This window comes from Xyrauchen texanus, chromosome 11, assembly GCF_025860055.1.
Source record: "Xyrauchen texanus isolate HMW12.3.18 chromosome 11, RBS_HiC_50CHRs, whole genome shotgun sequence".
Classification (NCBI taxonomy): Eukaryota; Metazoa; Chordata; class Actinopteri; order Cypriniformes; family Catostomidae; genus Xyrauchen; species Xyrauchen texanus.
Genome location: NC_068286.1, coordinates 16011890 through 16131625, shown reverse-complemented (window position 1 = coordinate 16131625; position 119736 = coordinate 16011890). Strand labels below are relative to the sequence as shown.

The 119736-nt window shown below is 39.6% G+C and overlaps 2 protein-coding genes and 2 pseudogenes across 5 annotated transcripts; all 4 read left to right on the top strand.

Moving 5' to 3' along the window:
- Nucleotides 1-1669: 1669 nt before the first annotated feature.
- Nucleotides 1670-23659, top strand: LOC127651904 (fatty-acid amide hydrolase 2-A-like; annotated as a pseudogene).
- Nucleotides 23660-40432: 16773 nt separating this feature from the next.
- Nucleotides 40433-51663, top strand: LOC127652131 (thioredoxin-like). The gene is made up of 5 exons (XM_052138190.1): nt 40433-40599; nt 45185-45289; nt 45509-45574; nt 50024-50089; nt 50221-51663. The coding sequence occupies exons 1-5, from the start codon at nt 40576-40578 to the stop codon at nt 50281-50283; spliced, it is 324 nt and encodes a 107-aa protein (XP_051994150.1). The 5' UTR covers nt 40433-40575; the 3' UTR covers nt 50284-51663.
- Nucleotides 51664-55507: 3844 nt separating this feature from the next.
- On the top strand, nt 55508-67652 carry LOC127651318 (von Willebrand factor A domain-containing protein 7-like; annotated as a pseudogene).
- Nucleotides 67653-76562: 8910 nt separating this feature from the next.
- On the top strand, nt 76563-108546 carry LOC127652119 (von Willebrand factor A domain-containing protein 7-like). 4 transcript variants are annotated; one of them, XM_052138172.1, is made up of 16 exons: nt 76563-76699; nt 84546-84736; nt 93547-93746; nt 96714-96998; nt 97710-97803; nt 97991-98119; nt 98742-98928; nt 99709-99878; nt 103918-104030; nt 104230-104346; nt 104502-104711; nt 106402-106534; nt 106701-106850; nt 107103-107192; nt 107525-107784; nt 108000-108546. In XM_052138172.1, exons 3-16 carry the CDS (start codon nt 93549-93551, stop codon nt 108378-108380), a joined length of 2517 nt encoding a protein of 838 aa, XP_051994132.1. In that variant the 5' UTR covers nt 76563-76699; nt 84546-84736; nt 93547-93548; the 3' UTR covers nt 108381-108546. The 4 variants fall into 4 exon arrangements, with proteins under 4 accessions (XP_051994132.1, XP_051994131.1, XP_051994133.1 ...); XM_052138171.1 differs by lacking the exon at nt 76563-76699 and adding an exon at nt 84313-84461; XM_052138173.1 differs by lacking the exon at nt 76563-76699 and adding an exon at nt 84313-84461 and having other exon boundaries at nt 84546-84769.
- Nucleotides 108547-119736: the final 11190 nt, after the last annotated feature.

Genomic DNA, 119736 nt, shown 5'->3' with positions numbered 1-119736 from the left:
TAAAGGTGCTTGTTTAAGGAGAAGGAGAGCAAACTGCACCCAAATATCATTGGTCCTCCAGTGCATCATGACGTGGCAGTTCTGAACATGTATGGTTTTGATGACTTGGAATAATTTCTGGCCCTTTTTGGAGCTTGAAAGCCCAAGTCTCCATACACATTTGCTGTTTGGAAAAGAGCAGCTCAGACATTCTGCTAAATCTCTCATTGTTTTTCTCACTAGAATAAACAATTAAAAAAGCTTAATGTTTACAGTAGTTGCATTGGGAAACATTTATTTGGTATTGTGTTTACAGTACATGAAAAAATTTGGTCATAATAATGTCTGATCATACTTTATATTTAATGTTATAAAGTCTTTATGCCTTGCGTGTAACTGCAGTATGCTCTTCAGCATGATCTTAGCATTTAATTAATTAAAGTAAAATAAATCACATATGATTAGGCTGAATGTTGTTTGTGCACTGCACTATAATGTGCTATGAAATCAGTGATATATTTAAGAGTTTGAGTATTAAAGTAGTAATTTTAAAAGTTGCATTGTTTATTCTTAGGATCGGATTGAACCCACATTAAAATGTAAGTAAAAAATTATGTAGACTATTCATTGCTTCAAAAGAAATTGCTATAACCCATTCACATGTACGATCTCACTGGTTTGTAATGAGTAAGGACTAATGAACTCTGATTTTTTATTTTTTTTTTATTGAAGAAAATATCAAAACAAACAATACAAATACAATACAACATTTCAAATGCTAGGGGAAGTGTAAATAATATTATAAGAATATTTTAAAAAGTGTACATGCCTGTAAAACTCGAATAGCTTTTTGTTTCTTCGAGGGCAATATTGACTCAATATAATGCTTCACTTCATTTTTAAAAGTTTTTTCCCTGAAAATGTAGGCCTACATTTATGAATTTGAAATTTAGCCATTAAAATACAAAATATATATAAAATAAGTGTGGGTTTGTTTATCTTTGGAGTTTACAATAATACCTAAAAGAACATCTTTCCACTGTAATGTAAAATTAAGTTACAAAGTTATATCATTTATTTTAACAGGTTTTTTTTTTATTTATTTTTTATTTATTTATTTTTTTATTGCTTGAACAACAGTTACAAAACTTGAACAAATAAAATTAAATAAATAATAATAATAATAAAATAAAAATAAAAGGGCCAGGGTCAAGTATACAAAAATATATAAGATACAAAAAACGGTATAATAAACCAAACAGACATTAAAAGGCTTTGACAATTCACAAAATCATAAATGTATTCAATAAATGAATGATGTCCGAGCAGCGATGCGCTAAATGACGTAATTTTAAAGCATTGTCCTTATGACATCTAAAGCCACGCCTGCAACTTTCTTCACGACCCAGTTGAGTAGTGTGCATGAAGATGATTCACCCCCTCTAAAAATCAAGGTAGCGTGCGTGTGTGAGGAGTGTGTCCCTTGTGCACTAAAGATGGCATAAAAGTCACACCATGCTTTAAGCATTCATGTATCCTGCACACTGCAGCGGCCAGAGAGATTTACGTAAGCAAGCAACGAATTAAATAGTGACTAGACAGTGAACGATAGTGAACACCCCAGCAATGTCTTGGAACGGCTCACTGGCAGTTAGACGATTCAGTTGTGAACCTTCATGTGACTGCCCATTATCACGTGACATGCTTAAATCCGTTAAAATATACGTGCGGGAAGAATTTGAGAATTATTTCCTTTTTAGTGATTCAGTTACACCGCTCTGCATGCTGAGGACAGCGAAGAGCCAATTCTCTTTTAACCTGCGCAGTGGTGTCATTGCTGCTCACGGACTATGGCTTTGTCCCGGTTCGAGAGGTCCTTGGGCCGCCTGCTTCAAGCTGTTGTGTGGATGCTGTTCGCCGCTTTTAAGTTATTTGCACCCCATCCACGACATGCAGGGGCTTCCCAACTCCCTCCCATCAGTAACCCACTCCTGCTGCTCTCAGCGATGCAGCTTGCCCGAAAGATTCGTCGGAAAGAAGTAAGATGCAAACAAAAACTCTTAAGGCTGATCTCTGATAATGAAAACACAACTGTTATGGCGTGTTAGTTACTCTTCGAATTTTGGTGCGACAGAGTTTGTATTTCACACCCTTCTTGGAAACTATGCGACACGGTGAACAGGAAGGAATGATGGGAGTTGTAGTTGTTTCTCTGAAACAAATAGTTTCATTTTTACCACACTGTACATTTTATTATATTACAGTTTGTGAGCCGACGTAATATGTGCGTGATCATGCTGGGAAACGTATTAGCACAAGCTCAGAGTGATTCCTGAGTTTAGGCTGTTCAAAGGTCAGCAGCAGTGGTTAAATTGGCTTCTGTTGGGAGGGGGAGCCCTAATTTACGGTGAATGGTCATCATTCTAAATCCCGCCGTAAAATGACTTAATGTGTTTTTACACCAAAGGGGCTCTTTTTCCAGTATTAATGTGTAAGTTAGGGTTGAGTAGATATTCAAACAAAGACATATACTTTACAATTCACTTATTTTATTATTATTTTTTATCTTGAATGTTAACAGGCAGGCAATGGATTTCACCCTCGGAAAATGTATGAAATGAACATGTTTGAAAATATTGCAAGCCAGAGACGAATATGTAAATGTATTTTTTATTTGTGCAATTTAGAAACGTTGAAGTCCCTTCGCATTTTTTTTAAATTATTATTCAAACTGAATAATAAATGAACAGGGAAGTAGAGTTGGCAAAATAAATGTATAATCTCTGCCTTTATTGAGTTTTGTAATGCCTGATAGAAAAGTAGGCCTATCTATCTTTGTAGAGCAATACAATTCTTCAGGCAATTGCAGAATAGTCTCACAGATACACTTCAGAAAATTGAGTACACAACTATTTCTGGGCTTAAAAGTTACAAAAAACAAATAAATGCAGCACATTGTATCTCAAAAGCAATACAATGTGGAACCCCATGCACTACTTAAAACCTGATGTGGTCCCTTAACCAAAATAGTAAAAAATATGAACTATTACACAATATTAAAATATTACACACCATCACCTTTACAAATTTGTTTCAGGATTTTACATGAGTAAATGTAACTGTTATATTTTGACAAAATGTTTCAGTTTCATATGAAATAATCTAAAGATAGAATGTAGACATCAACAGTGGCAGTTTAAATTTCAAGATGTGTTTAAGCTAGTATGATTTTTTCATAAATACATTAATTTATTATTATTACTATTATTTAAGACTAACACTGACCTAACCAGCCTTTCCTTCTGTGTATAAAAATGTAATATTAGGTAACAAATGGGATAATAATGGGCCCATATAAGTACAGTTTCTGTAGATTTTGACATCAACAACAAAAATAATGTCACTTGATGCATGCTCATGTACTGAAAAACCATGAACAAACCTATGCAACATAAAAGGAAATGCAACTCAGGACACATTAAATACAGGTTATGTTTAATCTATGGCAGGTCGACACTTGATGTCCAGTATAAAATCTGTCCTGAAGTAAAAACCAGTTGAGAAGCGCTGAGATAACGTTACAGACAGGAACAGGATATATTCGATCGCTCTAGCGTTAGCGGGTTTCCATGGTAACGTCGCTGTTACGCTTAGGCAGTTTTCCCTTGATGGTTGTGGGCGGGGTGCTGAACCAGCGATTAATGCATTTATGACGTCTGATAATTCCATGTAGCCTGGGTGTCTCTGTGTAGTCTTGCTAATTATTCAGTCTCATATGCCATGTATTTGTCAGGAGTCAGGAGATGAAAAATAATTCAAGTGGAATAACAATATTTGGTGCTGAAGGAGACGGAGCTGAGCTCCGGCAGGGTGTGTTGTGGACCTGAGTTAGCGGAGCTGCGCTCCTGTGCGCTCCGGCCCAATTTAACCTCTGGTCAGCAGCACTTATGAAATAAATATGGTCATTGTTTTAGGGGGCTAACTGTGTTATTAATTTCTCTTTGGTCCATGTAGTAACCAATAAAATCACTGTTTATGTATGCATGTATGTGTATATATATATATATATATATATATATATATATATATATATATATATATATATATATATATATAACAGTGATTTGATTGGATGTAACTTTGATGCCTGTATATTATACGGTTAAATTCAATTTATTTTATTCAGTGCAAATTAACTTGATATACTAAATTTCTGGAACCTCAAATGTCTGCTTTTCACTTCAAAATGTATTGTTAATCACTGTAGTAACTACAAAAAGCCACATGATGACAAAAAGTTAATCAATAATGGCCCTTATATTAACATAAATTCTGGTAGAGGCAGTGTCAGTCACACAAAACATCATGACACTAAATTAATTCCATACAAATTAACTAAACTACATGAAATATAATGCAAAACACCTCAATGTACATATCTGATATTAAAAATAAGAAGAAACGTAACTATTTCCATAAAATACAGTATAATGAATTGTGGGGGACACAGGGACTCCTGGGAATGTACGATTATTGTTTTTCACTGTAATTGTAACAGTATTTTTCTGTACATGTATTCTGTAATATACATTTTGATAGTTAACAATGCTGTAAAATCATACTTTTTACATCTAAAAGCAATTTTTATAATATTATTTACAATGTATTGCCTTGTTAAATATATATTTTTATGTTAACGAATTAATGTTTTTCTTTTACTGCATTTTAAATTCTTTAATATATATATATATATATATATATATATATATATATATATATATATATATATATATATATATATATATATATTGTATAGATATTTGGGCTGTAGTAATTTATTCCACATTATGCAATCTAATTTGTCTCTAGGTAACTAGTGTTGAAGTTGTCCAGGCCTATATTGACCGGATTCAGGAAGTCAACCCACTTATCAATGCCATGGTCAAGGACAGTTGAGTGAGTGCAGATGTGAAATCATCATACATTTTACACTATTTATCCTGAAAACACATTGACCACATTAACATGCACTTAAGAAAACGGTTTATTCCAGATTGGTGTTTTGCAGCATCACGTAAACAAGAACGCTGATTCCTTTACGGTGCTTAAGGGATTGAGAGAAAGCAGTTTAACACACTAGGGTTTCTCCCGGAGAACGTGTATTATGTGGCCATGTAAACGCATATGCGCTGTTCTTACAGGTTTTTGAGGAGTGCACATGTGCGTGAACAGACCGGATATCAAATGTCATAGGATGGAGCCCAACAACAAGTCAACACAGCAGAAAGAATTCAACATTTCTGAGAGTACAGTGGGATAAGAACATGCACTATAAACTATATACATTTATGCACCAAAGGTAAAATATCGACTGTTCCTCACGTTCATGTATATGTCCTCATGCATAGGGGGAATCCCTGAGTTTTATGCAGGACCGGATTGACCATTGTGAGAAACGGGACTTTTCCCTGTGTGCCGGGCACGAAACGGGGCGATAAGCTGAAACAGGCCACCATGTTATGCCAAACAGGCCGCGACTGGCTGAAGAGGGCTGCAGAATGGTGCTGCGATATGCCAATGGGGGATGCGATATGGACATAGACAACCCCATACATTTTCCCGTTTGGCCAAAAATCACCTGCTTGCATGTGAAGCAACTGAGACATGTAAACGACAGTCACTGTTCGTTATGTTGCGTGCCATCATGTTACTACAATAGACCGGTGTGCAACAAAGTCTAATTTAATCAGTCCGCATATCAAACCCGCTCATTTATTTTCCTCTGAAGCAGGTATGCTATCAGTCACTCCTCGGCAGTTCCCTGTCACCTTTAACTTTATTTTCTAATGATAAAAGGCAAATACCAATAAAACTTGTATTATATACTGTTTTCAAATATGCAGATACCTCGTTTAAACGAACCTCACAAAAATCCTGCGTTTTCTTCCTGTCGAGCGTTCATTTAATATCTTCCTCTGAAGCGTGTATTCTATCAGCCACAAGCAAAACTTCAAGATCAAAAGTTCATCTCATTCACAAATCATGACGGTCTGACCTGTGACAATCCAAAAAGGCGATCCAGGACGTTTAAACTGTCAGGAGATTGAGGCTCACACTTGACCTGCACGAACATGAGTGCAAATTTAAGGCTGCGTCTGAAACCAGGAAAATGCTGTATACAGCGGTGCTTTTCAAACTTTTCGGAGTTCCGTTCATTCAAAACCGATGTCAATTAAGCGATTAACTGATTAGGTAGCAAGTAAAAGCGCTTCACTTGTGCTATAAGTAAATGTCTTATTCATAATGCACTGTATGTAAAATTGGTTTGATTCTGTATTTTGTATTTGAGTAAATGTGATCGCTAATGTGGACATGCCATGTTTGCTGGACTATTGCATGTACTGTTATTTCCTTCTTTCTTATATATTAACCATTTCTTTATGTGCAAATAAATTACAAATGTTTTTAATGTTTGTTATTTACTATATTAAATTGTGTGATATATCGGCATTGTATCGGTCTATCAGCCACCCTACACTCTGGATATCGGCATCGGCCATTAAAAAAACCTACATCGGTCGACCACTATCAGGAATATCTTGAAATAAAGCAAAGTAACAGAGAATAAAATAGGGAAGTCTTCCATTTATCTAATGTTTGTTATTTCCACAAGTTAAACTGCTTTCTGGTGTCCATCTAAACATGGTCATTCTCTCTCACTTTATCAGGTTTTCCGCAGCGCTTCAGGAGGCTGCACAGGTGGATAAACTAATAGAGGAGGAGACGGGAGGAGAGGACGTGTTGGAGGACAGACTACCTCTGCTTGGAGTGCCCATCACTGTTAAAGAGGCATTTGCCCTGCAGGGTATCAGTGACCAGATTTCAAATATGTTGTGCATTTTTCTGTCAATTTGTCTGCATTTTGTTTTTGTTGACACTGCATCTACAAACCCCATGAAATCACTTGACAAGTTTCTTTTCAGTTCTTTTCAGCCTGTCTAGATTTGATCAAAAATTACTTTTTTTAAAATAGGGATGGTGCTGTTTTTTTCATCAGTAACATCCTGACTACTATGTGATCACGTGAATCTTAGAGGTGTAAATCAGGTTTTTCATTACAATACGATCTTATATCTATTCTCTTGGCCTGCAATCCGATATTTGCCTATACTTCAAAGTCTGCAGAGATGTGATTTCAATTTTATTCGATTCAGGGCCCTGCGATCGATATACCGATATTATGTGCCTATTTTACACCATAAATTTAAACATTTTTGCCCTCATATGCAACCAAAATAAAATTTTAATATTTTATTGAGCTCTCTGAAAAGTGCAATTTTAGTATCCACAACAAAATAAGGTACTTCAGATTTAAAAATAAAATAAAAAATTATACAGATAATAAAAAAATTACGTCACACACAAGTGATCATCAATCGTTTGATTAGTTTATTTTTCAGTTTAGTCCAATTCAAGGTACTTACCCATGACTTGTTTCCAGCTATCTGTGGTTTTCTTTGCTACAACTTCCACAGTTGTAATGAAAAATGATATTACTCTTAACTGGGATAAATGTTAGTAAATGTGTTTTTGTGTAAAGTTTTATAACTGATGCTGGAGCTGAGCAGGTGTTTTTCTTCCCCTCGTTACTGTCAAGATGTTTCACATGGTTTCACAACTTCTCCTAAAATAGCATATCCTCATGTAAAATTCAAATGGGTTGCATGTGCAATGATGTCGATGTGAGCCGCTCTGCCTTTATGGAAAGCCATAAGGGTCAAGATTCTCATGTTTTGTATTGCCGTATTAAGCTTTGAAATGCTGTTTTCTAAATGCCGTACACTGTCACGCGCTAAGTTAAGGCATGTTATTTTAGCGCCTCACATAACTTAATTAGCCCATTAATTTGCTTGTACATAACTCCTCATCTATCGCGTTTGAGGGATCTATGGCAAGTCGGAGGATTAAAATCATTAACGGCAACGAGAACCATTGTTACACATTGAAAACGCACATTAAATGACTGCAGCCGATTTTTGGCTAACTAAGCTGGATATTCGCTAACCAAGACCCTATTTACTAACTTTAATTTGCAAATTGGTATTCACGTTTGTGGTGTGTGTGTGTGTGTGTGTGTGTGTGTGTGTGTGTGTGTGTGTGTGTGTGTGTGTGTGTGTGTGTGTGTGTGTGTTGCTAATATTACAGAATTAGACCTATTAACTACTTACAGACATAAGTGCGGTTGGCCAGTTTGTCAACTTTCCTTGCTATTATGCAAATGAGATATTGTCAGATTCACATTGAAATCTTAGGAAGATTGTTTATTTAAAAGTTTAATCTGCTGCTCTGACAGTCCTGGACATCGACCATTGCTGATTTGTAGTGGATACATAGGCTGATGTCTTCTTGTGATTGTTCTGTAACTCAGATGACAGATATTCTACAATACAGTATATATTTCTTTCTATATTATCTTTTCTATATTTCTATAATTATCTTTAGTCAAAAGATGTTTAAGGTAGTTGTGGTTATATTATATAGTGATAGTTCATTGACCACACACTTTAATACATAATTTCTGCATCATGTAAAACTTGATCTGCAGAGGTGTACATGGCTTTATTTGTATTTTGTCCTGGGTGATACAACAGTGGTCTTTAACTTAATACAGTATTAGCGTAAATGCAGCATCATGCCAAAGCATTATTTTTTGGTTACTGATGCCATTGTAGAGAAACTGTATTCACAATCGTAAAAATTACAATTATTAATTTATTCTGCAACCAAAAGTGTAATTACAAAGAAACCGTGAGTAGTACTCGCCTGATCGTGTGATATTATGTCAGCCCCCATGAAAATAGAAAAAGTGAATGGGCAATATATATAAATAATTAAGTTATGTGAGTCGCTAAAATTAACTTAAGGCGTGACAGCTTACAGCGTTTATCTAACGCAGTTTACTTAACGCCTTACTGCGTTTAGAAAACAACGTTTCGAAGCTAAATACTATGGAATGATATTCCGGACATTATTCAAAAGGAATTGCAAATTGTATTTGCAATTGCGTTTTCAATTTGTGGACGCATAAAATGTGACATAATCCAAACGCAATTGCAAATCGCGCATTACGGTTTGCGTTTTCGTTTAAGCGAACGCACAGTGACTGCCAGATTTCAAATGGAAAAGCAAAGTCCGTTTGCAACTGTGTTTCCCATATCTTACGAGTTTTGGCCCTGTCATATTTAAATAGAAATTTCAATTACCACGTCTGTTTTTTCACTTTCTCAGCATCGTGTATGTAGCCAGCCAAAACAATGGAATACTAATTCCCTTAGTATTTCCATTTCCGATGCCGTACACAGAAACCTGTCAATCAGGGTCAAGGGTGGGATTATGCTATGGGGCGTGTTTGTCTTGGGAAGTGACATCACTCACAGTCTATCAGGATCAATAATTAGCACTGCACTTTATTCATCTATAATCTCACACTGGACTGTCAACATATTCTCCTCAATATACTACTTCATATATATATATATATTTCATATACTCCTACTTATTGTATTGTATATTGTGTGTATTGTTTACTGTACATTGTATATAATTATTGTGTTGTGTAAGTATGTGTACATTTGATTTGTAAATTGTTTTGTGTATGTTGTTTACTGTAATTGGTATATGTCTCGTCACTGTCATGACTGCTATGTTGCTCGGAACTGCACACAAGAATTTCACCTACTGTTGCACTTGTGTACATGGTAGTGTGACAATAAAGTGATTTGATTTGATTTGATTTGATTTGATAAACCGGCGTCTGTTCAGGGCATCACCTCTTGACCGTCGACTGTGAGTGACGTCACTTCCCAAGACAAACACGCCCCATAGCATAATCCCACCCTTGACCCTGATTGACAGGTTTCTGTGTAAGGCATCGGAAATGGTTAGTATTGATGAATTAGTATTCCATTTGAGTATTAGAAAATCAGTTATTTTGAATTCTTATAATAAAGGTGGCTTAAATTTCATTGATTTTGATTCTCTTAACAATACCTTAAAAATTAATTGGCTTAAACGTTTCCTTCACAATCAATCTTCTAGTTGGAGTATAATCCCAAGATATATTGTTTTCTAAATTAGGAGGTATACGTTTTCTTTTAATGTGCAATTATTCAATTAGTAAACTTCCTGTCAAACTTTCCAATTATCATCAGCAGATGCTTATGGCTTGGAAACTTATTTACAAGCATAATTTCTCGCCACACAATTTTTTAATTTGGAACAACTGTAATATTCTTCATAAGAGGAACTCTTTATTTCTTGAAAACTGGTTCAATAATGGGGTGATATTAGTAAACCAGCTATTTGATAGTGAAGGTAATTTATTTAATTATTCCGATTTTGTTTCAGGATACCAATTCCCAGTATTTAGTAAAGAATTTAATATAGTTTTCAAGGCCATCTCTTTGGAAATCTGTATGCTGTTTAGAAACAATAATAGTGCTACAGTGACTTATGTTTCTCCCCCTAGCCCTGAATCTACTGTGGTTGGTTCTATTTGTTTTTCAATACATAAATCCAATTATAAAATTAGGTCATTATTTTTGGACCCTGTTACTTCAATTCCTTCCTCCATTTCTTATTGGAATAAACTTTTTGATGATATTAAATGGTCATACGTTTGGTCACTTCCTCAGAAATTCTTTCTAACTAATAAAGTTAAAGAAATATCCTATAAAATTATTCATAGATTTTATCCAGTTAAATACTTTTTTAAAGAAATTTAGAAATGATATTGATACTTCCTGCTCTTTTTGTGAAGCCTCCTCTGAAACTGTTGATCATTTGTTTTGGGAATGTCTTTTTACTCAGTCTTTCTGGAACAATATTGATGCTCTGATTGTCCAAAAGGTTTTATGTAACGTTTCTTTATCATATAGACACATTCTTTTTGGATTTTATGTTAAAGACAAGAATCTAATTAATGCATGTTTTTGTATAAACCTTCTTTTATATATTGGAAAGTTTCATATCCATAAATGTAAATATATGAAAAGGAAACCCCACTTTAGCTTTTTCAAAGAAGAATTGAAGATGTATTTAAATACAATTTCAACTTCTGTTAACAAGAAAGCAATGAAAACATCCAGAATTAGTGCCATGTTTAATATTCTCTCTTAATGTTTTTTTGTTTTGTGCCCTCTTCTTCTTTTTTTTTCTTTCTTCTCTTACTCTCTTTTCTTTTTAGACTATTGTTGAATATATTTAAATTTCTTTCACATTTCCTCTCTTAATGTATTCTGAACCATAATTTCTCTTTTGTTTTGAAAGATTGTTTATATTTCTTGTATGTATCGTCTTGTTCTGTTTGTTAATATTGCAATAAAAAAATAAATAAATAAAAAAAAATAGTATTCCATTTGAGTTTTGGCTGGCTACATACGCGACGCTGAGAAAGTGAAAAAGCAGACGTGGTAATTGAAATTGCTATTTAAATATGACAGGGCCAAAACTCGTAAGATATGGGAAACACAGTTGCAAACGGACTTTGCTTTTCCATTTGAAATCCATTTGGTCACTGTGTGTTCGCTTAAACGAAAATGCAAACCGTAATGCGCGATTTGCAATTGCGTTTGGATTATGTCACATTTTATGCGTCCACAAATTGAAAACGCAATTGCAAATACAATTTGCAATTCCTTTTGAATAATGTCCGGAATATCATTCCATAAAATACGGCGATACAAAACACGTGAATTTTGACCCATATGCCTTTCCATAAGCCTTGACTTTGTCATGAGAACTCGCATTTCAAGGAGCACCCGGTTGACTCATGCGCAGCGCATGCCGCTCGGATAGCAGATCACTATCTGACTTCAAAGACCCAACGCACATCGTGTCCCAAACGAAAAGCATATTTAGGGCTCATAAAGTCAAATGAATGTAAAGGTTACTTCATCGCCTGACAGAAATGCGTACGGACGTGGCTGACATGAGAGTAAAAATAAAATAAATGTCTGTATCGATAAAATTGATGGTTGTTGGTTGTTGGATAGATGAATCGTTACACCCCTATTCGTTTACTCATAAAAGTTGATAAAATAAAATATATAATAATAATTAACATTTTGCAGGTATTCACATAAAAAATGTAGGCTTAGTCTTTTTCTTCCATGGAAAACACACACACACACACACACATATACATATATATATATTTAGCTTCAAAGCTAAACTAGAAATGGACCAAAGTGACATTTTGTTATTGGGTTCTTTCTAATAATCCATGTCTGTAGGATGACACTTTAATTTTCCTTCCTTCCAGGCATGCCAAACTCGACAGGGTTGTTGACCAGAAGAGATGTAGTTTCAGGTGTTGATGCTCCATCTGTGACACTGTTGAAGAGGGCAGGAGCGATTCCACTGGGTGTGACTAACTGTAGTGAGCTCTGCATGTGGCTCGAGTCTCACAACCACCTCTATGGCATCACTAACAACCCCTATGACCTAGACAGAATTGCCGGGGGCAGCTCAGGTCATTGTTACACACACACACACACACACACACACACACACACACTCTCTGATATTAAAGTCCAAGCTGCACTCACTCTTATTCTGTAACTGTAAAATTGACAACTGTTTTACACAACACTTTTAGGAGTTTAGCTTAGTGTTTCTGATCCATTTATAGCATCAAATATGCACTTCTGACATCTAAAATAAAAACATGGACATTTGTTAAGAAATATTCCAAGTATTTCTTCTTCTTTTTCCTTTCTCTTATTTAGATTTTTCAAACAAAACATGTTTTCTTGGAAATATTGTTTTTATTAGTTTACAGTTTTATAAGTTCAAATTGAGAATTACTTGCTCTTACTTGCAGGAGGTGAGGGCAGTATATTGGGTGCTGGTGCCTCTGTGATTGGAATCGGGTCAGATATTGGGGGTAGTATCCGCATTCCTTGCTTTGTCAATGGCATCTTTGGACACAAGCCATCAGTAGGTAAGAAGAGTTGGTTTACTAACTGTGTGATATATTTGACCAAGGCAGTAAGTAGATTCTCTGTATACTTGATGTTGTAAAGTTGCTTAAAGGTATAGTTTACCCAAAATGGAAAGAAAAATAAAGCGAATGGCCATAGTGGTCATTCTGACCGTTCATACTAGACTGTACCAATGTCATTTTTTTCATGTCATATTTACATGCGAAGCTTCTATTGAGGTTTTAGAATGAAGCCTCTAATGTCTGTCGTCAGATTTTTTTGGTCATATAATTAGAATATCATCAAAAAGTTTATTTATTTCAGTAATTACATTCAGTTGGATAATGTATACATTCCACACAGACTGATATATTTCAAGTGTTCATTCCTTTCAATTTTGATGATTATAACTGACAACTAATGGAAAAACCCCAAAATCAGTATCTCAGAAAATTTGAATATTGTGAAAAGGTTCAATATTGAAGACACCGGGTGCCACACTCTAATCAGCTAATTAACTCAAAACACCTGCAAAGGCCTTTAAATGGTCTCTCAGTCTAGTTCTGTAGACTACACAATCATGGGGAAGACTGCTGACTTGACAGCTGTCCAAAAGACGACCATTGACACCTTGCACAAGGAGGGCAAGACACAAAAGGTCATTGCTAAAGAGGCTGGCTGTTCACAGAGCTCTATGTCCAAGCACATTAATAGAGAGGCGAAGGGAAGGAAAATATGTGGTAGAAAAAAAGTGTACAAGCAATAGGGATAACCGCACCCTGGAGAGAATTGTGAAACAAAACCCATTCAAAAATGTGGGGGAGATTCACAAAGAGTGGACTGCAGCTGGAGTCAGTGCTTCAAGAACCACCACGCACAGACGTATGCAAGACATGGGTTTCAGCTATCGCATTCCTTGTGTCAAGCCACAAGACACAGGGTCAGAAGCGTCTCGCCTGGGCTAAAGACAAAAAGGACTGGACTGCTGCTGAGTGGTCCAAAGTTATGTTCTCTGATGAAAGTACATTTTGCATTTCCTTTGGAAATCAAGGTCCCAGAGTCTGGAGGAAGAGAGGAGAGGCACAGAATCCACGTTGCTTGAAGTCGAGTGTAAAGTTTCCACAGTCAGTGATGGTTTGGGGTGCCATGTCATCTGCTGGTGTTGGTCCACTGTGTTTTCTGAGGTCCAAGGTCAACGCAGCCGTCTACCAGGAAGTTTTAGAGCACTTCATGCTTCCTGCTGCTGACCAACTTTATGGAGATGCAGATTTCATTTTCCAACAGGACTTGGCACCTGCACACAGTGCCAAAGCTACCAGTACCTGGTTTAAGGACCATGGTATCCCTGTTCTTAATTGGCCAGCAAACTCGCCTGACCTTAACCCTATAGAAAATCTATGGGGTATTGTGAAGAGGAAGATGCGATACGCCAGACCCAACAAAGCAGAAGAGCTGAAGGCCACTATCAGAGCAACCTGGGCTCTCATAACACCCGAGCAGTGCCACAGACTGATCGACTCCATGCCACGCCGCATTGCTGCAGTAATTCAGGCAAAAGCAGCCCCAGCTAAGTATTGAGTGCTGTACATGCTCATACTTTTCAATTGGCCAACATTTCTAAAAATCCTTTTTTTGTATTGGTCTTAAGTAATATTCTAATTTTCGGAGATACTGAATTTGGGATTTTCATTAGTTGTCAGTTTTAATCATCACAATTAAATGAAATAAACATTTGAAATATATCAGTCTGTGTGTAATGAATGAATATAATATCCAAGTTTCACTTTTTGAATGGAATTACTGAAATAAATCAACTTTTTGATGATATTCTAATTATATAACCAGCACCTGTATATTAGCTGCTAGACTGCCCTGGCAGGTGCGTGCCTGGCTCTGTGTCCGGCAAGTTTTTTCTCCGCAGTGAAAATGTTTTTGAAAGTCTAAACGCCAACAAATGGATTGAGGCAGAATATTTCGTTAGATAAAAACGATTACATCTATTTTTTTCCAATTCATTTTGACTTTTGGACTTTACAACGCTCTGGAGTTACTGGAAATGTTTGGACAACACGAATCGGAAACAATCCTATGCAGCTACCACTAGAATCAAAATCCACAAATAAATGAATCTGTTATATTAATAATAAACACCAGGACACGAAATTTAAATTCTATTGAATGAAAATGTATTAGTTAATCGACAACCACAACCTGCTATTGTAGCTAATTACAGATACAAATTTGATTATTTATATTGTATTATTTTATTTGTAAAATTAAAACAAATATTAGGATACAATAACTTATAAAAACATCAACAATATTTATTTCAATGCATAGTAAAAACCTTGGACATGTATGAAACACATATAGGCCTAACCCAAAATGGTCAAAACAGTTAATAAAGAATATGAACATTTGCTAAACTGCAGGAAAACAAACTGATTTAGAAAGCAATATTTGTTTTACAGTGAGCAAAAATATAATTCTGTAAAACTATAATGAAAATAATATGCTGTAAAATAATTCTGAATGAATTCTCCTAAAAGTGGGCTCACTTGAACAAGGCATCTGGTTGTTTTGGGGGCAAACACTGCACATCATTCACTGACGCTTGTAGATCGATTACTCCCAGTCAACACTGGTAATCTCTACCTTCCATGTGCAGCTCCAACACACTACCTTGTTGCATTTGTCACAAGTGTCCTTTGATTTGTTTTTCTTGCTGTTTCTCAACACTTGGCACTGCCTTCTCTCCATCTGCAGCTGCTCCTGCTTGGGTCCTTGCACCATCAGCTGTGTAGCTTTTGCTCTCATATGGCCGTAGCGAAGTTAATTTGCCATTCGCATTATGAAGTTCCTCCTGTGACTTTCTCCCATTTGTGCATTTCTTGAACAGGATGGAAGCATTTATCGCAGCCAGGTCAATGATATTATAAAACACAGCCACTGGCCATCTAAGTGTGGGTGCTTTCATAGAGTATTTCTTCGCCATTTGATCTAGCACATCTACTCCGAACTTGGTTCTGTAGTATGTGACAGCCTTTTGGCCACTTGTGATGACAACGGCTGTGTGGACAGTGCTGAGAATGCATATGTTTTTCCTTCTTTTGCACTGATAGGCTGTGAGCATTGCATTGTCACTTCTCAGCACCTTCATGGTGAACAGAACCCTTTGCTCCTTTACGCATGTGGGTAGCTCTCGTCTGCTCTTATTCACTTTGCCAATGAGGCTGTTTTTCTTGGAATTTAGTGCCTTGGCCAGTTCAAGGGAAGTAAAAAAGTTGTAAGTGGTGATGTTCCTCCCCTTCCCCAGGTAAGGCTCAACCATTTTCAGCACCACACTGTCTCCGAGTCGCTGACCTGGCCTCCGTGTCTCGTCTTTGCCCAGATATGGCGCACCGTTCACCATATATTTAGTATCGACGTCAGCACCAAGCCGGAACTTTATACCAAATTTATCGGGTTTGCTTGCTATATACTGGATGAAACTGAACCTTGCTTTTGTTGTGAAGAGCTGCTCATCAACAGTTATGTCAGCACCGGGCTTGTAGCAAGCGATGCTGTTTTGGAAGAATTTCTCCCAAACCTCGGTCACCAGGGCAAACTTGATCTCTTGCAGGTGTGTGTCTGGTCTCCTTTTTACCAAGATCATGCTTTTTTCACCTTGCGCGCTACGAATGTAGACGAGAGCAATCAAGGCCTTTAGCTCATCGACTGTCATATCCCATGAGCTGTCCTTCTTGACTCTGTATGCCTCAGCAATGGTGCAGTCCCTGATATGCGTCAACATGCCATCATCAACCAAACAAAGAAAAGCGGTGAGGGCATCTTCAATGTTGTGCTTTGTGTGCGCTGTGGGGCCTGCAGCTTCTTTCATGACATTTTGACTTTGTTGCCTTCCTCTATTTTCACCCCACTGTATAACAGTCCACACAGTATCATCTTTCACCGTTTCATGCCTCTCTGTTGAAGGTGGAATTAGTGAGACAGCTTCTTCACCCAGTGTCTTGTGGTTGGCACAGCTGATGATTCAGGATTTTGCATGGTCACCAAAAAATTCTAGCTTAATTAGCTTGTAATAATTAGCCAATTAGCTTGAAATATCAGGAGTAAAATTTGCCTTTATGCATTAGGCTATACTATAACACTAGCATAATATTAACAAGGTAATAATAATAACAGAGGATATTTCGTCATAACATTGAAGTAGGCTTTTTATTGAGAACAGACTATAGTCTTCCTCAGCCTAACATACCTGGAACAAATGGAATGACAGCTGTTGTCAAATTGAAGGTGTCCATCTGGCTTTTTTTACGAACCGGCATAATCTCTGAATCACTCTCAAGAGTCAGTGTCAGATGAACTGACAAGAGACCAAGAGACATCACTACCTGAACCTGCTCATCCATCAGACTCACCATTGTCAAGGCACTGAAGCAAGGCTAAAGCCTCTGTGGCAGTCAGTCTCTTTCTTGCTGATATTTTTTCTTGCTTTAAAAATAGTTGCAAAGCAACAGTGACGTGCATCTTCAACGACGGGAAAAAGTAGCAAACGGTGAAATGCGTGCCGTCAGAATTACCGTTATGGCCATTCAAGATAGAAATACTCAGAACTCCTTTTGTGTTTTGTCATTTTAATAAAATAACAATGTTAGAATAAAATATACACACATTTAAGAAAAGTCATGGTTCTATGGTTATATGGGTTTTATTTCAACAAAGTTATTACATTGCAAAATGTAAAAACGGTCAAAATGACTGCCTTGGTAGTTCTTGTGTTAAAAAATAGTTCATCCAAAAATGAAAATTCTTTCATTTATTCACCCTTATACCATCCCAGATGTTTATGACTCATTCTTCTGCAGAACACAAACAAAGACTTATATTATTTCAGAAGAATATTTCAGTCCTGTAGGTCCTCACAATGCAAGTGAATGGTGACCAAATCTTTGAAGCCCCAAAAAGTACATAAAGGCACCATAAAAGTTATCAATAAGACTCCATTGGTTTAATCCATCTCCTCTTAAGCGATCCAATCAGCTTTGGGTGAGAACAGACCAAAATGTTATTCTTTTTCCCACTATACATCTTGCTGTTGCAGTCTCTAGGTACTATCATAATTTTAAGCTTGATTACACTTTCTAGTACTTGACACATGAGCAGAGTGCTAGTTAGCACTAGGAAGTGTAATCAAGCTTGAAATCATGATCGCCAAGGAGACTTATGTCAAGATTTATAGTGAAAAAGGAATTACATTTTGGTCTGTTCTCACCCAAAACTGATTGGATCACTTCAGAAGACATTGAGTAAACCACTGGAGTCGTATGGATTACTTTTATGGTGCCTTTGTTTTCTTATTGGAAATTTTGGTCACCATGCACATGTATTGTCTGGACCTAGAGAGCTGAAATATTCTTCTGAAAATCTTTGTTAGCGTTCTGCAGAAGAAAGAAAGTCATTCACATATGGTATGGCAGGAGGGTGAGTAAATGATGAGAGAATTTGTGGGTGAACTAAACCCATATGACTTTCTGTCCTATTCGGAACTAAATTATCCTAAATTGTAGTCCATGAGACTTGTGTGTGTGTGTGTCACTGTTTTCTGAAGGCATACAAATTTGGTAAAAAAAAAACCCTGACATTTAAATAATGTTTCAGTGAAATCCTGATGTCTGTTGTGTGTTCATGAAAACTGTGAGAGAAGCTTGTTCACAGTGGATTGTGTGCTAAAGTATGACACTTTAAAATACTGTACTTTTGGGTTCTATTTTAGTAAGTCCCTATCAACTACCATTGTATTGAGAATATGAACCGAAGCATTCATTAAAATGTTATCTTTTATGTTCCACATTGGAACGAAAGTCTTATGGGTTTGGCACAACATAAGGGTGAATGTATTATGTTTTCCTTTTTTGGGGGTGAACTATTCCTGTAAGGTCATGAGGAATACAAACTACATTTGATTTTCTGCGTGCATTCAGGTATCGTCAGTAATGATGGGCAGTACCCTCCAGCCTCTGGACAGCAAATGGGATTTCTATGCACAGGGCCCATGTGCCGTTACACTGAAGACCTGATTCCCATGCTAAGCATCATGGGAGGACCTAGTGCACATAAGTAATATACTACATTGTTTACAAAATGACTAGATAAATCAGCTCATCACACAATATTGCTCAAATATATGAGCCTTACATAACCGTAACACAGAAAAGCGATCTGATCCTCCTTTTACATGGCATGTTTTTGCAAAGTTGTTTAACTGTTTTTCCTTTCAGCTTATGTCTGTTTTATGGGGGTAGCAATGAATGTGCTGGCATTCATCGCTGCTTTAATAAAACCACCATTTCAAAGTCAACTTTAAATTATCTCTCTCTCTCTGTCTTTTACTCTCTGTAGATTGTCTCTCTCTGCTGAAGTAGATTTGAAAAAGCTGAGGTTCTTTTCTGTTCCCCACAATGGAGGCTCTCCTTTGGTCTCCCCAGTGGATGCACAACTGCTCCAGGCACAGAGGATGGTAAGTTGGTGTGTGTTTGTGGATCTGCTTCAGTTGTTATTCATGTGATGATGGGTTTTTGTTTTTAGGTGGTTAAACGTTTAGAGGCAGACCTTGGTGTCAAAGTTCAAGAGCTGATCATCCCTCAGCTCAAATACTCCTTTCAGATCTGGGGAACTATGATGTCTTCACCTGACAAGGATGGAAAGGTGTTTGTTTTGCATATTATAATTAAGCTAGTCTTACTGGTTCATCAAAAATATTTTATTTATTTATTTATTTTAGTATGGAAAAAGCATTTATTTTATCAAATCGTTTTCTCAAGTTTTTTTTTTTTTTTTAACTCAGCCTCCCACCGCCTTTGCTGAGCTAATGAGTGAAGGTGGAAAGAAAGTGTGGCCAATCTGGGAGCTGTTGAAGTGGTCTGCTAGGGTTCTCTTCTCACACCATGGCAGCAATAGGTATGTTTTAAAGAGCTAGTTAAAGGGATATTTCACCCAAAAAAGAAAATTCTGCCCTAATTTACTCACCCTCACCTTTTTTCAAACCCATCTGACTTACATTCTTTCATGGAATATAAAGGAGATGTTAAAGGGATAGTTCACCCAAAAATGAAAATTATCTCATCATTTACTCACCCTCATGCCATCCAAAATGTGTATGACTTTCTTTCTTCTGCTTAATAGAAACAAAGATTTTTAGAACAATATCTCAACTCTGTAGGTCCTCACAATGCAAGTGAATGTGTAACAGCATTTTGAAGCGCCAAAAGTACATAAAGGCACCATAAAAGTAATACATACAACACCAGTGGTTAAATAAATATCTTCAGAAGTGATATGATAAGTGAGGGTGAGAAACATCAATATTTGAGTCCTTTTTTTACTATCGATCTCCACTTTCACTTTTACATTATTCTAATTTTGTTTTTGGTGCTTTGCATTCTTCATTCATATTGCCACCTTCTGGGCAAGAAGGAAAATGTATATTAAAAAAAATACTTGTGTGTGTATATATTGATCTGTTTCTTACCTGCACCTATCATATTGCTTCTGAAGATATAGATTTAACCACTGGAGCCTTATGGATTACATTTATGCTGCCTTTATGTGCATTTTGGAGCTTCCAATTTCTGGTTACATTCACTTCCATTGTGGGGACCTACAGAGCTGAAATATTCTTCTAAAAGTATACGTTTGTGTTCAGCAAAAGACAGTTATACACATCTGGGACTGCATGATGGTGAGAAAATGATAAGACAATTTGAATTTTAAGTAGAACTTTAGTCTCTGTCACTATTGACTTTCATTGTATCCTTTTCCATATATTTAAAGTAAGTGGCCATTCTGCCTTATATCTCCTTTTGTGGTCCACATAAGAAAGAAAGTCATACAGGTTTGGAACAACATGATGGTGAGTAAATGATGATAGAATTTTCATTTTTGGGTGACCTATCTCTTTATGTGACTGGTTTACAATTGTTGAATCCCTCTGTCTCTCATCCCCTATATTTTTCACATTTTGATGAAAGCCCAAAGACTCTGCCAAGATGTTTTTTGGTGCTGTTTACAGTATAGTTTACAGTGTATGAACATACAAATGTAAATATGCTTGGACAATAGTGTACAATAGTTTATCCATTAGCCATTCTCTTGCTGTCTCTCTCAGGTCTGGCTATAGCTGAGCTAATCCAGAGTTCCCATCCATCCCCATTCATTGTACAGCAGAAGGACAGTCTGCAACAGGAATTGGAGAAGTTATTGGGCACAGACGAGTGCTGCTATACCCTACTCATCCCCACATTGCTCCCAAACACCACCACCCAATTTTCACACCTTTCAACTTCGCTTACACTGGTAGGCATGCCGTTATCTTTAACTGACACCAGCATTTTATTGTCTCCAGGAAAGCTTGCAAATGTAAAGACCACATGAAATGGCAAGTGCAGTTTTTTTTCCTATGTTTACAGGGCGGATATTCTATAGCCTTTAGTTTACGTCACAGCCATGAGACACTTTCATACCATTCTATTGGATAAAAGGAGTGCGTGCAAGATCAGAGTCATCAATATTTTTTGTTTGTTTTTCCATAAAAGAAAGACTGCAAACTTTAAACGTGTATATCTGCTAACATTTCATGTTGTCAATTTTTTTCCAAAAATTAGCGTTCCACTAGCGATCTCATCATTTTCTCCCTCATGCCATCCAATATGTGTATGACTTTCTTTCATCTGCAGAACACAAAGAAATACTTTTAGAGGAATATCTCAGATCTGCAAGTCCTCAGAATGCAAGTGAATGGGTGTCAAACCTTTTTGAAGCTCCAAAATCCACATAAGGGCAATAAAAGTACTCCAGATGACTCTTAAATCCATGTCTTTATGACTTAAATATTGACTTCTTTCTCACCCTATCATATCGTGTCTGAACACATGAATTTAAATGGGTATCATATGGATTACTTTTATGCTCCCTTTATGTGGATTTTGGAGCTTCAAAATTTTGCCACCCTTTCACATGCATTGTAAGGGCCTACAGAGCTGAAATATTCTTCTAAAAACCTTAATGTGTGTTATGCAGAAGAAAGTCATTCACATCTGGGATGGCAGGAGTAAATCATGAGAATTTAAATTTTTGGGTGAACTATCCCTTTAAAGGAACAGTTTACCTCAAAGGACAATTCTGTCATCAGCTAAGCAGTCTCATATCTTTTTTTCAATGGAACACAAAAGGAGATATTAGGCAGAATTCACTCTCATTGTATGGAAAAAAGATGCAATGAAATTGAATGTTGAATAAGACTAACATACTGGGCCTGTTCCAAAACTTAGTGAGCTGCTTCGCTGTCTCTGGCCTACATAGGCAGCTGTCTTCTATGGCAGCATCCTTACTGAAATTTTGTCTCATAAGAGAGCGATTTGGAACTCTCTACATAGGCGGCAGCTCCACTAACGCACTTCCTGCCTCCTCCACGTGACGCGTGACCATACCAACGAACTTGCATCATCCCTCTCACGAGCGCACGTCACAGAGATTTACGGAAGTGAACATTTGTAGTTAAAAAGTATATAAGTATTGTTTTGTTTCTAATAATAATCAATCGTTTTGGTTTAGAAGAACTTTATTTGTCGAATGGAGTCGTGTGGATTATTTTGATGCAACCTAAATAAGCATTTTGGGCTGTCAAAAATCAATTTTACAGTCATTCATTCAATTGCATTGTTTAAAGGAGGAGGCCTGAAATGAAATCCTGAAAACCTTAAATTCTGTTTTGATGAAGAAAGAAATTATGTCAATTATCAGCAAATTTTCAGTTTTGGGTGAACTATTCCTTTAAGAATACCAATACAAACTAATAAAAGTGACATTATCAAGTCTGAAACAATACATTGCCACAAAAGCATGTTCCTAATTATGTACTGACTTCTTTGCAAATAAACATTCGTAAGTTTAATACTGCATACATCAGGTGACATCAAGTGATCCATGAAATTCATCTTTCTCTGTTCTTTGTTGCAGGTATCTTTAATGTCTTGGGTTTACCAGTAACCCAGTGTCCATTAGGGTTGAGTGCAGAAGGTGTGCCTCTGGGAGTACAAATTGTGGCTGGAAAACTACAGGATGGCCTCTCTTTGGCCACTGCCCTCTACCTGGAGAAAGCTTTTGGTGGCTGGAGGGAACCAGGCAGGACAACAGCCAAATCTTAACCCATCTCATGCATCGTCATGTGCAACAATGGGACAACATAACCAAGAATACAGATCACACACACCACGTATGTAGCCATCCAAAGCTTTGTCACATTTGTTCTGCCTTATAAATGCAGAGTGCAAACAAACAAACATTAGGGCTGTTGAATTTTTAAAGCAGGATCTTTTTTGTGACCTGTTTTACAATAGCAATGTTTAAAATAATGTTGCTATAAGTAATTTCAATGTTGTAGTAGCAAGAGGCAGTGTTGTAACACTGGCAAAAAAAACAAAATCGTATAACATTTTATAACCATATTTACATAAGTAATTACCTGGAGCATTTAAATGTAGGGCATTGACACATTTTCTTTGACTTTATTACTCTTAACTTGTTATGGTTCCTCCGTTGCTTAAGTTCCCCATTTGCACGATAGTTGAGAAATTTGTCAAATATTTTGTTATGTGCAGACTTGTTAAATAATGCACAACGCAGGAAAAAAAACATTAAATAAAGGACTATTTTGCTGTGATTTTAATATGTACTGTCAAGTGTACTATAAAGGCAAGTCATTTTCTTGGGAAAAATAAATACATTTGATCAGCAACATCATCATAAACATATAGCCTTATATTAAATGAAAATCTACCTTACTTTAGTAGTCTTTCATTGAAAAATAAAAAATAGACAGCAGATTGTTAAAGATTACTCAATTCAGTTTGATGGAAATTTGTCAAATAATTGAAATGCATCTTAAAAATAGAAATATTCTGAGTGTAAATATGTAGGATTTGTAAGGAGCTAAATAGTTTTGCAAGGTAAGCTACTGTACATACGGTAGGCTAACCTACATTGTTATTTGGTTTTGCTCCGATAAATTACTTGGACGTGAAAATGGGTCTGGGGTTTTAGCCTTAATCTTCCGATAAATCTATGAAGGCTAATTGTTTTTATATTCAGTGACGTCTTTCAAACACACATTTACAGAAACACACAGATTCTGCTACAATGTTTCTCAATATTGTCCAAACTAGTTTTCAAGTTAATGCGACGATTAAATATTTCCACGCGAAGAGATTCCGGTCAGTCAGCATGTGCGAGAATTCCTGATGAGTGATAATCCTGAGTTCCAGCACACATTTCGTAAGGGAATGCTGGAGATGATACCGTTCAGCGTTCCGCGCCGTGGAGAATCAGCTCCTCTACCTCCTCATGCCGAGTGAGTTACATAATGAAAAATGCTGTAGAATTTTTTTAAAAGTCTAAATCTGTAACTGCAAGTTTCAATCTATTCAGGATACAAAATTTCCTCAGTTTTCTTGTTTAATTTGCAGTTGTGTGTCATTTAGTTTCCAATTTGTGGATATTAACCTGTTGTGTGATTGTGTGGATGCTACTAATACAGTAGAGTACCTCAAATCAGCACAAAACTCAGACATGAGCGATATTGAGAAACACTTTATGAAGTCATCAGGTTGTCTATATATCCGTCCATCCATCATTTACTGCAGTGGATTATAGCAGTGGATCTCAACAGCAAAAAAAAAAAAAAAAAGGCCTATGTGTTGGGTTTACTTAGATACACTTTAAATAAATGTATTCAACTTTTCATTTTATGCAAGCACAACTAGAAACCTTTGTTAGATAAACATAAATGTAACTGCTCGACTCTATGTACACACAACAAGATTTAGCAACTAATAGTCAGGGTTTGAGAAGGGAAGAGACTAGAGAGTAAGGACACAAACACAGAACTTTAATTGTTAACAAAAGAGAATACAACAAGGAAAGTAAACTTTCGAAGAAGAAAGTAACACAATAACGCATCACATAAAAATAAGAACTGACCAGGAACAAAGAACAATACGACAAGTAACAACAGGGACACAATTAGGGCAATGGACAGGAAGACAAACATAAGAGTCCTTGAGGGAAACATAAGGATGACATGACAGAACCCCCTGGCTCAGAAAAAAAAAAATGGTGCAGTGGGCGGAGCATAAGGGCCACCAGAGCTTGGAGCAGGGGGACATCCATCAAGGGAGACTCCAGGATCACCAGAGCAGAGGAGCCTCCGTCAAGGGGGTCTCCGGGACCACAGGAGCTGAGAGCAGAATGTCAGCCCTTATGATTTCAGTGAGAAAATCCTGAAGATACTATTACAGTACAAAAGGAACCAGCTTCCTCACAGGGCCATTAAGTCCCATCCAAAACATGGACCTGAGGGATCTCTCATGCCAGTGCAACGGAGCAGCCAGATTCCAAAAAAACAAGAAAATACAGTACTCAGCTGCAGGAGTGGACACTTCTGGATATGTTCTGCTGGATCCATAATGTAGGTCGGTTCTTCTGTCAGGGTTTGTGAAGGGAAAAGATGAGTGAGTGAGGATCCAAATGCAGAACTTTAATTGTTAAACAAAAGAAGAGGATACAACAAGGAAGGTAACCATTTATAAAAGGAAGGCACCACAAACTCCACCGCAGTATGTTGCTAATATTGCATCACATACAAACAAGAACCGACCAGGAACAAAGAACAAGAGGGTATTTGTACATATGGGCTAACAAGAAGATGAGTAACACCTGGGAGACAATTAGGGCAATGGCCAGTAAGACAGACATAACATAACTTCAAAATAAGAGTCTCCTCAAACTTTCAACATAAGAGTCCTTGGTGAAAACATAAGAATGATGTGATGTGCCAATAGTATTTTGTTTCAAATTAACATGTATGTCACTATTTCTACCTAATTTACTTGGCTCGAAAGAAAATTATAACAGATCAGGTATTAAACTTGATTCCCCAAAGAAGTGTACACCAAGCTGAACTTCAGCTGTGCATATTCACATATATGCAAGGAAAAATTACAAGGATTGAACAAAACCAAACTTCACCAAAGACAAATCACCATAATGGTGACTTTACACCAGAGATGCCCAAACCAGGGCCAGCAGGCCAAAGTTGGCCCACGATCACCTTTGGTTTGGCCCGCCTAACAAGAGAAAAAAAACAAGAAATTGCATTGGTTAAGCAGATTGCAGAGCAATGTTTTTTTTAAAAGACTATTTTAAGGACTTTTTGTTGGTGATGTCAAGTGATGTAATTGTTCCATGAACATTTATCTTCTAAACAGAGACTGTTTAGCAGAGACGGGCCAATTCTATTAGAATTAATGGGAGAAATTGGAAATTGGCAGCCAATGTTCTTCAATGTTCAGTGGTCTTGCAGGCAGAATTGGAGCCTTGATCTTGTGAACTTGGTCTCAAGACCTCTTGAGACCATATAAACATGGTCTTGGTCTGGATCTGGGTCACGTTACTCAGTGTCTTGGCCTGACCTCAACACTTAAAATCTTGGTCTGGGTCTCGCCTTATGGCCTTAATCCACTTTCCACTGCAACTGACAGATGATAGACATTAAGTCATTAATTTCCAATGGAGAGTTGCACAGGGGTTGCGTGAGGTTTTGATCATCTCCTGATGCAACATTTTCTGATCCGATTTGAGCCTTATCTGTGTTAAAATATTTAAAGTCATGCAACTAGACCACATGTGACTGGCCGACTAGAAGTGATGTATTCATGCAAAATTATCAGCGCAAAGTGATGGTAGGTGGTGTGTAGCGATGCTACAGTGCCAAATAATATTTAATTAATAATCATATTAAATGACACAAAAGAATAAGTCTACACAACTTCATAATATTTATTTCGTACAAACGAAATACTTAAATATAGTAACAAAAGAGGTGGGGTCGTGAATGATTGAGAGGAAATAAAAAGAGGAAGTAGAGAAACGGAAGGAGGGGCCGATCGGGAAATTGGGATTAGCGTCAGAGGAAGTTGAAGTGCAATCAAGGACGTTTTTTCAGCTCGCTCAGTTAACCCCGATTATTCTGTGCATGCGCGTCCCTTCCCATCTTTACAATGCAGAACTTCGGATCATCCACATGAACTATAATCCAACAGGGAATCTTCACGACACGCTGAAAAAACGTCCTTGATTGCACTTCAACTTCCTCTGACGCTAATCCCAACTTCCCGATCAGCCCCTCCTTCCGTTTCTCTACTTCCTCTGTTTTATTTCCTCTCAATCATTCACGACCCCTCCTCTTTTGTTACTATATTTAAGTATTTCGTTTTTCGTAATCATTTTTGTATGTAAAATGAGCCAGTTAGGTGACGTGAATTCGCATCAGGCGCTTACCTCTTACCGGACTTTCCACATTGGAGAGGATATGCTGTTTAAAATGGCGGAGAACATTTAGGTTTCTATAGTGAATGACTCTTGCACACCGGCTACCGCGAAATTACTTCCGGTTGGAAGGCTATTTTTCCAATCATAATTGAAGATTATTTCACTTGATAATAATTGCTATTAATATTGATTAATATAAATGTATTGTATGCCATATTATTTATGTTGCTAAACATCCCAAACAAGCTGAGAACTGTTCCTGAATTAATTCATTGCTGAGCGGATTTCTTCTGAGACTTAAAATTCAATGCCTCTGATTGGCAGTTGCATTCATGTGCTCAACAGACATGTCTGTGATTTTGAAAAATAAACATTTTGTTATATTAGTGATGCTTATGAAACACAATTCTGAATTACCCATGATTTTGGGAAGTCCAACTCATCATTCCTTGAATCAATTCTTTCAAACTGTTCTTTTCAATTCTTGCGATTTGTTTTACATAAGCATTTGTCTTTCTTTATTTTGATCAGAGATGGTCAGTGTTATTGTCAGTGAAGAACATTCTGTTTATTCATAGTTGTTTTAATAGTTTCATTTTCCAACAATTATTTTTTTTTCAATTAAGTTTCCATCTCTCTGTTTAGCTTTGATACTGATCTGCCAAGGGGCCCCCACATTGTCAAAGACATTTAAGTAGTGTTACAAAGATACTGACAAGGGCCCACACACAAAATTTGTGTTTAGGGCCACCAAAAGATATGACCAGCACTGGAAGCAGACATCTGTGTTTTGGGAGTTAATTTTTGATGCAAATAATTTCATAATTTTGAACTAATCCTAAAGGAATTAGATAAGTATCCACTAAAAATACATTAAGATCCTATTGGATAAACTGAAGTTTTATTATTTCATTAACAATCTCTTAGCATTCCTGATTGTTTTCTTCTTTTAAAAATTACGCCTGCAATAATGAGCCATGAGCCATTCTTTTTTACAGTAGAAGAATAAACAGCTTTGTGACACTTGGGGAGTGAGGTGGTGGGGAAATAAAAGGAATATTTTTACATGCAGTGAAAATCAGACCAATGTTCAAATTTGCATTTGAAAACTTTGAAGTAGATTCTTTAAATATAAGTTCAGCATCTTGGTTAATTAAAATGTACTGCCTGGTTCTTGGATCTACAGGTCTTGGTCTGGATCTGGGTCTCGAGGGGTCAGGTCTTGGTCTTGACTACACCTCTGCTTACAAGTAAAATAGCCTATCACATTTATATACAGAAATCCCCTGTCAATCAATTTGAGAACACATATGCGCATTAGTTAAGATTGAATAATTGCTTTTATAGTAATTTATTATACCAGTTGTGACGGACAACACGCCCTTTCCGTGGATTATCGCTGCTCCGCCTCACGTGATGGGGCTCACGTGATGGGGCTCGCGTGATCCACACATAGACTGTAAAAAAAAGATGGATGATGCCCCTTCGCTCTTTTCCATTGGTGAGAACTGAAGCCGCCAGTGTCCCGATATGGCGCTGACATCTTGGGACTTGAGTCTGCGAAGTTGCGATTTCGGGACCAGACCTGCGTAGTAGTGAGCAGGAAGTAAATCCGTGAAATCGAGGCCCCGCCCTCACTCTCGCTGAATCAATCGCAAGCACACGCCCCTACACTTTTCTTAAGTGGCCTCTGTCTGCCTGCTATTAATTATAGTAATTTAGATATTAAATTTAAAGCTCCAATCTCCTCAGTCCTCCGAAGATCCCGAAAAAAAATCTGGTGCTTCAGTGACTACTTCGCTCAGAGAACCTGTCAATCACAGCTGTCAATCATGATGTCACAGCACCGTTTTTATAGCATCAAATAACTAACTAAAAACAAACTTATTTTGAAAACAAACACTTGAAATTACATCAACGTGATAGAAACTACAGTAAATGACAGAAACTATCTTTGGAAAAAAGATATGTGAAGTGTAATTTAATTGTTTAGTTGGTCTCACGTCCCGTTGAATAACATGGGGAGGCGGGGTTTATGACCTATACTAGGACCAGTCACCGGGGGGCGATCGAGACGTTTTGGCTTGACTTTTGAGGGCTTGTGCGGCACACTTGGATCCACATGAAGCTCATCATCACCGCTGCATTTAAACACAGAGTGCGCTTCTCCTCGGAAGACTGGGTAGGGTTGCACCAGCTGTGCATACATTTTCACGAAAAGTTAGGACGTAAAGTTCACACTAAGGCTTAGTAACTATTAGTTACTATTAGTACTAAAGTCAGTGCTTAATTTGGTTGCACCACCTGTTCTTAGGGTAAGACTTAACTACCAGTATGTTGTAATAGTTCTAGTCGCATAATATGACGTTTACCCGTATTTATCCAATAAGCAGCCTTCAAATTTGTACACAGAAGTGTTAAAAAAGCAGTGAAATTCAATTTGATATTCAAACCTTCTTTGCTCGTAACTGTCAACTGTATTTAATTATACCCCCATTCAAATACGATACATAATAAAAGTAGATGGGATAAATAGTATATTTACCCTGTGTAAATATCAATATAGGGGTGATAAAATAAATAATAATACAACAGGCTGGAAAAACAGACATAATCATTTTAATATCCTATATTTATTTTGAATATGTTGACACTTGATCGGCTTCATGATTAACACTCTCTCTCTCTCTCTCTCAATTTTCAATTTTAAAGTTCTTTATTGGCATGATTGTGTTTGCAAACAATATTGCCAAAGCATTAATACACAAAACAGATAATGACAAATAATAATAATAAAATGGTAACAAATAACAATAAAGATAGAATTAAAATAAGGTGCCAGGTAATGAATCAAATAAAAACTATAATAACAATATACACTGTACAATATAAAACAAAAATAAACATTTAACAGGACATTACGAACATAAGAGAATAAAAGTACTGTGAATGAAGTACATTACAGCAGTAATTGGTTTCTGAGGAGGTGCATCTCAAAAATGAATTTAGCTGCAACTGATTCACGATGGTCCTCCCCCAGTAACACCAGCATCTGATCTGTTTCTGCTGAACTGGAAAACTCTCTCTCTCTCTCTCAACATCATACTGTATGTTAAAAGGATTGATGCCTGTAACACAAAACATGAGCTCATTGATGTCATAGAAAATCAGTCTACTTTTTATTCCATCTGTTTCGCCTGGTCAGAGGCTTCTGTAAATATTTAGTTCATAAGTTTAATGGTGCAACGCTCAAATATTTAGTAGTGCGTAAATTGTGACATAGTGCCCATTTAGCCACAACTAGGCTAAGTTGTTACGTACATATAGCTGGTGTAACCGGCCCCAGGCTGACACAAGGCGCTGTAGCCTTTAGGTCGAATCCTGCAGCGGGACGATCTGGGCTGGTTATAGGCGGTGGGCCGGACCTCGAAATTATTAATTTAATACTTACCTCACAGCTGTGTAAGTCTTTTTTTGCTGAGGTCATGTAATAAAATCGTATAAGTACTACAGACATTGTTTCCAACTTTGTTGTTTGCACATTTGACGCAAAATGTCCTTACAAACTCTTACTTTTTTAAACCGGCAAATAAGCAGGAGTACTAATCATAACGTTAGAAAACCTCCCGTTTCCTTGACAACCAATGTAAATAATGAACACAGATCGCAGGAAGCTGCGTTCTTGAAATTACAATTTTGCTGTAAATCATTAAAAATGTAAATTTAGTTCTGTAGTTCAGTAATACTGAGGTGTTTTATCCATTTAGCCTCAAATGTAAAAAGCCCTGTAACCCCCCTTTCCCAGACAAGTTGAGCAAAGATTGTTCAATGTACAAATTTATGGGTGAACCTGCAAACCACAGAGAGTACAGTATAGCTGAAAATGCCGTATTGGCATTAAATTCCGAAGACGTCCAAGATGTGCCGGCTAATATTGGATTTGTAGGTTTGTATCAAATGTATAATTTTTATATAAAACGTTTCATTTATATACGTTTAACCCCTTACTAGTCAGCCCCAATTTTGGCAAGTGATGCATTCATGACATCCCCAAAATAAAAAGGTTGCTGCTCAGAAGTCATTCTGAATATACACATAACCAACATATATTTAGAAAGAAAACCCTTGAGAGTTTACATTTCAAGACTCAAAATTAACCAGACTGTTATTAATATTGAGATATATAAGCTCAAACATAGAAACAAAAACAACAAATACTGTTCTCATCAACGACAACGCATATATTCACGACGAAGTATAGCTTGCAGACTTAAATACAACTTATATGAAAAGCATTAAGATATAGGGCTGTATAATCATTGTAAAACAAATCTTACCTTGACGTTGTCTTGCCGAGACACACCGGTCTCTCCAGGTTGGGTTGTAGACTCATTTTCTTCAGACTGACGCGAGTCACGCGACGCCGGTTCAACGAATAACGTGATTGGCCAAATCAATTCAACAAGCGTTGATTGGATCTCACTCCGGCCAACGTTTGTGATCAGCTAGCGAAATTAAATCTATTTTTATACTTTAATGTGCAACAATTGGCGTTGGAAACAATCGGTAATCTTTTTGTGAATTATTCATACAGACAAATAAAAAAAATGAGCCAGACAGCTGCTGGGTAACTATCAAATCAAAAACTAAACGAGATAGACGGACTCGGCCCACCGCCTATTACACAAGTCCTGCATTTAATACAATTTTGTAAAGATTAATTTAGATAGGGTGACAAAAAATGGTGCCTATGTTGTCATACTTTTTGACACTGCTCCAAAAACAATTATCTTTTTGCTGTGTGTGTCTAATGTTTTCATATGAAATATTAATAAAAGTTTATGTAATATTAATTAAGTATTATCAATAGTTTTTACACATATGGGTGATGCGTTCAGGTTACATTTGGCCATGTTGTGTATCAAACATTATTATACAATAGAAGTGTGTTGTCATGTCTCTATGTTCTCCGTTGCTGGGTTACACTAACATTCTCTAGTCGAGTCTAAATGACAAAGGAACAACTGACCACCCTTCCTTTTTTTCGGCTTCCCCCTTGCAAAATGTATATGATACAGTATTTATAGAATTGTTTATATATCATATAACTGGCTTAACTTGCGATTTATTTACAAGTAATAGCCTAGACATAACCACATAATATATCTGGAATAATATATGATTCAATAATTATCAATCATTATAAAAAAGCATTTATCCTGTAGTATATCCTATTGATTTTAAAAGAAGACGACAACAAAAATAGGCTACGCTTAAGACACCAGTGTTCAATAAATGCTTTAATTTGTAAATGCTGATAAACAATACTTTCTACAATATTACAACTACACTGTAAAAAAGAGTGAAAATGTATAGTTTTGTTTAGTTGACGCAAAGTACACTACAAAAATTATGTGAAAACGCCACAAGATGGCAGCATTTTAACATTAGCATTAAAGCAGTGGTTCTCATACGGCTGTGTCTCGTTTGAAAGGCTGCATACATCATCGAGGCTGTCTCGTTTCAGAAAGGCGAGTAGCACACTTCTAATGCGACCTTCTTTCACGGGAATTCGGAGGATACATGAGGTGTAGGCCTATCCTTCGTAGGCACTCACAACCCACAATTCTTTGCTTCAACGGAAATGTCAAAAAATAAATAAATAAATAAATACAATAAAATACTCCAATTTGCCCGTAAATATGATGTTCAAACGCAAGGAATGTTAATTCCAAAGTTGAATTACATCAGTAGATGAGTGCGGATTAATTATATTAAAATATAATTAATATAAAGTATTAGACTAAAAGTACACCTGTAAAATCTATTTTCTTTTCTCTTTACATCATTATAACTGTCCTAAAATCTGCCTCATACATTCCCTTCTAAAGGGATTTCGTTCCCTTCTCATTCAAAGTGTTTGCGCTTGTTAAAGACAAGCGTGCTGTCATAGCAACCATGTATGTTCCGTTTCTGTTTGTCCTAGGAAGGCCGTCACGTTTAAACGAGGCTTGTCTAAAGAATGACACTCAGTTTACTGCAGCCTTCAAAGGATGCATCCTACCTTGCATGCAGCCTTTCAATTGAGACAAAGCCATAGTGGCCTGGGAGAGCCTAACATATCTCTTAAGTTAGCTTTGTATTGGTGGTCTATTAAAGGGGCCACATTTTGCAATGTGTCACTTACAAAAGCATTTAACTTGACAACATCCATAAACATAGGTTCTTCCCATTAAAAAAAAATCTGTTCTCTCTTTTGTCTACTTTTTCTGCATTTTACTTCTCTAACTTCTGTATACAACTATCTTACTATTGAACTTCCCATTGTGGTACTGAAGATATTGTTGGCATGTCTTGAATGACAAGATACATTAATCCTCATTTTTAAGTCGCTTTGCAAAAGAGTATCTGCTAAATTATTAAATGCTTTTACTGGTATTGTTCATGTCCTAAGATTTAATTGTTAAACTCTAACATGATGTTCATGCTTCAGTCAAACATTTAAGACCATGCAACCAACCCATATGACCTTTAAGCAGTTGTGAATTGAAGGCTTTCTATGCAAATGATGGAAACACAAACACCTGGAATCTCTGAATGGCCACCAGCGTGATGAAGGAGGCAATAGAAAAGGAGATACAGAGGCACTGTTTTGTATCTGTGGCAACACAATATTTAGAGACTTCAAAGAGCGAGGTTTAATTATTGCAGATCCTATTGCTACACACTCAACATAAATCTCATGCATTATACATTAGTGTTCAAAGAAAATAATTAACATGTGTTTGAATGGGATGGAATGAGACATCACAGAACAGGTGAAATGGAAGGCTGGGCAAAAGAGCAGAACAAAAATGAATGGCAAATGGCACCTTGTGAGAGAAATAAACATACTGGGCAAATTTTTTTGTGCATCATTTAAAGGTTGTTTGAACACTGTTAACCTTATTTCTCATGTCTTCTTCCATGAGCATGACAAATATGTCCACAATATATATTAATATATGATATACTTATATAGTAAATTTATCACGCAAATGCATAAATTGTTGTATCAGTGGGCATAATTTGGCATGTTATATCACTAATTGGTTTCAAAACCTGGATTTTTATTCTGATTGATATGTGTCAATCAACTTATTTCATCATCTGAGAAATTTGGCAGGCCTCTAAAGTCTCCACTTTCTCATCTCACAATATCCTTTCCATTTTTTTTCCTAACATGGATAGATAATGACTTGCTCTACAAAGTGTGAATCAATTTTAACATGGTTATAATAAAATTCAGTTTGTTGTGTTTATCACTGTTAGGACTGTGTAACTGGAGTTTTCAAATGATGATTGTGTTTCAGAACACAAATAATTAAACTTGTAATTGAACCACAACATTGCCATGACTAATTATCATGTGATATTGGAGACATTGGCTAGTTGTCACATGGGAAAGCTGTCACAACAAGGCTAAGTGATGATAAGATTTGGAGTTATATGTCTAATTGCACAATTAGCAATATTGTGTGTGTTGGGTTCAAACACCTTGTTCACAACCTTCATAAAGAATAATTTTGTGAATTCTATCCGCCAAACAACATTTCCTATTGGAAACCACAGTGGCTTACATTAGAGCAAGGGTCAATATTTTTACCAAAAGGTTTGAATATGTTTGTAACAAGTTGGAGGCATGTTTGTGAGGAAGCGGAGAGCGTTAAAATCACAACTCAGGGGAAAAAATTGCTTTTCAGGGGACTCAAACAACTCTCTCTCTCTTTCAATTTCTTTATTGGTACTGTATGTTACAATGTTGCCAAAGCACAAGTAATAATCAAATCAAACAGAGTAGAATCATTAACTTTAATCAACAGATTAAACTATAATATTTAGAACACAGTAATTAACAAAAAATAAACAAATGCATTGTATGTAAATATTTTAAATCACATGTAACTGATACACAGTAATATAGGCATATATTATAATATAGCATATAATAAAATAATATATTAACTAATGTATAAATGTAAGTGAATAGGTTTGGTTTATTGGCTCAGAGTACTTTCTCTCAGGTTGTGGCAGAGTGTGACATATTTAGCAGCTGTAGGGGCCATGTGTACTTTCCCTCCTAATATAATATGAATTTGTTCAATTTCAGGCAGCTCACATATTTCAGGTATAGATTCACTGCATTCTGTGAAGAATGTGTTTCTAATGAATTTATATTTTCCACAGTAGAGGAGAAAGTGCATCTCTGTTTCAACCTCTCCATTCTGGCAGTGAACACATGTCCTGTTTTCTCTGGGGAGCCAAGACTTTTGAAGTCTCCCTCTTTCTATGGCGAGGTTATGATCACTCAGCCTGTATTTGGTCAGGATGTGCATCTGTTTTACATCTCTACTGGTGCACAAATAAACTTGGCAATTCATATTTTCTTTTTAGACCTCTATAGGATTCTAATTTGTGTTGTGATTTAGTTTCATTCTCCCAATGTTACAAATAGGTATTTTTATTGTGCTTTATGATTTGGCTGAATATGATATGTATGATTTCAGGATTACTGTTCTGGTACTGGTTTGAGCTGGTGAGTTTCAGGACCAGCTGGCTGAGAGGACTGCTTTTGGGGTTCAGCTCTTGGTCTAAAAATGCTTCATGGTGGGGTGTTTGATGGGGCTTGATTAAAGGTATTTCCCAAATGTTATAAATCTCTTTTGAATATGTAAAATGAATGGGTATCTACCTAGTTTGGCTCAACATGCATTATGTGGCATTTTCTTTTAGACTCTTAAAGGGGTCATGACATGGGTTTTTTTTATTGTATTATTATGTTCCCTTAGGTGCAATTATAGTATTAATATATATATTTTTTAAGAAAAACTTTTAAAATCTAATGATTTATGACCTTCTCCCACCCTGTTTCTCATCCTCTGATTCAAACAGTCTGTTTTGGGGGCGTTTTCCATTTAAGACTTCAGTGTTAACGCCCACTGTTATGATTGGCTAACGTCAGTGCCTATGTATCAATTATTGACGCCCCCAGCCAGAACAATATGCAAGTAAACTAAGTAAAAACACTGTGATTATTCATAATGAATGAAATTGCGCTTTAAAAAGTAGTTTAAAGTTTAAAATAGATTACTTACAGTTTGCGTCGTCGTTGTTCCCATAATAGTCGGCACGGACTTATCTTTCAGCAACAGTTTTCTGGCAAAGCCAGCATCATATTGAGATTTGTGCTCAAAACAGTCATCCTTAAAATGTACAGAACAAACGCTTAAGTTAACCTTGCTGTGACTGGGACGTCCGCAAAAAATAAACTGCATCCATTTTTCCCTGACGTCTGGATCTTTCGGCAGCTTATTCAGAGGTTTTGTTTGACCACAGCCAGGAACAGCACATCTGTGTGGCATCGTAATTTTTTCTGTTCACAAGTAGTCTCTGTCAGAGCTCGCTGTCCATCGACTGAACACTTGTGAGGCGCACGGCGATACGAAATGAGCGTAGTCTTGCGCTTAAAGCGTAGTTATCTTGTGCTGGAGGCGGTCATATGCAAACGCTGTTACGTCACTTCTACCCGACACGTCACTTCTAACCATGAATCCAGAACGAGCTGTATTTTGAGCTTGATTAAATAAATGATTCGTTTAGAATGGGGAGGACGTCTTAAAATATTAAACTTGCAGGACGTTTTAATGATACAAAGACCTCTTATATACCAAAAGATCAAGGCAAATTTGGTTTCTCATGTCATGACCCCTTTAAAACGTTCCTACAGAATTCTGTATGGAGGATCTGATCTCAACAGGGTGTTTATCTCATTTAGTGAAGTCGTAAATACAGAGTCGTCCACAGGTCTCAGTTCCAACCAGGGTTACAGGTATAATGATACCATCAAATATTTTGTTCCCGTTTTGATTTGGATTTCTATGTTGTGAAAAATTATTTTAATGGTATAGAATGCTCTCTTTAATTAGCTGTAATTTAGTGTGTTTATCTAGGGTGGTGTTGCCTAGTGTGAAAATTATTTTGCTATCTTGAAGTCTGCATTTCTTTTGAAAAATCATACTTTTGGTTTTAATAGGATTGACTGCCAAAGCCCAGTTGTGGAGGTAGTGCTGGAGCAGGTCCAGGTGCTGCTGTGGACCTTCAGCTGTGGGAGCACCAGATCATCTGCATACAGGCAAAACTTCACTTCCAGGAGGCCAGGAGCAGCAGATTGTTCAGTTGTTGCCAATTCAGTGATATATATGTTAAAAAGAGTGGGACTTAATCTGGAGCCCTGTCTTACCCCACGGCCCTCAGTGAAATATTCAGTTATTTTGTTGCCAAGTTTTATAGCACATTTATTGTTCAAATAAATTGATTTAATGATATCATACACTTTACCACCTACACTAGTTTTGAGAATTTTATAGTATAGTCCTTCATATCAAATGGAGTCGAATGCCTTTTTAAAATCAACGAAATATGCAAAAATTTTAGATTTCTTTGTTTGGTGAACATGCTTATCAATCAGTGTGTGTAGTATATAGATGTGATCTGTTGTGCGGAAGTTTGTTAAAAGCCAATCTGGTTTTTACACAGGACATTGTGCTCTATAAGGAATGCCTGTATTTGGGCATTTAGAATACAGCAGAAGACCTTCCCCAGGTTTCTGCTGACACAGATGCCCCGGTAATTGTTTAGGTCAGATTTGTCTCCGCACTTATAAATAGGGGATATTATTCCCTTGTTCCAGATTTCAGGAAAGTGGCCAGTTTGTAAAATAAGGTTGAATAACTTAAGCCAAGCAATTTGTAAGTCAGGTGAGCTGTTTCTTTTCTAGCTAAGTCAGAGCCACATGTTTGCTATTGTATTTATTTCTTAAGTGTATGTGTCAGTTCTTTTAGTGTGAGGATGTAATCTAGAGGGTTCTGGCTGTCTTTGATGGCTGATTCTAATATTTCAAGCTTGCTCATGTCAGTAATTGTTGGGGTAACAGACTAGTTGATGGGAGTTCTTTGTAAAGAGTTTTAAAATGATCTCTCCAGATATAGGTGTGTCCTGATTTTTGGTTGTATTTAAAGGTGCAACATGTAAAATATTTCTTTATTACGCCAATATGTGCACGTCTTGTAACTTAAAACAACTTAAAAAAATGAGCCCTTCCTGGACTTCCTAGGTTGCCTATTAAAGCACGTAGACTGATTTTCATGCAAAGGGAGTAGGTCGCTTTTGCTGGGAAAATCCAAAGGATGTGACGTTTATGTGTAATCCCGAGAGCCTTGCCTCAGTGCTTCTCTTTCGCTATTCAACAGCGAAATCAAACTGCGACACTAGGTAACATTATCTTAGAGATGGAATCCAGCAAACGTTTGGCTCCCAGCACAACACCGACTCCTACACAAACTCTGAGTAAGCCAAAAAACAAACAAACAAATTATTTTTTTTTTTACTGAATCCCATTTGGCTAAGCGGAACGTGATCGTGTTCGAGTGAAAACTAGAGTGAACATCGGCAGGGCATTTGATTCCTAGAGGGACCTTCGTTCAGTTTTAGGGATCAAAACCGACCCTGAATTGGTGTTCATCTTATTGGACAGGTAACCTTACATAACTGCAAAGCATGTGAAATATAGTGCCATAAGAATTGATCTATGTAATTTTAGCTAAACTACAATAACACATGAAATGAATGCTAGACAATGTTCAAGATAATGCAAAAAGCTCCATTCATAAGTGTAACGTAACTTGGTTATACAGAAAATATATACATTATATTATTATAGAACACTAGCGCAACGATATATCAAAATGACAGTTGTGATGGAATCACATCAATACTGAATTGTGTCAACATATTTATAATGTGCAGTCTATTTTATAAACCGCTACTGTTATCATCCTCCAAATTTAGCTAACGGCTATTGATAAATCTGGCTAGCTAACGCCGACATAGCCAATGCATTGTGCAAAAAAAAGTGATTCCTTCAAACTACAGGCTTGCATACTCAGACCTAAATCCACACTTTGTTTTAGCCCTGTTCCAGCACTGGAGAGTCAAATATAATATATAGTCTCAAAGTATGTAGTAAAACAATCATAATTAAAAATGTTTAATTATGCTAACTCATCTGTCAGCATGAGGCTGGTGAATCACGTTGTCTCTTTGTACGTTACATCATTGTTTTGGTCAATGCTCACTGGCATTGAATTCGTTCAAATTCCAGGGCATGCTGAGTGACTCCAGCCAGTCTCCTTAGCAACCAAATTGTCCCAGTTGCTAGGGAGGAAAGAGTCACATGTGGTAACCTCCTCATGGTCGCTATAATGTGGTTGGGCGTGGTGAATTGGGCATGGATGCCGCGGTGGATGGCATGGAGCCTCCTATGTGGCAACGCGCGTGTTGATTTCTCAGGCGTGGAGGCAATTCGTCCTCCGCCACCTGGATTGAGGCGAATCACTACGTGACGATGAGGACTTAAAAAACCCTTATAGGAAATGGGCATGCCTAATTGGAAGAAAAAGGGAAAAAAATTGTATTGTATGAGTTTTGGTCATCATTTACTTGCATTATGTGGGCCTGAGCTGAGATTTTCTTCTAAAAATCTTCATTTGTGTTCTCCAGAAGAAAGTAAGTCATACACATATAGGGTGGCATAAATGTAAATAATGAGAGAATTTCCTTTTTTGGGTGAACTATTTATTTATAGGTATGTGGCTATACAAAAATTGTCTTAAAAACATAAACCTACCCTATAAAATATTCACTGAACTAAAAAGGCAGTCCCCTATATTTAAAACACTCACACACACACACACACACACACACACACACACAGCTATCTGATCTACCTAACCTGATGCTTTCAAAGGGGAGGAATAAAATAAATAAATAGAATATTATCATATAATATCAATAACAGGGTTAAAGGATTGCTTGTATAAGGCAAAAGTACATCTGTACTGAAAAAATATTGTAATTAGTCATAAGGAACTGCATTATTAAATATGAAAAAATTCCAGGAATAAAGCTGCAGCAATGCGCCATAATTGTACTCCCACACTGAACCAATAGTTACAAAAGGGCCATTTCTGGTTCTCTAGTGAGACGCAGTTAGGGGTAGGGCATTGTAAAGAAACGGAGCTAGTAGTCCAGCCACTTGATTCAGAGGGAGAGATAGAGAGGAGATCCATTTTGGGCGAGCACACGTGAGAAAGCTTTGTTTTCTGAGCTCGAGGCTACTAAAAGCGACAGAATGATCATCATCATTGAAGATCTGGTGAGAGCGCTGCTTTAATTCTGTAACAATTCATTTTAATTAATTATATATTATATATAAATATAAATAAACAGTGCTCTATGACAAGGGTGGACACGTTTTGCTGACTAACGGCACGCAATTCTGTAGCTTTCCATCAAGCCAATTTCACAGTCAGTGTATTTAATTTGGGATACCTCACACAATTGTTGGATTCCTAAGTGTTGAATTCCATTAAAGTATTTAAAAGGTCAGTTCAAGTTGCGATTTTGCGTCGTATTGGTGAGATTTAGTTTGTTAGCCTATCTGCTAACCAATTGTTTTCGTCTACCGGCTAAACAAGTCACAATGGCATCCGACAGAGCCAAGAATGATTAAGCGAACAAATACCCGTCTTTTAAACCAGGTTATTAGGATTGAAACCGTTTTATTATAAAAGCGTGACCCAATTTTAGTGAAATATGCGGAGTTCATGCTGCCTCGTGTTACATCAGTTCCGACCCCCTTAAACACAATGTGGTTTAAACCTACCATTAAAAATACATGTTCTCATTTACAGTTTTCACAACATTAAGTATTACACTCATCAATCTTTTGGTTTACCTCGGTGATCACCGATCGATGCGACATGCATGAAGCGAGCCATCTCATCACGTGGGCTGAACACTTTTGAATTCTTTGCACCATTTGATGCAGCGTGAGATGAGAGGACATCTTAACATGTCAGCAGCAGGTTGACTTCAACTTATGCATTTGCTTGCATTAACTGAAATGCGAATGAGGGGAAGATGATAGACACTCAGTTGTGTGCTGCCGTACGCTAGAGTTAAATGATCGAAACATTAAAAAGTATCAACAGTGAGAGCTTCTACCGGAAACAGTTTCACATTCCGTAGAGATGCAATAATAAGGTTCAAAACCGTGTTACTATAAATGCAAATATTCATACAGTGAAAAAGGCACTCGATTAGCATAACAAAAAAAAAATATATATGTTATATATGCAACTTCACAAATTTCCAACGTTCTTTTGAATGTCCACGTACTGAAATATATTTGATATATTTGCAATATATTTGGTATGTGTGTACCTTTATTTACTATTATTTTTAATGGCCATGGAAAATGAAGCAATGTGATGATAACAATTTTACTTGGTCGCAAATAGTAGTCAATGTACCTGATGAATTTTAACCTTTTGCTGACCCTTTATGCTTCACAGAGCTAATGTGTGCTTACATGTCATACATTCTGCTTCCCATAGATCTCAACCTGGATGGAAGCATGGGAATTTTTTGTGCAAATCTTCTGTAAATTTGCACTTTTGTTTGGGCATTGTTTCCACTCATTTGCTGCTACTGTCAAGAAACTGTTTGATGCCGAACACAACAGCGCTTTGCGCATTCGCGAAGAGATTGACAGGCAGAAATTTGGCCAATAGATGCTGCAAGCCTCTTACAATCGACCAATTGGTGTGCGAGAAGACGGCACTTACAAAGAGGGGTTAAAGCAATGCAAATATGCACGCACACACAATGAAGTATTAGACCAGATGCACATCATAATGCAACTATTTCCGAATCCCAGACATTTTTTGCAAATTTAGAAATCCCGGCCAGATGCTTTTTTTTAAGGTCCAAAAATGAGACATGTCTGGGAAAGAGGACGTATGGTCACCCTACTATAAAAGCTGTTTTATTCTACATGAGGCAGGGGCACCCTCATGGGGGCTGCCATTTTATAATCACATGACCAGCTGAATACTACTCATTTAATCTCAGTAACCGTCTTGTTATTGGACACTTTCACGCTTGGATTAAATTAATCCTGGCTGATTGCGAAAAGAGAATTTCTACAATGGCATCTGTAACTGAAAACTTTTTGATTTTGAATGATGCTGCTTAGACACCACTAGGAGTCACTGTAAAGGTGCGTACACACTGCCAGCGACATCGCGCGCGACAGCGACTCAATACCATTCATTTTCAATGCGAGCACAGCGACTTCCGGCGACACGAGCTGTCTCGACCGTTGGCGCTAGATGTGGGCGTGTCCAGCGACGCGACAAAGTTGAGAAAAGTTCAACTTTGGAGCGACTAACGGAAGCGACAGCCAATAGGAGAGACGACGGGAGAGCTCACGTGATCCTTCTCTCTCTCTCTCTCAGTTCCTGCAGTAACGGAAAGATGGATGAAAGGCTAATTCTTGTTGTTAGAAATTTTCCAGTGCTCTATGATATGTCTCTTCCCATGTACAAGGACATTTTTAAGAAAAATACTGCGTGGAAAGGTGTATCTGAGATCGCGGGGATTTTATGGACCGGCATTTGCATTTTCGCCGCAGATAAACAGCCGCTATGGCAAACAGCACGCCTTGTTTCTCATTCATCTTTGATGTAAAGCATTTTATGTACTGATTCCATTTATATTTAGTCTTTTCCCTCCAAAATGTTTGTTTTTAGTGGCAAGAAAAGAGATTCGCTGTCAACAGCAATGGAATGGCATCTGTGAATGTCATTTATAAACGTTACTAGGCAACCAGTAGTGGGAACGCCCACTAGCGACTTCACCGCCAGCCACTGGCGACCTGGAGCGATAAAGTCGCTGGCAGTGTGTACGCACCTTAAGTCCGAGATGACACAAAAAAGAAGTTACTGAGTGCACATTTAAGTGAGCAAATAATTCTCGAGTTGTTCACTTCCATTGTTTCGGAGGTGAATGACTCAACATAAAAGACATTCATTTGTCACCACCATGGTTGGGAGGGTTACTTTTGAAATGTATTTCAATACAGATTACAGAATACATGATGTAAAATTGAATTTGTGACGTATTTCGTTTGATTACTCAAGTTCAGTAACATATTCTAAATAATAATACTTCAGAACTGGTAGATTTTTTTTTTCACTTGTTTTGACTATAAAAACTCTGACAGTACAGTAAGACAAAATATACATTAAAAATACATTCTCTGAAAAACATAAATATCTTATACAGTGTTGTTTCTAAAACAAGATTAATCAAATTGATCTTGTTTTAAGGATTTTTAGATATCTTTACTGGAAAACAATACAAAAATGATCAAGAATATGATTTTTGCCCTAATATCAAAAGTTTTACTAGAAAAAAGAAATTATGATCTAACTTGAATTTTCTTGATAATAAATTATGATCGTGGCTGGTAACTTGCATGTAAAATGGCTAGAAATAGCATTTTAGCTTAGCGTAAAGCTGACAATTTACACAAGGTTTATTTCTATTTCTTATACTCCAAACTTACTTAAAACTTCACCGCTGTTAAAATGCATTTTGGATCGCATCATTTATATGTATAAATGTTTTCGATCTGAAAGGACTAAATATTAAATGAAACAAATGACAATAAAATGTCTCTTCAGTAATCAAAATACTTTTTGAATGTAACTGTATTCTGATTACCAGTGATTTAATGTAGAATAGTTACTTATATTTTGTATTTTAAATACTTAATCCTGTTACATGTATTCCATTACTCCCTAACCCTGGTTGCTACCTAGTTGGCGAAAATATGCAATCTCCAGAAACGGTCACTGAACGAATCAGGAAGAAATCTAAATTAGCCTTGAATAAAAATTTCCACCACTATTTGGAAAGCTGCGAACACGAAGCGAGTGCGGCTCATCCAGACAGTTTCGCAAATGCTTTTCCACCATGTTTCTGAGCATGTTATGGAATTGTTACATTAGCATTTCCAGAGCTTATTAAAACTCAAAATATATCAATATATTCTCATATACCATTTTCATATAATACTTGCATAATATTTAGTCAACTTATATCGTTTTAGCTAGTTTTACATTTCTGCATGTTCGTGTCCGGTGGCAAACACAACCCCCTCAACATTTGATGGTAAACCTCTTGCCTTTTTCTCTTTGCTTTACTTTTTGCAACATCTGTCTTTCCTGTGTATTAGCAGAGTAAAATCAGGGGAAAAAAGCAGTACAAAAAACTTGAACATGCTATCATCCTCCATAGCGCACTCGCTCCAGTGTTTTCCTCTCACGGTATCGCCACAGATGGATTTGTTACATACTGTACAATCTCCTGATTTCACAGCACCACAGTGGAAAAAGAAACCGCAACCACACCAACTGGCCCGAATCAGCATGGAACGTCACAGTTTTGCGACGAGAACTGTTCGGCGAGATGGATGTACTGACCATTTACTTTTTTTTGGTTCAGGTTTCCATAATAAGCAATGTAAAAACTACTGAAACGAGTGATCCAAATGGAGAACAACCACCACTTTAATTGTTGGAGTAAATATAAGTTCAACTTTTGCAGTTGTTGGTTGTCAAAACTCGAAGTAGTCAATTATATCAATGTTACTACAATGAGCTACATGTTTTTATTATTTGGCAATTTTTACAAATGTTATAAACTAAACATCATATTGGCTGCTAAAAATATACATCGATGTGAGTGAAAACACTGGAGAACGGACCACTCATACAGGGTTTTGATATGACTCCTACAACACTTACATGTTCAGAAAAAAAGGTGCAAGCACGTTGCACTATTTATTGGTGAAAGAAAATGAAATCCATATTTGACTCATGTGTTTACAGGATGCCTTTAACAAAGCTCTTGCTGAGGCAGGTGATAAACTGGTAGTGGTTGACTTTACAGCTACGTGGTGTGGGCCTTGTCAGAGCATCGCTCCATTTTTCAAAGTAAGTGATCATTTATCTTATTCAAAGACTGTGCTCAATTTTATTACTGGTAATATTAATGCAATCATTTGTACATACACTTCCATTTTTATTTAGAAGTCTGTAAACGGGACTGCTTTCAGAAAACTGTGTTTTCAACATTTCGATATTTGAGTAACTGTTGCCTTATGGGAATTTACTCATTTGATTGACTTTCTCTTTGGCCTTTCTCACTACTAGGGTCTTTCTGAAAATGCTGCCAACTCTAATGTGGTCTTCCTCAAAGTAGATGTGGATGATGCTCAGGTGAGATAGTTAGTAATTGATTTCTAGTAAGTACCATGCAGTTTTGCAAACTCTTAAGCTCATTTCCTTAATAAAATTGGAGTACTATGGTACTTGTGCCAATCCCTAAACACAACGGCACCTGAATGCTAAATATAACTAAAGCCAACAAGCCTGTCCATTATATCTGTATTCCAAGAGTAGTGTTGTAAAATTAATTATACCCAACAATGTGAACTAAATGGGTAGTAATTCTGCCGCAGCTTGCAGAGTTCATGCAACCTCATGTTACATACTTTGAATGTAATGTTAGTGGATAAGAATAGTCTTGGTCGACCAAGTTGTGATTGGTTTCCTGTGGAGTGGAACCGACTGGTCGCAGAAAAAGAAAAACTCCACAGGAAACTGACGAACACTGGAATTACTGCTGGTTGGACACTAGGTGGTACTATGGGGTAATTTTAAGCAGGGTTAGGCTTAAGCCTATACAATAAAGCAAGACACCTTTATTTCAAACTTTGAACTATATTTTTTATTTATTATAACTAAAATTCAAATGAAACTGGAAAACCATTAAGTGCAATTAAAATGTGTGTTTTTTGAAAGATGGCTTTACAACAGGCTCTGGCAAAGAACCTACTTCATCTGTGCATTCTCTACTGGTCGGGTATTTTGTTGTCCGAGAAAATACATCGTGTGTGAATACATTTGTTTTGTTCCCTCCTTCGCGATATAGAAGGCACAATATTCAATTACATCGGCAACCCCCGGGCTTAGGGATTAGTGAATATTCTTGCTTTTGTGATTTTGCATTGAAAATTAAATTAATTAAAAACTTAAATCTAATACATTTCTAAATTCAAATTGCACTCCCAAACTAAACAAAATCGTGATAAAAATAATATAAGTAACCACCTTTCCATTTACTGTCAGCCAAGTATCTGTCTGAACATGCAGGCGGAAAATTACTTGCACAAATGAAGACATAAAAAAATATAAATGTCAAAATAATAATGATGATAAAAATCACAGAAATGAACGTGTGAACGTGTTTTTGTATTTAATGTTTTAATCACAGATGTATATAGGCTGCAGAATTGTGGCCACAATAAAGTGCTCTGTGGAAATAAAGTGAACTGAACTCAAAGCACCTCCTAAGCAGAGATGTCTGAGGTCATTTACAGCACTCATAGACGATGATATTCTTGCAATAAAAAAAAAAAAGTCATAAGACTGAAACAAAGAAAGTGTGAGAACCTTTTACATGCGCGTGTTCCACAAGACTGCGAGCCTCCATACAATAAGCGTCTCATACATGCACATAGACAGCTTTTCTGTCATCTGTACTTAATAATATAATAAAGTGTGTTTCTTCAAGCGCATGTCTGTGTGTCTACGGGTAAATTATTATGGTCTAAGTCATCAGCTATTGGCGATCACTCTGGCATCATCGATCCCCGAGATCATCGTCTGTCGGCACAATCCTAATGTGCCTTTCTGTCAGAGTCATTACCGCTTTTAATGTCGCTGTGGCTCGCTTTGTGCATGGGCTTGTATATTTTGATTTTAAAGGCTCATTATTAGTTTAGTATTTTTTATTTTTTAGTTTAGTATTTCTCTGTAATGTAGAACAGTATTAGCAGTGTTACTGATAACATTCTTTCTCAGCCCTGGAACTCAAACCATATTCTGATGCCCCCAAAAAATAAATATATTTAATTAAATTAATATCATAAACGTGTGAGAACTAGTCAACTAATGGCTTAAAGGTGGGGTATGTGATTTGCAAAACGGCCGGCAGATTTTGAAAATACACAACTCTAAGGTCCTACCTTCTCTCCTCCAACGCTGGCCCTGACTCCACCCATTCAAAAAACATGGACGCGCAATCATGCACGAGCGAAAACTCAGATGCGCAGTGTTCTAGCAGTGTTCTAGACTTACTAGTCAAACAGTGCATTCACCTGTCAGACAATTTTTCAGAGCAAATTGTTGACACAGCAGGAGGAGGGGTTCGCATACCACTCTTGAAAGGTGTAGAGCTGATTTTCTCATAACTGTAAAAAAAAAAGAACATAGCCATCCCTGGCGTCTGTACAGCGGTCTTCTATTCAAAACAGGATTCATAGAAATGTGGAACAACCCCACTAGCACTATAAAAGCTCTATTCTCCATACATAAATACAATCGCTTCCTGTTACTGGGTCACGAGCTTTGAGTATGCGCATCGAACGGGACACGCGCGCCAGGGTGGTGGGGGAGGGGGGCATGGTACGACCGTTTGATTGACACATTTTCTGTCTAATGATTCTAGATGGTCTTGAAAATGATTGGCTGGAGTTTTTCGAGTCCTGCCCGTTCCACAGATGATTAAATTGCTTAATTTTCATTTCAGTGCTTCTAATTTACAGCCAGTAAGTGGGTTAGGAATAGGATTTCAAGTTATTTTGAAAAAATGGTCAAAAAAGAAAATCACATACCCCACCTTTAATAAACTAACGACTACTATTCGACTAGGAAAATATTTGGTTGGGGGCGGACCTAATTGCACTATTGCCGGACAATTGGCTGATTAGATAATTGCATGAATAAGTAGGTGTTCCAAAAAAAAAAAAAGATGATTTAAAATCAGATTTAGTTTGGAATAATTACTTTCTGAATGTTATTATATTACATGAATAATTATATAATTCTAATAACACTTGTGTGTCAGTTCCCTTGTGCACCATAGATCAATAGGCAAAAGGGTCAATAAAGTGACCATATGGTTTAGTTAAATTTAAAAGGGTTAAAATTTGAAAATAAATGTACAAATTACTTGCATACATTAGTTTATTGAGGACCTAGTCTAAAAGTTCTGGTTTTAATTTAATTTGAGAGAATATTTGGTGGATGATGGCAAAAATGTCATTGTGGTGTAACTGTAAACATTTTGTACCAAATCTAAATAAAATAATGGAACCCTATTGTTCTGAAAATTACAATTAATTTGGGGGATCCTGTCAGTCAAGTCAAATTCCTGAAGCGTCAAGTTGGTGTAACCACCATTCAAGGAGCCATTTTGTTATGTGCAAGAAGGTGACAGGAAATGATATCACAGAGAAAGACCCCTGATGACCCTAACTGCTGCATAAAAAGATTAGTAACTCTATTTAAAATATGTTTGCCAGACATATCTCTCTCACCCCCCTCTCTCTCACACACACACACACACACACACACACACACACACACAATTTTTGAAAACATGTTTTTTTTTACTCTTATTTGTTGTTGTCAGATGTTTTTCCTTCATTGAAATAAAATAAAACACAAAGTTTACTTCACCTTGTTGACTGTCATGCTTGATTTTTATTTTCAATTTCTTCAACAAGCAATGGCCTTTGACTGTAGAAGCAATATGGTCAGGTGGTGTAACTGGTTTGTGTCAATTGACGTAACCAGTATTTTTAATAAAAACATGATAATATACAGGAAAATTAATGTGGAATAAATGTACTCTTCTATTGCAGTGTAATATATGTTTATTTTTAATTTTTACTTAAGATTATTTAGAAAACCGAGGTGCTTTCAGCATATGTCTCTCTCAATATTGCAAAAACGCATACAATTAAAATTGAGAGAATCCTAATAAATCTATTTTCATATAATATTTTAAAATGATGTAATTATTTTGATGAGTACACTTATGCACTCTAGGTGGATAAAATGTGTAATATTTCTCATTCTTTTGTGGTCACAACACTTGACATTTTCAGGCACATTCAGTGTTACCTTTTGTTAAAAAATGGTGCAAATGTTGTTTAAAATTACATGAAACCAACACAAATAAAAAAAAGAACATTTGAAAAAACAAATATTTGCTCATCTTGCCAACCCTTATTTATCATTGACCCAAAAACGGACTTTATAGTCGCTATTGGTTATTTGCAAACAATGAACAATTTGTAAATAGGAAACTGACCAGTTGAGGTAGATACATTTTTAATGTGTCTGAAACTGGTAAAATAGCTTTGAATTTGGTCTGATCATGAATCTGACAAACCTGCCCACTTGCTCGTGATCTTTTCAGTCATGTAAGTAGTTACACAGGGAAGCAATTGGAATCTAAAGAGGATCATTGAGTTTGGATTTTCAAACATTAATACAGTTTAGAGGGAATACCTTGCATTTTTTGGGCACTAATTTACAAGATGAGAATTTTATATTGTTGAAATATAATGTTGAAATATCTATGTGTTTAGGTGCTCTTAAATTTAATTTGCTGTTTTAGCTTATGAATTACACCACTAGAGGGAAGTAGAATTTCATAGTGCAAGAATTACTGCAGTGACATGCCTTCATTTGAGTTTGATTCCTTCCTCTTAATGCACCTTAAAAATGTGTTATGTTCCATTGACCTAATTCCATATGTATTTGTTTTTAGTTTTTTTTTTACCTTTAACTTGTCCTGTGGTTTATCCTCTGCAGGATGTGGCCCAGTTTTGTGAGATTAAATGTATGCCAACATTCCACTTCTACAAGAATGGGAAAAAGGTTTGTTCTATTGTTTAATAAGTCCTGTATAAAGCCTCCAGTTTGAACCAATAATTGGAATCTCTATCATTAAGCAGTGTTGATTTTTCCTTCCAATTAATGTTTGGTTGATTTCATTGTTTGTTTCATAGGTGGATGAATTTTCTGGGTCCAACCAAGCTAAACTGGAAGAGATGGTGAACAACATCAAATGATCAGCCCTAATGAGACAACCTCATAAGTTTCCTGTGTAGCCCAAGCTCCAAGTTTACTAAGAGTAACACCCTGAATTTTATTTTCTAATGAAAGATTTTCTTAGAATGATTTTAGCTTGAAAGAAATCTGCCTTACCCATTTCTCACCATTTCCATAATTAACAATTACCTCTGTCTGTAGGCTCCTTAACACACTCAACTTAGTAAAGGTCAATAAATGAACACAATAAAAAAAAAATATCCTAATACATTTGTTATTGTGTCTTTTAAAATGTCCCACTCTACACCATTTCAAAACCAAGTCTTCTGAAACTTGCCTTTCATGGAGAAAATGTTTTGTGGTTTCAAATGAAAAAGAGAATTGTATTATGGAATTAAATACGATTTGTCAGATTTCTTAAACCCATTTGTAACAGCATAAGGATGGGCAAGAAGGGGGCGAGAAACAGCTGAATTGTCAACATAAAGGTTTAATGATAAAAATGCTTAAATTATGTTTAAAACAACATAAACACAGACACACCTGCAGCGCGGCCATGTAAGTTTCTCTCGAACTGGTGTCTCCGGCTCCCCTTTATCTCACTGTCCCACTGATCGGCTGATTCAGCACTGGCCTAGCACCATCACGGCCTGCCCACGCCCTCCTTTCGTTATACAATTCTTCCTAATTTAACATATAATTTAGCCATACAATATTATATACATTCAGTCTTGCAAATCCAAGAAGGTTATTTGTCACATTTTTAGTTTCAATTAATTGTGTTCCTGTTTCAACAATTATTCCTGATGCTAGCAGGCCTATTATTCGGCAGTGCTACACCCATCCTGATGCACAAATCAATTTGTGTCTTGATATTCATATTTGGTGCAATATATTGAATTGGACTAAACGTGTTGCAGTGATTTTATATTGCAACACTTGAATTCAGTAATTCAAAGTCAACATAAAATCCATATTTACCTCTTTCACTTTCATTTCTTTTTCATGAAATGTTTCAGATTAAATACTTTCAAGACCAGTGCACATGCATGTTCATCGTGTCAGCATAAAAGCAACAACGAGATTGATGGCACATATGGCATATACTGTGCAAATGGTTTAAAATGCAAATAAAATCTAAAAGAATCATTGTGTACCCCTAGAAGTATGTACTTCCTTTCAAGTTTTTTTAGCTATGAAAAAAATTAAAAATAAGATAATAAATGGCATTATCAGAAAGAAGTTTGGCTCATGCTAACAGTTTTTCACTTTCCACTCCTCACCTCCACGTAGACAACAGACGCCATTTACTTTTTGTTTAGCAACATATGACTGCATCAACATACTGTACTTTCTCTGATTTCATTTGGCCAGTGTCTAGTTTTGTCTCATTAAATGTGTTTTTGAAAATTAAATCCTGCCTATTTCAGCTTATTAAAGGCTATTTAGCCATAAGGCCATTTATCATTTTCCTTGAAAAATAATTTTTGGTTTCAACATGCAGATGCTGTGGTATCGATGGTAGGCTACTGTAGGAATGTCACACCTAATTCACTTCATGTATTGTTTTATTTATTTTTTTCTCTTTGCAAGGGGTAGGTTATTACTGTGCATGAGAAAATACATTCTCTTTCCATTTCTTTCTGCTCTCTTTCTCATTCGGTACCTCCTCTAGCGGTGGGGCTTCATGAATCCCCCTGCTGCGTTAGAAACTACCTATAACAGTATGGGTGCATTCATTTTGTAAAGATGACTTGGGGAAGAGGTGAATTAAAACAGACTTTCTTCCTTGATTGTTGTCTTTTATGGGGACTTGGATTAACATGCCACATCACAATATTTACCAGAGGGATTGAACATGTGTTAAAAGTGTATAAATACAGAGGCCGCAAATGTGCTATAATTCACTTCTATACAAAATCTGCTAAAAGGTCATACAAATGTGTGTATATATATATATAGTAATATGACTTCTACTTGTAAAATGTACTGATAATCAAAAAATACCTACACACATTTTAATTATGATTGTTATAAATATCTCTGTCTCATCCTGTACACATTTTACAACTCTCTTATATCTCTCACTCGGCTGTTAGACTTAATGTGAGAGATTTTCCACCAATATTTAATTAACGAAGGACATAAAACATATTGGCGGCGAAGAAAAAGACAAGGGCAGTGACCCCATTGGTCAGAGATAGTGGGCAAAAAAGATAACAAAAGGTATATAAATGAGAACTTAAGATGATGTAGTCAGAATGGGCAGCTGACAAGTTTGTTGGTGTTCAATAAACTACAACTTTAGCATCTGGAACTCAAGATTCCGAGAGTTTTCTTGCATCTTAGAGAAGTTCTTCGCGATTTTCCACGACACCTGCAACTATCACTTGAACCTGAATGCCTTGATTTGGGGGTTCAGGTGTGTTTGATGAAAGTTTGATGAGTGGGATAACAGTACATTTTGATTCTATAGTGGGTAGTTCCCCAGGAGCCCATCTATAGCATTTAGTTTTGTATTGTATGTGCTAATTTACCTGCAGACAAGCACATGACCGAAGACTGGAGTGGAGGACTTAATCTGCAGGTCTGAGACATTACTCCTTTTCTTCAGTTTTATTAAATAATACAAAAAGGATACCTCATACAAAATGTCTGTATTGAGATTTTATGATTTTGAAAAGTAATCATTGAACCATTCAATTGATGTTCAATCTTTGGGTAAATGGGTGCTTAATACAACTATTGTTAATTTTCCTACAGTCCCATCCCAGAGTTCAGTCTGGACGGGGCGACACACCAATAAGCTCTGCTGTATAAACCAATTAAATCATACGTAGGCGGACCAACACGTGTACCACACCCTATACGCAAGACTGCAGAAGTGTGCCATGAGATAAGCACTTAACAGGAACTGTAAAGAGTGAGCTATTTAGGGAAACAAAAATGCTGTTTACCAATTATTGTATTGGACTTATTTAGAATTTCAAGTGTATAGACTTGCAGTATTTCTCTTTGTTTTGACCTGAGTACATTCAGCAGCAAGTCCATTTCTTCATATCTTCAGTCCTTTCACTTTTTCTTCTTCTCCTTCTTCAGATCTTTCCACAGACACTGCTATTTCTTGACTGTTAATGGCTGTTTGTTTGAGCCTTCTGTGATAGTTCCACCCCAAATTCATGACACTGGTTATACAAGTCAGACCATTCATACAAACTGACCCATGTTTAAAACAAATAGAAAAAAATTACACCACCTTTAAACAAAGAGTTTGATCCTCCTGTGATAGTTCCACCCCAAACTCATGCCACTGGTTGTACAAGTCAGACCACTCAAACTGACCCATGTTTAAAAAAAATTACATCACCTTTAAACAAAGAGTAATAAGTTCAGTTAACAAATAAACTCTGTGGCATTCTGTAATGGAACACTTTCATAAACTACTTGAAATGTGTATAGTGAACCTCTTGTTATGGGTTAATGTCTACCCAAAGAGGCACTTTCTTTTTATTAACAACCAATTAAAACATGTGTACAAAAAAAGCATGATATTTTTCTCTGCTCCAACATGCACCTCCAGATCCACAACAGACTGACTTCAACTGCTGTCCAAAGAGCCTGCTCAAGATCACATTCTGGCCTATTACAACTATATAGTTTTAATTTGGCTCTTGCTGAGATTGATATTCATCTGCATGCATCAGACTGGGGATTGTATGACATAATAAATATATGTATTTTTGGAGACATTTTGGAGTTGTCTTTAAAAATATATATGTGAAGTATCTTTTTATTTCAAGCCTTATAACATGAAATTTAGAAGGACAGAGTTTTTAATAATGAAATAAATTATGTTTAAAAAAGAAAAATTGCAGATTTAAAAAACGAGATAAAATATGAAGACTGTTCAGAACAAAAGTGAGATCATTATATTGTAAAATACCTATGTAAAGTGAAACCTGATTGTACCCAGAGATATACAATACATAAGTAAATACTTCGCAAGTTTGGATACGTGAACCACGCCCACCAGCTTAGAATTGTCAACATGGAAACCTGTTTAAATGGAAGTCAGAGACGCTGCATAAACAGCTGCTGTTTGGAAACCATTCATCCATCCATTGTCTCATTATTCGGTTCTGGGGTCATGAGAAAACCATTCAATGTGTAATAAACTTCTATATGTTTGCCATGTTATATTTATCTGTAGAGAACTTTATTTGGAATATAATTATTTTTTAATTATTTTTTTTTTTTTAATTAGAGTCACAGGAGTTTTGCAGGAGTTATATAGCTTAAAGCATCGGGTAGCATTAGTGTAATGATTACCATTATTCATTAATTCTTTAATTTGGACTTTGTATATATTTTAGAATATTGTCCAATGTTTATGGCATATCAAATCTTGATAAAATTGGTTGGAAAAAAACCCCTCCAGGCTCTTGCAGACTGCTTCTATCTATTCACATTCATGCTGGGCCTTAACCACCATAGACATTGATGGGGAAATGTACCCCAAAATATTCATAATAGTGATCTACTGATATGGGGTTTTTCTATATTTGATTATTAAATTATTAAATCTTGTCTCCTCCAATTCTGAATGTGTGGTTACATCCTTGCTTTCATATGATTACGGATGGCCCTTGACCTTTTTAATATGGCAAACAAACAAACAAACGTATTGCGGTTCATAGGAACAGCTGCTAATGCGACATTTACAGTATGTTCGTATATCTATGATTGTACCAATGTCAGCATTTGTGAAAATGGTACTTTTCCACTGGTGTCAGTGGTTTGTACTTAAAATGATTGAAAATATACTGAATATACTGTAATTAGTAGGGTTTTTTCAAATAAACACGCTGGATATTAAGCACAGTTTAGCAAACGTATGTATTTTTGTATGCAGGATTTCTATAGCCATAGTAATTGGATGGAACTGGGAAACACCGCTCCATTCAGTAACCTGATCAGACCTGACCTTCCTCTCAACAACCTAGCTGGTATAGTAGTTTCTGAAGTAGTTGCTATGTACCTTTTTTTTAAATTTTTTATCTCAAAACTAAATTCCCCAGTCTGTAGTGGTAACTTATGACAGTTAGCCATCTTTACAATTTTCCACCCTTCAAATAAGCTGCTTTGCCACACTTTGAAAATTGTATAATCCTACTCACACTTTTGAAAAATATGTATGTATGTATGTAGGTCTTGGCCCCAACACAGCACCATGCAGAAGTTGCAATGGACAAAATTGCAGAGGCAACTGGCCTTTTCTCATCAACCAAACCTGCAGGTAGGCAGCTCTGTATCACAAAGCTCAGCATGCTTGTAATTGAAACCACAAAGTCACACTACTCAGAAATGCTTAGTTTTAAACAAACTCTCTCTCAGGCAAGTGTTGCCATGGTGGCTTGTTTGACCAGACTAGTTCAAGTGAACCCACTGGAGACATCAATAAGGATGAGATCAGCTCAAGTCATGGCTTCCTTCACTACCGTACTGCAGACCTGGCAATCAATGGTACCACAGACTTGCTGGAAGACATTAGACTGGCCACAGGCAACCAAGCCTATATTCAGTACGGTACCAATTTTTCCTTTGCAGCTCTTTTTCAAACAATGTAAGTGAATAGAAACTGGGGCAGTCCCATAAACGTAGTTCATATTCATGTGCTATATTCCAAGTCTGAAGCAGTTTGATAGATTGTGTGAGGCGTAGACAAAATTTTAAGTGAAACTGACGAAAAAAATTGGTGAATAATGACTGTAACACATTATGTTGGTGGTGGTGGCGTAGTGGCTAAAGCACAGGGCTGTTAATCAGAAGGTCACAGGTTCTAACCCCACGTCCACCACCATTGTGTCCTTGAGCAAGGCACTTAACTCCAGGTTGCTCCAGGTTGCTCTGGGGGGATTGTCCCTGTAATAAGTGCACTGTAAGTCACTTTGGATAAAAACGTCTGCCAAATGCATAAATGTAATGTCAAAGTTAAAGGATGGGCAAGGAGGAGGCGAGAACCGGCTTGTCAATATAAATCATAATTTAATTAAACTCAAACCAAAAGCACAAACATAAACATAAACACACACATGACGGACATGCCCGTAATTCTCTCTCTCTCGAACCATCGTCACCGGCCGCCTTTATCCCTTGCGCGCCTCATCAGGCTGATTGGGGACCGGGCGTGTGATATTCCGACCCGGCCCCGCCCCCCTCCGCTCCACAATGACTTAACAGATATCACATGGCTTCAGAACACTTGACTTGTTTGGACTACTTTTATGGTTAGTTTAAGACTAACCAAATATATCTTCTGTTTCATTGAATTAAAAAGAGAAGCCTGGACAATCGACTGGACATTCTGTTGGATCATCTTCTCTTCTCTTCTCTCATATTGATGGGGCTCAGTCAGACCTCAATGCTGGTTTTAGTGTTTGACACCCAGACAGTACGGCTGATAACATTCAAGAGGCCAAGAGAGTGTCCTTCAGTATCATAGATAGCACGAGAGGAACACCAGAGGAACCCTCAGAATACATTCTAATCCCATTTAATGACCAATGTAGGCCTAATTCAACTCATAAAAAAAAATAACATTTGTTAAATGCTTTAATCATAAAACCTTTAATTGTGCAAGCTAATGGGAGGGTCGCGTGACACCATTCGAGTGTCAGATGTGTTAACGTTGTGCTCTGCGCTCTTTGCTAGTTTTTAATGCTTGTTATGCCATAAACCAGAGAGATTCAATACACCCTGATTCTTAACTGTTTTATGAAGACAATATGTCAAAGAATTCAAAATCTTCGACCTCTGGAGACATTAAAAGACACTTACGTGCTCAAGCTGATACCCTTCACAAGGCCGCAGACCACGGACTCAGTTTGGATGGTGTGGTGGGAGAAATTCAACGTCAGCTGTCCAGCATATCTGTAATGCTGGTGAAGGTTGTGGCGGACTTGGAGGATCTTGCTGTAATACATCGATCAATCACTTCCATGGAGTTACAAGGTTATCGGATGTCGAAAAAAGGATTAATTATCTGGAGTCATCGCCGAGGGAATTATCTGCTAATCCGCTAGCGACCAAGCTACATTTGCAATGCCTTTGAGAACTATTAACTATGCCAAATTTAAAATAACTACTAATTAATAACTAATAAAAACATTAATATGTGTCAAAAATGTGAATGATTATGTTTTTATTGTGAACAAGATCATGCATATGCTCTTTGTGGGAATTAATTTATGAATGTAACAAGTCGATAATTCAAGGCTACAGTGTCTGGTAGAGTAACATAGTCAAGGATGTAACCACATATTCAGGATTGATGGGGACCAAATTTAATAATGCAATAATTAACCATGGAAATAACCCATATTGACGGGAGGGTGGAGTAAAATCACACTCGCTCTTCTTTTGGTATCAGCGTTAGCACTGAATATGGTGAAGCCTGATTGGATTAGAAACTTGATGAACGTGACACACTTTCTTTTTTTCATTGGATCCATTAAGTAAAATTAAACACTTCTTGTAAGATTGTAAGTATCTCTGAATAAAAAAAAATATTTAAAAAATGTTTTGTGTATATTCCAGTGTGTATTAATTAATTAATAATGCATTACCATGACCATCACTTTAAAATAATTAGTAATTTCTTCATGTTTATGTGGTAACCCTTGACTCATTACTAATGGGTTACCAAAATTATTTAAAAAGACCTCCAGCAATATCAAACCTACTGAAGTTAATAATTTGTAATGAACAGAAGAGATAGCCCAAGGAATATTGTGTAAGCTGACTATGATACTCTACCAGACACTGGTATGAGAGCCTGGTATGATTTAGAGAGCTGTTATGTTCATAAATTAATTCCAGCAAATAACCCACGATCATGTTCACAATAAAAACATAATCATTCACATTTTAGAAATGTTAATGTTTTGATTAGTGATTAATAAGTAGTTATTTTAAATTAGCCATAGTTAGTTGATAGTTCTCAATGAGGAAAATGAAATTCAGTAATTATTGATTAACAAACAGTGAACTACCTCAGTCATCAGTTCTCTATTACTTACTGATTGGTTAATCACATTTCCATATTAGTTAATAGTAGTAACTAAAGTGTTAATGTCTCATTAATCCTGTATTAATTCCTGCACAGTTACCTATTAATGACGGACCATTATTATAAAGTGTTTCCTCATTAATTATATCTTTGTATTTTTTTCTGCATTCAGCTTTCCTTCAACCATGACTAGTCCCCTAGTCCCTGCCACTGATAAACACCCCTACAGCATGATGCTACCACCACCATGCTTTAACGATGGGATTGTATTGTGCAGGTGATGAGCGCCGCCTGGTTTTCTCCAGACATGACTCTTGGAATAGAGGCCAAACAGTTCAATCTTCATTTCATCAGACCAGAGAATCTTGTTTCTCAACGTCTTAGGTACTTTTTGCAAATTTCAAGCGGGCTTTCATGAGTCTTGCATTGAGGAGAGGCTTCTGTCTGGCCAGTCTGCCATAAAGCCCAGATTGATGGAGTGTTGCAGTAATGGTTGCTCAATTTGTATTATGATTTAGCATATTAGTACCATTTAGTAGTTAGATTTTCTTGTTTATATTTTTGTAAATGCAATTTTATTTATTACAGCGGTGTCTTCCTTGTGCTGATGATCCAGAAGGGCTTTAGATGTTAAGCTGCATCTCACAAATCCTTCAGAGTATTTAAATGACTAACACCCTCCAATTTACAAATTTAATTTGGATCATTCTTATACTGTTAAGGTGAAATTCCTTAGCTGGTGCCTCAAGTATGGATGGAAGGGCCATCTGACATTCATACTCACACACACATACACACCTTAAGTGACTGATCCTAGTTGCTTTATTTGGTGCCCAGTGTGATTATCAGTACATATGGTAAAAAGTGATGACACCTGTACTAATTACCACTTTCTTATTTGCCAACTGGACACCTGTTTGTTTGTTATCAGTTACAAATGGGGCAGTGCCATTTCTGAGCATATGGGGGCCTTAAGCAAAATCCTATATATATATATATAATTAATGATCTAGTACGTCAAGTTCTGCACAATGAATAGCTTAATAAAAAGGCAAAAGATAGAAAAAATTATTTTACGAGTCTAACATATTGATATTTGTTTTGATATCATGAGCACATTTTTAATACTTTGTATGTGATGACCTTTTGATATTGTGTGAAACCAACATTTTGCTAAATATTGTTAGAAACAAATGCCAATATCTGCTGTGCTCTGCAGATTTTAGACCATAAACTCTTTTGTGTTAGCCTAGTTATACTAACCTTTTCTCTCTCTCAGGTAAGTGCAGCCATGGGACCTCTGCTGACTTAACTAGTAGAAGTGATCCTACTGGAGGAATCAATAAGTATGCGATCAGCTCAGAGCATGGCTTTCTTCACTACAGCGCTGCTAACCTGGCCATCAACGTGACCGTGTGTCACGGAACGCACTACAACACCTCCTTCTGACGTCATCCGATCCCTCTCTCCTGAGTATTAACTCTGCACTCATCACCATCCAGCCCTGCTGCATTCCCTTATTACCTTCAGCATTATCACCTGTTGCTCCCTATCCTCTACTTATATGGACTGCTTCCCCTTTGTTCTCTGTGAAATATTGCTTTACCTACCTGTCTGTTTCTCATGTAACCCTGTTGCCCTTAGACCTTGAATCTCTGACCTGGACTGTTAAACGGACTCTCGCACCTTTGCCGCCTGCCCTGACCCTCGCCTGTGTTTCATTCGGATTATTGGATTGCCCCTCTACTATTCCAGCCTAAGGATTGGACCTCTGCCTGCTTGAGTTCACCTCTATTGCCAGCGTGAGCTGATGTCAAGATTACTTTGATTCTATTACCTGTGTTCATTAAAACCACTGCAAATGGATCTAACTGCCTCAGCCTCTTTATCACACCGTGGAAGTGCTGGAAGAAATTCGACTGGCTGCAGGCTACACAGCCTTTCTTCGGTATAGGAAATTTTCTTTTTTCTTTTCTACACTTTTGGTTTTTGAAGCACTTTGTTAATGAATTACATTTCCATCTAGTTAATTTATATGACATTGACTAATTTTTTAAACATGATAAATAAAACTATATTATATACTGTACAATTTCTTCTGGAGTGTCTCTACATGATACACAAAATATTGTTTGAATATATATATATACACTCACCTAAAGGATTATTAGGAACACCTGTTCAATTTCTCATTAATGCAATTATCTAATCAACCAATCACATGGCAGTTGCTTCAATGCATTTAGGGGTGTGGTCCTGGTCAAGACAATCTCCTGAACTCCAAACTGAATGTCAGAATGGGAAAGAAAGGTGATTTAAGCAATTTTGAGTGTGGCATGGTTGTTGGTGCCAGACAGGCCGGTCTGAGTATTTCACAATCTGCTCAGTTACTGGGATTTTCACGCACAACCATTTCTAGGCTTTACAAAGAATGGTGTGAAAAGGGAAAAACATCCAGTATGCGGCAGTCCTGTGGGCGAAAATGCCTTGTTGATGCTAGAGGTCAGAGGAGAATGGGCCGACTGATTCAAGCTGAAAGAAGAGCAACTTTGCCTGAAATAACCACTCGTTACAACCGAGGTATGCAGCAAAGCATTTGTGAAGCCACAAAACGCACAACCTTGAGGCGGATGGGCTACAACAGCAGAAGACCCCACCGGGTACCACTCATCTCCACTACAAATAGGAAAAAGAGGCTACAATTTGCAAGAGCTCACCAAAATTGGATAGTTGAAGACTGGAAAAATGTTGCCTGGTCTGATGAGTCTCGATTTCTGTTGAGACATTCAGATGGTAGAGTCAGAATTTGGCATAAACAGAATGAGAACATGGATCCATCATGCCTTGTTACCACTGTGCAGGCTGGTGGTGGTGGTGTAATGGTGTGGGGGATGTTTTCTTGGCACACTTTAGGCCCCTTAGTGCCAATTGGGCATCGTTTAAATGCCACGGCCTACCTGAGCATTGTTTCTGACCATGTCCATCCCTTTATGGCCACCATGTACCCATCCTCTGATGGCTACTTCCAGCAGGATAATGCACCATGTCACAAAGCTCAAATCATTTCAAATTGGTTTCTTGAACATGACAGTGAGTTCACTGTACTAAAATGGCCCCCACAGTCACCAGATCTCAACCCAATAGAGCATCTTTGGGATGTGGTGGAACGGAAGCTTCGTGCCCTGGATGTGCATCCCACAAATCTCCATCAACTGCAAGATGCTATCCTATCAATATGGGCCAACATTTCTAAAGAATTCTTTCAGCACCTTGTTGAATCAATGCCACGTAGAATTAAGGCAGTTCTGAAGGCAAAAGGGGGTCAAACACAGTATTAGTATGGTGTTCCTAGTAATCCTTTAGGTGAGTGTATATGTTATGGAAAAAATAACTTGGTGTTAAATGGAAAAATCTAAAAGTTTCAGAGAAAAAAATGCTGGTTCTAGCCCATTCAGTACCTGCGTTATGAAACTTTCAAATGAAATGTAAGTTGTTCACATAACGATCCATCACTCATTAGCTGCTGCAATTTGATTAGCTTGATTGGCTGAGGGCATTGTCCTAATTCTAAAGGACCCTGTAGGCTGATGTTTTGAGTCATTTTTATTAGTATTTCAAATTGAATATATATTTTTGATGACATCCTACTTCTTTTTCAGATTGATGGGGCTCAGTCAGACCTCAGTGCTGGCTTTTGTGATTGACACCACAGCTGGTATGTCTGATGACATTGAAGAGGCCAAGAGAGTGTCTTTCAGTATCATAGACAGCAGGAAAGGAACATCAGAAGAACCTTCAGAATATATACTAGTCCCATTTAATGACCCAGGCAGGCATAATTTGCAATTATTTTAAAAATGGGAACATTAAATGTAACTCTGAACATAAACATATACTTTTATGCTCAAGCATATTGATGGATAGACTCTAGGTTGTAAATTTACAACACTATCATGATTCTGTTAGACCAGCTTTACAAATTAAGATTATTTATGTTTTGTTTAAAAAATTAAAGGCTGGCAAATTCCAGGCAAATTTAAGGCTTTGTCAATAGGTTGCTGATGATTTGAGGATTGTTGATGCACATACTGTGTTTTGTTAAATCTATGAACTTTGGATGTTTTTGTTATTGTAAAACTCTGTAGTTTTGTTTTTGTGTGTGTGTGTGTGTTCATGTGAGTGTGCGTGTACTTATCACTTTGTGGGGACCAAATCCCCCAAAAGGATAGTAAAACCCTGACAATATGTCAGTCCCCGGGAGGAAAACAGCTTATAAATCATACTAAATTATGTTTTTTGAAAATTTTAAAATGCAGAAAGGTTTCTGTGAGGGTTAGGTTTAGGGGTAGGGTTAGGGTATAGAATATGAAGTTTGTACAGTATAAAAAGTCCCCATAAAACATGGAAACCCAACGTGTGTGTGTGTGTGTGTGTGTGTGTGTGTGTGTGTGTGTGTGTGTGCGTGTATTTATCACTTTGTGGGGACCAAATGTCCCCATAAGGATAGTAAAACCCGAAATTTTTGACCTTGTGGGGACATTTTGTCGGTCCCCATGAGGAAAACAGCTTATAAATCATACTAAATTCTGTTTTTTGAAAATGTAAAAATGCAGAATGTTTTCTGTGAGGGTTAGGTTTAGGGGTAGGGTTAGGTTTAGGGGATAGAATATAAAGTTTGTACAGTATAAAAACCATTATGTCTATGGAAAGTCCCCATAAAACATGGAAACACAACATGTGTGTGTGTGTGTGTGTGTGTGATTGCGTACAGTTCCGGCCTTCATAGGTGCTCGCTAACAGCACTTGCTCCTACAGTCTGTTAGAGGCAATATGGGAGATCTTTGTCTTTGTTGTTGTGTGATTGCAGATTTTGGACCTCTCATAAGGACCAGGAATGCAGATATTTTCAAAGAGAGAATCAGTCCTCTTTTAGCATCTGGTGGAGGAGACACCCCAGAGATGTGCTTATCAGGACTGCTGGTATGTTCATTTGCATGTGTGTGTGCTGGTGGACACTAGTGTAAACCTCCTTTTGGCATAGAAAAATAAAAAACCAATGGTGTTCAAACATATAAGATACTATGAAGTTTCCACCAAGTATTGCCTGACTGAAAGTAAATTAAATTGTTTAATTCCTTTTTCTGTTTTTGTGTCTCATGGTTCTCTAGTTGGCATTGGCAGGAGCTCCTCCATCTTCAGACATCTTTGTTTTCACCAATGCTGCAGCAAATGACTCAGTATTGAAAAGCACAATTGAGGCGATGATAGAAAGCACAAGGTCAACAGTGAGTTCCTGCAAAGTGTCCCATGAATCATGACTGCTATTTTTGTTACTTCACTTAGGCTCAGCTATCTTGCTGAGTGATGCTACATTTCTAATAATGATATTTCTTTTATATCTTCATCTAAACCTTCTGCTCTCTCTTTCTCTCTCTGTCTACCATCAAGGTCATTTTCATGTTGACAAACTCCACCTCATTCCGTAGAAGAGACATCTCAGAACGACAGAATACTTCATCAAGAGCAATGTCTCAGTCAGAGATACAGTTGTACAGAGACCTGGCCCACGTTTCTGGTGGACAAGCTATAGAGGAAACAAAAGCCACACTGCCTCAGGCCACGAAAGTCATTACAGATACATCTACCTCTGCATTGGTATGTTCAAATAATGAATATATACAGTTCTGTGCACAAGTTTTAGCACATAAAATGTTTCACAAAAACATTTGTTTTAAAATAGTTATTTATATCTTCAGCATTAGTGTGTCAATAGGAAATATAAACTGCAGACTTCCAAAAATTCCTTTTGCAAAAAGAATACAATAGAAGAACAGGGAGCCCTGCCACATATGGCATGACTCCCACAGAGCCCCCCAGTGAACAATGAGTCTGAGATTACATGAAGAGACAGAAGCAATTTAGACAGCCTAGATAGATAGAAGAACTGTAGCAGATTCTACAAGAAGCTTGGAATATCCTTTCTGCCAACAACCAAGAAACACTGTGTCCAGGTGTACCTTGGATAATTGGTGCTGTTTTGAAGGCAAAGGTGGTCACACCAAATATTTATTTAGCTTTTTAATGCATTTTAGACTTTGTATGACGTTCATTGATAATTTAAAACTACTTATGGTATTATTTTTGATGAAATCCTCGCCATATCACCCTGCAGCTTTCCCCTGGTTACCCACTGAAGCTAAGCAGGGTTGAGCCTGGCTAGTACCTGGATGGGACACTTCCTGGGGAAAACTAAGGTTGCTGCTGGAAGAGGTGTTAGTGAGGCCAGCAGTGGGTGATCTGCTGTATGTGTGGGTCCTAACACACCACTATAGTGACGGGACACTGTACCCTCTTTCGGAGTGCACCGTCTTTCGGAGTGAGACGTTAATCCGAGGTCCTGACTCTCAGTGGTCATTAAAAACCCAAGGGCACTTCTCGTAAAAGATTAGGGGTGTAACCCCGGTGTCCTCATCTAAATTTCCCCCTTTGGCCCATATCGATCATGGCCTCCTAATAATCTCCATCCATTAATTGGCAGTATCAGTCCACTCTCTCCTCTCCACCAACAGTTGGTGTGTGGTGAGCATACTGGTGCACTATGGCTCTTTGAAATAGCTCAAATAATTTGGCAAAGTGATATGGCACTGTTCAGAGTTCAAGACCTGGAACTACTTAATAGCCTTGCGTTTACTGCAAAATAATTGCACGCCTTAGAACATCTGTAAACCAATCAGAATCAAGCATTCAACAGACCTGTGGTATTAAAATTACTATAAAAGTATAGTTAAGTAAATATTTGCATTATGCTATCAGTTTTATCTTAATTTATACCATGGGTATATAAATGTATATATTTATATAGTAATAGTTTTTAAAATATGGATAAATGTCTTATTTTAACCTAATATACACTCACCTAGAACTTTATTAGGAACAGTATGGTACTAAAAATAGTTCCCAATATGGTCTTCTGCTGTCGTAGCCCATTCGCCTCAAGGTTCAATGTGTTTGCATTCTTAGATGCTATTCTGCACACTACAAATGTACAGAGTGGTTATCTGAGTTACTGTAGCCTTTCTGTCAGCTCAAACCTGTCTGGCCATTCTCCGTTGACCTTTTTCATCAACAATGTGTTTCTGTCCACAGAACTGCCGCTGACTGTATGTTTTTTGTTTTTGGCACCATTCTGAGTAAACTCTAGAGACTATAGTGTCTGTTGTGCATGAAAATCCAAGGAGATCATCAGTTATACCAGTCAAACCAGCCTGTCTGGCACCAACAATCATGCCACCAATTTTCCCTATTGTGATGGTTGATGTGAACATAAACTGAAGCTCCTGACCCATATTTGCGTGATTTTATGCAGTTCATTGCTGCCACATGATTGGCTGATTAGATAATCAAATGAATAAGTAGGTGTACAGGTGTTCCTAATAAAGTTCTAGGTGAGTGTAGATACATCCCTCTGTTTCTTGAAGGTGACCGTTCTTCAGATGGTGAGAAATCCAGCAAAGGCCAAAAACTTCTCTTTTTTGTTGGATTAGTCTCTGTCCAATGTGACTGTGTATGTCACTGGGGATTCTCCAGTCTTTACACTCTACAGTCCTACAGATGAGCCAGAATGTCTTTAAACAAATCAGTGTCTGAACTTCAGGTAGCTCATCAAGGTACCTGTGTTAGGGCTGTGAATTTGTTTACTTTGTATTAATCAGGGTGTGCTACTGTCACTGTTACTTCATTCATGTTTTCTCTCTGCCTTTCAGGTGTGTCTCAGTCAGGATCAGAGGGAAATGGCCCTTTGGGTTGTATCCAGACTGTGGGGAATTTGTGGAGATTACAACTCATTTCTGGCAACCAGACAGGGGAATGGAGAATCAGCATTTATTCTACAAGCTCCTATACCCTGAAAGTCTTGGGTAAAGTTTTTCATTTTTATTGCATATGACTTGCATTTCATTCATTCAGTTAAAACAAACAAACAAACAAACAAACAAACAAACAAACAAACAAACAGCGATCTTAATAATAAAACATTTTTTATTAGCCTTTTAATTGGACAATGCTTAAGCAATAAAGTTGCTTTTGAAATATGAGACATGGACAGTTCTCCACTATCTTGCAAAATGTTTTTGTCCTGCAATATACTGTATGCTTTAATTGCCCAAACAGGTCAGAGTTCTGTGGACTTCCTTTTTAACTTTGTGGAATATGATGGAAGTCGTGGAGACTTTATTCCAAAAGACAGTCGCCCTTTAACTGGTATGACAACATCTTCTTGAAGTTTTGTAAATGTCACTACTTGAATGAAGTCATGTAAATTATGTAATTATTTATGATAGTAAATAGAAAATAGAAGAAAGCATTCCTATTTAAAAAAGCATGTGATGGTCCATCTCGTTTCTGCTTTTGTTGTTGTTATTTTTAGCATTGCAAATGGTAAATGGACCAGACAGAAACAATTTTTTGCTGATCCTTTATTATCTTTCTGTGTTTGCTGTTTAGGTGGGAATGCCACTTTGTTTCTCTCTCTAACTGGAGGAGCCACAGTGACAGAAGTGCTTCTAGTTAATGCTTCAGGATCTGGTGCTGTTAATGGAACTATCACAGCAGTGGCAGGGACAGAATATCTGGTTACCTTTGACAGAATCCCAGAGGGGGCATTTCTGGTTCAGCTGAAAGGGCTGTTGAATGCCTCGTTAGCATCTACCCGATTCCAGAGGCAGTCACCCACACAGCAGAGAGGCTCCAGAATAACCATCATGGTGAGCTTAAAGACACACAAAAATGTATCTCAACAAGCATGAGATGATGGGTCATTACACCAACACCAAAGTACTGTAATGTAAATAAATAAAAAAATAAAAAAATCGCAATACACTTACTTTTACACCAGAGTTTGGTAAATACCTTGCGTATAGTGACTCTATCTTATCTGTTTCTATTTAGGCTCAGTCACAGAATATTTTAGAGCCTGGAGTCCCTTTTCGTTTAAACTTTACAGTGGCTACTAATATTACAGCAGGCAGGTACACTATCCGAGCCAGAACTGACCGCGGCTTCAGCGTGTCTGTTCCAAACTCCCTGAATCTGGATACAGGGATCAGTGCTCAGGGAACTGTAACAATCACCGCACCCTCTCACACAGAGTCAGGGACGGATGTCACACTCACCATTGAGGCTGAAGCTCCTGGGTCCACTGACCTGAATTTTGTGATGCAGCGGTTCATTGTCTCAGCTGCAAGTGCTGAATGGTACTCCTTGTCCTTCTGCGTGTGTCTTTCTCTAATCAGGTGTTTTTTCACCCTTTTTATAGATGAATAGTTATTAAAGTCCCATCCAGAGAAAAATGCTCAGATATTAATATAACATATTTTTTTTAATTCTTTTAAATGATCATGTATAATATAGTCTGTGTGAATGTTAAATAATTAAATGTTCATTACACTTGTCAAAGGACTAAATATTAATAATGTGTTGATGCGTGCACATACATTATTCCAGATATTGTTAATGGGAATTAATAAATACATATTCTCTCATCAATTTGATTGAAAGTTTGTTTGTTTTTTTCTACTGATCTGTCATCACTGAGATGATATACTGTATAATCTGATCACATCTCATTTGGGAGTTCAACTTTGAATACTGAAACACATTCAGTAGGCTATAATTAGACTAGTTAAAGGGATAGTGTATATTATACTATCTAAAATATGATATAGTTTATTGTACTTTGTTTTACAATGTCGGGTTACTTGGATGAAACCCCTGTTCCCTGATAAAAGCGGAACGAGATGCTCCGCTGATTTAGCGCTTTGGGAACAACTTTAGGTGTGACCAGCTGTGAATATGTGTGCAACACGTCAATGAAATTGACCAGAATTTATAGCCTCTGCTGGTGACATCATTGAATGCACCTGTAGCAGGGCTATAAATAGATATGTCACAGGTGCATCGTCAGGTATTTTGTCTGAAGAGCAGACCTGGGGCATCCCAGTCCAGCAACGAAGCGCAGCATCTCGTTCCGCTTTTATCAGGGAACATTCCCTGTCAAAAAGCTACACTTTGATGCTGTGCTGATTTAGCAATTTGGGAACGAGAATACCCACGCCGCCGCACTCTGGATGTCCGGACCCCTTACGGTTGTGTAGTTGTGCTCACAAGAGCGCGAGAGGTCTCAGACATGAGTTTGTGATGTTGACTCAAGGACATAAGAGCCCAGAGTGGCATGAACATCCAATAAATATAAAATCTTATGAATGTGTGCGGAGGACCAGCCTGCCGCATCACAAACATGCTGCAGAGGGACACCTCTAGCCAAGGCTTTAGAGGAGACGATCCCTCTGGTAGAGTGAGCCCCGATACCTACTGGCGAAGCTTGACCGCGCGCCTCGTAGGCCAGGGCAATAGCGTCCCTCACCCAATGCGACATTGTCTGCTTGGTGGCGGCCGCCCTCCTGTTGCGGCCCCCATGGCAAATTAATAGTTGCCCTGACTTACGTCACTGGGTAGTGTGGTGGACATAAGTCTGAAGGGCACGGACTGGACAAAGTCTGTGAAGTCTTTCCTGCTCTGGCGTTGTAAGACAGACAGAGCCTGTAGTTCCCCAATTCGTTTTAGAGAAATTGCCATAAGAAAAACCATCTTGAAAGTCAGAAGTTTATCAGATGCTGACTCTAGAGGTTCGAAGGGGGTCTCAACCAGAAACTCAAGGACTATTGCTTAGTCCCATGAAGGGATCCTGGCCCTAGCAGGAGGTCTTAGTCGCATGGCTCCATGAACAAAGCGAGGGAGCAGAGGATGTCTCCCCAAGGCATGGCAAGCCGATAGAGCAGCCACATAAACCCTGAGAGTGGCAGGGCATGTGCCTGCTGATAATATTTCCTGCAGAAATTCCAGAACTGAAGCAATCTGGCTGTTAACTGGATCTGCATTATGTGCATTAGTGATGATGCTGAGCCAGGAGAGAGATAACCCGCAAGTGTCTCTTCTACCGGTGGCATCACTGAATACCCCCGTGCTTCGGCACCCACGATAGTCAAATATGTTGACGTCGAGGGCACGAAGACACAGGAAGTATAAGGTTTTCTCTATGAATGAGAGAGCTTGTCATGAAGGTCATCAAAGAAAGGAAGGGACTGATATAGACTGATATATATTTTTTTGGCCCCCAGACAGAAATCTGTCTTCTAGTTTGGAGCGTTTGGGGGTCTCTTGCTCGTGTGGCCAAAGTAACCAACTCGAGTAATTCCTCAGCTGCTTTATTATTGTGCGTGGAATGTTCAGAGGTTCAGCTGAGGTGCCTGAGCACCTGGGTTCTGTGGGCGTACAGTGACTCTCGAGAGTGAGCTAGAATTAACCAGTCGTCGAGGTAGTTGAGTATGCGGATGCCCACTTCCTGTAGCGGGGCAAGGCTGCCTCTGTGACCTTCGTGAAGAGGCGAGGGGACAGGTACAGGCCGAAGGGGAGGATCTTGTACTGAAATACTTGGCCGTCGAACGCAAAATATAGGAAGTGTAGATGTCGAGGCAGTATAGAGACATCGAAGTACGCATTCTTCAGGTCTACCGCTGCGAACCAATCTGATGCTGAAATGGTTTCTGCGTGAGCATTTTTAATAGGGGATTGCATAAAGCCGGATGAGAACTCGCAAGTCCAAGCTTGGCGCAACCTACTGTCTATTTTGGTACGATGAAGTAAGGGCTGTAGAAACCCTTCTTTATCTCGGCAGGAGGGACAGGCTGTATCATGTCCTTGAGTAGCAGAGTTGTAATCTCTGTACATAAAGTGCTGGCATTTTTGACACACATCGTAGTGGAGTGAATACCGCTGAGACAAGGTGGGAGCCTAGCGAATTTAATCACGTAGCCTAGTCAGATGGTCCTGGTCAACCAGTGCGACAGGTTGGACAGTGAAAGCCATACATCCAAGCTCCATTCAAGGGGCACTAGAGGGACGATCGTTTTTGACGTACCAGGTGGGGCTTCGCAGCGGGGAGGAACAGGTAATAACGCGTTGGGATGGAAGAGAGCATCCCAAGGCTTGGGTTCTAAAAGCACTTACCTTGCTCCGTGCACCCGGCAGGGGTCGGGTTAGAGACTGAGGAGGAGGTCCTGTGAAGATGTCCTCAGAACTCATCAGTGCCGGCCTGCCAGGGATGGGCAATCACGTGTCCATGGTTCAGCCATCGGTGATGTTCCTGGACCACGAGGGTGGCCATTACCTGCCCGAGTGCCCGTGCTTTGACATTCGTGGTTCTGAGAGCGATGTCGGTGGCAGAGCACAGTTCCTGCTGCACGTCGGGGTCAGGAATACCCAAGTGGAGATCTTTAAGTGCCTTGGCTTGGTGGACTAGCAGGAGAGCAATGGCATGCAGGGCGGAGGCGGCCTGTCCAGTGGTGCTGTAGGCTATCGGAGTCAGTGACGACTTCATCCTACAGGCCTTGGAGGGGAGTACCGTACGATCCCTCCAGGTGGCAGCGTTCTCAGGGCACAGGTGGATCGCAATCGCCCTTTCTACCTGGGGGAACTCCATGTACCCGTGGGCCGCCCCGCCATCAAGGGTAGTGAGAGCGGACGAGCGAGGAGGTCGGATCTGGGTAGTAAAATGTGCCCTTCATGACCTCGTCAGCTCATCATGCACTTACGGGAAGAAATGGGGTGGGGGAGGGGGGGTGTCTATGACCCGAGGAACCACTCGAATGCCGTGAAGGGGCAGAGGTTTCTAGTCCAGCCTCGCGCTCAAGGCGGCCTGAGAAAGCATAGCGGATATCCGCGCATCAGCCTCAGACTGGGCGACTAGACCCGAAGTTGGCAGCCCAAATGAGTCATCAGCACCAGACCCCGCTGTGACCTAATCCCGTAAGTAGAAGGCACGGCACGGGGGGTGGCTTTCTCCCTCGGAAGGGAGAAAGCCGCGATCGCAACGTCGCAATGAGAACATAAACCATTCATAAATGCTGCCTCCATGTGATCACAGCCCAGACTGGTGAGACAGCACTTATGACCATCAAGAGTGGAAAGAAAACAGCCGCATCCAGGAACTACACAGGGTCGGAAAGACATCTTTAAAAAGGACGCGTCCTGAAAAGGACGTTCAATGACTGCTGTGTATTGCTCTTTTGTGACTGAAAATACTCTCTTTTAGAGGGGAAAATACTTCTCTTTTAGAGGTATACACTCTTTTACAGAAGCGCTGTAGAAGCTCCCAGGGGCTTGGTAAATGGTAAATGGTCTGCACTTATATAGCGCTTTTTTTTAACCTTAGAGGTTACCAAAGTGCTTTACACTGTTTCCCAATCACCCATTCACACACACACTCATACACCAATGGCTTGGACTGCATAGTGTGCAGAGAGGGAGAAAGCCACTGGTAACGTGCCATAGATCCAACAGCAATGCTCTGACAGAGGTGAGTGGAACAATAGTGTGACTCAGCTTGCTGCTGCACAACCACTCGGCTCCGAAGAAAAAATCTGACTGACAGACGCACACCCGCTTCCCTTTATACCCGTATATCAGGGGGCGGGACATTTGTCTGCCAATTTCTCATTGGCCTTTTCTCAAGTTCAGAGGTACGTGAGGCTCTCAAGAAAGACCCCTTGTGTCACTACATTCGACACAACGTCGAGTGAGTGACAGAAGGGGAACTTAAATGACTGCATAACATTTAAGGTGTAAACTGAGCTAATCCGTATCGTTTGCATCCCAGCAGCAGTGAAGCAGCTTGATCTTTCAATCAATTGCTGCACTAAAACAAGAGATTAAACTTTGCTGGTTAAGAGCGTTTTAAAAGGAAATAACATTAACATAATATTATATTTATGTCTTTTGCATTATGTTACATCAATCAAATAATATGACTAGGTGTAGCCCCTGATTTAAAAGCAAAAAAACTAAGGAAAGACCAGGCAAAGACTGTTGGCTTGTAAAGCTAATTAAAGCAGTCTCCCAGCCTTGCCATGCTTGTCTAACTGGTGTCAATTCTGGTACTTTCATTCAGTGTAAAATGTAATATCATTTAAAAAATTAATTTTATATTTATGCCTTTTGCATTGTGCAATTAGAGTTGAAACAATAATGGTTTTTATACTGTACAAACTTTATATTCTAACCCCCTAACCCTAACCCTACTCCTAAACGTAACCCTCACAGAAAACTTTCTGCATTTTTACATTTTCAAAAAACATAATTTAGTATGATTTATAAGCTGTTTTCCTCATGGGGACCGACAAATTGTCCCCACAACGTCAAAAATGTTGGGTTTTATTATCCTTATGGTGAAAATACACACACACACACACACACACACACACACACACACACACACACACACACACACACACACACACACACACACACACACACAGTCATGTTGTGTTTCCATGTTTTATGGGGACTTTCCATAGACATAATGGTTTTTATACTGTACAAACTTTATATTCTATCCCCTAAACCTAACCCTACCCCTAAACCTAACCCTCACAGAAAACTTTCTGCATTTTTACATTTTCAAAAAACATAATTTAGTATGATTTATAAGCTGTTTTCCTCATGGGGACCGACAAAATGTCCCCCACAAGGTAAAAAATTTCGGGTTTTACTATCCTTATGGGGACATTTGGTCCCCACAAAGTGATAAATACACGCTACACACACACACACACACACACACACACACACACACACACAAAATGTGATTAGGTTAAGTTCCAGGTGAAAACAAAACGGGGGGTTCCCCAGCTGGTCTAGCTGGTCTATGGAGATTGTCAAGCTGGTACTCAGCTGATTTAGCCATGAGTCGAGCTTGTTCCCCGTTTCAACAGGCAGCTTATCTGGTCTGGGGCAAATTAAAAGCTATTCATGAAACACAAAAGGATGACTGAAACTCAAATAACCATAACTATATCCTTGCGTGCGAGTGTAGAATGAGCTGCATGAGAGCAAATAAAAAGTGAAAAATGAAAAATTCATGCCTGTTACATGCCTCTTGCAAATAGATAAACAGGACTGTTCAGATTGGAATGATGATCAAGTTCATTCCAGCACTACTCTAAAATGAGGTGTGCACATGAAAACTAATTCCAGACATCACAGATAAAGAAAAAAGTGTCAGTCTGTCATCGCTTCAGCCTGTAATCAACATTTTAGAGAGGAATGTTGATTAGCATGAGACTTTTATATTTCAAATCTGAATTTCAGTGGTCTAAATATATATATATATATATATTCAGTATCTCACTAAAGTGAGTACACCCCTCACATTTTTGTAAAGATTTGATTATATCTTTTCATGTGACAACGCTGAAGAAATGACACTTTGCTACAATGTAAATTAGTGAGTGTACAGCTTGGATAACAGTGTACATTTGCTGTCCCCTCAAAATAACTCAACACACTGACATTAATGTCTAAACCGCTGGAACCAATTAGCCATTTTCCCTCCCCGGTGTCATGTGACTCGTTAGTGTTACAAGGTCTCAGGTGTGAATGTGGAGCAGGTGTGTTAAATTTGGTGTCATCGCTCTCACACTCCCTCATACTGGTCACTGGAAGTTCAACATGGCACCTCATGGCAAAGAACTCTCTGAGGATCTGAAACAAATAATTTTTGCTCTACATAAAGATGGCCTAGGCTATAAGAAGATTGCCAAGACCCTGACACTGAGCACAGTGGCCAAGACCATACAGCGGTTTAACAGGACAGGTTCCACTCAGAACAGGCCTCGCCATGGTCGACCAAAGAAGTTGATTGCATGTGCTCAGCATCATATCCAGAGGTTGTCTTTGGGAAATAGACGTATGAGTACTGCCAGCATTGCTGCAGAGGTTGAAGAAAGAAGAAGAAAGCTTGCAAACAGTTTGCTGAAGACAAGCAGACTAAGGACATGGATTACTGGAACCATGTCCTGTGGTCTGATGAGACCAAGATTTGGTTCAGATGGTGTCAAGTGTGTGTGGAGTCAACCAGGTGAGGAGTACAAAGACAAGTGTGTCTTGGCTACAGTCAAGCATGGTGGTGGGAGTGTCATGGTCTGGGGATGCATGAGTGCTGCCGGCACTGGGGAGCTACAGTTGATTGAGGGAACCATGAATGCCAACATGTACTGTGACATACTGAAGCAGAGCATGATCCCCTCCCTTCAGAGACTGGGCCGCAGGGCAGAATTCCAGCATGATAATGACCCCAAAAAACAACCACTGCCTTGCTAAAGAAGCTAAGGGTGAAGGTGATGGACTGGCCAAGCATGTCTCCAGACCTAAACCCTATTGAGCATCTGTGGGGCATCCTCAAATGGAAGTGGAGGAGCACAAGGTCTTTAACATCCACCAGCTCCATGATGTCATCATGGAGGAGTGGAAGAGGACTCCAGTGCAACCTGTGAAGCTCTGGTGAACTCCATGCCTAAGAGGGTTAAAGCAGTGATGGAAAATAATGGTGGCCACACAAAATATTGACACTTTGGGCCCAATTTGGAAATTTTCACTTAGGGGTGTACTCACTTTTGTTGCCAGCGGTTTAGACATTAGACATTGTGTGTTGAGTTATTTTGAGGGGACAGCAAATTTACACTGTTATACAAGGTATACACTCACTACTTTACATTGTAGCAAAGTGTCATTTCTTCAATGTTGTCATATGAAAAGATCTTATCAAATATTTACAAAAATGTGAGGGGTGTACTCACTTTTGTGAGATACTGAATATATATATACATACATACATACACTGGTGGGCAAAAGTTTGGAACAATGTATGGATTTTGCTGTTTCGGAAGGAAATTGGTACTTTAATTTACCAAAGTGGCATTCAACTGATCACAAAGTATAGTCAGGACATTACTGATGTAAAAAACAGCACCATCCCTATTTGAAAAAAGTAATTTTTGATCAGATCTAGATCAGATCAGTGCGTGTGTGTGTGTGTGTATATATATTATATATAGATATAGAGTCATCATGGTATTATTATACATGGAAGTGGAGCGTTGTTCTAGCGGGAAGACCAGCAGGTGTACATAATCACATCATTAGCTGGGTAACTCCTAGCCAATCGCATGTAAGCCATTGCTTTATAAGTCTGTTCACAATCTATCACATTGCTGGTTCGGTGTGCTATACTGCAACCTCCACGTCCCCACCACCACCAGTTGAGCCCTGTCCCGCAGGGGGTTAGGCTCCTCGCCCTGCCTTCTATCTCCGGCAGGACATGACGGTTCCGGGTACAACTCCCTCGGACTGCCGGACGGGACCTACGCCAAAGAGAGAGACATTACCTCCCATTTTACATCTATCAAATAAATGGCATCTCAAACTTCACTCAAGCCTGCGTGTCTTCCCGATAGAACTGATATTATTGCCATCTGATACCATTGTTCTGCCATAGTATTTTGCCACAAAGGCATTTTACAGTCCTAAATACAAATGGCAGAATAGTAAAATAAATGTATATTAATATGAAATAAAATGTAGTAGGCTTGTCTTCTAAGAAAAGTGTATTTGAATAAATTGAATAACAAATTAGGTCTGCATGGTCAGACAGCATTTGATCAATATCATGTGCTACGTACAGGTCTGGACTGGTAATCTGACATACCGGGCATTTTCCTGGTGGGCCGACGCACTTTCAGGGTCAGATCGGGGCGGATTTGCCATCGGAAGAGGCTAGCGGGCTGGTGGGTCGGCCGCGAAACTGACCGAATGTGCCGTGATAAGCTAAAATGAGGCGCCGCATTATGCAGAACGGACCACAAAACAGCGCCGCGATATGCAGAATAGGACAGTGGACACCAACTTTAGCACCCCCCAATGTTCTCTTTACAATCATATTTAATTTGGTTGTTGTCTGATTTTGTCATATTAAAGATGGTTTCTATGCAAAAAAATATATAATTATGTGTGTAGTTAAATTTTCAACCCATTTCAACTCTTTTCACACAAAATAAAAGTACACATAAAGGAGAAATTCTTTAGGGCACTTTCATTCACATGTAACCCAGTGTAATAATTCAATAGATATTTTTATTTGTATTTTATTTTATGTAATTGTTATAATGAATATAGTTGTGAATTAGCACCCTGTTTGTTAAGTTGATGGTGTATTTATTATTTTTGTATTTTAACATTTCTATGGTTAAGCCAATCGTGTTCACCTACTGTGTTGGATGTCCAATCAGTGCTCTGTGTCAAGTGTAAAGGGGAGGACATTAGAAGAAGAGACGGAGAGTAAGAGGGAGAAGAGCGTGCAAGCATTTGGTGTTGAAATGTTTCACAAATATATAGCGTGAAAAATGCTGTAGTGTGTTACAATTGTGTCTGTAGTTAGTGTGTTGTCATATCGAGAACTGAAACTGATCCTACAGCGACGGGTAAGAATTATTTCTTAACGAAATATTCTTGTGCTGTTGTTATTCAAACGCCATTAGCTAATACAGTGAATGGACTCTTTACAGAGACTGAACATGGTCTAGCTTGCTCAGTTGGACTGTGTGTTCATCTAACGAGTCGTCAGTATGAAGATTCGTGGTAGTTACTGAAGAGAATGACACCAGATAGACCTCTGAGCCACCGGGAGCGCTCAGAGTGCCTCTGGCCCCGACGGAATCACCGCGATCACGGGCGTGATGACATCTAACATCAGGAGGTGAAACATGCTCTTCTGAATAGAGCCTAAAAGGTATTTTTTTCTGTGTTTATTGCTCTGTGTTGAGTGAAGAGGTCTTATATTTTTTTGACCACCACGCACCCCAGCTACGAACAGGCCTGCAACGTTTATACTGAAGCATTTATACTAATATTGCCGGCATATTTTGTGAAACTGAGAGAGTTTGTGGACTCATATTTAAAGGTACATACATAAATAAAAACAGTGAGAAAGATAAATATTTAAAACTGTGTTTTGATCTGTTGGGAGCAATTAGTGAATTTGTTAAATGTATTGAATTCATATTGTGTATGTACATCTTTGTGTTTTTTTGTTTGTTTGTATTTTATATTTCTAAAGACAATTGAAACTTTATTCATTTTACTTTCATATTAGTAAATTGTAAAAATGTTTTATACTTGAGTGTTTTCAGTGTGTTAACTTGAGTTAACTAAGTTACTTTAGTTAAATTGCTGAACGGAGATATAAATCCCACTTTATTCTTGTGTATAGTAATACATTTAATGCTTAAGGGACCCAAGGAAAGGAGTAACCTATACAGTTACAAAACATAAAAGTAAAAGTGAGTAAATAATCAAAGTTGATTAATACGAACTCAGGGCGCTCCCTTGTATAACCGTAAAGGAAAGGGTTAAAAGCGCTATATAAATTGGAGGCACCGCTGGGATCCTTGGGTGTCCCATCACAGTTGTGTGCAGCAAAAGAAGAAACAAAACAAGTCTCAGTGGTAATACAATTGTCACTAAGTGACGATGACTGCTCATTCTCCATATCCTGAACTAGTGGGTGAGCTTAAGGGATGGTGTTGAGGAGAAATGATCAATGAAGCACATGCGCTAATGGTAATTGTCCCCCAAGATATTGACATTTCTCGGATTGAAGACACCCTCCAAGCTGTTAAAATCTGGGGCGAGTACCCTTGAGAGGACGAATGTACAACAGCAGACTAGATAGTTTGACTGTTTTATGTGAATGTAAATAAGTCGTAGACCCTTCCAAAGTCCCTCCCGATATACTTCCCACAGATGGAACTGTAGCCTGGCCGATTGTCATTATGACTCAACGTCCAGTTTCACAAAGTGCTCCCCCTAGTGCAGTGGCTGATTTACATAATGATAGTAATGATAGCAATGTTCAGACATTGTTGGACGCACATGATGGCTCCGCTGAGTCCATTATTCGTGCAGTAGGGGATTTGCTATCTAAGATTGAAAAACCTGTGGGCGATAGCAGTAGTTATCATCGCCTCCGAGTTTTCTCTGGGACGGTACCAACTCCCATGGGAGAAGAGCCTTTAGAACATTGGCTCGAACAAGCTTGTCTTATGGTAGAGGAAAGTGATTGCTCTGCCAAAGAGAACATTGCTTGGAGGCCATCGAAAGTGTTTTTGGTACTGCTGAATCAGGGGAAGAGCTACATATAGCTTTTCAGTTGATGCAGCAACAACCCAGTGAGAAACTTTCTGACTTTCTTAGAAGGCTGGAACAATCTTTGACTAAAGTCATACAGCGAGGTGGTCTGTCTATTGGCTCTGCAAACCGAGCTAGAGTGGAACAGTTACTCCGAGGAGCAGTTGCTTCTGATCTAATGCTTGTCAACCTCAAGCTAAGGGAAAGGAAGGAATGCCCTCCATCCTTTTTAGAGCTGTTGAGTGAGATTCACATTGAGTAAGAATATGAAGCCTCTAGGGCCAAGCTAAATTCCACTGTGCATAAGGTCCATGCTAAAGCAGAAGAGAACAGTAAGCCGACCGAGATACAGACCTTAAAAACTGAGTTGAAGGAACTAAAAGCTATGTTCGCTTCTTTGGCAGCCACCCCTCGCACCACTGTGAAAGATGAAGGGGTGTCAGCATGTCCAGTCATAAAGACTACAACATTATAAAGTTGTCCTAACCCTGAAGTGACAGCACTGAAAAAACAGCTCAAAAGACTGCAACAGAAGGTACAAGGTAAAAATGTAATTGCACCTGTCACATCCTTACCTGTGGAGACATCCCGTAATTGGTGTAGTAATTCTAAGCCAAATAAGTTCAGTGAGGCAGAAGAATATTACTGATACCGCTGTGGAGAAAGCGGACATTTTGCTGCAAAATGCAGAAATCCTGAAAACCAAGCCACAGTCATTCAAAGGTTAATCCAGTCACTGAAAAAAGCAAAAGGTAGAGACTTGCACTCACCTGAATCAGATGCCCGCACAACTGACTGTTCAGTGAAGCAGAGTGCAGTAGGCATACAAAGACAAAAGCACCTTCCAGAGGGGTTGGTAGGCCCAACGTCGATTGTCCAGTTGAAAGTGAATGGACAGGCATGTGAAGCTTTGCTAGACAGTTGCTCGCAAGTAACAATAATTTTCGAAGACTGCCACAAATGCCATCTGTCCGGCATTCCCATCCACCCCGTCACCGGTTTGGCCATTTGGGACTTAAGCGAATCCAGTTATCCCTATTTGGGTTATGTGATGGTAGACATAGAGTTCCCAGAAAAAATCACAGGAGCTCAGGAAACCCTTTCCGTCCTGGCTTTAATCTGTCCAGGACTGTGTAGGGTGGGGTTGGACCAAACCCCAGTTATTCTGGCCACTAATGCTAACCTTTTCAAACGCTTGGCCCGGCTGTGTAGGGAAAGTGCTGGAGTGGACATTGCGCAGACCTTGGGCATCAATGTTGGTCCCACTTCCGAAGACTTGTCGTGTGACACTGCTAAGGTCTCCAGTGAAGAAGTTGAAGTCGGCAGTGTAATATGGATTGGCCCTGGCTCCTTGTCTTTGTCCCCTGGAGGGGATTGTTTGGCAATTTGTAAGGTAGAGCTAAAAGAGCCCTTGGGAGAAGAGGTTCTGCTAGTAGAGGCTTCTTCACATGCCACACCTCCAGTTGGAGTGTTACTGCAGCGTATGGTAGTGCCACATTCGGAAATAGATGCCAATCATTTTCCTGTACTGATGCAGAATGAATCCATGAAGGACACAGTTATTCCTGTAGGAGCAGTGGTGGGTCACTTATATCCAACAGATCCTGTAACCCTAGCCGCAAAGACAGGAGAATTTGATACAAACCTCATTAACTTTGGAGACTTTCCCATTCCTGAGACATGGAAACAGAGGCTCAGGCAGAAGTTGTCAGATAGAGCTTGTGTGTTCTCACTACAAGAGTGGGATGTGGGGTTGGCGAAAGGAGTAGAACACCACATTCAGTTATCTGATACTAGGCCCTTTCGTGAACGTTCTAGACGGTTGGCTCCAGCAGATATTGATGATGTGCGAAGGCACCTTAAGGAGCTTATGAAAGCTGGCATCATCAAAGAATCGTGAAGCCCCTACGCCTCCCCTATTTTAATAGCCACAAAAAAAATGGAAGTGTGAGAATGTGCATAGACTTTAGCACACTTAATGCCTGTACAGTGCCAGACCAGTATACTACTCCTCGCATTGACGATGCATTAGACTGTTTGTCCGGGAGTAGATGGTTTTCAGTCCTAGACCTCAGAAGCAGCTATTATCAAATTGCTATGTCCAAAGAGGATAAGGAAAAAAACGCTTTTATTTGCCCCTTAGGATTCTACCAGTTTGAACACATGCCACAGGGCATTAATGGGGCGCCAGCTACTTTTCAATGCTTGATGGAAAAAGCTGTTGGAGATATGAACCTTCTTCAGGTCCTAGTCTACCTGGATGACTTGATTGTCTTTGGAAAGTCACTGGAAGAGCATGAGGAAAGAATTCTAAAAGTCTTAGACTTGAGGAAGTCGGTCTAAAAGTGTCATTGGACAAATGTCAATTCTGTCAGACCAAAGTGAAGTATGTGGGACATATAGTGTCGGATGAAGGCATTGCAACTGACCCTGACAAGGTTAAGGCTGTCAGCACCTGGCCGCAACCTTGAGATATTTTCTTGGTTTCTGCGGGTATTACCGTAGGTTCATAGCCAAATACGCTGCAATCGTCAGACCACTTACTGAGCTCACAAAAGGTTACGCACCCACCCAGCGAAGTAAAAAGTTTGACAAAGACAAATCCAAGACCTACTTGAAAGAGTCTGAGCCCTTCGGAGACAGATGGAATCAGTCTTGTACAGATGCCTTTCACCAGATCATACAGTGTCTCACTAATGCCCCAGTCCTAGCTTTTGCGGACCCCAACAAACCCTACATCTTGCATGTAGATGCCAGTTTAAAAGGTCTAGGTGCTGTGTTATATCAGGAGCATTCTTCCGGTCTGCAGCCCGTAGCATTTGCCAGTAGAAAACTGAGCAATTCAGAGCAGAGATATCCTATCCACCAGTTGGAATTTCTTGCCTTGAAATGGGCAATTGTGGATAAATTCCATGATTACCTATATGGAGCCAAATTCACCATACGTACTGACAATAATCCACTTACGTACGTTCTAACCACTGCCAAGCTTAATGCCACTGGACATCGCTGGCTTGCAGCCTTAGCCACTTATGACTTTGATGTGTTGTATAGGCCGGGCAAAAACAACATAAATGCAGATTTGCTTTCCCCGAAACCTGGCAGGAGAGGAGAGCGCTGAGGGTTGGCAAAGCATTTTGGAGACAGGAGTAAAATCCATATGCCAGCGTGTTCATGTCGACCTAAAGCCCAACTGTGGCAGCGGGGGCGTGGTCAAGCGCCCATCCGGGAGAGGAAAGCGGTAAGGGCGCTTACACCTGAGCTAAATTATGCACCTGTCTCTAATTCCAGTGAGTACGAGGAGAGCGGCATAACAGAACCTCCAGATTTCTGCCGTGCGCTCAAACAAATCGAGGAAAGCCTCAGGATCATCTGCTGCCTCCATCTTCTGCAACGTGGGCGGGGCCAGCGTAGCGCGGGTGTCCGGGTTGCGGTTGTGGCCGATGCGGTCTCCTGGCTGAGGAGGCTCTGGATGGCGTGCCGGTCCTCTGCCTGAGCCCGCATGATTTAAAAAAACCGGCGGTCTTGGTCCTGCCGGAGCTCAAGCAGGGATTGCTGGTGGCTTCGGTGTAACATCGCGAGGGACTGGAGGACCTCCGCCAGCTGGGAGGACTCTATGGGGCGACCTTTCTCCATGCTTGGAATTTTATTTATTTATTATTTTTTAAGTTCCCGGGTTTCGGCACCAGTGTAAAACCCTCACGGGAAGGATGACAGGAAACGAGGCTCCAACTAAAAGGTAAGGCTTTAATTTGGCGTCTTTCTCACAATAATGTACAATGATCTCACACAGAATAATCTAATATGGTACAGTACAAGCACACTGGGTTCGCTTGTCGGGCCTCCCTGACTGGAGGCTCTGTGTCTGCTTTTATGCCGCTCTCCTCGTGCTCACTGGAATTAGAGACAGGTGTTAGGCATAATTTAGCTCAGGTGTAAGCGCCCTTACCGCTTTCCTCTCCTGGACGGGCGCTTGACCACGCCCCCGCTGCCACACCAACAAATCACCTAGGTATGTTGAATAATTAGGAGCCTCACCTGAGTGCATCCCTGATGTGTACGCTTTTCCTGCTCAACTGAGTTGTGACTGTTTGGAGCAGAAATCTGTGGGCGAGTTGGTTAAAGCCCAAAAGAGTGATGTTGTTCTGAGACAAGTAATTTAAGCTTTGAGGCAAGGAAAATGGCCTACAGATATAAAAGTGAATTCTGAGTTGTGGCTCATGAAACGTGAGGAGAATAGACTTATATTGAAAGAGGGTTTGCTTTACAGAAACAGTAACACCCTCGGTAGGAGAAGTTTCCCAGCTTGTCCTGCCTACTGAATTCCGAGAGGCTGTGTGCAAGTTGTTACATGATGATATGGGTCACCTGGTCATAGAAAGAACCACTGATCTCATCAGGAGTATGTTCTACTGGCCCAAAATTGCTTTTGAGGTGGAACAATATATTAAGAATTGTGGGGAGTGCCTTACTCGCAAAACACCTTGCACTAAAGTTGCTCCTTTACACCAGATTACTAGCAATGGACAGATGGATCTGGTCTGCATAGATTTCCTCTCACTAGAGCCAGATTCCAAAGGGATAAGTAACATCTTGGTGGTCACTGATCATTTTACACGATATGCCCAGGCGTTTCCCTCAAAGAATCAGACTGCTCGCGCCGTAGCCAAGATCTTAGTGGACAAGTATTTTGTGCACTATGGCTTGCCCACGAGAATCCATTCTGACCAAGGGCGTGATTTTGAGAGTCTACTAATAAAAGAGCTCTTGCTGCTATTGGGTATTCGCAAATCACGCACCACACCATATCATCCTCAAGGTGACCCTCAGCCTGAGAGGTTTAATCGCACCTTGCTCTCAATGTTGGGAACCTTAGGATGTGAGAAAAAGCGTCAGTGGAGTCAGCATGTAGGGTATCTTGTTCATGCTTATAACAGAACAAAATGTGACAAAACGGGGTACTCTCCCTAGGTGAAACCTGAACAGGGTAGAGGAGGAGTAAAAACCATGCATCGCGATCACCTCCTACCAATTGGACAGTCTGTGAGAATGCATGAGAGTTCTGTTGGTGATGCACCACCTGAGAAGATAAAAAGACATTCAAACTCAGACAAAACACAAAAGAAAGTGTCAAAAGAACCCCAAAAACACTTACCTGAGTTGACAGAATCCTCAGAGTCGGAGTGTGAAATGTTTACTGTGCCTTACCAGACTTACATGAACAAGTTGTTGCAAAGTAGGGTGACAAGGGACCGATCTCCTATCTGCGCTGCAGATGAGCAAGAGGCTCGTAGTACTGATCAGGATGAAAGTGATCAGGCTGAAGAGGAGTGCAATGATTATGACATTGTCGCTGATGCAGAGTCTGAACAGGAAATCGAACCAGACACTGTGAAGCAGCTCCCTGAAAAGCAGAGCTTAAGACCAAAAGCGGTTATGCCTCCTAGTCAGAGATACTGTAGTAAGATACCTGTAAAGCCAGTTATAAGACTGACCTACGATAAGCCAGGAGAATGTAGTGACCACCCAATTGAAATAGTCCATAGAGGGATCGTTATTAAAATAGGTCAATAGGTTAATCTAATGGAAGGAGTAATAAAGTATACACCCTAAGGTTTTGATTAATGTTTTGAGTTAAATGTCTGATGAGGACATTCAGACAATTAGAAAGGGGAAGGTGTAACCCAGTGTAATAATTCAATAGATATTTTTATTTGTATTTTATTTTATGTAATTGTTATAATGAATATAGTTGTGAATTAGCACCCTGTTTGTTAAGTTGATGGTGTATTTATTATTTTTGTATTTTAACATTTCTATGGTTAAGCCAATCGTGTTCACCTACTGTGTTGGATGTCCAATCAGTGCTCTGGGTCAAGTGTAAAGGGGAGGACATTAGAAGAAGAGACGGAGCGTAAGAGGGAGAAGAGCGTGCAAGCATTTGGTGTTGAAATGTTTCACAAATATATAGCGTGAAAAATGCTGTAGTGTGTTACAATTGTGTCTGTAGTTAGTGTGTTGTCATATCGAGAACTGAAACTGATCCTACAGCGACGGGTAAGAATTATTTCTTAACGAAATATTCTTGTGCTGTTGTTATTCAAACGCCATTAGCTAATACAGTGAATGGACTCTTTACAGAGACTGAACAGGGTCTAGCTTGCTCAGTTGGACTGTGTGTTCATCTAACGAGTCGTCAGTACGAAGATTCGTGGTAGTTACTGAAGAGAATGACACCAGATAGACCTCTGAGCCACCGGGAGCGCTCAGAGTGCCTCTGGCCCCGACGGAATCACCGCGATCACGGGCGTGACGACATCTAACATCAAGAGGTGAAACACGCTCTTCTGAATAGAGCCTAAAAGGTATTTTTTTTCTGTGTTTATTGCTCTGTGTTGAGTGAAGAGTTCTTATATTTTTTTGACCACCACGCACCCCAGCTACGAACAGGCCTGCAAAGTTTAAACTGAAGCATTTATACTAATATTGCCGGCATATTTTGTGAAACTGAGAGAGTTTGTGGACTCATATTTAAAGGTACATACATAAATAAAAACAGTGAGAAAGATAAATATTTGAAACTGTGTTTTGATCTGTTGGGAGCAATTAGTGAATTTGTTAAATGTATTGAATTCATATTGTGTATGTACATCTTTGTGTTTTTTTGTTTGTTTGTATTTGATATTTCTAAAGTCAATTGAAACTTTATTCATTTTACTTTCATATTAGTAAATTGTAAAATTTTTTTTATACTTGAGTGTTTTCAGTGTGTTAACTTGAGTTAACTAAGTTACTTTAGTTAAATTGCTGAACGGAGATATAAATCCCACTTTATTCTTGTGTATAGTAATACATTTAATGCTTAAGGGACCCAAGGAAAGGAGTAACCTATACAGTTACAAAACATAAAAGTAAAAGTGAGTAAATAATCAAAGTTGATTAATACGAACTCAGGGCGCTCCCTTGTATAACCGTAAAGGAAAGGGTTAAAAGCGCTATACACAGAATAACAGATAAAAATACAATACTTCCTCTGGTGAGACATGCTTAAAATACATTGGATAAAGATTTTTTAGACAGTCCAAATGCAGAGATTTTAAATTCAAATCAACATCACACAATTAAAATATCTCATTCTAATCTACATTCCTCTGTAAAAGGTTGACAGGGGGTGATGCATTAACAGACAGACACTTGCCTCACTTGTTTTGTTTTGTTTTTGTTTGTTTTTTTATCTTTGAATCGGTTGTGAGAAGTTTTTTGTGTGCACGCTTTTTTTAGAATAGTGCATGAATGAACATGATCATCATTCCAGTCTTAACAGCCCAATTTACCTGTTTGCAAGAGGCATGTAATCTTTATGTGCATATGTTGCTTTCTGCTTTTTTTTAATTTGCTCTCATGCAGCTTATTCTGCACTCACACCAAATTACTCTCAAGTTATTTATTTGAGTCCTATTCATCCTGTTTTGTTTCATGTATCTTTTAATTTCTTCAGATTAAAGAAGCTGTGCTCAACAGAGCTAGTTGACATGGGGATCAAGCTGAACTCACAGCAAAATTTGCTGAGCATCAGCTTGACCATCCCAGTAGACCAGCTTGGCCAGGCTGTGAGACCTGCCTAAACCAGCTATGACCAACTGAAACCATCTAAGAATAGCTAACCATTTTAGAATGGTTTATGCAGAACTTTTTCATCAGGGACAGCTCGGCGTCGGCCTCAGACTGGGCCGGCACACCCAAAGGTGCTAGCCCACCCAAAGGTGCTAGCCCAGTCGAGTCCTCAGTTTCTGAGTCTGCCAAAACGCTCTCCAAAGTAGCTGTAAAACTCTCATCCAGCCGCTGCTGACTCCAGAGGAGGAGATGGCGGTCGAGTTGCGACATGCGACGAGATCGTACTCCGTCTTGGCGATTTATATATGCTACTGTCGCTGTTTTAACAGAACGGACCAACACATGCTTGCCCTGGATAAACGGCAATAGCCTCCACCGGGCAAGTAGTACAGCCAGCAACTCTAGGCAGTTGATGTGCCAACCCAGTCGCAATCTTGATGCCGGACACACGTCAAAATGTGTTTCTGCGTCAGCATCTTGAATGGGAGTCTGTGTAAGGCCTGGTTCAGAACTCGCAGGTACAAGATTGGCCGCAATCCACCCCCTTTCTTTGGCACGATGAAGTTAGGGCAGTAGATCCCTTTCCCTATCTCGGCTGAAGAAAGGGTAGAAGGGTCACGATCTCCACACACAGGATAGCGGCGTTCTCGCCCTGCACCACAGTGAAGCGGACGCGGATGAATCGTGGCAGGCGCCTGGCGAACTGAATCACGTAGCCGATTCGGATGGTCCTGGCCAGCCACCACAATGGGTTGGAAAGTGTTAGCCGCGTGTCCAAGCTCCGGGCGAGGGGCACTTAGGTGATGATCGCATCTGACGTACCTGGGGGTAGGGCCTCATGGCGGGGGTGACGTTGTGTCGAGGAGCGTGGCTTTGACCCGAGGCAGCTGTGCTGAGGGGGAGCTCAAAGCACTTACCTTGCTCTGCATATCCGGCATAGGGCGGGTTAGCGACTGAGGAGGAGGAGATCTTTGATCGGCCTCGAGACTCGTCACAACCGGCTGGCCATAGGTATGGCTCAGCTGGGCGCACAAAGGCAGGGGGGTTGCATTCATGGGGCCCTGGCTGCACGTGCTTGGTGTCAGGTCGCCGTGACACTACCGATTATGTGACCCAAGGAGTGAGGAAACCACTCTCTTTTTGACAATGTGGGTACCGCAACCCGTTTGGGGTGCGGCAAAAAATTGAGAAAAGGAAACAAAGGATTTACATTCCGGCCCTCTAGCGGGGGATGGAGTGGTCTGGATACCAGCTCCGTACCAGACATCTCGCTCCCTGGGTCATCCATCTCAGGGGCACTTAGGACCATTCCGTGTCTTTGTGCTGGCCCGAGAGATGGGGGTTCAGCTTCCTGCGGGGGGCTCTATGTTGGGGCCGAGAACTGGGCTCAGGTTCAGGCAGAGCCACCTGGGCTTTTGCCGCCGCAGGGGGACGCCATCGGTGAGCAAACAGGGTGCGGGATTTTGAGCCAAGCCGGGGCAAGATGTGCTGGATGGCCTCCGTCTGCTTCTTCACCACAGAGAACTGCTGGGCAAAGTCCTCAACAGTGTCGCCGAAAAGTCCCATCTGGGCGCGTTGAGAAAGCGGGCTTTTTTGGCGTCCCTCATTCGGCCACAGGTGGCACCACCAAGGCGGACATCGTCTGCACGAGTGCTCACGCTGTGACCATCGTCACCCGGAGTGCGAGGGTGTTCGCAGAGCGCATTGAGGGTGTAGGCAGCCTGTCCAGCGACACTGTAGGCTTTGGTCACCAATGATAATGTAGTCCTACATGCTCTGGAGGGGAGCCAGGAGGAGGCGTTTTGCAGGCACAGGTGCATCGCAACCGCCTTATCCACCTGAGAGACCTCTGTGTACCCTGCCGTCGAGGGTAGTGAGAGTAGACGAACCCGGCAGTGCAAGGTGTCCTCCATGACCTTGTGAGTTTGTCGTCCACCTCCGGGAAGAAGGGGGCGTGGCAGTGAGCGGTGACCCAAACCCAGTAACCAATCATCAAGTCGCGAGCGCTCAGGGGAGGATGGAGGGTTCCAGTCCAATCCGATGCTCGCATCGGCCCGGGCTAGCATGGCGGTCAGCTCTGTGTCAGCCTCAGTCTGGGCGGGCAGGCCCAAAGTTGCCAGTCCAGTCGAGACATAGGCATCCGACATCGCCAGTGCGCTCTCCGATGCAGCGATCAAAAACTCCTCCTGCTCTCAGGCTCTGAGAGAGATGTCATGCTGGCCGTGAGGCAGGCTGGTCTCATTTCGAAACCGGAGAGAAAATATACTCTTTAGCAGGAAAATACACTCTTTTAGCGCCGCCGAAATGCCCAGGGGAGAAATCTGCACTCGTTGTGCAGAAGGAGTGAAAGCCGCTGGAAATGTGCCATATATCCAACCGCATATGCTTCTTAAGAGGTGAATGGACCAGCAGTAATATTCGGCTTGCTGATAGTACAACCGCTCAGCTCTGAATAGAAAATCTGAATGGAGTGGGTATTCCAGCTCTTTTAATACCTGTAGTGGCATGCAAATTCCACTTGCCAATTCTCATTGGGCTTTTCTCAAATAATGGGAGGTGTTCGGGGCTCTCAAGAGCGACCTTTAGTGTCAATACATCGACACAACGTCGAGTGAGTGACAGAAAGGGAACAGTGTTTAAAATCATTATACTGACTAACTTTACCTGACAAAATTATGATTACACCAACAAAGCTAATTTAAAGTGTTGATTGAATCAGGTAGTAATAGTTACTTATACTAGATATAATGATTTCAGACAAATCCATAATTAATGTAATTTAACACTTTACATAATAATAATTTAACACAATGATAATTACATAACTTGGAAAAGTTCAATGTAAACAGTGGCAAATATGATCATTACAAAACATGAATTACTCAAAGATGAGTCTAAAAGTAAAATGTGTATCTGGCAGCTGAGAGAATGCCATGCATTATGGCGGAGTTTCTTGGTACAGACCTTTCTTGGGTTGCGGGGGGCCTCCAAGTAGGATTTCAAAAGAGGAAAAAGAGAGATGAGTAGTGTAAGTTAGAAGGTAAAACGCAGAAAGGACAGTGGGAAAAAAACAGCTCTTCTGCATTCCTTGCCCTGTGTAATGTGAAATCAGGTTTATTGTTTTATTGTGTAATATTTGTTTAATGTTACAGTCCTGGACCCGCTTTAATTTCAAAAAGTGTATTTATACTTTAGGAAAATAATTGAGTAATTAAAAAATTACTTGCTATGAGCTCAATTTTAAATCAAAGATCAACAGAATAAAACTTGTTAGGTAATGTTTGCCAAGGTACATTTTGATGTTAAATTGACACAGCCTTTTCTGAATATTTGAAATAGTTCTAAAACTCCAACCAGTTAGAAAAGACATAGCACAGTAGGCTACAACAGGGCTGAAGGCACCCCTTAAGGAAATTTTGCTTTTTACTAGTCACAAAATATATCAAGGACTTTTCACACAATTTTTTTTCTCAATATTGAGAAAAAAAAAAATGTGTGAAAAGAAACAAGAACGTAAGCTTGTTCCAATTAAAATTCAGTTTTTAAAAAAAGGTGGCGAGGGAGCCTTTTATACCACACTTGGGACAAAAGGCCCCTAGGGGGGTAAAGTGATATTGTGTAGATACAGGGGCAATAGCTATAGCAAATAATTTTGACACGGCAAGAATTTTTGAGTAACATATTCTGATGATGCTTACTCCAGGCGCGTCACTAAACCCCTTTTACTGGGGCACGTGCCCCAGTATAAATCTGCTGTGCCCCAGTAAAAGCTCAAGTTTGAGTTTTAACAATTTACTTTATTTGTCAGTGCATTCATTTAGATTGATAATCCCGGGAAAAAGAAACGGATTTATCTAAATGCAACGAAGTAACCCACCCAAGCAACGCTTGTAAAAGCATCGCAGTTTAACCAAAAACACAAATATGATGCATACTTGCAGAAATCCAAGTCAGTGCGGCGCGCACAGCCACACAGTCCAGTGACCGGTTGCACCAGCTATATACGTACGTTACAATTTAGCCTAGTTGTTCCGCAAATGGGTACTAAGTCACAATTTACACACTAATAAATATTTGAGCGTTGCATCATTAAACTTAGATATAGGATGTAACCCTACTTATAAACTAAGTCTCCAACCAGGAGTAATGGTTGGAATAAAAAAGCAGACTTATTTAATGACATTAATGTGCTCATGTTTTGCGTGATAGTCATTAATCATTTCGACATATATTATGATGTTGGCATTTACACTCGTTTACATTTACGAGAGAGAAAAAAAAACTTTCTTTTAAGCGGATCTTCAGCATGAAACCAGTCATACGGTGCAATTTTCAGTGTCAAGTGTCAACATATACGAAATATATAAGATATTAGAATGAATAGCATTTATTCATCACACCTTATTTATTTGAGATACAGTTCCTATATATTGTTATTTACACATATACTATTTATTAAATCTACTTTTATTACCATATTTTAATGGGGATATAATTTATTACAGCAGTTACATGAGCAGACAAGGTATGAACGTCAACCGTAGCGAGAGAAAACTTAAATTCACGGCTTTTTAACACTTCTGTGTATAAATTAAGGCATTTTTTTTGGATCAATACAAGTAAACATCATATTATGCGACTACGCATTACTTTATGGAGAGTTTATGACCTAAGGTTAAGTCTTGCCTTAAGAACAGGTGGTGCAACCAAATTAAGCTCTGACTTAGTTACAAACTAACTAGTAAGCCCTTAATGTGAACGTTACCTCCTAACTTACATGAGAACTTATGCACAGCTGGTGCCACCCTAACCAACAAGTCAGAATTGAGGTAGGCTATGAAAACATGACGAAACTAAAGTAAGTTTATAAATAACACCGATGATCTTATTTGGACAAACATTATTGGCTCCTGTATACAGATGGACATCAGAAAATTATTTGGACGAAGCAGGGACTGGAAACAGAAAGGAGAGATGAGTTTGTGGGAGGTAAACAAACTACATGATAAACAAACTACATCCTCAGCCGTCAGAGTCAGGTTTCAGACATCAGATGAAAAAGCATCAAGTCTCAGGAAAACCTCTGTCAAGTCTATGGAATTGCAGAGAAAATAAACACATTTTTGTGTTCTTGTAATGAAGGCAGACGAGGAGTGAGGATCTACATGCAGTTTTTAATGAAAGAACAAAAGGTGAACAGAATAACTAAAAATAACAAAACACAGGGAACAAATAAAACATCCACGAGGGGAAAACCAAAATATAAACAAGAGAAACATCCACGGAGGGCATGGCCAGGAACACAGTCAAGGACATACATTACATTTAACAACCGACCACGAATGAACAAACAACAGGGCTTAAATACACAAGGATGATGATTAAATTAAACACAGGTGAGAACAATGAAACTGGCAGTGATGAGGGCAGGGAATTATGGGAAGTGTAGTCCGGGACAGATAACAAGTGAGAAACACAGGGCAGACAACAGGGGATTGTGACAGTTCTGTATTACTGTCTTTGATTATGATAACAATGTATCAATCTTTTGGATATTAAATTAATAATTTAATTCACTAGCGCTAGTTTAGGACACTACATAAACAGTTGTCAGTAACTATGGCTGCTGTGTGCTAATTACCTAGCGACTAAAAATGACTATAGTTTAGCTTGGTTGAGTTGTTGTTGCAAGTAAACTTAATGAGTTGCAGTTTAAACTTACAAAAATTATGTTAGCTAGCTAGTTATTAATTTATAGAAACGACACTTCGGCATTTTATAAAGTTAGAGATAGCTCCGATAGTTTCACAAGCTGGCAACCAAACTCAGCCAGTTTAGCCACCAACTCTGGCTAGCGACCAACTCTGCTCATTCTGAGAACATTTTGTCTAAAGCCATTTCGTCTGAGGCCGTTTAGCCTGATGTTGGATAATGCAATTCCATAGACTTACTTGACAAAAGATTTCCTGATATGTAACATAGAAGAATGCAAATGTGCAAGAAATCTTTTTTGTTATTGACAATGTTCATGTACAGTATGTTGAAGATACTTAAATAAATATTTTCATAAAGATTAACATCTAGCAACGCCCTTGGCTTACTCAAAATAACTACTTCAGAAAAAGTCAACCATTTTCTGTTAATTTACAACACATCTGGCATTTTGTTACATCTCAAGTATTCTATTAACAAAATAATCTCTATCATGATTGTATTTGTCAATGTGAGCCATCTTTGAAAAGTTTTCATTACAAATCTGTTCCATCCCACTTAAGAAAAACAATGTGTTTTATAGGGCCTTTAGCCCCACCAACTGGGCTTTTTACCCCAAATGCTATCCTTTCAGTTATTGTACAGTTATTGAAATTTATTGATTTAATGACCTTAAACAAAACTGAAAATGATATATATTTATTTTATCTTGTGTGTTAATGTATTAATTACACGGATTTTCATTAGCTACATAAATTTGCAACATTGTAAAAAAGATTACAAATTTGATCAAATTGCATCAATATCAACCTTTAGACATTAAATGCAAAGATCTCATGGAACAGGACATTTGTTTTGCATTGTATAGCGACAAACAGGTGTTTAGGGAAGTGCTGTGGTAGTTTTTGTTGCTATTTAGTGTTTTGGGAGGAAAAAAAATCAATGGAGCCTTTTACACTGCAGAACCTTCCCGTTGCACCCTAAGTCAGAATAGTCTGAAGGTCTGTGCTGAGTTTGATGCATTAAGCTTGAAAGCTTTAGGAGTTACAATTAATCATTTTGACTATTTAGGAATTTTGGAAAGACATGCTGAATTACAGAAGAGAAACGTTTTTGAGACTACCCAAATCCAGATATTTTCAAATCAACCTCAGACAACTAATAAAATACCATTAAAAACTCTCAATCTAATAGATATTCCTCTCAAAAATGCTGACACCATTTAATGATCTGTAAACTGGTTATGTCTGAGATTAGTTTTCAAGTCCACACTTTGTTCAGAAGTGTGCAGGAATGAGTTCAATCATCATTCCAGTCCAAACGGTCCTCTTTATTTTTGCAAAAGGTGTGTTTTACTTTTTAGTTTTGCTTTTTATTTGCTCTCATTCAGCACTCACGCACAGTTCTCAAACGTGCCAGTAACAAGATTGGTGACATTCTTCAAATGTGTACAAGTATATAAATATGCTGACAGAAGCAGTGTTTGAAGCTCCAAAGGCAGCTAAAGGTAATTATTTTCCTAATTGAATATAATTGCGACATTTTTCTGATTGTGTAATATGTAATATTTCCAGTGGGGAATTTCACCAATAAAAGACAACCAATAGATACAATTCTGAATATTTAAAAAACATATGTAAGATTTAAAAAAATATATTTTTATTTTGAATAAATATGAAATATAAATATTTCATGCAAAAGTTGTGTCATGGTAGTTTCACATAAATAATAAAGTTGTAAGAGAATTAAGGAATGCTGGGTGTTGGAAGAAATTGATGCAAATAAATTTCCTCATTGCACCAATGATTGTGGACAGTCATGGATTCGCTGGCTGCAGTGGCTGTGTTTCTCCTTTTGGGGACCCTCTTTCAACCACCCCAAGCTGCAGCCTTCAAACCCCTCCATTCTGATGGCTCCCTCACCCACCGAGAAATCACACAGATCGCCATTCTCCGCAAGACTGCAGAAGCATGCCGGGACATCGCTGTTGACCAGGGGCGAGAATTCACACTACCTGTAAGAGAAGATTAATTCTTAAAATTTAGATTAAAAAATGCCTTGAAGTCTTTCTACCTCTGGATATTGCTGATGAAGCAGCATGTTTAAGGATATTCAAATAAACTTTTTTAATATGAATATTTTCTATATTCACTATTTTCATAATATTCAAACAAACTATAAAATCAGCTGCTGCTGAATGAAATGCTTTTAAAGTTGTTTTTTTCTCCAATTTGGAATGCACAATTCCCAATGCACTTGTGGTGGCAACTCGATAAATGTAAAAGTTCATCCTAAAATGGAAATTGAGATGAAAAAGCAATTCTGTCATCATTTACTCACCCTTATGTTGTTCCATTATCAACATTCCAAAGAGAAAATGTTCCTCTGCAGAACAAAATATTAATTTTATTAAAGAATTGTCCCTGCCCCTTTTTCAATACAATGTCAGTGGATAGTGGATTTGCTTTCAAGCTTAAAAAAGGATGCAAAAGTATAAAAAAAAAGTAGTACAGGCGACTTGTGCATCATTTTCCAAAAAGGGTACAATATGTTTAAAAAAAACAAAATCAACAAAGTCATTATTCAGAGAAAATCTTGATGTCTGCTGCACGTATGCAAAGTCAGTCAACTCGGCGGCTATCTTTGGAAGGCTCCTGGTCATTTTCTATGTAAACAAGCAGCATGCAACGCAGCTCCTTTCTACCTGAATGGCAAAAGTCTATCTGGTTGGTCAAGATTACAATCAAAGAACATTTTTCAAATCAGCAGTAACATTTTACAACACTGGCATCATAAATTATTCTTTACCTGAGATTATGCTAATAACACGTAATTTTCCCGGCTTGCATAGCCCATATGCATACACGTTCTTGAGTAGATTGACAGGCTATGTCTGTATCTAAAAGGTGATTGGCTCTTTTATCTGTAAAGCAGGGCCTTTTCTACATCTGTGGACTTTTTTCATCCTAAACCATTCTATTTAAAAACAGAAGTGGCCTGTCTCTGTTAAATAGTCTCTGACGCATATATGTGCTATGACAGCACACCACTCTTTAACAAGCACAAGCACTTCTGTGTATTTTTGTACCCCAAGCCTCTGTCAATGTCTGACCCTGATTGCCACCTACATTTTCCAAGAGGTTTTCTTCCACAGATAACCAGAGGCTTTTTAGAGGCTTTGTAAGAGAGAGCAAGTTCAGTAAACAAAAACATTCATTCAAACAAATTAGTACATGACAAGAATTATTGGTTAATAATAATTTACTATTAATTACCATGTCATGAACATTAACCATGCACTTAAAGGAACAGTTCACCCAAAAATGAAAATTCTCTCATCATTTACTCACCCTAATGCCATCCCATATGTATGACTCTCTTTCATCTGCTGAACATACAATACAAGTGAATGGGTGCCAACATTTTGTAGCTCCAAAAATCACACAAGTCAGCATAAAAGTAGTCAATAAGACTCCAGTGATAAAACCAATATCTTCAGAAGCGATATGATAGTGAAAAGTGAAACGTGAAAAGCTGGATGGCTTTAAATTTTCTGAAACTAAATGATAATAAGACAGAAATAATTTTATTTGGACTAAATGAAAAAACAGTTTCTCTAAGTTACAATCTTGGTCCCTTGGCTATGTACAATAAGCCACTTGTGAAGAACTTAGGCGTACTATTTGATAAAGACCTCAAATTCGATAAGCAAATAAATAATGTAGTTAAATCTTGCTTTTTTAATCTTAGACTTCTATCCAAGGTAAAGAGCTTTCTCTCTTTTAATGACCTTGAGAAAGTGATTCATGCTTTTATTTTTTCACGACTCGATTATTGTAACACTCTCTACACAGGAGTTAGCCAGACAGTGTTGGCGCGTTTGCAGACAGTCCAAAATGCGGCCGCTAGGCTACTGACAGGTACAAAAAAGCGTGAGCACATTACTCCAATTTTGTACTCTCTTCAATGGTTGCCGATCCGTTTCCGTATAGAATATAAACTTTTAATGTTTGTTTTTAAATCCTTAAATGGTCTGGCACCCATATACTTTGATTCTTTAGTGAAACGTTATACATCAAATAGATCCCTACGGTCCTCTGATCAGTCTCTCTTAACGATCCCTAGATCCAGACTTAAACATAGGGGGGATCGTGCTTTCTCGATCGCTGCCCCGAAACTTTGGAATCTGTTACCCGTTCACATTAGATTGGCTCAGACTATTTTCAGTTTTAAATCATTATTAAAAACCCACCTTTTAACTCAGGCTTTTAATTCCTCTGAGCGTTGAGGCTAAATCCTCTATTGTTGTTCTATGTGTTTTTTTTTTTTTTTTTTTTTGTGATGTCCATGTATTTACTCTCTATTTGTTATTGCTGGAAAGCACATTGGTGCAACTGTAGTTACAATAAATTGTGCTATATAAATACAATAAAGAAAGAAAGAAAGAAAGAAAGATAGGTGTGGGTGAGAATTAGGTCACTTTCACATTCTTCCTCTTGAGGTTTGGGTGATTCAAATTATTCATGCATACCGCCCCCTACTGGGCAGGGAGAAGAATTTATAACTAATAATTACTTAAATATTTATCTGTTTCTCACTCACACATATCATATCACTTCTGAAAATATGAATTAATACACTGGAGTCATATGAATTATTTTTATGATGCCTTTATGTGCTTTTTGATGCGTCAAATAGTTGGCACCCCTTCACTTGCATTGTCTGGACCTACAGAGCTGAAATATTCTTCTAAAAATCATTATATATTTTCTGCGGAATAAAGAAAGTCATACACATCTGGGATTTCATAAGGGTTAGCAAATGATGAGAGAATTTTCTTTTTTTTTTAGGTGAACTATCCCTTTATTAGGCATTAAAAGGTCACATTTTCCAAGAATTTAAAAAGAAGACATTGTGCAAATACTGTTAAGCTCATGCAAAAAATGTTTTTGTCTGTTTCCCATTTCTATACCTGCTTACCAGATCAACAACAAACTGACTGTAGCTTCTGTCCGAGCAGCCTGCTCAAATTCATATGCTGCCCTATCCACGCTCAGTTTTACTTTGGCTGTTGCATTGATTTATCGAAGCAATGCAGCTGTGGATTATGTGTACTTACTGACTGATTCACCTCATGTTGATAATGAGGCTTTCATTGAGGCACGGGATATTATTACTCGAGGACTGGCTGCAGTGAAGGCCAGCATGAAACAGGAGAACTACAATTCTGCGCGTGTCAGACTGGGGGCTCTTTTCCATACTTTACAGGTAAGCTGACTTTCTTCTATGCAATTTTAATCAGAATCAGAATCAGAAAAAGCTTTATTGCCAAGTACGTTTTTTACGCATACAAGGAATTTGTTGTGGTGTTGTAGGTGAACTATCACACAATATCTAAATATATGAACAAGAATTAAAATAAAATATAAGCAATATAAATATAAATATGTCCACGCAGTGTCAATTAAAAATAAGTATAAAATAAAAGAGAGCAGAGTAGTGCAGTGAAATGTAGAGCCAGAGGTGGAGTGTGGAGAGTGTCAGGGTGGGTACCGGGCATTGTTGATAAGGCAATTTTAAAGTACAAAGTGTTTTTTTTTTTTTTTCTAATTAACATAGCATTGTTTTTCAAAAACCTAAGAGGCAGTTTCACTCTTTCCTGCTTTTCATTATAGCATTGTATTAAGGATTAGTTTCTATCAGGAAGACCCCCAGACTCCCGTGCAGGATGGGACTCAACTGGTGGTGGTGTTGGAGGTTTCCGTGTTAGTGCACTGAAACAGCAATGTGATAGATTGTGAGCAGACTTAAAAAGCAATGGCTTACCTGAGATTGGCTAGGGGTTACCTAGTTAATGGTGTAATGATTTACACCTGCTAGCCTTCCCGCTAGAACTAAATGCTGCACTTACATTTTCTGAAGAGAAAAAATTTGGTAATTTTTGACAAAACAAATAAAAAGAATGAATGTGTTTTGCAGGATTTCTATAGCCACAGTAACTGGGTGGAATTAGGATTCACCATACCTCTCCGTAACATGACTAGATCTGACCTTCCCCTCAACAACCTAGCAGGTATAGCAAGAGTCGAAAAGTTAGAAATGTCTTAAAGTGGTTTCTTTCATCTCTACCTCAGAGCTACATTCTCTAATCAGCTGTAACATGACAATTGCCAACCTTTCTTTATTTTACCATTTTTAGTTTGGTCACACTTTAAAAATAGTGTAATTCCACACACAGTTATTTAATGTATGATGTCTAGGCCCCAAAACACCGACATGCAAAAGCTGCAATGGAGATGACTGCAGTGACAACATTCTCCCAGAGATCCTGCAGCAGAAGATATTAACTACAGGATATTTCAACCTTTTCTCCTTTTCCAAACCTACAGGTATGACAGTTTAGCAGAAGGTTTTAATGCAGCATTGGCTTTCAGGCAATCATATTCTAGTCTTCAACTTTGAAAGGGTTGCCAACTGTCCTGTATTAGCTTGGACGTAACATATTTTGACATCCATTACTGTACATCCTGTATTTCAAGGAAGACCCTCCCTCCAATGGATGGCACCATCCCATATTTTAGAGCTGCAAGTACTCAAAATATCCCATACTGCACATTGTGTCCCATATTAAAGCTTCAAAATGCTCAGAGGGACCTGGTCCCCCTCAGCACTGAAAACGGTCAAGTGTCCCATATTCACGTGGCAAACGTTGGGAACCCAACACCTTGAACACATGACAAGACTTTAGCTGAATCTTCTTATAGAAGGTTGTCTTTAACTAAAGGTGAAATGTGTTAAAATGAATATGTGGTTAGGAATATGATCAGACACCCTGCTTTGTGCTCATTGCATGAAATTGAGAGCACATTTTTGGAACTTTGGAACTCAATGTAATATACTTTGATAACATTTGTGAGACCATTTTTTATACATATTTGAATTTCTTATACAAATTACCGGTACTCAAAAACACTTATTTTATACAAAGTTATAACATTTTCACTCACTCAGGCAAGTGTAGCCATGGTGGCATTTTTGACATGACAAGTAGAAGAGAGCCCACTGGAGGAATCAATAAGGATACGATCAGCTCACAACATGGCTTTCTTCACAACAGAGCCGCTAACCTGGCCATCAACGCAACCATGGAAGTGCTGGAAGATATTCGACTGGCCACAAACAACACAGCCTTTCTTCGGTATGGAAACTTTTATTTTTTTCTCTCTTTTTACACTGTTGGTTTTTGGAGCACTTTCGTGTGCCATGGCATTAAGTTTTCTCAAATGACCAATCTGTAATTAAGACTGAGTTGAAATTCTAAATAATTTGATTTAGAAATAAATAGAATTGATCTATAATTCAGAAATAACTAACAAAAACAAAGAAATGCAGCAATTAGCTTCACTCCTGCATAGCCCAGCTATGATACCTATCAAACAATATGATGAATTAAAGTTCTCTGAATAAATTTTTGTCACAAGTTTCTATACATCAGTGGGTGTCCTTTGAATCTTATGGTCTCTGGTGCATAGTACCTGTCAGGACCAACTTATTTTGCCATACAGGGTCATATTCAGCAGAGTTTCCGGTGAAGTCACGGGTAATCTTTTGACACAGGTACCCATTCATACCAGCCCCAGTTTGACTGCACCTCCTGTTGTTATACCATCTGCTCTACATTATACACCACATGTAATGGGCACTTCACAACAGACCAAAAATTCAATATTTCTGCCATTTTACCATGTAATGGGGGTTGGGAAGGCTCTTCACATACTATAATGAAGATCAGCTAATGATCACTCATTAGCAGCTGAAATTTGATGCAGCTGAAATGATTCAGGAGAATCACAGTTCACTACCATACAGTTTAATGCAACAGATCCTATTACTGATAGTTTGAGTCAGATTCATTGATATATTGTATTGTATATACATGTATATATATATATATATTGATGCCATCTTTCTCTCTCAGATTGATGGGGCTCAGTCAGACATCAGTGATGGCTTTTGTGATTGACACCACAGCTAGTATGTCTGATGATATTGCAGAGGCCAAGAGAGTGTCCTTCAGTATCATAGACAGCAGGAAAGGAACATCAGAAGAACCTTCAGAATATATTCTAGTTGCTTTTAATGATCCAGGTAGGCATAGTTCAGTGTTGTCAGATTTTCAAGAGCAACCTAAAAAGCAACCGGAAAACTGGAACTGGAAAAAAACTAAATAAGTGATCCATGGGGTCAATTTGAAAATCAATTTAACACATACCTTGAAATGTTGACTACAAAAAAGCAATTCAACAAAAATCATCAACATTTAAAAGATGAAACACAAAGCAATTAATGACAACAAATATATACAATCAGAGAAATAATATCAAACCATTGTTCCCCTTCTGTCGCTCTCCACGTTGTGTCGGAGAAGCAACACTAGGGGTCTCTCTTGAGCACCGAAATATGCCTCTGACTTATGAAAAAAGGCCAATGAGAAGTTGGCAGACAGTATTTGCATACCCCGCCCCCGGACATACTGGTATTTAAGCAGACAAATACGGGAGTTCATTCAGAAAATTTCTTTGGAGCCGATGGTCGTGTATGCAGTCACACACCAGTTCCTGATTATTCCTCTGACGCTATGCATGCTGTTGGATTCGACGGCACACAACAGCGGCTTTCTCCTTTCCTTGCACGGCTGTGCATTGTTGCCCCTGGGCGCTTCGTCCGTGCAGACAAACTTGAAAGAGCTTCCTATAAAAGAGTGATTTTATTTAAAAGAGTAATTTCCTCTAAAAGAGAAAAACACAGTGGTGTTGAACATCCTTTTCAGGACGCGTCTTTTTCAAGATGCCCTTCCACCCCTGTGTTGTTCCTGGATGCTGTAGAGTGCTCTCAACGCTCTACAGGCGTTGTCTCGTGTGTCTGGGCAGCGATCACACTGAGGCTACGTTTGTGGATGGTTCATGTTCTTACTGCGAGAACATGACCTTGATAACGTTGCGGTTGCGGCTGGCTTTCAACAGAAAGCAAGCCACTCCAGCTGCCCCCCGCATTGCTCCTTATTCCCACGGGATTAAGGACGATGCGGCTGGCGCTGGAGGCGATCTGGGGATGGCAGCGGGTGCAGCTCTGCCGGGTACGCCCCCTCGGACCACCCGCCCCCAGCACGCTCGTTGACTCCCGTCCGTGCTCGAGGAAACAGCGGCTTGCCAACAGCCAGTCTGCCTATCCTCTCAAGCTCGAAGCAGATGAGCTCGCCGCAGCAACGGAGAGCGCGGCATCTGACGCTGAGGACTCCCCTGGACTGCCGCCTTCGGGCCAGCACGGCCAGGCTGAGGCCGACGCACAGATGACTGACATGCTTTCCCGGGCCGCCGCCAGTGTGGGGCTGGATTGGAACCTTCCATCCTCCCCACAGCCATCACGGCTGGATGACTGGTTCCTGGGGTCTGGGCGCCGCTCACAGCCTCGCCCCCCGCCCCCCCCCCGGTCCCGTTTTTCCCGGAAGTGCATGATGAGCTGATGTCATCTCCTCCTTTGGAGCCAGCAGCGTCTCAAGTCGATGCGTGCCACTTACATCCCCGGCAACCTCAATGTGGTAGCAGACGCGCTGTCACGACAACGCTTGCCCAGTGTAGAGTGGAGGATTCACCCCCAGTCCGTCCAGCTGATTTGGGAACAGTTCGGCAAGGCCCAGGTAGACCTGTTTGCCTCCCAGGAAACCTCCCACTGCCCACTCTGGTACGCTCTGGGAGGCTCCCCTCAGGGCAGACGCACTGGCACACAGCTGGCCTACGGGGCAGCACAAGTACGCATTCCCCCCAGTGAGCCTTCTTGCACAGGTGCTGTGCAAAGTCAGGGAGGACGAGGAGCAAGTCTCCTTAGTGGCCCTCTATTGGCTATAGGACTTGGTTCTTGGATCTCATGCTTCTCACGCCCCTCTCTGGCGAATTCCCCTGAGGAAGGACCTTCTTTCTCAGGGACAGGGCACGCTCTGGAATCCGCACCCAGACCTCTGGAACCTCCACATCTGGCCCTTGGATGGGACCGTTGTAGACACAATCAACCAAGCTAGAGCCCCTTCTACCAGAAATCTTTATGCCCTAAAGTCGCGCCTGTTCACAAATTGGTGTTCTTCCTGTGCTGAAGACCCGCAGAGGTGCACAGTTAGGTCAGTGCTTTTATTCCTACAGGAGAGGCTGGAGGGGAGGCTGTCCCCTTCCACCCTCAAGGTGTATGTCGCCACCATCGCGGCTCACCACGATACAGTAGACGGCAAGTCTGACTTAATTACCAGGTTCCTAAGAGGCACCCGGAGGCTAAATCCCTCCCGGCCAAGCCTGTTCCCCTCCTCGGATCTCTCAGTGGTCCTCACGGGCCTTCAGAGACCCCCTTCGAGCCGCTAGATTCAGCTGGACTCAGGGCCCTCTCTCTCAAAACGGCCCTGCTGATCGCGCTTGCCTCCATCAAGAGGGTCGGGGACCTGCAAGTGTTCTCTGTCAGCGACACATGCCTGGAGTTCGGTCCGGCAGACACATATGTGATCCTACGACCGCGACCGGGCTACGTGCCCAAGGTTCCTACCACGCCCTTCAGAGATCCGGTAGTGAACCTGCAAGCGCTGCCCCGGGAGGAGGCAGACCCAGCCATTTCGTTGCTGTGTCCGGTGCATGCTTGGCGTACCTATTTGGACCGCACGCAGAGCTCTAGACGTTCTGAGCAGCTCTTTGTCTGCTTCGGGAGATAGCAGAAAGGGAACGCTGTCTCCAAACAGAGGCTCGCCCACTGGGTTGTCGACACCATTTCATTGGCTTATCACACCCAGGCCGTGCCGGGGGGCCGTATCCCCTACGGGCGGACCCACGTCTCCCTTGAGCAGTCCCTGCTGCCCCCCCGGTCGCCATGTTTGTAGCAACCTCTCCCTCACAGCAGGTAGGATCTACCACCGTGCCATTTCCACATGTGGCCTGAAAACTAATGTGACGTATTTCACAACTCTTTACCTCCCCCAGCCTGGGCAGGTGGTGGTCTCCGCAGGGTCTATTCCCACTGAAAGAATAGGAGTTGGAAAAGAACGCCTTCCCTGATGCGTGTGATAGTGTTAAAATAGCCCAAGCATGCTCCCATGCTTGGCACGTTGCTTTGTTCCCCCCTTCGGGGTGCTGGGAACCTAAAAAGTTTATGACGATTTTATGGGGCATTGGGGAAGGGTAAATGCAGTCTGACACAGCTTGTCACTTTGGCACGCAACTGCCTGCCTGCACCTGCATCAGCAGCACACGTACATGGTTCAGCGTATGGCATGATAGAATAGGGACCCCTAGTGTCCCTTCACTCAAAGCAACGTCGAAGTAAGTGACTGATGGTGAACGTGTAGGTTACTGTTGCAACCTCTGTTCCCTGATGGAGGGAATGAGACGTTGTGTCCCCCTGGCCACAACGCTGAACTGAGCCACTGCTACGGCCGAAACTTACTCTTGGCTCCTCAATGCAAAACCTGAATGGACAGAAGCACGATTTCCTCCTTTTATGCCTGTATGTCCGGGGGACGGACATGCAAATTCTGTTAATTTCTCATTGGCCTTTTCTCAAGTTCAGAGGTAACCAAGGTCTTCAAAGCAGTCCACTAGTGTCGCTTCACTCAACACAACGTCTCGTTCCCTCCATCAGGGTACGGAGGTTACAACAGTAACCTAGATTTTACTCACTACTTGAGTACACTTTTAATTTGATTTTACTTTCTTACTCTTACTCAAGTAATTATTTATGTTACCACATTTACTTCTCCTTGAGTAATTAAAAAAATAAATGATTGTACTTATTCTTTAGTACAGATTGTCAGTGTGTCTGTATGTGTGTGTGCGTGCATGTTTATACTACATTGTGAGGACCAAATGTCCCAACAAGGATAGTAAAAACTGAGATCACCTATCTTGTGAGGCTTTGCCAGTGGTCCCCATGAGGGAAATTGCTTATTAAATATACTAAACTATGTTTTATTTTAAATTTTTTGAAAATGTAAAAATGCAAAAAGTTTTCTGTGAGGATTAGGTTTAGGGGTAGGGTTAGGTTTAGGGGATAAAAATTATCGTTAAATCTATATAAAATCCATAAAATGCATGGAAATTTATGGAGAGTCCCCACAATGATATAAAAACAAGATTTTGTGTGTGTGTTACGACTGCAGGTTTTGGACCTCTGATAAGGACTGAGAATGCAGATATTTTCAAAGAGAAAATGAATTCCCTTACAGCATCTGGTGGAGGAGACGCCCCAGAGATGTGCTTATCAGGACTGCTGGTGTGTGCATCACCACTGTAAACCTTCTTTTGGCATGGGAAAATAATTAAATCAAACTTAAATCTGTACTCTCAAAACCCAATGGTGAAATATGTGTTTAATCATACAAGATACTATGAAGTTTAAGCCACTGAAAGTAAATGAATGTGAATCTCAAAAATTCTAGTCTTTTCTGTTTTGGTTATTCATGGTTCTCTAGTTGGCACTTGCAGGAGCTCCTCCATCTTCAAACATTTTTGTTTTCACTGATGCTGCAGCAAAGGACTCAGAATTAAAAAGCACAATTGAGGCCCTGATAGAAAGCACCAAGTCAACAGTGAGTAACTGTTGGACACTTGCTGAATTTGTTTGTTTAATTTGGCTCAATGGTTAAGTGATGCTGCAGATGTCTTAATATCTAGGATTTTTCATTTTTTATAATACTGTCTCTACTCTCTGTGCTCTCTCTCTCTCTCTCTGCTCACCACCCAGGTGAATTTTATGCTGACACACTCTACCTCATTCCGTAAAAGAAGAAGCGTCTCGGAACGACAGAGTTCTTCATCAAGGGCAATGTCTCAGTCAGAGATACAGTTGTACAGAGACCTGGCCCATGCTTCTGGTGGACAGGCCATAGAAGTCACAAAGGTCACACTGCCTCAGGCCACGAAAATCATTCCAGATACATCTACCTCTGCACTGGTATGCTCAAATGGTCCCTGTAATGCTTCACAGTTTATTTTTCAGGCCATGCCAATCTAATTCCGGTTACTTCAGGAATAGTTTATTGACATTTGCTCTTCTTTTCTTAAATTGAAATTTTTATAAATTGTAACTTCATAAAAAAACATTTTTTATAAACAAATTCTCACCAATTTTCAAATTTGAAATTTTGTGTATGGCTGTTTGCGCTGTAGGCTACTATTAACGGTAGGTTGTGAACAGACTGCTTACTGCATTGACGTTGAGGAGTTGTTTAAAAGGGTAGCCCAAGGGATGGAAACCTATGCGTGCCACTTTTAGTACAATATGTGCAATAGCGAGAGAGTGGACAAGCCATTGCGCTACACATAGAGCATTAAGCTCGTCTCTACACTTTTAGTGAGTTGCGCAAATATAAAAGGTATGGCCTTGCATTGTTTTCTGCTTGCAGTTGAGATGATGATAGGACTTTGATGTCTCGCTGGCTGGCAGAACTGACGGATTACATGTGTCAGTTCACTTACCACTTCGATGCTTTTTTCCTCTAAGTTTAGCATGCTCACAATAAACTATGCTGATCTCTTCTAAATGGCTTTTCATTTCCTTTTAAATGTAGGGTTATTAACCTTTTCATATGCATTAAGGCCTTTATTTGGAGCCTACTTGATATTTACCAGGTTGAGATCTACAAGTATGATAGGTATATTTATTTCTAACTGGCTGGCCGAGTGAAGAGCTCAGATTTCCCTAAATGAATAGCAAGTAAATTCCTTAGATAAGTGATAATATATAAGATTAGATTAGATACAATTTTTGGAATTAATTTGGGGGCAAAATTTGGGGCTCCTTAATGCAATAGTGATTGGCAGCACTGACCAAATGGTGCAATTGTCAGTTTTCAGGTAATTTGGAAATGTGACCACTAGCAACCAAATTTCATAAAAAGGCCTTAATGCACAAGAATAGATCCATAGAATGTAGATACAGTAAATACACATTTTCTTTATAGCCAATAGACGTAAACACTACACGTGCTAACATGATTTTAGTTTAATAAAATCTCTTACTAACCTATTCTGTGTAAAGTATGTCCAATTTTACAACTCCGTTGCCATGACGGCGTAATACTGAAACTAAAGACAACTGTAAAAATGACATTTTAAACAACTTTACAGCTCAAATAATGCACATTTATGACAGAAGAATGAATGCTTTTATACAATTTAAGATTTACATTTATGACTTTAAACCCTAAAAAAATTGCCCCCCTTCATTCCCATTGCACAGTAAGTGCATCACTATAACCTAGAATTTTTATTTGTATTTATTTTTTTAAGAAAAGGACAGACGAGTCAAAATAAATTTTGTGTTAATCTACATTATGTCACAAATGCTGCCAATTGGCCAAACAATTAACCCAGATTATTCCTTTTAGTGTCTCTCTCTCTCTCTGATGGCTTATCTGAATATCTATGTAACAGTCTGACTATTCAGCTAGCTGGCTGCTTGTCTTTCTGTAATGTCTTTATATCCATCAAACTTGATTTTTATTTTAAACTAATTTAAACTTTCAGACAAGGCTTTTTCAAGCAAACATCTAGGGTTTACTTGACATACTTTATCTACATTATCTAGTTTACTATTCATTTCTTATTTGAATCTAACATTGATACATCACTGTTTCTTGAAGGTGACCGTTTTTCAGGTGGTGAGAAATCCAGCCAAGGCAGAGAACTTCTCTTTTGTGTTGGATGAGTCTCTGTCAAACGTGACCGTGTATGTCACTGGGGATTCTCCAGTCTTTACACTCTACAGTCCTACAGGTGAGCCAGAATATCTCTAAACAAATCAGTCTCTGACTGTTCTCTTCTTAACTCCTCACAGACCTTTAAAGTTGAGATGGCAGGTATGATAGGTATGGTATGCTAATATTCTGAATGTAAGTCACTGTTAATATAACTGCATTTATGTTTTCCCCCTTCCTTTCAGGTGTGTCTCAGTCAGTGTCAGAGGGAAATGGTGCTTTGGGTAGCACTCAGAATGCAGGAAATTGGTGGAGGTTACAGATTTCTGTCAACCAGACAGGGCAATGGAGAATAAGCATTAATGCTACAAGCTTCTATACCCTGAAAGTCTTTGGTAAAGTTTTTCTGCATTTGACAAAATATGGTTTCTGAGTATCGTTGTAGATATCTGTTTGTTCAGATTTTATTTTTTTAATCCCAGTTTGATCATTTCTTGCCCTAAAGTTGCACAATGCTTGGAATTTTAGCAATAAAATGGCTTTTTAAAGATATTGAAATATGGAAAGTTCACTACAATTCTTTGTGTCAATTTCAACATTTTGTTTTCAAAGTTTCCCTGCATTGTTAACTTTAATTGTAAATACAGGTCAGAGTTCTGTGGACTTCCTTTTTAACTTTGTGGAATATGATGGAAATCGTGGAGACTTTATTCCAAAAGACAGTCGCCCTTTAACTGGTATGACACCATTGCTAACTTTCTAAAACATTCTGAATGTTGCTATCGGTACAGATTTATGCAAATAAAGTCTTTTTAAAGGTATGAATTAAGTTTCTTTGTTTTTTGACCACCACATGGATTCATAATTCTATGCTCACGTCTAAGAGTTTCCACAAATTAGACATTTTGAAGAAAGCATCCATATTCAGAAAATCATGTGATGATCCATCTCGATTCAGCTATTGTTGAAGTCACTATTTTCAGTGTTGTGAATGGTAAATGGTCCATAGAGAAACAATATTAGGGCTTGATAAGTGCTGATTTATTATCTTTCTGTGTTTGCTGTTTAGGAGGGAATGCCACTTTGTTTCTCTCTCTAACTGGAGGAGCCACAGTGACAGAGGTGCTTCTAGTTAATGCTTCAGGATCTGGTGCTGTTAATGGAACTATCACAGCAGTGGCAGGGACAGAATATCTGGTTACCTTTGACAGAATCCCAGAGGGGGCATTTCTGGTCCAGCTAAATGGTCTGTTGATTGCCTCCTCAATGTCTACCCGATTCCAGAGGCAGTCACCCACCCAGCAGAGAAGCTCTAGAATTATCATAATGGTAAGCTTAAAGACAGAAAAAATTTCTCAGAGTAAACAGATAATGGGTCATTACACAGATATAAATACTGTAATTTACAACAACAAAAAATGCAATATACAATCAGAGTTTGTTAAAGAAAGGACTGTCCAGAACCTAAAAATATGTGTCAGATTCCATTGCACTGTACATACTGTAGCATATATATATTAACTCAATATCTGTTTATTTCTCAGTCCCAAACACAGAGCCTTATTGAGCCTGGAGTCCCTTTCAGTTTCAACTTTACAGTGAATTCTACCACTACAGCTGGCAACTACACTATACGGGCCAGGACTAACCGTGGCTTCAAACTATCCTTTTCTGGCTCTCTGAGCCTGGGGATATTTGGCAGTGCTCAGGGATCTGTAACAGTGACCGCACCATCCAACACAGAGTTTGGGACGGATGTCACACTCACCATTGAGGCGCAAGCTCCAGGAGGCACTGACTTTAATTTTGTTACACAGTCGTTCATTGTCTCAGCTGCAAGTGTTGAAACCAGTAGATGGTATTCTGTGTCCTTTTCCATGTGTCTTTCTCTCATGGCATTATTTGTTTCCTGTTTATATGATTAAGTTGCTCAAAGAGGAATAATAAATTGCAGTATCCAGCCTTCTATCATAATACATTAATTGTTGCTTAACTTTTCCACAGCAAATAACAATTGTTCATTGTACTTCTCTTGAATTATGACAGAGAAAAGAGCCTGTATAAATACAACAGAATTGAAATAAAAACCATTGGACTAAAATCAATGGAATTAATACAGATTTATTTAGTATGTGTATTCCAGATCAAGTTCAGGAATACATTTTACAGTTAAAGGAATAGTTCATGCAAAGAAATATATATATATATATATATATATATATATATATATATTATTTTTTTAAACTAGCATACTCATTCAAATATTATGAATGCTAGTGTACTGGTGTTCTATCACAACACATTTAGAAGCTGAACTCTGAATACTGAAACATACTGTATGTTCAGTATAATAAAAATACAATTATATAATAAAAATTGAAAATGATTTTGCTCACCCTCATGTCAAATATTCAAATATATTCTATATATATTAAAGACTGCTTGCAGTGTTAATGTACACATACATTTGTATAACACAAAACAAGAGTAACACTCAGACCCCCAATTCCTTTCTGAAGTACTGAAGGATGAATCGTCATTTAAAAGTAATTTAAAAGTCCCAAAACATGTGTTAAGATGTGCCTACATAACCTTTGGAACATAGATCACAATTCAGTGATGGGGAAAGTTTTATTAAATAACATTTCCTGGGGGTGAGGCAGTAGCATAGTGCAAACAATGGTGGCCAACCCATAAGAGAGGAGGTGGGGCACCTCGATAATTAGTACCAAAATAAAACTCCCGGTGTTTCACGTAATCGTTTAACATTATCAAATAAGCTTTGGCCCATTTATTTGCTTAACACATTAGGTGGCCTTTAGATTTGCGGCTAACAGTCAAAATGTGAGCACGCCACTTGAGATAATTTTTTGAAAGCTTAGATGCCGGGTGCCAGACATAGAAAAGATGTAATATTATAGGGCCCAACCGTCTCCTATCACTCTTTAAGAGAACATTCCGATATAATAAATCTTGTAATCTATGAATGCCAAATTCTTCTCATCTGGTTGCCAAGAAACAAGAGATCCAGGATCAAACCACACTGTGAGAGTTCGCAAAATAAATGCCCAATGTTAGTATTTAAAGTTTGGTTATGCAAGGCCCCCAGCCTCCTTATTATGCTGCATTAATTACTTATGGAGGCTTGGACGCATCATTTGTTTTGAACCAGCAACTGCAGATTCTGATCCGCAGCTTAATAAACTAGTTCCATGCACAAATGCATTTTTATGACCGTACTGAAATTTTCCAAATTTTTTTAAATGCACTTGTTCATTGAACTGTTGTATATAAGCACTATCACACTCGCAATCATGCTATATGGCCCTAAATAAGCACTGCTGTGATTACCTATGGGGGCATCACAGCAGTGCTGATGTAGGGCCATATAGCATTCTAGCTCTTGTGATATTGCTTAAATCTGCATAAAGAGATATCCTGTGTGAGGTGTTACAGAAACTAATAGGTACTGTATGTTTGTGGATTTTCTGAGCTAATGGTTCAAGAGAGAGGGCAAACAAAATTGGAGAAAGAGGGCACCCTTGGCAGGTCCCGTGCAAAATTAAAAACTGTGGTGAGCAGATGCCTCCTGTAATCACCACAAGACTTTGACCATGCTAACATAGTCCTTGCCATCAACATCGCCAGGTCATTTTTCCGGGGCGTCAGCCCCGAATGTTTTGATTGTAGCCCTGAATGTAATTTTAAATGTAGGCAACACAAGTTTAGGTGCAGCTCAACAACAACAACAACAAAAATATTTTTGTATGAATATGCAATAATCTTCATGACACAGCCTGTCACGCAGGTCTTCGTAGAATGTAGGCTACTCCCAATAATATTGCTACATTTTGTTTGAAGTTCACATGACGTGACACCGTCCCCCTCTGCCTCCCGCTACTAGAGAGGCAGCTTGTGTCACTCTGGAAGAAAAATGAAACGTCAAGAAAAAAAGCAAGACAGCCTTTTGGACTTTATTGAAAAGAAGAGTAATGGTGAGGATTTACTGATGTTACACACATGTTTAGCTTAATGTTTTTAAACTTGTGGGCAGGTCATGGCCGTCCAAATTTAGGGTGACCATATGTCCTCTTTTTCAGACCTTAAAAAAGCATCCGGCCAGGATTTCTAAATTTGCGAAAATGTCGGCTTTAGTTGCATTATGATGTGCATCTGGTCTAATACTGCATGCATGTTTGTGTAATATTATAACCCACAAGGGGAGAAATAATCAGGCGCAAGGCGGTAGTGCAGCTTCAATCAATAGGCACATTTTTTATTACAATAATTAAACATAGTTAAAAATATAACAGACCTTAAATGCAAATACCCACAAAAAATTATAAATGAAAAGGTAAAAAACAAATGATATAAGAAAAAAAAACAACCCACAGATAGCCACGGGTTTCCTATTTTGTGAAGACAGTGGCATTCAAAGTGCTCTCATCACAACAAAGCTCACAGCAATCACACTGCAAACCTAAAGATAAAACAGAGGAAACACAAATAAAGTGTCCAAACCACCACACGATCCCAGCCACCTCACCACCACCATCCACACAGTGAGCGTAACCCAGCAGCCATCGTTGGGTTAAAAAGAAATCTACAAAAAGAAAAAACAAATTAATTAACAGTGGGTAATGCCAGTAGGACAAACAAATCAGCACCATAAGTCTTTTATGGCCTAGGTTTTTCCTATGTGGTCCAACCTCTGTAACCCGCACAAGAAGAGACAGTCACAATGTAAAGTAAAACTGCTTTATTTGCAGGCAAGGCAAAAAGTACAAAAGGGCAAATCCAGAGAAGAGTAGTCAAGGGGAGCGAAAGGTCGAAGCCGGGGAATCAGAGTATGACAAAGGGGCAAATCCACAGAAGAGTAGTCAAGGGGAGCGTAAGGTTGAAGCCGGGGAATCAGAATATATATACAGACGAGACAAGCGAGATGAAAAGACAGGGGAAGCTAGGGGAACACTAGAGCTGGCAAAGCGAAGGGGTAAACTAAACAATAACCAACAAGAGTGGAGAGAAAGGGCAGCGTATAAATAGGGGAAAACGAACAGTGCAGGTGAAACTAATAATCTAGTGATGGGAGCGAGCGTGAGAGCTAGAGGGGGCGGGGTGAACTTGAGGATCAGAGTTCGTTACAGTACTCCCCCCTCTGCTACGTACGGCCGCGCCCGGTTGCGAGGGGCGGACAGGCAGTCCAAGATGGTCCACGAGGGCAAAAAGGGAAATGAAACAGTCCATGGGGCCAATAGGCTGTTCAAGGCAAGGTCAGGGGGAACATAGCAGAAAGGAGGGTGGCCGGGAGACTCAGGGAACTGGGGTAGACCAGTGGGGAAGCCAGGAACCAAGGGAATAACTTCAAGGTTGGGACTGGGTCAGGGGGCCTGGAAGGCGACTGTAGGACAGGGACTAGATTAGTAGACCCGGGGTGAGGCAACAGGGCCGGGACAGGGTCAGGAGGCCACAGGACAGGGTCAGAAGGCCAGGGAAGAGGCCACAGGACAGGGAGAGGGTCAGGAGGTCAGGGAAAAGGCCACAGGACAGAAAGAGGGTCAGGAGGCCTGGGAAGAGGAATGGTTACTGGGGGAGCTGGCAGAACCATGTGAGGAAGGGTTTCTGGGGGCGGAGCCGTGGGAGGCGGAGCCAAGGAGGACTCCGGGGGCAGAGCAGTGAAAGGCGGAGCCGTGGAGGACCTGGGAGATGGAGCCCTGGACGGCGGAGCCGGGGGAGACTCGGCAGGCGGAGCACTGAGAGACTGAGGCGGTACCGAGGGAGGCTCGGGGGGCTCAGGAGACGGAGCCGAGGGAGGCGGAACCATGGAAAACTCTGGAGACTCAGAGAGTGGGGCCGTGGGAGACGCAGGAGGCAGAGCTGAGGGAGGCTCAGGGGGTGCTAGAAGCGGAGACCTAGATGGCTCGGGAGTCTCTGGGAGAAGAGCCGTAGAAGGCTCATGAGGCGAAGCCGTAGGAGGCTCTGGAGTCTCTGGGGGCAGAGCCATAGGAGGCTCGGGAGGCGGAGCCCTGGAAGGCTCGAGAGGCATGAGAGGCGGAGCCCGGGGATGCTCGAGAGGCTCAGGGGGCGGTGGCATAGGAGGCCCAGGAGACAGGGCGGAGGGAGGTGGTGCCATGGGAGGCTTAGTGGGCGAAGACCTGGAAGGTTCTGGAGTCTCGGGGGGGCGGAGCCGAAGGAGGCTCGGGAGGCAGAGCCGGAGTAGAGGTTAGCAGAGCCGTGGAAGACTCTGAGGGGCGAGCAGAGGCTGGCAGAGCCGTGGAAGACTCGGAGGGCCGAGCAGAGGCCGGCAGAACCGTGGAAGACTCGGAGGGCCGAGCAGAGGCCGGCAGAACCGTGGAAGACTCGGAGGGCACCTCTGCGAGCACAAGACGAGACTGGGGAGAAGGTGCCCTCTTCCTTCTCTTTCTCCTTCGGCCAACAGGGAGCGTGGCCATGGGGACAGTCGAGGCTACAGGCGCCGGCTCTGGGACGGTCGAGGCTACAGGCGCCGGCTCGCTGGCCGTGGCGGGCCTGGGCACCGGCTTGCTGGCCGTGGCACCGGCTCTGGGACGGTCGAGGCTACAGGCGCCGGCTCGCTGGCCGTGGCGGGCCTGGGCGCCGGCTCGCTGGCCGTGGCGCCGGCTCGCTGGCCGTGGCGGGCCTGGGCGCCGGCTCGCTGGCCGTGGCAGGCATGGGCACCGGCTCGCTGGCCGTGGCAGGCTTCGAGACTGGGGCCGTGGCAGGCTTCGAGACTGGGGCCATGGCAGGCTTCAAGACTGGGGCCGTGGCAGGCTTAGAGACTGGGGCCGTGGCAGGCTTAGAGACTGGGGCCGTGTTGTGGACCTCTGGTTCAGTGTCTGCCTCCCCCACAGTGAATGAGGAACCAGCGAACAGTAGGGCAAGGTCAATATATTGAGCCAGGTCGAGGGAGCAGCGACCACCAGGCATGGACGATGAGGTTGGCTCATTCAGCCCACATTGAAAAATGTCTTTCAGGGCCACCTCATCAAAGTTCACCTGGTTAGCCAGGGCACAAAAGTCCACCACATAAGCCTCCAAGGGTTGACTCCCCTGACGCAGAACCAAGAGCTGGGCCGCTGGGTCCATAATGTTAAGGGCAAGGTCTATCGTTCTAAAAACACTGCCCTGCATAAAAAAACCTTGGCAAGCTTCCGACGAACCGTCAAACCTCTCGGGGGGTTGAAAGCTTGCGGCGCTGGGAAATGCGGTGGGAACATCAACGGGTACAGGGTGAAATTGCTCGGAAATAGTACGTACCGTGTGTAGTATCTCCTGTATCTGCTGTCCCTGGGCTGTGAGCGCTTGGTCGTATTTCCCAACCGTAGATCCTTGGGCAGAAATTGCCATACAAATCCGCTCTAAAGAGCTGCGGAAATCCTCCGTGGGATCCATTGTGACTGTCTTCAGCGTGGTTGGTTATTATGTAACCCGCACAAGAAGAGACAGTCACAATGTAAAGTAAAACTGCTTTATTTGCAGGCAAGGCAAAAGTACAAAAGGGCAAATCCAGAGAAGAGTAGTCAAGGGGAGCGAAAGGTCGAAGCCGGGGAATCAGAGTATGACAAAGGGGCAAATCCACAGAAGAGTAGTCAAGGGGAGCGTAAGGTCGAAGCCGGGGAATCAGAATATATATACAGACGAGACAAGCGAGTTGAAAAGACAGGGGAAGCTAGGGGAACACTAGAGCTGGCAAAGCGAAGGGGTAAACTAAACAATAACCAACAAGAGTGGAGAGAAAGGGCAGCGTATAAATAGGGGAAAACGAACAGTGCAGGTGAAACTAACAATCTAGTGATGGAAGCGTGTGCGGGTGAAACTAATACTCTGGTGATTGGGAGCGAGCGTGAGAGCTAGATGGGGCGGGGTGAACTTGAGGATCAGAGTTTGTTACAACCTCCAACAAAATAATACATAAACCAAAGAAAATTAAATGTAAAGTAAACGGTAACCGTGCATCCCTGTAGGGGAAAACACAATCAATTACAACAAAGGATTATTTACAATACAGATAAAAAAACAAATCAAAATAAAACAATATAAATTCTACACATATAGAAAAACATTATTAAAAGTTCCCTTTAATAAAACAATACCTCCAACAGCCGTTATTTTGACTGACACTCAGGCAACAATCAGTCAGGCAATAATCCGGCAAAAACACTAAAACCCAAAGAAAATAAAATCATTAAAACAACCCTAGAAACAATTTCATAAAATTATAAAACTACTACCTCCTTAACGTTGTGTCTCATATGTTCAGCTCTCCATGACGCTCTGCCAGTATTTAACATAACCGCTTATCCGCTACTATTCTTCTGAAGGGCTCAATCTGCCGCGACATCATTCACACATGACTCAGTAAATCACAGCAAAAAGGAAGCAAGAGGGCAAACTAATCTCTCTACCTAACATCCTTTGAAGCTTTAGATGTGCCACGACATCCAACCATCCATGAACCACGATCAAGGAAAGGAAGCGAGAGAACAAACAAACCTCACTACTTCCTTATATAACGCTGGGGCTGATGGGACTTGTAGTGCCCCAACCATGTACCATTACATTTGTATTGTTTTAACAAACAACTGGTCGATTATAAGAGGCTTGCATCAACTATTGGAAAAATTCCTGCCTGCCAATCTCTCCACGAACACGTGAAGCGCTGTTGTGTTCAGCATCAAATAGCTGTTTTAATCCCCATACTTTCGTCCAGGTGGAGATCCGTGGGAAGCAGAATGTATGACATGTAAAGCTGGCACTTATGAGTCAGTTGCTAATAAAGGTGCCAGCGATTTAGAAGCACACATTAGCTCTGCGATGCAAAAGGTGAAAGTTCATCCGGTAAATTAACGGACTACATTTTGTGACCAGGTAAATTTGTTATCACATTGCTTCATTTTACATGGCCATTCAAAATAATAGTAAATGAAGGTACATACATGGCATCAAATATTTGATTTCAGTACATGGACATTCAAAAGAATGTTGGACATTTTATTTATATATATTTATGTTATGCTAATAGAGTGTCTTTTTCACTGTATTAAAGTTTGCATTCATAGTAACACTGTTTTGAACCCTATTAAAAATGGTCTGCACGGGGTTTGCTAGTCCACTTATGCTAGTAACCAGCAACTGACTGACTTAGATGTTCATATTAGAGTGAAATAATGTTACACCAAAATAAATTGTTTTACTGTTTAATGCTAAATCAGGAAATTAGCCATTTTTGAGGTACACATTGAAATTTCCAATGAACAACACATGTACTTCAGTGTTTCCCATTAATTTATGTGAAGAGGCAGGCGAGGAATGAGGATCTTTCTTTAACAGAAAAATGTTAACTCAGAATAAAAAGATACGCAAAACATAGGGAACCAAGCACAGAGCATAGACAATACATGCAAAAACTGACAAACAAACCAGGGGAAACAAGGGCTTAAATATACAAGGGAGAACAAGGAACACCTGGGGAAACAATCAGGGAGAACCAATCGTGAATTAAAACTACAAAAGGACTACAAATCAAACAGGAAACAAGAAAGTGGGAACTAAACAAGAATTTCAACTTAAAAGCACAAAAACATGAATACGTGACAATTGACTAGACTGTGGCGCCCCACCACAGTCTCATTTGCCCTGCCACCGCACCAGATCCTCGTGCTTAAATAAGTGAATATAGTCTCAAAATGAACCAAAAACTGTTTTACACTTCTCATCTAAAATATTTTGCACTTCTCAGTCTCATAATAACATAAAATAAATGGTTGTGTTTTGCGCTCTCTCTCTCGCGCACCAGTCAGCTCCTCAACTGCTGCTGTAAACTCACGCACTCACACATACTCACAGATATCTGCACTGGAGTATTCCTGGATCCGTCTAAAGTTATTTGGTTGAGGAGGTAATCTTTGAGATAATTAAGGTTAACTAACATTAAATACATCCACAGCGTTTATACACTACTCCACACACAATTTATCATCATCAGTGTACAAGAGCATCATGTTATATAAGGAAGAATTGGGGGCGCTGTTTCTCACAATTCAATATATTTCAATGTTGCCTACTGCAGCTTTAAGAGCACAAAATTGTTTACAAGAGCACAACACTAGCCTCTTAACTTTGCTCTCAAAGTGCACCAGATGGAAGTATTTCCACTTTAATGGGGCCGGGCTTAGCCCCAAACCTCCTCAAATCCTAGAAACGCCCCTGGTCCTTGCCTAACCCAAAGCATTCCAAAACTGCCACTCAAGCCGGTCAAAGGCTTTTTCAGTGTCCAAAGATAGTATATCACACAGCTAACTGATTCCACAAGCAACATGAGTGATATGTAATAAACAACATACATTATCAGCTGCTAAACTTAATTTAATAAAACCAGTTTGGTCACTGTGCACCAACTTAATCATAAATGTATCCAAACGTGCGGCCAAATCTTTAGCATGCAATTTAACAATACTATTTAAAAGAGACAGTGGTCTATGATACCCACATCGAGTTAAAGTCAGGCTTAGGTAGCAGAGTAATAATAGCCATATTAGCATTACTATTGAACACACTTTTATGAATAGAATAACTGATCATGTCTAACAAGGGCTGACCCAGGTTTCCCCAAAATATAACATACAGCTCTGGAGGAATTCCATCCCACCCCGGTGACTTCCCTTTCTTCATTGACATGAGAGAGCTTCCTTCAATTCCTCTAGTAAGATTGGAGCATTCAAAAATGCTGCCTCCCCATCAGAAAGATATGAGAGGAAAAGATCCTGAAGAATATTCTGGTAAAAAGACTTAAAATCAGCATTAATACTTTTGTGTTCGCTTATGAAGCCATCAGAAGTTTGAATCTGCATATTATTTGAGTATTTTTCACTATTCTTCAACCTAAGAGCTAAAAGATGACTAGGCTCAGCCCCATTGAAATAATAAGTTTTCCTAATTTTGTGCCCTGGTTCTAACAGACTCTGCTCTGGCTCAAATTCCCGTTCTAAATGATCGTGAGGGCCAGGAACTGGCTCAAGGGAGTCTGGGGAATGAAGTACCTGCTCCACTGGACACTGGAAACCCGTGCTTGATGGGTCCTTCAGCAGCAAACATTCTTCGGTTCCTCTTGATTCCAGAGAACATGATTGGTTTGTTAAAGCAGCATCAGGCACATGGACTGATATCTACACCCTCTTCTGAGAGGACCCAAACCTTCTAAGCAAACGAGACTTCATTTCTGGCTTCACTGTTGTACACTGGATCGCAAAGCATGGTGACCATCGTGTTCTGAATATGCTTGGGTATGGAGATGACAAGGCTGGAATGACTCTAGATGTTGACGCAAAGGCATCGTGTGGATATACGCCTCTTCACCTGGTGGCCATTCATGGATACAAGAAGCTTATTCGGCTACTTGTGCAAAAGTTCAAAGCGGACGTGATGATCAGGGACAGCAGCGGGAAAAGACCATGGCAGTACTTGAGTAAAGATGACAATCGAGATATCTTAGAAGTCTTGGGTGCCCCAGAGTGAATGATTGGTCATAGTCCATGAATGCTGAAATACAAACCGTTTTAGAAGTAGTCACAAGATGTAAACCCTATAAGTGTTAACATGATTATAGTGTGAAGTCACTTACTAACCGAATCTTTGTGAAGTTATATCCAATATTTCAACCTCGTTGCCAAAGAGATGCAATACCGGTAAACCGAGTTCTGCCCGCTCTGGCTCAAATTCCCGTTCTAAATGATCGGGAGGGCCAGGAACTGGCTCAAGGGAGTCTGGGGAATGAAGTACCTGCTCCACTGGACACTGGAAATCTGGGGGATCAATGACTTGTTCAGTTAACCACCGGTCTAACTCCCGCTCAACCAAATCTTCCCTGACTGCTGCTGGACCTCCCTCCTGGGCTACATGTAGAACCACAGTCTCCTCCTCTGACATTTCCTCTTCCTCAGCTAATTGCCTCCAATGACCATACTCTGGCAGGAATCCTTCCGGGGGAGGACAATTTGCCTCAACCTCACCTTTATCCAAGGGTAAATACCCATCAGGAAGCTCTCGCAAATCCGAGCGGTGGACATTCTTCACGTGCCATACAGTGTCTTGCTGTCTTACCTTATACACAGTGCCTGCCCCATCCAAACACTCTACCACCTCATATACCTTGGAGCCCCACACATCTTGAATCTTATGCCGACCAAGGAAATGATTCTTACACAGAACCAGAATACCAACAGGTAAAATAGGTACAGACTCTGGATGATGACGTGCTCGCTGGGCTGCTGCCACTCCCAGCTGCTCCCTAGCCTTAACATACACAGAGGCCAAATGGTCCCAATGACTCACCACCCAATCTTGGGCAGTCACCGGCATACTCCCTTCCTCCATCGCTAAAAGTGCATCCACAGGCAGCTTTGGCTTCTGGCCAAACATAAGCTCGTAGGAGGAGTAGCCAGTGGATTGATGGGCGCAGGTATTATAGGCAAAGAGTAACTGTGGTAAAGACTGAGGCCATACCCTTTTCTTTTCGATGGGCAAGGTGCGCAATAGAACATGCAAAGTGTGATTAAACCTTTCACGCTGCCCATTTCCCTCGGGATGATATTCTGCAGTCCTACTCTTCTGAACCCCATAAAGGTGGCACAGTCGCTTAAGCAATTCCCCTTCAAAATTCCGCCCCTGATCTGAATGGATGCGTTTTGGCAGGCCATACACATAGAACCACCTCTCCGTCAGGATGCGGGCCACAGTACTCGCCTTTTGGTCTCGAGTTGTGTAAGCTTGGGTAAACTTAGAAAACATGTCAGTAACTACAAGCACATTCTCACATCCATTACTTGCCCGCTCCAAGGGCTTTGAAGCCATCAAATGTCCCATAGTTGTACGAACTTTAGGGTGTAAGGCCTTAGAGACCACACAACGTTCGCACTTGATACACCATTGCTCAACATGGTGGCGCAGATTGGGCCAGAAACATCTCTCCCTCACCAAAGCGGTTGTCCTCTCTATGCCTTGATGGCCATGATGGTCATGAAGACCCCGCAAAACTTCTTGCCTTAAAACCCCAGGCAATAAAACCTGAAGCACTCAAACCTTTCCTGGAGCCAAGAAGACTTCCCTATACAAAACTCCATCTTCCTGTCGAACACGTTTTCACTGGCTTATGAACTCCAGCACTTCCCTGGACTCCCTAGCCCTTTCATAATGAGTAGGGGCCACTCCTCTTCGCCAATACTTCAAAAATGCAGCAATATGAGTGTCTGCCGTCTGAAGAGCTTG

Bases quoted from the DNA above. Each gene is read 5' to 3' on its own strand.
- LOC127652131 (XM_052138190.1), top strand. From the start codon at position 40,576: ATGATCATCATCATTGAAGATCTG. The intron at 45,290-45,508 runs GTAAGTGATCAT...TCTCACTACTAG, and splicing joins GCATCGCTCCATTTTTCAAA to GGTCTTTCTGAAAATGCTGC. The intron at 45,575-50,023 runs GTGAGATAGTTA...TATCCTCTGCAG, and splicing joins TAGATGTGGATGATGCTCAG to GATGTGGCCCAGTTTTGTGA.
- LOC127652119 (XM_052138170.1), top strand. From the start codon at position 93,195: ATGCTGACAGAAGCAGTGTTTGAAGCTCCAAAGGCAGCTAAAG. The intron at 104,347-104,501 runs GTGAGTAACTGT...CTCACCACCCAG, and splicing joins TAGAAAGCACCAAGTCAACA to GTGAATTTTATGCTGACACA. The intron at 107,193-107,524 runs GTATGACACCAT...TTTGCTGTTTAG, and splicing joins AGACAGTCGCCCTTTAACTG to GAGGGAATGCCACTTTGTTT.